Consider the following 112,626-nt stretch of genomic DNA (forward strand, 5'->3'; position numbering starts at 1 on the left):
TTTTGAGGTCTCCTCCATGGCAGGCCCCTTCACAAACATCACCCTCATTTAATCATCTCAAAAAATGTGGAGGACAGTGATGGCAATGAGGTCTCTGCTCCCAAGGGTACAGGTATTACTCTTAAAACAATAGAAACTGTTTGGAAGACAACACTGGACTGAATATACTCAAGCATGATACAGATCTTGTTTGCTAGTGGATTCTGGAAGAGATTAGACTTTAGTAACTGAATCCCAAAGCCTGCCAGGTTGAGATCAGATAGGTACCTGAGTGCTAGGGAAGGTTGAGCTGTTGGAGGTATGCTTTGTCCAGGTTAACTAGCTGAGCTCTTTGTCACCTCAGGGCCCTGGTATCTGGAATGGTTCTAGACCTATTTAGTGACTTTTCAATCTGATTTTATTTGACACACTTGTGGCCTGCCCTGCTGATTGTTGAACACCCCGGTGGCCTTTGCAATGCCCTGATCTCACTGAAGTATTGCAAATTGGAGAGAATTCCATAGGAGGTGAAGTCAGGGAACCAGACATTCAGACAGAGTTCTTTTCAGAGGGTCAAAGGCCTGGAGTGTGATATCTATGGCAACCATAGCACACAGCAGTCAATCTCTTCCTTTGCCCTTTTTTCCTGCTGATCATGACTGGGTGGATAGGAGTTTCTTATCTGTTAGTGTCAAAGCATTGTTCGTCTTTCTGGGAAGATGGATTGAGCTTTATTTTTGGCTGAGGAAAAAGCAAAAAATGTTTCAGTAATCCCTGAACTTACTAATAAGGCAATGCTTTCCTGAGGGCCCAATCAATGAATATGTTGGATATTTTTAGGTAATAAAGCATTGTGCTAGTGCTGGTGGGAAGACATACAATTTGGTTAGGTGTGGTCCCTGCCCTCATGGAGCATATGATCTAGCTGGAAGAATAAAACAAATACATAAAATATTATAATGGTATGTAGTGATGTCCAATAGAACTTTCTGTGATGATGCAAATGCTCTATAATTTGCATTGTCCATTACAGCAGGCACTAGCCACACATGGATGTTGAGCATTTGAAATGTAGATTTCAGGAGTTCCCGTCGTGGCGCAGTGGTTAACGAATCCGACTAGGAACCATGAGGTTGCGGGTTCGGTCCCTACCCTTGCTCAGTGGGTTAACGATCCGGTGTTGCCGTGAGCTGTGGTGTAGGTTGCAAACGCGGCTCGGATCCCGTGTTGCTGTGGCTCTGGTGTAGGCTGGTGGCTACAGCTCCGATTCAACCCCTAGCCTGGGAACCTCCATATGCCGCAGGAGCGGCCCAAGAAATAGCAAAAAAAAAAAGGACAAAAAAAGAAAATTAAAAAAAAAAAAAAAAGAAATGTAGATTTCAACTGAACCAATTTTTTTTTTGGCCATGCTCTTAACAGGCAGAAGTTTCTGGGCCAGGGATCAAACCTGAGCCACATCAGTGACAACACCGAACCTTTTAACTGCTAGGCCACCAGGGAACTCCAACCACTTTTTTAAATTTTATTTTTTATTGAAGTACAGTTGATTTACCATGTTGTGTTAATTTTTGCTGTACAGCAAAGTGACTATATGTATGTTCTGCACATATATACATTCTTTTCTAAAATACTCTTTTCCATTATGGTTTAGCCCTGGAGCCTGTATATAACTTCCTGTGCTATACAGTAGGACTTCACTGCTTATCCATTCTATATATAATAGTTTGCATCTACTAACCCCAAACTCCCTGTCCATCCCTCTCTCCCCTTTCCTCCCCCTTGGCAACCATAAGTCTGTTCTCTATGTCTGTGAGTCTATTTCTGTTTTGTTGATAGGTTCATTTGTGCCATATTTTAGATTCTACATACAAGTGATAACATATGGTATTTATCTTTCTTTCTGATTTCACTTTTTTTATGAGAATCTCTAGTTGCATCTATGTTGCTGCAAATGACATTATTTCGTTCTTTTTTATGGCTGAGTAGTATTCCATTGTACCACATCTCCTTAATCCATTCATCTGTTGATGGACATATAGGTTGCTTCCATGTCTTGGCTATTGTGAATAGTGCTTTAGTGAACATAGGGGTGCATGTATCTTTTGCTTTTGTTTTTGAGGGTTTTTTGTGTGTGTGCGTTTTTTGTTTTTGTTTTTGCTTTTTAGGGCCGCGATTGCAGCATATGGAAGTTCCCAGGCTAGAGGTCAAATCAGAGCTACAGCTGCCAGCATACACAACAGCCACAGCAATGTGGGATCCAAGCAGCATGTACAAACTACACCACATCTCACGGCAATGCCAGATCCTTAACCCACTGAGCGAGCCCAGGGATTGGACCCGTATCCTCATGGGTCCTAGTCGGGTTCATTAACAGCTGAGCCACGAAGGGAACTCCTGTTTTTTGTAGGCTTTTTAATGATGGCCATTCTAAGTAATGTGAGATGATACCTCACTGTAGTTTTGATTTGCATTGCTCTTATAATTAGCAATGTTGGGGATTTTTTCATGTGCTTAAAGCCATCTGTATGTCTTCCTTAGAGAAATGTCTATTTAAGTCATCTGCCCATTTTTCAATTGGATTTTTTTGTTGTTGTCATTGAATTATATGAGCTGTTTGTATATTTTGGAAATTAGGCCTTTGTTGGTCACATCATTTGCAAATATTTTTTCCTACTACGTAGGTTATCTTTTTTGTGTGGTTTTTTTTTTTTATGGTTTCCTTTGCTGTGCAAGGGTGTGTAAGTTTGATTAGGATCCTTTTGTTTATTTTTGTTTTTTTTTTCTATTGCTCTGGGAGACTGAGCTAAGAAAACATTAGTATGGTTTATGTCAGAAGATGTTTTGCCCATAATCTCTTCTAGAAGTTTTATGGTATCTTGTCTTACATTTGATTCTTTAAGCCACTCTGAGTTTATTTTCGTGCATGATGTGAGGGTGTGTTCTGAATTCATTGATTTACATGTAGCTTTCCAATTTTGCCAACACCACTTGCTGAAGAGACTGTCTTTTTCCCATTTTATATCTTGCCTCCTTTGTTGAAGGTTTTTTGGTTTTTGTTTTTTGTTTTTCTTTTTAGGGCTGCACCTGAGACACATGGAGGTTCTCAGGCTAGGGGTCAAATTGGAGCTATAACTGCTGGCCTACACCACAGCAACACAGGATCCGAGCTGTGTCTGCAACCTACACCACAGCTCACGGCAACACCAGATCCTTAACCCACTGAGCGAGGCTAGGGATCGAACCAGCAACCTCATGGTTCCTAGTAGGATTGGCTTCCACTGCACGAGGACAGGAACTCCCTCCTTTGTAGAAGATTAATTATTGTGTATGGATTCATTTCTGGGCTCTCTATTCTGCTGAACTGAATTTTTAATTTAATTTTAATTATTTTAAATAACCATACATGGACCATAGCTTCTGAATTGGGCAGCTTTGTAGGAGGCATTACATGAGCACTGAAAAAGAACTGAGGTAAACAAGAGGCTGAGGATCACCCACTTCAGGTTGATGTGATAGGGAAGGCTTCCAAGAAGGGGTATGGTTACAGTTGAGTCCTAGGAATATGCAGGATTCTGACAGGAGACTAAGTAGAAGATAGTACTAGCTTCTGGGTATTTCCAGAGCACTCTTGGAGGTTCTAGAGAGTGAATATTAACAGAGTAGCATCGTCTCTGGCTTCTTTTCATCTATTGGGTTAAGAAGTTGGTTGGATTGGATGACACATTTCTCTCTTTTTAGTGGCCCCTGATACTTCCTTTCTGGGTCTCCAAAACTAATCCTGAGGGCAATGGGACGAGCACTCAAAGGGTACTTGAGTTCTAGTCCTCCTGTCATTCACTCACCCACAGGATTTAGTTTTCTTGCCTAAAATCAATCAAGTGCTCTTTAGTAAATGTTCTCCAAGTTTCTGTCCTGCACCAATGTTCTGTAATTCCCACATTTTAGTGAAAGAGGATGGTGAAGCCAATTCTGTCCAGCTTCAAGTCTTGCTCCAGGTTGAGAAGACTCAATGGAGGGGCTGTAGGGATACAAGAGTCTACATCCTCTCCACCTTCCTGTTTTGGAGGGAGGAAGCAGAGGTGAAGGAGTGGTAACCTTGCCTCTAAATTATCTCTCACCCCTAAAGTTAGGAGTGGTGGCAGAAGGCAGAGCGGGAGTGGAAAACACCTTACACTGAAGTGGGGATGAGCTGAATGTACATTTGGGGTAAGATTGGGTATGGGGAGAGGGTATCTGGAGGAAGGAGGTGGGGTAGTGACTGGGAACTTCAAGTCTTGGAAACTTTTTCCAACTTTATGATTTTCCCTAAGATTTTTCATCATTGCTGCCTCCCATCTGTATCAAATGTGGTACTTCAGAGCCATTGAAATATAGTGATACTTCTCACACACTCGATGGGCATCTTAAATACAGAGTTCTGTCTTGACAAAAACTCTCCCCTTGACCAAACTCTGGTTAGCTTCCTTACAGCCCTTTTCTCAACTGGGTCTCAACCTTGGCCTGTAAAAACTACAGACACTCAGACAAATGATTTTGTCTGCCTACCCTGACTCCCCTGCCCCTATACACCAGGAGATTTGAGCAAACACCAGGATACTTTCTAACAACTCAAGGACACATCCTTAGTATGACACCAGCCCCCCTTAAAATTGCCTGGCTAAGAAAGCTCAATGCTGCCTGGAGAATTTACTGTTTATCCCAGTCCAAACCTGGTGATAGCCAGATAGACCCCAAGACCCCCTCACAGAAAAGTTACTTTAGAAAGCTTGCAATTACAAATCCTTTTCTGCTTTGTATTTCTGTGAAAGACAAACATTCAAAGAGAGAATTCTTACTCACTCCCAGACCATTGGGCACCTTGGTCTAACTTGCACCACTTCCTCCTGTCATAAACATGCAAAAAGTTTGTCTTCTGCAAAATTCAACATCTATTCATGATTAAAAAAACTCTCATCAAGGTGGGTATAGAGGGACGATATCTCAACATAATAAAGGCCATTTGTGACAAACCCACAGCCAGCAGTGAAAAAATGAAAGTCTTCCCACTAAATTCAGGAACAAGACAAGGATGTCTTGTTGCTTCTATTTAACATGGTATTGGGAGTCCTAGCCACAGCAGTCAGAAAAGAAAAAGAAATAAAAGGTATCTAAATTGGAAGGGAGGAGGTAATAAAACTGATATTTGCAGATGACATGATACTCTATAGAGAGAACCCTACAGTCTCCACCCAAAAACAATTAGAACTAATAAATGAATTCAGCATGTTCTCAGGATGCAAGATTAATATACAGAGATGTGTTTATATACACTAATAATGAAATACTAGAGAGAGTAAAAAATAATAATAATCCCATTAAAAATCTCATTTAAAAAACCCACAGGAGTTCCCCAGTGACTCAGTAGGTTAAGGATCTGGCATTGTCATTGCTGTGGCTCTGGTTACCGCTGTGACACAGGTTTGACCCTTGGCTTGAGGACTTCTGCATGTCTTGGATGTGGCCAAAAAACAAACAACCAACCCAGAAAACCTAGGAACAAACTTAACCAAGAGGTGAAAGACCTATACTCTGAAAATTGTAAAACATTGATGAAAGAAATTGAAGATTATTCAAAGAAATGGAAAGATATCCTGTGCTCTTGGATTAGAAGAAATAATTTTATTAAAATGGCCACACTGCCCAAAACAATTTCTATCAAAATACTCATGACATTTTTCGCGTAACTGGAACAAATAAACCTAAAGTTTATTCAAAACCACAAAACATCCCAAATTGCCAAAGTAATCATGAGAAAAAAGAATGAAGCTAGAGGTATAACCTTTCCAGACCTTAGACTCTACTACAAAACTACAGTAATCAAAACAGTAAGGTAGTGGCACAAAAATAGACATACAGATCAATGAAACAGAATAGAGAGCCCAGAAATAAAACCATGCACTTATGGTCAATTAATCTACAACAAAGGTGGCAAGAATATACAATGGAGGAAAGACAGTCTCTTCAGCAAGTGGTGCTGGGAAAACTGGACAGCAACATGTACAACAATGAGATTCTAATTCCAGGGGTTCCTCTCTGGCTCAGTGGGTTAAAGACCAGATGTTTTCACTGCTGTGGCTCAGGTGCTGCTGTGGCTTGGGTTTAGTCTCTGACGTGGGCATGCCTCAGACATGGACAAAAAGAAAAAAAAAAAAGAACATTACCTCATACCTTATATAAAAATAAACTCAATATGGGAAATTCCCTGTGGAGCAGTGTGTTAAGGATCTGGCTGTGGCACAGGTTCAATTGCTGGCCCAGAAATTTCCACATGCTGTGGATGCTGCCAAAAAAACCCAAAAAACGAAAAAACACTCAAAATGAATTAAAGATCTAAGTATAAGACTTGAAACCACAAAATTCTAGAAGAAAACATAGGCAGAATTCTATTTGATATAAATCATAGCACTATTTTCTTGGCTCAGTCTCCTAAGACAAAAGAAAAGTAAAAATAAACGAAAGGGGCCTAATTAAACTTAAAAATCTTTTGCACAGCAAAGGAAACCATAGAAAGAAAAAAAAAACCAAAAACCAAAAAGATAACCTATGGAATGGAATATTGCAAATGATGTGACCAGCAATGGGTTAATATCGAAAATATACAAAAGCTCATACAAGTCAATATAAAAAAAAATTAAAAAATGGGTAGAAGGGGAGTTCCTGTTGTGGCTCAGCAGTAACGAACTCAACTAGTATCCATCAGGATGAGTGTTAGTGTTCCATTCTTGGCCTTGCTCAGTGGGCTAAGGATCCAGTGTTGCCATGAGTTGTGGTGTATGCTGGCAGCTACAGCTCCAATTTGACCCCTGGCTTGGGAACTTTCATATGCTGTGGGTGCAGCCCTTAAAAAAAGCGGTGAGGGGGAGGGAAGACTTGAAAAGACATTTTTTCCAAAGAAGACATACAGACAGCAAACAGGCACATGAAAAGATGCTCAACATTGCTAATTATTAGAGACATCAAAACCACAGTGAGGTATCTCCTCTCACCTGTTAGAATGGTTATCATCAAAAAGTCTACAAACTGGAACTCCATGGTAGCCTAGCAGTTAAGGATTCAATGTTGTCACTGCTGTAGCTTGGGTTTGATCCCCGGCCCTGGAGCTTCTGCATACCAAGGGTGTGGCCAAATAATAATAATAATAATAATAACAAATGTTGGAGAAAAGGAAACCCTTCTACACTATTGGTGGGAATGTAAATTGGTATAACCACTATGGAAAACAGTATGGAGTTTCCTTAAAAAAACTAAAACTAGAACTACCATATACTCCAGCAATTCCACTTCTAGGTATGTATCCAAAAAAAAAAAAAAAATGAAAACATCAATTCAAAAAGATACAGGTGGGGGTTCCTGTTGTGAATCAGCAGTAACGAATGCAATTGGTATCCACGAGGACGCAGATTTAATCCCTGGCCTCGCTCAGTGGGTTAAGGATCTGGCACTGCCATGAGCTGTGGTGTAGGTGGCAGAAGCAGCTCGGATCCTGCATTGCTGTGGCTGTGGCATATGCTGGCAGCTACAGCTTCAATTTGAATCCTAGCCTTCTATCTTGGGAACTTCCATGTGTTGCAGATGCAGCCCTAAAAAAGACAGAAAAAGCCCCAAAAGATACATGAACCACAATGTTTGTAGAAGCACTATTTTCAATAGCCAAGACAAACATATATATATACATAGAGAGTGGAATTTCATTATATATATAATGGAATACATAGAGTGGAATTCCATTATATACATGGAATATGTATATAATGGAATATATACATATGGAAAATATATAATGGAATATACATATATATATGGAATTATGTAAAATGTAAAATGGAGCATTAGTCATAAAAAGAATGAAATACTGCCATTTGTAGCAATGTGGATGGACCTAAAGAATATTATACTTAGTGAAATAAATCAGGCAGATAAAGACAACTACTATATCACTTATATGTAGACTCTAAAAATAATACAAATGAATATATATGCAAATCAGAAACAGACTCAGAGATATAGAAAATAAACTTGTGGTTTGAGGAAGAGAAGAGGGAAGTAGGGAGAGAAAAATTAAGGGTATGGGAATCATAGTTATAAATTACTATATATAAAATAGATAAGAAGGATATATTATGCAGCACAGGGAATTATACCCGTTATCTAATAATAACCTATAATGAAATGTAGTCTGCAAAAATATTGAATCACTATCTTGTACACCTGAAACCAACACAGTATTGGAAATCAATATTAGATATGGTCTTCTGGATATGTGCCAATTAACCACGATGGCCTAGCTACATGGGCCAGCCCCCTCATCACTCCTCAATGCCTTTTCCTTAGCACACTCCAGCTTTTAAAAAGCCCATCTTTTGGAGCACACAGTCTTTAGGTCATTAGCCTGCTGTGGCCTCCTCTGCCTGGCAAAGCAATAAAAGCTACTCTTTTCTACTTCACTCCCTGCTCCAACCTGCCAAGAAAAGCCCATCTCTTGTTTCAACAACTGCGGAGTGCAGTTGACACTCAGCCCTCTTCCCCATTACAGCAGTTATTACTGAATAAAATCTATCCTTAGCCCTTTAACTAGTGTCTGCCTTTGGCAGTCGTGTGTGTGTGTGTGTGTGTGTGTGTGTGTGTGTTCGTGCACGTGCGTGCTAATTCAGAAGGAGAACAATTTCTGGTAGGTCTGTTACTTCTACACCAGGGCAGCTTTAACCCTGACCTCAGACCATAGCACTGCCTATTTTCCTCCTTCTCCTCCCGACTCCAAGCCCCTCTTCCCTTGTTCTCTGACTTGGTTGGGGCCTTGTTCCCAAGTTGGGAGGTCAACTGGATTATCTCTAGGTCACTCTCAGCCCCTCCCTTCCCTTACACCTTCAGATTCTATCTCTTCCTCTCTGGAATCTCCCTGCCTTTCCATTCTAGATGCAACTGCCCTTGGTCAGAACACATCATCTCCTGCCTAAATGAATCTGATTACCTTGTAACTCACCTCCCCACTTCAGTCTCCACAGAACTCCAAAGTGATCCCTTTAGAATACTGAGCCGATCACTTCACTTCTTCCTTCCTGGAAACATTCTGGTCTTGCTACTATCAAGTGAATAATGTTGAATCACCTTCGCAGGTGTTTGGGGCTCCCCATGACCTCATCTTAACCAAATTGTCTCCCACCTCCAATGGGACCTATAATCACCATTCTCTAAACACATGTGTATCTTCACATTTGTAGGTCACCTTTGTGTCACTTTTCTTTTGTCATTCTAGAATAAATGGCTCCATCTTCCCCATTTCTGCCAATGATCAACATTTTATTCTTTTTCAAGGCCTAATTCAAATACCACCTCCTTCATGAAAATATTGCTAATAGTTTGAGTTGGAATTGTTTCCCTCCTTCCACACGTATCATTTTTGAAGGTCAGGTTTTTAATTGAGGTATAATTTATATACTACTAAATTCACCCCTTTCAGGTGTATAGTTCTATGACTTTTGACAAGCATATACAGTTGTGTAACTATCACCACAATGAAGTAATAGAGTATCTCCATCAGACCCAAAAGTTCCCTTGTGTCTCCTTGTAGGCAGTTCCCTCCTGCATTTCTAGTTTCTGGCAATCACTTTCACTGATTTCTGTCCCATACACCTCCTATTATTTAAATGTATTTTTACATATTCCCCTTCTCAGTTTTGTTTGTGTACACATCTTTCTCTCAAGAGGTTGTTTTCTTGCAGAGAGCTGTAATCACACACCTTTGTATTCCTCATGGTCCCAACACATTTATTACATGACAGGTTATAAATATTTAAAAAAAGAAAAGGGAAAACAAAGTAAGAGAAAACAAAGAAGGAGGAAAGGAAGGAAGAAAGGAGGAAGAAAGGAAGGAAGAAAGAAAGAAAAGAATGAGCCAAAGAATGAATGGACAAATAGCCCTAGGAGAGTTCTGATTTAATGAGGGGCAATCAACAGCTCTCATGCTACTTTAATAAATTATTCTGAGTTATTAATCTTAATTATAAAAGCAGCTACTCTTAAATACTGAATATAAAATATACTTTTTTGGGGGGAAGGAAGTCTTAAACTGTCACTTTTTTGGGGAAGGAAGTCTGAATGTAAATGGCATATATGGTGAAGTAGAGGTGGCAAAAAAACCACCCACCACTCCCAAGTTAAAAAACCATCTAATACTCCCTGCTTGCATATTACAATCCCACAACCACGATATGAGACATTCTGTCTTTAGTATACAGTAGGTCCACTGGAGACTTTCAAGGAGAAAGGTAATTACCATTTACAAAGTGCCCCCAAATTCATTGTACTATACGTTTTATTTGGCTGCTTTTTTTGTTGTCTTCCCCCCCCCGCGCGCGCGCCCATGGCATTCTGAAGTTTCCAGGCCAGGGATCAAGCCCCAGCCACAACAGTGACCAGAGCCGGCAGGGAACTCCTATAATGTTGTATTCAATTCTTACAGTTACTCCATTACTTAGGTTAAAAGTTACTAGTTATTTGTTGGGAAAGGAAATAAATAACTAAAGGAACTATAGGGGTATATATACTTCCAAGGAGAGGAACAGGTGAAAATTTTTATCTTTGGCTCAGGATGAACTCTTCACAGATTTTCTGAGTTTTTCCTTCGGTGAAATCACAATAAGCAGAAAGGAACAAGAGTCCAGGATAATGCGCTTTTTGATGTCTGTCATTGATCTGCTCAGGGTACTTCTCTTGAAATGGTGACCATGTTCATTTCGGAAGCCAACATGATGAGCAGGAATTCTAGTGTACTATTTGATGAGGTTGTCAACTAAGGCACATGCTGGAATTTGTCCCTTAAGGCATATAGTTAGTAAGTGGGTAGAAAAAAGAACTGTCTTCTTTCCATATTTTGGTGTCATGGGAATTTTGCAATCAATCTTTGGAGATAATTTTCTTGGTTCTTAGGACAAGTTGGAAGATAAACTTTGGACAATGTATTATACTATGCCCTTTGTAATTAAGTAACCCGAGATAATGTGTTAAAGTTTAGTGGAGTTTTGAATCCCTGAGCTAATTAAAGAGAGCTGTTAAGACCATAAGGTTTTTAAAAAATTTGTTACTATTATTCCTGGAGTTTCCAGGCATTATATAGTGATGATCTGCACTATCGGTTATTAATTTCCAATCTTGTAGAATGGCTCAGAATGAAATAACTAAAAACAAGTACAATTCAATCCAAAGGCTGGAGCCAGGGCAGAAAGATCACGAATTTTTGTCTGGCTCCAGGTTGTGTCCGGTCCACACAATGTGGGGGCACTGAGAGGCGTGTGGGTAATGATGGAAACGTTACTTCAGCAAGTGAAATCTGGTTATAGGTGCAAAACGGCCCAGGGCAGAGAAGAGACAGAGGCAGATAGTCCACTCGGCCAAGTGTGCTGCAATATCCAGGCTGAGGTGATCAGAGTAGGGCTGGAAAGAGAATGGTAAGAAAATGGTAGTGCCTGTAGCCAACACTGGACGATGACCAGACCCAGTGGAGCTGCATGAGAGAGGAAGAGAACTTAAAGTACGGCTTCGTGTTTTCCAGAGACCCAAAGTTTTCCGTGGAGGCCCCTCGACTCTTCTTCCATGCTTAGAGCGGACGCCCTGGGACCAGCAGGGAAGCTCAAGGCTCAAGCTGGTCAGGCCAGCATAAGGCGCACAGGAAGTAGCACCGGCCAGGTGCGTCCTTCAAAACCCCACTGTCCCCTTCCCTGCGCCTCGGCACTCGAGCTACCCCTTGGATTCTGTGCAACCTCTCTCCCCACCCTCCGGGTGCCCTGTTCCCCACCCCCCTCTTCCGCCAGCGGCCGGCACCGCCCTCTGTCCCTCCCCTCCCCCTCCCCCGTGGGGCGCTGACTCGCCCGGCTGCCACGTCTCACTGATGACATCACCAGGGCCTCTTGGCCTTAGCCAATCCGCTAGGGGGAGTCCGAGCGAAGTCCTAGCCAGCGAGTCAGCGGGGAGGGGAGAAGGGAGGGGCGGAGCGGGGGGGAGTAAGATAGGGGGGCATGGGGCGGGCGACAACCCCTCAAATACGCATGCCCCAGAGGCGCGGGGCTTGGCGGGAAGCTGAGTCCGGATCGCGACACCGCATTGTCGTTCCCCAGCGCCTGCTGCCGAGCTTGCAACTCTCTTTCCCGGCATGCCACGCGGTGCGGCCGCCCTTTGGGCTGTGTAAAGGCCCCTCGGTCTAAGGCTTTCCTATTTCCTGGTTCGCCGGCGGCCATTTTGGGTGGAAGCGACAGCTGAGTGGTGGCTGCTGCTGATTGTGTTCTAAGGGGACGGAGTGGGGGGAAGACGTTTGCTCTCCCGGAACAGCCTATCTCATTCCTCTCCTTCGACTACCCGTGGCGCGGAGAGTCAGGGCGGCGGCTGCAGCAGCAAGGGCGGCGGTGGTGGCGGCGGCGGCAGCAGCTGCAGTGACATGTCCAGCATGAATCCCGAATAGTGAGTGCAGGAGAGCACCGGTTGGCTGTGTCCGTGGGCCAGCTCGGGAAAGCTTAGGGGGGGCGAGGAGAGTGAGGGCCTTGGCCAGGATGAGGGGAAGGTGATGGGGCAGGACAGGTTAGCGGCGGGGAGTCGGGCCCCATTGTTTGACGGAGGAGGGGCGGTCGGGGGGAGGGGTCGGGCCGGAGGGGTAAGCGGCCCTGGCCTGGACCCAGTCTGGTTGGAGGGCCTGAGTGCCAGGTCGGTGCGGAGGAACAGTCTGTTAAGGGGGTTGGGGCGTTGGGGAGTTGGTGGTGGGTTGGGAAGGGGTAGCTTCTTTTGGAAGCAGTGGTTTGTGAAGGAGGACTTGTTTTTGAGGGGAGGAGATGGGTGGGAGAACTCTCCTAGAGGGCACTGTCAGACCCTGCGCCCGCATCCTGCGGAGCTGTCAGAACCGTCGGGGTGGAAACCAGCTTTACTTGTAAATCTTGAGCTTGTTGGCTCTCACTTCTACCTTCCCCGTCAGGTTGCAGGTAATATGGATGCTTTTCAGGACTGCGTGGGATTGAGGGGAATGAGTAGATGGTGAAAATCGATATAAAATTTTTAGTTCTTTTTTAGTTATTTCTTGGAGTTCTTTACCAACTCCTCGGGTCATTGCCTTCCTAAAAACCTGGCATTTGTGAGAAATTTTTTTAGAGGACACTGAAGTCATTTTGTCTTGTATAGGTCAAGAGAAAAACAGAACAGGAGCACTAAAACCTAGGGATATCTTTGGTTGGTACCAAATTAAAGGGAATTTTAATTTTCTGCCAAGTTGAAAGGGAAACGAATGGGCCCTATGATCTGTAGGTTTTGGATTACCTACTTGAATGCTTGCAAATAGGGAATGAGGTTCCATGACATGTCATGAAAAGTTAATGCATTTCTTTTTCTTGCTTACTCAAAAAGTCGCCACAGCAGATGTGACACACCTGGCACCTTTTCTGGGAACTGGTGTGTTCACTTTCCTTGGGAAGACTTTATTGGGCTCTCATTAATGGCCCTAAAAAAAAAACCTTCTACATTTTGCATATGTACATTAATGAATAATTGGGGGAGATTTGTTATTCCTCTTCAGTGTCAGAGGGCTTTGGGGGAGGGGAGAATTATTTTAAAGCAAAACCCAGTATTTGTCCTAAATGTTGAGTTTATTTTCTTCTTCGGTCAATTACTGCTAAACTTTTCCCCTAAAAAGGTCCACCCATCAGTTTAGCTGACTGTCATGTGTGTGTCACATGGCTCTTGCAAAATGCATTCTGACTTCAAGTTTTGTAATACTGTGGTTTGATGCTGAAATATCCCTTTTTTTGTACTAAACAGAAGCCATAGTAATTTATTAAAACTTTGTATACTTTAAGACGTTGAGGATAGTGTTCTGATAGTGTCATATTTGCTCTGTCGGCACTTTCCTATTAAGGGCTCCAAGGAGAAAGTTGGTTTTGCATAGTTGGGCAGAGTTGAACTTGAGGTTCCTAACTAGTTTTCCTGGCAACAATAAAGTACATGGATTTTCCATTTTATGGAAGTTCGTCTTCTATTCAGGAAGTTTCTTGTATTTGCTACTTATGTTTAGTACTGTAAATAGGTTTTGAGGATTAACTGAACAGAACCCTGACAAATGATTTAGACTGTGAATCATTCTGTTTCCCCTTTTGTAAAATAGGACAATAGTGATTATTTCTATCAGGGTAGCTGTGAGGCTCAAGTATGTGTAAAAGAATTTGGTAAATTGTAACAGCACTCTGGGTGATATACATCATTATCATGTAAGGCATTCCCGTGGTGCCAGTATTTAGGAATGTAATCCTTATCCTCAAGGAATTTATAATGGAATATAAAAGATAGATTTTATATATGTTAAATACCAGAAGAAATGGCAAGTTCCAGATGTGTGGCATGGGTTGGAACAACAAGATTTTAAAGAATAGTGTAGGGTTATGTTTGGCTAGTAGGGTTCAGGAAGACTTTATAGAAAACAAACCAGTAAAGGAATTATTAGCAATAGATTTGGAGAAGCAGGAGGGAATAAGGAGGATTGTTCAAGGGGGAAGAAGAAAGAACGATGGTTAAATAGCAAGAATAGTTATTCTTAAGTAAATACGGTGCTAAACCATTCTTTCTTTAGAGGACTCTAGATTAATGGCCGCAACAGAATCAAACCCAGAAATTTTTATATTTTTATGGCATTGAGGATGCCAGTACGTGGGCTACTGTATTTATATTCTAGACAGTTTCTAGTAAAATCACTTAAGAGTTTGGGAAAACCTTTGAAAAAGCACTAGTGGCAGGGTGAGAGGAGGTGGTGTTTTATTATGCAAGGTCACAAGAGCAACTAGCAAGTAGATTTTTAGCAATCTGACTCAAGTGGTTTCTTCTTTTTGTCTTTAATATAATACAGAGTTTGTTACCGTCGTAAAAGTAATTAGAGAAAAATTGCAAAATAGAGAAAAAGAAATTCTTAGAGTTTAATCACCCAAATACAAGTCCATTTGCTTTTAAGCCTTGTGCTAAACTTTAAAATCATGTTTTTTTCTTAAGTTAAAACTTTTAATGGATGAGTGCCTTTCATGATTCCACAATGTTATCCTAATAGCTAATATTTATGGCTATTTATGGCATATCGGGTACAGTATAGTACATTATAATGTATGCTATAGCATGCACTTTATATATATGCAAATATGAAAGAATAGTATACCAGGTAATAATGTTTAAAGGTGCAACCTAAATATTCTTTGTTTTGGTTCATCATCTATTTATTTATCCTTTTAGAAACTTTTAAAATCTGCTTTATGAGTGCTGTTCAATTTGGTAATGAAAATGAGTTCTTGATAAAAGAAAAAGTTTAGTTTTCTTAGTATGAACAGGATTTTAGATGTATATAGGTATGAAATATATTACCTCTTGGTAGTTTTATTTCTGAATGCTTTTATGTTATGATCTTTAAGTTGTAATCTTTGGTTTAGTAGTAAGGAGAATAAGAAATACATCAATTAGTGATTAAATTTTAAGCTTTCTCTGACTACTTTCCATGTTATTTGGCTGATTTGGGAGAAATGGTGACCCTTCGTTATTTTTATAGTAGAAATTAAGGTAATGACTGACTCATTTGAACTTCAGGTACTACAAACAAAAACAGAATACAACTGGATGTGGAATCTGAAGTGGTAGGAAAAAAATAGATAAAAAGGATCAGGACTTTTTTTTTTCCCCTGGAGATTTGAAGAAAGATTTTGATTTTTCTGAGTGAGGTGGCAAAGCAGGCAGTGATTATTGTGGCACCCTGGTTAAAAAATATTTAACATGATTCTCATACCAGAGACATTTTTCCTAATCCATTAGCTTCTAGTGGATTTTTTTTTTAGTGTCAAGAAAATCATTTTGGCTGCTTCATCTGTGAGGAATGTGTTGAGAATAAAGTATGTGTATCTATCATGAATATACCAGTTAACTACAGTAAGAAGAATATATGTAGTGGTCTACTTGGATAAAATAGTTTAATGCAGAAAAATTTCATTAAAAAAATTAACCTTGGGAGTTCCCATCATGGTGCAGTGGAAACAAATCTGACTAGGAACCATGAGGTTGTGGGTTCAATCCCTGGCCTCGCTCAGTGGATTAAGGGTCCAGTGTTGCCTTGAGCTGTGGTGTAGATTGCAGATGCGGTTCCCAACTGGTGTTGCTGTGGCTGTGGTGTAGGCTAGTGGCTACAGCTCCGATTAGACCTCTATCCTGGGAACCTCCATATGCCGTGGGTGCAGCCCTCAAAAGACGAAAGACCAAAAAAATAAATAAATAAATAAATAAAATTTTAAAAGTAACCTTGTTTTTAACTCTTTTAAATATCATGGCTTAAGTTTTAGTCTCTTAAACTTTGTTTTCTGTTACAGTAGATTCAAGGAACATTTAGCTTTTTTTCCCCCCCAGCACTGCGCTTTTGATAAATCTGTCTTTTAACTTAAGGGTTTGAAAGTAAGAAGTTAATCAGTTTTGTTATCTGTCTGACAGAATGTAATTTCATTAATAAGTGTATTGTTACTGCCTTTTACACTATTTTTAGTTAGAATTTTTTTTTAAATTAGAAAAGAAGCAGAAATCTACTAAAAATAGGTTATTCTTTTTGTTGGTTGTCTTGATGGCTTGGTGGTATAGGTAGTGATTTTAAAAATTCAGAAAAGTTTGAAGAAGTATTCTCACTATTCAGAATATGATTATTTAATGTCTGTAGAGAACCAACAGATGTAATTCTTTGGGTAATATGTTACCCGTAGCTATATAGACTTTCAGCTAAATAGACTCTTAAGAGTTTTGTGTGAATGAATGATCTTGTAGGATCATTTAAAGAAGATGAAATTTTGCATTTATTTGTCCTTTTCATTGTAATTAAAGTGTAGAGTGTTGATAGTTTCTTACATATTCAAGGGTGGGTATTTGGGGTTTTTTTTTCCTTAAAGATGGAAGATCTTCAGAATCAAGTGTTCTCTTGCCAACTCTTCAGTTGACTTTTAAAGAGAGTTTAGCTTTCTGAGTAGTTTTTTTTTAATCATTTTTATTTTTTCCATTAGTTGATTTTTTTATGATTTTTATTTTCTCCATTAGTTGATAAGTAATTTTATTTCTTTGAGATTTCAGCCTTTTTTTTTTAAAGACGCAATCTTAGTGATTTTCCTATGTGCTAGTATCTTTGTTAGATTCATACCGTATCAGCAGTCCTTTGACTGTGTGTGTATATGTGTTTTCTCTCCTTGGCAACTTTTGATTGAATAATATGCAGTTATACAGTTGACTGTATAATATGCTGTTTTACTCTTTGCAGTTGTGATAGTCAAGTTTCATCTTTGATAGTACGTACATATTGTATGTATACATATAGTTGTACATACACTGCATATTGACTGTGTGCATATTTCAATATGCATACGCAGTATGCAATTGACTGTATGATATGCTGTTTTACTGTTTGCAGTTGTGATGATTGTTTCATTTTTGATAATTAAGAATAGCGTCCTTTTGGTAATGTTCTATACTCTTGTCTTTTTCCTAATGTATGAAAATGGGGTTAAGTAAAATACTTTTCAAGATTTTGAGATTTTTAAAGATTTGCTAAAAAATACTTGAGTGTTTTTAAGATGAAGAGAAACCTAAAATGGGTGTAGGATGCCAGTGCCTGAGATACTTTAGATGTGTAGCTTATCGGCTTTTTACCACTCTTTGTCTAAACTTCATTTTAGAGGTTTAGTAAGAGATTTAGGCAAAATGCCCGCCTTTTTTTTTTTTTTTTTTTTTTTTTTTTTTAATCTTACAGGGAGTGGAGAGCAGTCAGACTATTCCACTGTTTTCCTGTAGAAGGTGGGGCTGAGATTGCTTCTTTGATGTCTGGAATAGAATTTAGGGAAGAAAACCGAGCTCTTGGCTTTTCTTTGGAATCACCCTGTGTTTCAGATTATAAAAGGTTAATGGTGTCATGATATTTGGTGAAAAAACATAGTTTAGAGGCCTTAGGGAGCCAGAGAACAGGTGTTTGTTGGTTTGTTGACTAACTTAAACATGTGAAGAAAGAAGGTACAAGGATAAGTAGGAAATGAAATATTCCTTGGTCCTTTTGTGACTGATGGCATGGTTGGTCAGAACATCCTGCTTTGTTAAATCTAAGGTCGTTGATAGGTTCTAGTTAAGTTTACTCTGTTCCATATTTATAGATGCCTAATTCTGACAGATAGTGTTATCTTTGCTTACAAGGGGTTCCACTCTTTGGAAACACTATCTTTTTTTTTTTTCCTCCATTTTTGGCCTCTCCACAGCATATGGAGTTCTTGGGCAAGGGATCAGATCTGAGCCCAAGTTGCACCTTATGCTGAAACTGCAGCACTGCCAGATCCTTTAATCCACTGTACTTGGCCAGGGATCGAACCTGTGTCCTGGCACTGTAGAGACGCTGCTCATCCCGTGTGCCACAGCAGGAACTCCTGGAAGCATTATCTTTGTAATAGTAATAGCTACTATTTAATGAGTGCTTACTCTGTGTGCCTGCCATGTAGCCAGGGTCTTTATATAGGGCATTTTATGCAGTCTACACTTCAAACTAGTGAGCTTTTTTTTTTTAACAAATGAAATTGAGTTATATAGTTGAAGTTTTCCAAGAATGGTGATGGATTTAATTTGTCTGAATGTATTTTCTTTGACTAACAGTAGTAGTTAAGCGGAATTATTCTTTGACTTTTCTACTCTGCCCATAGATATTTTCCAGTAACTTGATTTAAGTTAGTTTTTAACCCATATATGGTTCTGTACTCCTAGGAGCACTTGATGAACCCTGTGGGTCTGTCCTTATGCGTATACATACTCATAACATTTCACATAAAGTGGCAAGCTGTTCACATTGCCTGAGCCTATTCATTAACCTCAAGTTAAGAATGCCCGATTAAGAAGATTGAAAACATAAAAGACAATGTTTACTACCATTCTTTTGAACTGTGGAAACCCAAGAGTGACAGAGTTTAATTTTAAATCTGGTATCCTGAACTTACTAGTTTTGAAATGTGAGATTTGTTTGGGCCTAGCTTTATTTTGATGATGACCTAGTCTGTGCTTTTCTTCTTCTTCTTTTTTTTTTTTTTTCTTTTTATGGTCACACCTGTGGCATGTGGACGTTCCCAGGCCAGGGGTTTAACTGGAGCTGCAGCTGAGGCCCATGCCACAGCCATAGCACTACTGGATCCAAGCCACATCTGTGACCTATGCTGCAGCTTATAAGCCAGGTCTTTAACCCACTAAATGAGGCCAGGGATTGAACCCACATCCTCACAGAGACAAGGTTGGGTCCTTAACCTGCTGAGCCACAACTGGAACTTTTTTTTTTTTTTTTTTTTTTTTTTTTCTTTTTAGGGCCGAACCTGCGACATATGGAGGTTCCCAGGCTAGAGGTTGAATCTGAGATGTAGTTGCCAGACTGTGCTACAGCCACAGCAACTCGGGATCCAAGGCACATCTGCAACCTACACCACAGCTCACAGCAATGGCCTTAACCCACTGAGCAAGGCCAGGGATCAAACCTACATCCTCATGGATGCTAGTCAGATTCATTAACCGCTGAGCCATGATAGGAAGTCTTTTTTTTTTTTTTGATGCTTAACTTTTGGTTTCTCATTAAGTTACTAATATATAAGGTGTTTTCAAGATTTTTGAAACAGACATTCAGTTTATAGAACGTTAGTGTTCACATTAAGAACAATAAACCATCTCTTCGGTATCTTTACTACCTTAAAATTCATATGGATGTAGTTAGGATAAACTAGCTAAATGTAACATATAGTCTTAAGCGAATTAGATGGAATAGCTAGATTTATAAAAGGACATTTGAAACAACTTTGTCAACTTACACTGTGGATAATTATTTACTGCTTAATTTGTAGGTTGATGGCTGGCATCTGTCCTCATGAAGAGCAGTTGGGTTTATCACTTATTAAAGCTAATGAATTCTGAACTCCAAAATTTACCGTGCTCTTTTGAGCTGAGCTAACTTATTCTCTACTAAGACGAATATTCTAAGTTAATTTAAGCAATGAATCACACTTTTCTTTATATTTAGTCAGGTTCTGTGTGCTCGTTCATAGATGGTTTGATTCATTCTGCTAGATTTTATATGTAAGATTTAACATATTTACTGACTTTTTAATCATCTGAGTATATAAAATATATCACTGAGGGAATGTGGTGAGAAATTAAAAAAAAAAAGCGGTTGTCAGTTCAGACCAGCGCTTTACATAAGTCGTTTTCCCTTTTGAGCCTGTTTTGGTTTTTTTTTTTTTTCATTTCATTTCTTTCTTTTTTTTTTTTTTAGGGCTGCAGCAGTGGCATATGGAAGTTCCCAGGCTAGGGGTCAAATTGGAGCTGCAGCTGCCAGCCACAGCCATAGCAACACCAGATCAGAGCCACATCTTCCTTCAGCTCATGGCAACACTGGATCCTTAACCCACTGAGCGAGGCAGGGATCAAGCCTGTATTCTTATGGATACTAGTGTTGGGTTCATAACCCTCTGAATCTCAAGAGTAAACTGAACAGTGCTGTGCAGGTGTTATTTGACATGTGTATTCCAGTAAGGGATATTAGAATATATGTAAATAGCAGGTGGTTTCAATTTTTAAAGTTTTCTTACACATTTAATCATCGCACATTGATCTCTGACCTTGTCTATTTAAAAATTTTTTTCAGTACTGATTTTTTTAAGTCTTCCAATGAATGTGTATGTGTACACACACACACACACACAGTCTGATTTCCCTGGAAAAAAACTTGGTAAAGAAAACAGTCAGGCATTTCTTTCTTCTGTCATCAGACTCTGCTAGGGGTTGAGGGGATTTTATTTTTTAATTATAAAACATGGACTCTGCTTCTAGAGTCCAAATAGTTAAGATGATTGAAGCTCTAACAAGCATTGTCAATTTAATAGTGTTAACACAAATCAAATATTGTGTATTTATTTAATTTTTATTTTTTGTCTTTTTTGTCCTTTTAGGGCTGCACCCGTGGCATATGAAGGTTCCCAGGCTGGGGTGGCATCAGAGCTGTTGCTGCTAGCCTATGCCACAGCAACACGGGATCCGAGCTGTAGCTTCGACCTACACCATAGCTCACAGCAATGTCGGATACTTAACCCACTGAGTGAGGCCACGGATCGAACCCTCAACCTCATGGTTCTCATTTGGATTGGTTTCCGCTGAGCCATGACGGGAACTCCAATATTGTGATACTTTTAAAGAATAGGATGGCATAATAGTTCAGAAGATTTGGAGGAGCCTAGGATTTCTGTTATTATTGGAAAGTTATAGTTATGTTGATTTAGCTGGAGAGGAACTGATCACTGAAGAGGACTCTCCAGAACCTTATCTTAGGATAAGGTTGTCAATTTGAATTACCACTACAGTCAGAAATTTTACCTATGTATATTACTGCCCATAATCCCATAAGAAACAGTGTCCTAATTTTACAGGAGTCAGAGGCAGAGAAAAGCCAAATGGCTTGCCCAAGGGCATTCAGATTAAGCAGTAGAATTGGAATTTTAACTCAAGGGCCTGTGACTTTATAGTTCAAGTATGCTGTTCCCAGTTTACTATGTGTGGTTAACTTGAAGGCATTTAAAATTTAAGCCAGTTAATTAGGCAACTAGCATTTTTGTGGTCAGTTATGTCTAAAATTCATGATTGGAGAGGTCTTTTTTAAAATGTTAAGAAGGGCTTGTGAGGGCTTGTATTATGAATGGGTCTTTGACTTTCTTGACATTTTGTATTGGGTTGATATTTAAAGCTTCTCTCGGCTTGAAGTTAATTATTGTATCCATTCTCAGTTCTTTCTTTTTTTTTTTTTTTTTTTGTCTTTTTGCCATTTTCTTGGGCCGCTCTCGCGGCATATGGAGGTTCCCAGACTAGGGGTCGAATCGGAGCTGTAGACACCGGCCTACACCAGAGCCACAGCAACGTGGGATCCGAGCTGCGTCTGCAACCTACACCACAGCTCATGGCAACGCCGGATCGTTAACCCACTGAGCAAGGGCAGGGATCGAACCCGCAACCTCATGGTTCCTAGTCGGATTCGTTAACCACTGCGCCACGACGGGAACTCCCATTCTCAGTTTTTTCTACCCTCATGATTATTCTTGAATATTTATACTTGGGGCCTTAGAAGTCATGGATGTGTTTCTGTGAGAAGAACTTACATAAAGCAGAGAATGCCTTTCTCTTGCTGGAGAGGCAGGCACGTTTGCTGCAGACCTTGTTATGTTTTATGTGTTGCTAGACTTTGGGAGTTGTGAGCATAGTACTAACAACTGTTAGCGGGTAATTTCTGTGCTTTTACTTTAGATCTTACTGGTAAACTCCTGTGTTACTTTGTCACCCATCATTTGTACAGAAACTTTGACTGAATAGCTTCAAAGTTTTTATCTATAGCTCTTCAAGTTTTTCATCAAGTTATCTCCTGGTTTGGAGGAAGGAAGGAAAAATAATACTTGCAAATTCCTGTCCTCCTATCATGTACTAGACACAGTGCTAAATGTTTAGAGGCAATACTTATAATCTTGACCGGAGCCGAATTGGGTGGTAGAGGGTGCTAATTGAACCTTTTTGCAGGTGAGGAAATAGAGCCTCATGGTGATAGTATCCTGCCGCAAGGTCTTGTGGCTAGTGTGTGATGGAGCCTGAATTCAAATAAAGGTCTTTACAGCTTTAAAACGCATGCAGGCCTTGAAAGGTAAGGAGGTAGTGGACACTTACATCTCCTCCTTGGTGTGTTTTCCAGGAAACATTTGCTGTTATATATGTTTTAAGACCGTTTACTCTTTTGTCCTCTTGTATGGCTTACCACTTCCTTCAGAACAACAAAACTTTTCTTCATTTTCTGAATTGCAGCTTTGGATTTTTGGAACAGTGTTCTAAACTGAGCTAAAATGGAATCTAGAAAACTAATCTATTATCTCTAAATATTTTTAAATGTAGTTTTCAGGGTCAGGTATAGGGAGAGTTTTTATTTTTATTTATTTATTTATTTAGTCTTTTTGCCTTTTCTAGGGCCGCTTTCCGTGGCATATGGAGGTTCCCAGGCTAGGGGTCTAATTGGAGCTGTAGCCGCCGGCCTACACCAGAGCCACAGCAACACGGGATCCAAGCCGCATCTGGGACCTACACCACAGCTCACGGCAACGCCGGATCCTTAACCCACTGAGCAAGGCCACGGATCAAACCTGCAACCGAACGGTTTCTAGTTAACCACTGCGCCACGACAGGAACTCAAAGGGAGAGTTTTTAAAAAGTTGCTTGGCTATTTTCTTAAATATAGGAAAGACTCTTGCCCTGTCAGATTTTCGGTAATTGTTTATTTTGACTAATAGGCTGCTTTTGTGCATAGCTGAAGGTTTATTTAGTTTTTTCTTAATTTTCTTAATTTCTTAATCATAAAAGTAATATTTGTGCTATAAAGTTTAAATGATACAAAAGCGTTGGAAGTAACTAAAAGTTCTTAGCTCTTTTCTCCTGCCTGATGGTTAACTTTGAGTTGTGTTCCATGGAGCATGCTTAAAGTGACTAAAGAAGAAAAGTTGAAGTCAAACCATAATTACTGCAACTCAAGTTTTGTTAGTCATTCCACTAGAAAGGTTATAGACTAATGTGTAGTTTAATAGTGAATTAAAGTTTATTTGGCTACTATAATGGCCATAATCATGATTTTGTTTTAAATTTGTTATGTAAGCTTAGTTTTAGGCTGTTTTTCAAGTATGGCATTTATGAAAAGGTGAACTTAGATGATTCTTATCATGCAGGTGAACTTGTTCTAGGTGAAAGAACAAATGTAGGTTCCATTGAACTTGTAAAAATAGCAGGCCTTTTCTAAGGTATACTTTTATTATAGCCGACATTGTAAGTTCATGTTTTGGGGTTAATCTTTGGTTAAAAACAACTGTCATTCTCCACTATTTTAATTTTGTATTTTCTTTCTTGGTCTATTTGCAGAGGGTACGTTGAAAGTTATGTTAATGTCTTGAACTCTCTTTTAACATATTCATTGACAGATGACCTGTGTCTGAAATCCAAATTTTATTTCATAAAAGAAGAAAAGATGCTTATTCTTATTTAATCTAAAAAGTTCATATATTTGAGGCTCTTTTGGGAATGTGCCAGTGCTATCTGCATACAGCCTCGACCTACTCTACCTACTTAGACGTCATTTGTGTAAGGACAAGTATGTCGAAAGGAATTGCAAGGGTATCCACCATTGAATAAACCAATTGATGAAAATTTTTTCCTCCCCTCAAAAATTTTTTCTAATTATAGTCTTCATGCAGACTACTTTTTAAAGGTAAAAAGAAGATACCAGGAATTCCCACCGTGGCACAAGTGAATCTGACTAGGAACCATGAGGTTGCGAGTTTGATCCCTGGCTTTGCTCAGTGGGTGGGTTAAGGATCTGGCGTTTCTGTGAGCTGTGGTGTAGGTCGCAGATGAGGCTCAGATCTGGCATTGCTGTGGCTCTCGAGTAGGCTGGTGGCTACAGCTCTGATTGGACCCCTAGCCTGGGAACCTCCATATGTCTCAGATGCAGCCTTCAAAAGACCAAAAAAAAAAAAAAAAGAAGATATCAAATGTAATCCTACAATTTAAAAGAGTCCATTTTTTTCCCCCAAAGCTTTCATGTGTATACAGATTTTTTTAGGGCCTCAACAGCAGCATTTGGAAGTTCTGGGCTACGGGTCGAATTGGAGCTGTGGCCACCAGCCTATACCACAGCCACAGCAAAGCCAGATCCTTAACCCTTTGAGAGAGGCTGGAGATCTAACCTGCCATCCTCATGGATACTAGTTGGATTCTTAACCTGCTGAGCCACCACAGGATCTCCTGTACAAATTTTTTTTTTTTTTTTTTTAACAAAAATGAGTTACACTAGACAAAATGTTCTGTAATCTTTTCACATAACAGTGTTTCATGTAATAGTCTCTTTTGAGATTATAGAATTCCCAGTAATTTTTTTTTTTTTTTTTTTGTCTTTTTGCTATTTCTTGGGCCGCTCCCGCGGCATATGGAGGTTCCCAGGCTAGGAGTCTAATCGGAGCTGTAGCCACTGGCTTACACCAGAGCCATAGCAACGAGGGATCCGAGCCGCTTCTGCAAACCTACACCACAGCTCTCGGCAACGCTGGATCGTTAACCCACTGAGCAAGGCCAGGGATCGAACCCACAACCTCATGGTTCCTAGTTGGATTCTTTAACCACTGAGCCACGACGGGAACTCCTTTTTTTGTTTTTGTTTTTGTTTTTGTTTTTTGACTGCACCTGTTGCCCGTGGAAGTTCCCAGGTCAGGGATCAATCCTGCGACACTGCAGTGACAGCGCTGAATCTTTAACTCGCCATGCCACAAGAGAGCTCCCCAGTAGTAGTTTAGATTCAGAAACAGTCAGATTCATCTTCTACTTCATATTTTATATATGCGGTTTGATAATTTCATGAAAAGAGAAACACTTTACCTACATAGAATTTTGAGCTGAAGTGGGTTTTAGTAATTTTTTAAAAATATTATTTCATGGGGGGAGTTCCCGTTGTGGCGCAGTGGTTAACGAATCCGACTAGGAACCATGAAGTTATGGGTTCAATCCCTGGCCTTACTCGGTGGGTTAAGGATCAGCGTTGTCGTGAGCTGTGGTGTAGATCACAGACACAGCTCGGATCCCACGTTGCTGTGGCTCTGGAGTAGCCTGGTGGCTATAGCTCCGATTAGATCCCTAGCCTGAGAACCTCCATATGCCACAGGAGCAGCCCCAGAAAAGGCAAAAAGACAAAAAAAAAAAAAAGAAAGAAAAGAAAATATATTATTTCATGGGGAGTTCCCTTGTGGCTCAGTGGTGACAAACCTCACAAGTGTCCATGAGGACACGGGTTTGATCCCTGGATCCAGCATTCCTTGTGTAGGCCGGCAGCTGCAGCTTTGATTCAACCCCTAGCCTGGGAACTAGGGGTTCCCTGTGAATGCAGCCCTAAAAAGACAGGAAAAAAAAAATTATTTCATGCTTTTACAACAGTGACTTTTTTAAAGGTACAGAAAATAATGCTTGCAAGCAAAAATGGCATAGGTATCAAGATAATGTTCAGATCATAAATAATGGAAATACAGAACCTACTACAGTATTGATGAAGTAGACCATGTGTTGACGTAAGGAGAAACTGATAGCAAAAATAATTTTTCCCTTGCTGTTATCTTTGCTACTCCACTATCCACTTGTTAAAAACCTGCTAGTTTATGGGAGTTACCATTGTGGCTAAGTGGGTTAAGAACCCAACTAGTATCCATGAGGATGTGGGTTCGATCCCTGGCCTCGCTCAGGTGGGTTAAGGAGTGGATGTTACCATGAGCAGTGGCATGGATCAGAGATGTGGCTTAGATCCTGTGTTGCTGCGGCAGTGGTGTAGGCCAGCAGCTGAAGCTCAGATTTGACTCCTAGCCTGGGAACTTCCAGATGCCGTAGGTGTGGCCCTAAAAAGCTAAATAAATAAATAAAGAGGTAATTGAAAAGTGTGTTTTTTTTAAGAATTGACTACTAATTTCTTTGAGACCATAATGTAAGCTGTAACACAGGACGCATTCATGTTTTTTCCAACCTTCTGGTTATTGAGAAATTGATCTTTAAGATAAGTGAATGATAGCACAGACAACATCTGTGGCCCAGTACTGTCCTTTATTTTAACTGGGTCCAATACCACTGATTCAGGGAATGTTTATTGAGTGTGTATTGGATGCCTAGCACTGTGCTCAGGGAAATTGGTAAATTCAGGGCATTTGTTGTGTCACAATTATTGTTAAAAACTAAGTAATTATAGTAGTATCAGTGGTATATAATGTTTCTTGCTAACCAAAATGTGAATTCTTCTTTTTTTTTTTTAATGGCCGTATCCAGGGCATATGGAAGTTCCTGGGCCAGATATTGAATCTGAGCTACAGCTGTGACCTATACTACTAATTTCTTTTGAGACCACTATGCCACTGCACCAGGCCATGAATTGAATCAGCACTTCCACAGCAACCAACCCAAGCCACTGCAGTAGGATTCTTAACCCACTGTGCCACGGTAGGAACTCCTGAAATGTAAATACTTAATGTACTCATTGTTAATGTTCAACATGGAGCATTCTTCAGAATTCGTTTGGTCTAATTAAGGAGCAAGCTCTCAATAGTATTAAAGTCAGTCAGCACTGTACTGACTAATACAAGTCGTTTTTTTATTAGGTATCAGTAATTTATTAAGGGTAAATTTTTATAATCGTTATCTACTCCCTTTTATTCTTTAGGATCTCAAACTGGAAAGGGTGTTAGTTATCAGGTTCATCCAGTGCTTCAGTCAACCCTTCTTAATGAATTGTTTAAAAGCATATTTCCTTCTGTGACCTTTATTTTGCTGATAACTAAGGCACTTTGGATTTTTTAAAAATTCTTAAGGAGTTGTTCTGTGGTGCAGTGGGTTAAGTATCCAGTGTTGTCACTGCAGTGTCTCAGGATACTGCTGCAGCAAGGGTTTGATCACTGGCATGGGAACTTCCACATGTCCTGGGCGTGGCCAAAAGAATTGTTTCCTTTAGGTATAATTAGGGACAGTAGGTATACCATGATAACTTGGTAAAACCAGAAAGATATCTTTGTTTTGTTTTGTTTGCTTTTTAGGGCTGCACCTGTGGTATATGGAGGTTCCCAGGCTAGGGGTAGAATCGGAGCTGCAGCTGCTGCCCTATACCACCGCCACAGCAGTGCATGATCCAAGCTGTGTCTGTGACCTACACCATGGCTCATGGCAATACCAGATCCTTAAACCACCGATCAGGGCCAGGGATCGAACCCACATCCTCATGGATACTAGTCGGGTTTGTAACCTGCTGAGCCACAAAGGGAACTCCCAGAAAGATGTATTTTAAGTAATACATATCACTCTGTAAACACATTGATTGTTAACAGTTGATTAATATTCACAGAGCTAATTAATCACTTCCAAACATCTCACTTACATGTAAATATGATAATTATAATTTATATTACATTTGCAAGGGATATTTGCGTGTCATTTTGAGTAGGTAGCATTTTTAAATCACATGAAAGAAAATTAAGATTCATATGTGTCTTCTGAAAAAAAATCTGTAAATTCTGGGTCTTTTGTCATTTTGAAATTGTTTTAAAAGAACGTACAGAACTGGTCAGGGTTGGGAAGAACCTAAGAGGAACTGACTGTCTCTTGTTCTTCAGGTCCATGAAAAACTCCCTGGGGATGGTTTTTGAGTTAGGCTTGGCAGTGGTAAATGTGCATGAAAAGAGCTCAGCTTTAACACAAGAATGAATGCTTTAAGACAAGCTTAGAATGTTGGTAAAGTTGTGCATTTACATAAACAGTCTTTGATTTTACTGCATCTCCAGTTTAAAGTATAATATAGGCTTTCAGAAGTTAAATGATGCATTTTTTTTTTTTTTTAAGGGGAGAATTCCAGTTGGATGCTAGGAAAGGATCATAAAAGCCCTTCGTTGGAGGATTGCTATGAAATAATAATTTGAGATTGGAATTTGAAGGAGAGATTTTTTTCATTGGCAAGAACAAAGGAAAGTTACTTAACTTCCTGTGTTGTTATACAGCAGAAGAGTGAGATTTTCTAGCACAATTCTCTTGAGCTCTCCAAAATGCATATCGCTTATATTTCCTTTCATTCTTTCTTTGGAAGTGGAAGTTCATTGATCCTCAGAGATCACAGGTGGCACTGCCTATCTTATTTTTACAGAATTCTCTCATGTTCAGTGATTCATCAAAAGGTCTCCTGATGTTGGTTGCAGTTTTGGCTTCTGTTAGGCCGTTCATGGGGTTTTCAGGAGCTATGGTCTTCCTCAGTGAGCTGTTATTTTTGGCTGTATTTTTGTTGAGGTAGAACTTACAATACGGTATGTTTTTTATTAATGTGATTTCCTTTTTCTTTTTGCAGTGATTATTTATTCAAGTTACTTCTGATTGGCGACTCTGGGGTTGGAAAGTCTTGCCTCCTTCTTAGGTTTGCAGTAAGTTGAAATCAAATTGCTTTTAAAGAAATTAATGCTGTGTATGTTTTCTAGGTAGATACGAGATTAAATAATTTTATTCCAAATACTAATTATTTCAGAATTTATATATTTAAGGCCTCCAAGTGTACACACATCCCCAGTGATAATCTAAAGTTAAATAGAAGTAGTGCTGTTGCTCTTAAAAGAAGTTTAAGCAAAGTGTGGTTATAAGGTCGGAATGTCTAATACTCTTATCTGTCAAACAGTGTTTCATTCCTTATGTTAATTGGCCTGTGTTGAAAGTCACTTGATGAAAAACAAATCTTCAAGTAAATCTTTAGAAGAATTAAAAAAAGCAGGGCTTGGTACAAACTTTTTGACAATGGGATAGTGTTCTTTCTATATGCTGAAATTTACAAACTAAGAAATAGAATCAACAGTCTCATTCATAGTCTTTATCAACTGCCTTCAAATTTAGCATGTTTTCCTTCTCACTATCTAGATCATTGGTTCTTAAGAGTATTGACCTATGGACATTATGAAGACCTTCCTGGGGTCCATGAGCTCAAAACTACTTTCCTAATAACACTAAACGATTAGTATTTACTAAGCAAATAGTTACTAAGTCAGAAGACATTTGCCTATTTTCACTCTGTTGACCATTACTTTAATAGTGCTAAAGCAGTGGTGGGTAAAACTGCCAGGGCTTTATTAGCACCATGTTGAAGTAGTGCTTAGTCCCAAACTGTACTTACAGTCATGGTATTTATCTCTGTTCACTCACAGGGGTGAAAGAACCAGTTTAACTTAAGAATGTCTTTGATGAAACAGCAAAAATAATTTTTTTCTTTTTTTTATTGAGGTATAGTTGATATATGGGTTTCAGGTGTACAACATGATTCACAATTTTTAAAGGTTATATTCCATTTATATTATTATTAAATATTGGCTATATTCTCTGTATGGTGCAATTTATCCTTCTAGCTTTTTATTTTATACTTAGTTTGTATTTCTTAATCCCATACCCCTATCTTGATCCTTTTCCTTTCCCTCTCTCCACTGGTAACCACTGATTTGTTCCCTATATCTTTTTTGTTATTATTCACTAGTTTTATTTTTTTAGATTCCACATATAAGTGATATCATATAGTATTTGTCTTTCTCTAATTTATTTCACTTAGCGTAATAGCTTCCAGGTCCATCCATGTTGTTGGACATGGCAAAATTTCATTCTTTTTTATGCCTGAGTAGTATTCCTCTGTGTGTGTGTGTGTGTGTGTGTGTGTGTGTGTGTGTGTGTGTGTGTGTGTGTATACATCTTCTTTATCCATTCTTCTGTTGATGGACAATTTGGTTGCTTCTAAAAGTGAATACTTTTTAAAAATCTTGATCCTTGAGTGTTTTTTTTTAAACATTCTGTGTGAGGAAACGAAGAGTACACATGAAGTAGTTTTACTGCAGACTGGAGTGTGTTGGTTGTCTTGAGGGAAAGAAAGGCACTTGTATGGTTGTTTCCATTGTGAGCTAATAAACTAGATGCTTTTTTCTTTCTTTTTTTTTTTCCCTTGGCTGTGCCTGTGGCTTTGGAAAGTTCCTGGGCCAGGAATTGAACCCAAGCCGCTATAGTGACAATACCAGATCCTTAACCAACTGCAGCACAGGAGAACTCCCAGCTGCTTTTTTCATTGAACACTTTTTTTTTAATTTGAAAGAAGAACTAACAAACTATAGTTATGTAGAGCTGAGTATTGAGTATACATTTTGTCAGATGAACAGAGACTGTCACTTCAAGGAAAATAGCTGAGAGCACTTGCTGCCTATAATAAATTTAAGCTTTTCGGGGGAAAACTAGAATTTTAGAAAACTTGAAATTCACTGCTGCAAGCTTGATGGCATCTGAAATACTTAATATGATTTTTCTGAGGAGTGGTATTAATGAATATCAATTATATATAATATGTGTGTGTATATAAAATAGTTAAAAATGAAACCATGGAAGTACCAGTAAAACCTAGGTGGCTATTTAATGTTGTATGAAAATATTTTCTAACAGAAAAATATCAGGAAAGAAAGGATTGTTAAATTTGATTGCATTAAAATTAATGTTGAGCACATAAAAATGTTAGAAAACAAATGGTACTAGCAAAAATAGATACATGAGGAAGGGATGATATTCCCAATATGTAAATCTCACTTATACAGTAATAAGAAAAGAATGTTTGTCATAGTGGAAATACGAGCAAATACATGAGCAGGCAGGCCACAAAAGAAATACAAATTGCCAATTAATATGAAAAAATGTTCAATTTTACTTGTAATTAAAAGACTTTAAAGTTAGATACTGCTTTTATTAAATTGACAAAGATTAAAATTAAGAATAGGGAGTTGCTCTTTTGGTGCAGTGGATACAAATCTGACTAGTATCCATGAGGATGTAGGTTCAATCCCTGGCCTTGCTCAGTGGGTTAAGGATTTACCACTGAGAGCTGTGAGCTGTGGTGTATGTTTCAGATGTAGCTCAGATCCTGTGTTGCTGTGGCGTAGGCTGGCAGCTTCAGCTCTGATTCAACCCCTAGCCTGGGAAATTCCTATGCTGTGGCCCTAAAAAGCAAAAAAATGAAAAACAAACAAACAAAAAGAATAAATTCATAGGTTTTTTTGTTTGTTTGTTTTTTGTTTTTTAACACTTTGGCGGCATGCAGAGGTTCCTGGGCCAGGGATTGAACCACACCATAGCAGTGACCCAAACCACTGCAGTGACAAGGCTGGATCCTTAACCTACTATTAAGATCGCCCAATAATTCCTAGTACTAAATCAGCAATTCTAGGAAGGTGGGAAGAATCTGGCATCTCTTGAGGAGGTGGTATTTGTGCTCCAAAGAAAATCCTTTCCAGGATGCCTGTTGATCTAAGTCATAGGCTTTCAGAACTACCTACACAGTAGAATCACCCAGGAAGCATTTTAAAACACTGATTCTAGGACATTCCCCTGTGGTTTAGCGGGTTAAGGATCTGGTGTCGCTACAGCTGTGGTACCGGTTGCACCTGTGGCATGGGTTTGATTCCTGGCCTGGGAACTGCCACAGGTATGGTGAAAAAAAAAAAAAAAAAAATACTGATTCTTAGACCCCCCCTCAAAATAGAGAAAGGCTACAAAAGGTATGCTGAGGAAATGCATAGTAAGCTTTGGGAGCACAGAGAAAAGAATCTCTTGACTATTACCCAAGGAGTTGGGATATGCTTGGACAATTAGTATTGCCTCAGTTCAAAATTGAAAAATGAATAAAAATTGCCTTGTGACCCAAGGGATGGGGAGTAGGGGGTATGCAGAAAGAGACACTGAGGATTGGGACAGAGGAATGGCATGTGCAGAGGCTCAGAGGCATGTAAGTGAGAGTCATTTAGGGGTTTATAAGAATTCTAACAAAGCACCTCATATGTAGAAGTGCTAGGTGAACATTTACTGCATTAATTTTGTTTTCTGCTCACTTTCTGTAGAACCTGATACTTACTAGACAATTAAAAATTTTAAATTGGAGTTCCCACTGTGGCACAATGAAATCAGCAGCATCTTGGGAGCCCTGGGGTGCAGGTTTGATTCCCCGCCTGGCACAGTGGGTTAAGGATCAGGTGTTGCTGCAGCTGCAACTTAGGTTGCAACTGTGGCTTGGATCTCATCCCTGGCCCAGGAACTCCATTTGCTGCAGGGCAGCCAGAAAAAGGAAAAAAAATTTTAAAACGAAGTAAAAACTTTTAATTTAAAAAACACCTAATAATGATGAGCATTTTGTCAAACTGCATACAATACTTCAAAAATATCTTTTTCCCAGTGAGTCTATGTGTGCATAAATGTGAATGTATGTGATAAGTCAGCCAGTTACCTCTTAATACTTGGAGTTCTCTCTCATCACATTTTTCAGTTTTCTTTAGAGATCTTTCAGTCCCATGATTCAGCTTTATCAAGACTTGCCTGAGGGAATGGGAGGGATCAGGAGCTTGGGCTTATCAGACACAACTTAGAATAGATTTACAAGGAGATCCTGCTGAGTCGCATTGAGAACTATGTCTAGATACTCATATTGCAACAGAACAAAGGGTGGGGGGAAAAATGTATACATGTAAGGATAACTTGATCCCCTTGCTGTACAGTGGGAAAAAATAAATTAAAAAAAATAAAAATAAAAAAATAAAAGACTTGCTTGAGAGTTCCCATCATAGCTCAGTGGAAATGAATCTGAATAGTATCTATGAGGATGCAGGTTTGATCCCTGGCCTTGCTCAGTGAGTTAAGGATCTGGCGTTGCTGTGGTGTGGGCTTGCAGTTACAGCTCCAATGTGACCCCTATTCTGGGAACCTCCGTATGCCACAAGTTCGGCCCTAAAAAGACAAAATAAATAAATAAATAAAAGTGGTTGATTAGAACACACATAAAAAAAAAAAAAGACTAGCCCACAACAGCTTTATTTAATCCCTTTTCCCCTTCTCTTTGTTGGAGTGCCGTAAATACGGATCCCAAGTGTGTCATTTTCCCTTTATACACGTCAGTATGCATTTCTGAGAACTGGACTCTTTCATATAATATACATTTGTTGGTTTACAAAATAAATTTCCCAGGTTGTCTAAGAAGTGTGATGTTACAGTTGGTGTGAATCACAATTCAAGACATGGTTCACACATTCCACTTGATTGTTTTGCCGCTTTTAGTCTCTTAGAGTTTTTCCAACTTTCCTCTTTTTAATTTATGTTTTTTTCATGTCATTTACTTTTTGCAGAAACTGGAGCCCTTGTCCTGTAAATTGTCCAACATTTTAGATTTGTCATCTTGCTTCTCTGTGGTGTCTTTAATTTTGTTCCTTTTTCCCTCATTTTTTCTAATCAGAAGTAGGCCCCAGAGCAGTGCTCTCCTTATAGAAGCTACTAGTTCGTTGTGACTATTTAAATTTAATTGAAATTGAATAGAATAAAAAAAAATTCAGTTCCTTGTTCTCACTAGCCACATAGTAGGACTACTGGCTACAATTTGTAAAACCTATCAGTTTTTTTTTGACAGTGCTGCTTACTAGATTTGGGCTTGTTTAGATTTAAGCTCATCTTTGTTGGCAGAATACTTCTTAGGTGGTGTTTTGTGCCTGATAAGACTGTACAGTGGGTTTGTTTAGGTGGTGAAAGCCTGAACTCTCCATTCACCTATCTTTTCACATTTTTACTTAAAGGAAAAAACTGAGTTTTATTTCCATTATGAGTAAAATAATAGACACTTGAGGGAAAAAAACAGGTGTAATTTTAAAAGCTTAACCTTGGGTTAAACATGATTCACATAAAAACTTGTGCACAGATGTTCATAGCAGCATTATTCATAATAGCCAAAATGTAGAAACCAACCAGATGTCCATGAACTGATGAATGTAAACAAAATGTAGTATATCTATACCTTATACAGTTACTCAGCCATGAATAACATGGAATGAAGTACTGATCCATGTTATGACATGGCTGGACCTTGAAAATTTTATTCTGAGTGAAAGAAGCCATACACAAAAGGCCACACTGTATGATTCCATTGATGTGAAATGTCCAGAACAGACAAATCCATAGAGACATAAAGTAGTTTAGTAGTTTCTTGTGACTAGAGGGAGGAGGAAATGGAGAGTGACTGCTACGGGGTATAGGATTTTCTTTTGGGCTGATGAAAATGTTTTGGAATTAAATAGTGGTGATGGTTGCAGAACCATCTGAATATACTAAAAAATGGACCTGTACATTTTATTTTGCTTTTTAGGGCCGCACCCACAGCATATGGAGGTTCCCAGGCTAGGGGTTGAATCGGAGCTACAGCTTCTGGACTACACCACAGCTTATGGCAACTCAGATCCTTAACCCACTGAGAGAGGTCAGGGATCGAACCCGCAACCTCATGGTTCCTAGTTGGATTTGTTTCCGCTGCACCACGACCGGAACTCCAAAAAGTTTTTTTTTTTTTTAATTTTAGCTTTTTTTTTAGGGCCACACCCATGCCATATGGAGGTACCCAGGCTAGGGATCAAATTGGAGCTGCTGCTGCTGGCCTACACCACAGCCACAGTAGTGCCAGATCCGAGCCACATCTGTGACCTACGGCAGTGCTGGATCCTTAACCTACTGAGCAAGGCCAGGGATCAAACCTGCAACCTCATGGTTCCCAGCTGGATTCGTTTCCGCTGAGCCAAGACGGGAACTCCATGGACTTTGACATTTTGAAAGGGTGAATTTTATGTTTTGTGGATTGTATTTCAATCTTGAAAAGTCATAACCAAGAAATGAAATTGATTTTTCTTAAAAAAATTTGGGAGAGTGACATGATCATAACTTTGTGGTGAATAAATTGGATGCGCTGGAGGAATAAGTGTTCTGCTGATTTGCAGTTGGAAAAATTGGAGCTCCCATTGTGGCTCAGTGGGTTAAGAATCCAACATAGTGTCTGTGAGGATGTGGGTTCAATCCCTGGCCTTGCTCAGTAGGTTAAGGGTCTGGTGTTGCTGTGGCTGTGGCATAGGCAGGCAGCTAGCTGCAGCTCGGATTTGACCCCTAACCTAGGAACTTCCGTATGCCACAGGTGCAGCCCTACAGAAAAAAAGAAAAAAAAAAAATTGGATAAATTATTCATAATCATTGAAAATATAAAACCTTTTTCTATATGTATAAGTATGTAAAGAATTTACCAAGAAATGTTTGGAAAAAGTAAAGAATAGCTATTGAAAAAAATCTTAAGAAGAAACCATTGTTAAATAGCACTTTTCTTCAGAACATGAACTGAGTGCTGGAGCAGGATAAAATGGCTGTTCTCAAAATGTTTGCCTTATAAACTTTATCAGCTTTGTAGATAAAAGTATACAATATATTTCCTTATTTACTCTATTGAACATTCATTTTAATTATTAATTTTCTTTCTCTTCAGGATGATACATATACAGAAAGCTATATCAGCACAATTGGTGTGGATTTCAAAATAAGAACTATAGAGTTAGATGGGAAAACAATCAAACTTCAAATAGTAAGTAATTTTTGAACTAGAAATATTTTTGGAAATTATTTTGGTAAACTTAGAATATATTTGCCATTTTTTTAATGTTAACAAAATTAGAGTATCTTCAGAATCATTCATCTATGATAGAGTGGTAGGTTAAGAATTTAGATTAAAAATGATTTCACTTAGGTTTACCTTCTATGAATGGAATTTTCTATTCATAAAACAGAGAAATACACGTTTGAAGTCAAATTTGGTCCTAGTTCTTTTTCTTGTGCTTTTATCAGCAGGATCCCAGAGGTCTAAGTTGAAGTTTACCTTGTCTTATAGCAAAAGCATAGTGAACAATTTCTTTAATGTCTTTTATTGTGCTTAATACTGTGGAACTTTTCAAGAAACCTAGGAAAGGTTCTCCATATGTGGTTTAGTTGAAGAGTCTTAGATAGTATGTTCCAACTCTGTAGAAAGAGAATTTTGTTAGAAGGGAACTTTGCTTTTTACAGCTCAGAAGATGGATGCTGAGAGATTTAACAACTTGCCTACAACTACTAGCAGAACCATGTGACCCATAGCTCTCTGTTTTCAGTATTTTGTGTCCCTATGCCATCCTCAACCCCTTATCCATCCTTACATCCCCAACCCTCAATTAAATAGAGAGTTGTAGTAGAACCTTATCGTGGGTCTGGCTACTACCAGTGTGGACATATCTGTGGTCTTGAAAAAAATTAATCTCTGAGTATCTTTCAGAGTTGGTTATTACTATGAGGTAACATAGAAAACAAGTGACTTTTCTCTTCATGTAATTGATATCATCCTGAACTGGAAGTTCTGAATTTGGAGTTAGAAAACTTGGATCTGTGGTCTTCATTCCATTTATTGGTTAGTCATAGTTAAACCTTACTTCAACCCTTTTCCTGAGCCTCAGTTTTCTAAAATGAGTGTGATGATACCTGGTTCACTAATAAGGTAGTTGTGAGAACCAAATCTATAGTGCTGTGTATGTGTATATGGTAATGTATGTGAAAGTCCTTTTTAAACTTTTGGGCAGTATACAGATGTTACTGATGATATGTCATACCCAGATAAAGTGGATATTTGATGGGTTATTATTTTTTTATTTGCTCCCTTTCTTTCGTGACTCTGATAAGGAAAAGAAAGGAACCCTACAAAAGAATTATGGATTTTGTTACAAGTGAACACCTTTAATACCCGAAATTAGGATTTGCAGGGATGTAGTTATCAGAGATGGCTTGAAATACTTGGAACCAGTAGAGATTATTTTCTATATTGATTTTTCCCGTTGTATGTAGAGTGCCAGCTTGGCACCATAAAAAATATTTCAGAAAGATGCACTCAAGCCTCTAACTGTTCATGTGAAATGATTGTGTGATCATTGGCCTCCATACGATTTGAATATGTTTTTGTTAAACATTTATAATATAGTGTGACTTTGCTGTGGCTAGGAAGGGATCTTACAGGTCACTTAGTCTTCTTTCATCTTCAAGGAAGAATTTCCTTTCTCTATCTGGTGCCTTTTTTTTTTTTTTAACATTTCTGGGAAGCTCACCATTTTTCAAAGCAGTCAGTTATTTATAAATAACCTCTAATTGTTAATTCTTTACACTGAGCCAAAGCCAGTTTTCTTTAACTTCTGTTTCTTATTTCTCTGCCTTTTGCAGCTGCCTTAATGAGATTAAATTAATTCCTTTTCTTTTGGCAGCCTGACATTTACATTAATCTTATCACAACTTTCTACTTCTGAAGTCAGTGGTTCCTTTTGGAGCATGTTCTCAGAACCTTTCACAATTTGAGTAACACTTGCATTTTACAAGTGCCTTTTATTAAAATATGATTCCTAAAATCAAATACAAGATATAGTCCAGCCAGTGTAGACTACATGGGGTAAATATTTCCTTATTTTCTCTTGGACTTCAGGGACTCATTACATTTTCTCATCTTTGACCCATTCAGGAACATAAAACGAAAATCAGAGTTTATTGCATTTGCTATCTCAAAAACCCACCAAAAACCTTAAGTTTGGATCTTAAGGGTTTTGGTGGGTTTTTGGTTTTGTCTTATATTTTGTGACTGAGGTTTTAAAAATCTTAAATGCGAGACTTTACGTTTAAGCCTGTTAACATATCACCTTGCCAGGCCTGAGTTATCCTTCCAAGTTCTCTAGGTCTTTCAAAATGATTTGGTTTATCTATATTTTAATTTTCTTTTCTGCTTTTCCTGTTCAAGTGTGCCATCTGGGTCTTTATCAGAGTTAGTGATTACAGAGTATTCAGCAGTGCAGGGCATGTACAGAGTCCAGTCCCGTACCATGAAAGGCTTCTTTCTTTGACAGTGTATTCATTCATGAAGCTTTATGGAAATGATTACATTATGCCAGGCATTCAGATAGGGCAGGGATGAGTGAAACAGCCCTGTAGGAGGAGGTCCAGTTTTAGTAGAAGAGACCCGCATGGGAAAATCAGTTACTCTGGATTTTACTCTCTGGATGCCACTGCTCAGTAAGCTACAATTCTTTGTTAAAGCATTTACTCAGAAAGTTCTTTTCTTTCTGTTTTGTGGAACAGGTTGGTAGGTGGAGAAGAGAAGGGAATTAGTATTTTATGGAGCAGTTTGTATAGTCAGGCATTGTTGCTAATAAGCACTTTACAAACATTAGTTCATTTAAACTTAAACTTATGTAAGTAAGGTGAGTGATATCTGGAATTTTTATATGAAGATAACTGTTAGGTGACTCCTCCTAGCATTAAACCAGGAACCTAGCTTTGATGTTTTGAAGTCACACTGGCTTAACTACAGACCTCATGCTTCTCCAAGGATATCTTGAAAGACTTAAGGCTTCTTATTGATACAGTAGATCTACAGTCTTCTGACTCTTATGCTAGTACTTTCGATGTAAAAGGTAATGAAACTGTGGTGGCTCGTTTTTGTTTGATGAACAATTGTTAACATATTACCTTATTTGCTTATTATTTGCCCCCTCTCCCCAGTATGTTAAAGGAAAATATAGATGTTTTACCCCAAAAATAGTAATTATGCATCTCTATTTTATTATGTAATAACCACTGTTATCACATCCAACAAAACTGACACTAATACTTTAATGTTATCTAATATCTGGTCTGTATTCAAATTTCCCCAAAAGTACAACTTATTTTTAACAGCTAAGACCCAAGCTTGGTTGGGTCTTAGAAAAGGAAGTGATTTCACTGAGTGCTCTGGAACTTTTTTTTTTTTTTTTTTTTTTCCATTTAGGATGTTAGTGGGGATCAATGTCAAGTTCACAGATATATTCCAAAATTTAATAATTTCTTCCTCCTAAAAGGCTGTTAAATCTTAATCTCCACTTGTATTAGGCTTCAAGTACATTTTTTCTTTTTTAAACAGTAACCATTAAGTAACCAGTCTATTATGTTCCCAGGAATCAAAATGTTATTTTTTTACCAGTATCTTTTAGTGGAGTAGGAAGCTATTCTAAACAATTTTTTTTTTTTAAGAAAAGGACATTGTATAGGAGCAGTTTAAACAAAATTCTTGTCACCCTTTTTAAAATCTAACAATTGAGTTTTCCTGATGTTTTTAATAGTTTCTTTAAACTCAGAACCTTAATGTAGCAATGTATTTGTTTCCAGTGTTTGAGCCTAAATGGTTGAGGTGTGGTAAATTGCTCTCAAAAAGAATTTTTTAGAAGTATCTGGGCTCTTTCTTACATTGTTTCCCCTAGATTAAGATAATTGTTCCTGAGATGGTTAAAGTGCTGTTTTGGTAGTTAATCTGAATTGGGTCTTTTTCAGTGCTTTCCATGATGATAAAATATGCTAGCAGGTGATTTTCATCAATGCATGAGAGTTGTACTGTGTTACAGGGGCATTAGACACTAGCTTTCCTAATACCAAGTCAGCCTGTAAAATGATGCTGAAGGCTGTAGAGAATATGAAAAGTATGACATAGTTCCTGACCTCAAAGAGCTTATAATTACAATATTGGTAGCATTATTGCAAGCGAAATTATAGGCATTCCCTTCTTTTCTGGACCTTCAGGTATTTGGCAGTTACTGGGCAATTTAGTAGTGTGAGTACAGAGAGCTAATGCATCCATGTCAAATCCTGATAATCACAACTATGTGAATGAAACCATCTCCCTCTTCCTGTCCTTTTCCCCAACTGTTAATGGAATGTGGATTTCTTGATTGTTTTGTAACAGTGGGACACAGCAGGCCAAGAAAGATTTCGAACAATCACCTCCAGTTACTACAGAGGAGCCCATGGCATCATAGTTGTGTATGATGTGACAGATCAGGTAAGTTCCAGGAGAAAACTGTTACACTGATAGTTATTATTTTGATAAATAAATATCAGATTATTTTACTTTGCATATGTCCACCCCTAATTGTTAATCACATAAAAAAATGTTTCAAAGCAATACTCTTATGAACAAGTTTATTGTTATTTTTCTCTCCTCCATCATTTGAATATCTAATGATTTGGTCAACCAGAATTTCCTATTCTTTTCCTTTAGTAAATGGAAGATTTAGTAATGGGTTTTAGATTTGCTTTCAAGGGACCCAAGGTATATTATCAATTAAATGATTGTTTTGGCAGGAGTCTGTAGGGAATTGGGGTTGCTTGGTTTATACTGTGTTCTTGGTGCTATGTATTTACAGTAATTTGCCTGGTAATTAGCCCTGTCAGAATTGCCAAAAGTAATATTAGGGGTCTCTGCCTGGGGAGTATGTGGTTCAGAAATAGGATGAGCTTTGAGGAAGGTTTTAATAAGAGGTCAGTGATTATCTAAAGATTAGCTGTTGAAAGAAAGTAGGGGGATGTGGAGATAGTGTGAAGAATGTGGTCCAAGGGCCATAATTATTCTTTTGAATTATAGACTTTATTTTTTATTTATTTATTCTTTTGTCTTTTTGCCTTTTCTATGACCACTCCCGCGGCATATGGAGGTTCCCAGGCTAGGGGTCGAATTGAAGCTGTAGCCACCAGCCTACACCAGAGCCACAGCAACGTGGGATCCAAGCCGCGTCTGCAACCTACACCACAGCTCAAGGCAAGACCAGATCCTTAACCCACTGAGCAAGGCCAGGGATCAAACATGCAACCTCATGGTTCCTAGTTGGGTTCGTTAACCATTACGCCACCAAGGAAACTCCTGAATTATAGACTTTAGATTCAATTCTTAGGAGTATTGGGTGAGTGACAGCAACATGAAGGAAAAAATGTTGCAAAATTAAAAAAAAATCTCAAGTCATTACAATGTAGTATTTTAAAATGAAAATTCTGAAGTTCCCACTGGGGTGCAACAGAATCAGTAGCATCTTGGGAGCCCTGGCTGGCAGGTTTGATGCCTGGACTAGCACAGTGGGCTTAAGGAGCCAGCATTGCTGCAGGTGCAGCTTACAACTGTAGCTGGGATCTGATCTCTGACCCTATATGCTGTGGGGCAGCCAAAAGAGGAAAAAAAAAATTTTCTTCTGCCTTGGAGTTCCCACTGTGGTTCAGCAGGTTAAGAACCTGACATAGTGTCCATGAGGATGCAGGTTTTATCCCTGGCCTTGCTCAGTGGGTTAAGGATCTGGCATTGTTGCAAGCTGTGTTGTAGGTCACACATGTGGCTCAGACCCATCATGGGTGTGGCCAGCAGCTGCAGCTCCTAATCAGCCCCTAGCCTCGGAACTTCTATATGCCACATATGTTGCAGGTGCAGTCCTAAAAAGAAAAAAAAGATCCCCTGAAGTGTAACTGTAGGAGTTACCTTGTGGCATAGTGGGTTAAGGATTGGCATCACTGCAGAGGCTTAGGTTACTGCTGTGGCCTGGGTTAAATCCCTGGCCTGGGGATTTCCACGTGCTGGAGGTGCAAAAATATGATTGTGGAAGAGAAAACAAGCATCTTTACTTTGGACCCACTTAAAATCTTTTGCTGTCTTTAGTAGTAACACTTCGTAGGCTATCCTAAACCAAAATTTTGTCACATTTCAAATACCAGGTTTTGTAGTACATTTAAATTGCATATTCCAAAACAGTTGGATTTGCCTGAGCTGTATTTCCCTTGTAAATAAGGCATTTTCATCCCCAAGCCTTCAGACTCTTAATTTCTTAATTCATACAGGTATTACCATCGTTTAATGTTAGTTCACTTCTTTCCCAGCACTAGAGGTTTTTTTGTAGCTAGATTGTCTCACTGGCTCTTCTTAGGTCAGCCTAGATACTTCTGTTTATCACTTGCTTCATTAGAACCCTTATGTCCCAAAGTAATTGTCTTTACAATGTTTCTTTTTAGGAGTCCTTCAATAACGTTAAACAGTGGCTACAAGAAATAGATCGTTATGCCAGTGAAAACGTCAACAAGTTGTTGGTAGGGAACAAATGTGATTTGACCACAAAGAAAGTAGTAGACTACACAACAGCAAAGGTATGTTCAAAGTTGGATTTTCAAACTGAAATAGAAGGTTCTGAATCTGAATTATATGTGGGTGTGGAGTCATCTAGTGGCCACAACCACCTTAGCTTTTAAAATGCCTGCACTAGAACACATGATAATTTGTGCCGTGTCTCTTTGGATTCAGTAAACTTAGTCCTTCGTCATTCCTCATTTCAGATGATAGGATGCACTAAGTAAAAAGGTTTTTTCAGTGTTAACTGTGCCTTATATATTTTCTTAGGAATTTGCTGATTCCCTTGGAATTCCATTTTTGGAAACCAGTGCTAAGAATGCAACGAATGTAGAACAGTCTTTCATGACGATGGCAGCTGAGATTAAAAAACGAATGGGTCCTGGAGCAACAGCTGGCGGTGCAGAGAAGTCCAATGTTAAAATTCAGAGCACTCCAGTCAAGCAGTCAGGTGGAGGTTGCTGCTAAAATTCACCTCCGTCCTTTTCTCACAGCAATGAATTTGCAATCTGAACCCAAGTGAAAAAACAAAATTGCCTGAATTGTACTGTATGTAGCTGCACTACAACAGATTCTTACCGTCTCCACAAAGGTCAGAGATTGTAAATGGTCAATACTGACTTTTTTTTTATTCCCTTGACTCAAGACAGCTAACTTCATTTTCAGAACTGTTTTAAACCTTTGTGTGCTGGTTTATAAAATAATGTGTGTAATCCTTGTTGCTTTCCTGATACCAGACTGTTTCCCGTGGTTGGTTAGAATATATTTTGTTTTGATGTTTATATTGGCATGTTTAGATGTCAGGTTTAGTCTTCTGAAGATGAAGTTCAGCCATTTTGTATCAAACAGCACAACCAGTGTCTGTCACTTTCCATGCATAAAGTTTAGTGAGATGTTATATGTAAGATCTGATTTGCTAGTTCTTCCTTGTAGAGTTATAAATGGAAAGATTACACTATCTGATTAATAGTTTCTTCATACTCTGCATATAATTTGTGGCTGCAGAATATTGTAATTTGTTGCACACTATGTAACAAGACAACTGAAGATATGTTTAATAAATATTGTACTTATTGGAAGTAATATCAAACTGTATGGTGATAAGTATTGTTTTACTTCTTATGGCTAAAGGGAAAGAGCCTTGCATTATACTCAAAACAGCCATTTGTGTGTGCAACCAGGGCACTGTAGACCTATCTTAGAGCAGCATCCAATTTATGCTTTTCAGGTAATACACCCAATAAATGACCTAGGGAGGCTTCTGTGCTGCATAGGGATTTAACCAAGCTTAGTGGTTCAGGGAGATTAAATTGTATGAAAATAAATTTAGAATGTATGCTATCTAGCCTATTATCTCTGATCCTTCTCTTAAACCATTTGAAATACTTCATGATCAACATTTTGTTAATTCTTCTGTGGTTGAGGTGGAGAGCAGTACACTGTTCCTGATTGGCAGATTATTAAACTAACTTGTGTGCTAATATTTTTTTCTTCCAAGCTCAAAGTTAGATGTCAACTCTTTTATCCTCCACAATCGTGTAACTTAGGTTGGAGGAGAGTCAAAGCATTGAAGTAGATAGCAGGAAATTTACTATCGGCCCTAATTTTAGACATTTTATCCCTTAAAATTAGCTGAAAACATGAATGCTGGGTGGGAATGAGAGAAATATATTTATTTCAGTCGAATTTTGCACATGTGAAAATTTTGTTAACTAGGACAGTAATGATCCTAAGGTTTGTTTTTATTGTGGGAACAAAAATCTTTTGCTAACACTGGCATTTTAAAGTGAAAGTAGTCAAAGATTGTTTCCTTGGGGTTCAAGTAGCAGCCAAAACATTCTTTACTTAGGGGCTTGGGATGTGGCTGTTGGCAACACATTTTATGGTGGGGTCTTTAATTCAGTGATAAAATTTAAACTAAGAACAAGCCAAAAATTACAGGTTTCTTTATTTTCACTAAACAGGCAACTGAAATACATGGTACAAAAATAAGTGGTAAGATTATTGTAAAATGAAATGGACAGAATAAATATTCAATTTAATTTTCCATCTATGAGAATTTCACAATAAAATTACAGTTTACTTTGTATTATAGACGTGCTTGTTGGATCTATTCATCCTCACATAAGGCAACTGAAAAATTCCTCAAGTTACCAACAGTTATTTGGGTGAAGTTTTCTTTGATGCTTCAAATGGTTTGGGTTTTTTTTGCCTTATCAATTCAGTATAATGGGGGAAAGAATCTGGAAACTATTTTTTAAAGTAGATGATACAAATGTTAAACAATGTGATGCACTTCCCTTTTATAAACTGTCAGCTTATTCTTGGTGAATCATCAAAAAACATAAATTTAAGATGTAAGCATATTCACATAATGACTTACTTAGTTTTGAAAATTCTAGTGTTCTTTCCCAGTGGCAACTGAGACTAGGGCTTACTGCAAGACGCTTCAGCATGCTTCACTATTTGCTATTATGAACTTGCCAATAAATGCAGTTTTGAAACTATATATATTCCCATTCCTACCCCCATTTTCAAGTACAGACATTTCAAGCTACTGTGGGCATTAATAATCTGTTCACTCGGGGAGGAAATTATTGCTTATCTTACTTCAAATGTAAGTGGCTGCCATGAATTAATCAGCTTACGGAAGTGGAGTGTTCTAAACCTAAGCAGTCACAATCTCTGGGAAATCCTTGCAGAATGATAGCCATTCTGGTCTGAGCAGTAAGTAATCCCTGTTCTTTGACCCTGGACCAAAATTTCCTTCAGCATACACGTTGCCATTGGAGCATATTTTACATCAGCCCTTCTTTATGTTCCCATCTAAGCTTCAAAATGGCCCTGTATTGACACCACATGGGGCTCCACAAGAACCCAGGTTTTCAAACTGCCAATCCAGCTGCAGTACTGCCACTTTCCTATGGAGTTAATTTCTACTAATTCGGGGGGACTACTAGGAAGTTGTATTACAGGTAAACTTGGGATTTCATAACCACACGTTATGTCACTACAAGTCACTGCTGTTCTAAGGCTAAATATGTACCACAGTGAATCTAACTTGGCCAGGCCTGCTTATGGAATGCTCCTGGCAGTATCTTCCTAGGTGGAGACAGTTTGAGTTTCAAGGGAGGTTTTAAACTTCTAAAGATATCATTAACAGTTGTGTTGATACTCTTCATGGCATTCACAACGAGCTAAAGTAGGCACCTTCAGTCACACCTTATCTCAAAGGAAGTGAACAAAAATATCTTAGATCATCTCTAGGTAAAGTTGTACTTTCCTGGGAACCAGGGTACTCTGAAATAAAATATTCTGTGAAAATTTCTGTCAGTTGAAACATTATTAGATTGAATAGAAGAATGGCATATTTAGCAATCAGTAGCTGTAAAATAACATTATAATTACTAGGCTGAATAGGAGAATGGCATATTTAGCATTCAACAGCTATAAAATACCGTTGGCCAGTCTGTTTCTATAGGGTTGTAATCAGTTTTTTTTGCCAGCTAGTAAATTTATTTTCTAGCCTATTAAATGTTATGCCTATTAAATGTCAGTAAATAAACGGGCTTAACTCCCAAGGGCTATACTGTAACATACTGGAAAGGCAAGTACCAATTTATAGCCACATTAAAGAGAAGGTGAAATAGAACAATTTAAGAATAGAAACCATTAGACGTGTCTTTTTAACCAATTCTACCCTCTTTAGACTATCTTACGTACAATTTTTTGCTAGGGAGGTGTTTTGTTTTGCCTTTTTAAATTTCACTATGTATGGAACCAAGGTTACAGTGGAGATGGTGGAATCATAATATACCATTTAGTTCTGGTCATGCCCTTTGGCATTATGGTAAAATCATACCAGAGTAGCAGAGGCACTTAAAATACTGCATTTTATATAGGTGCTTTTGAATTTTACACAGTTTTGCTTCATAGTTATTCTTTAAATATTATAACTTAACAGTTTACTTCTGGCATAAACTCTGAAAAATTTTAAAGCAGAAAAGTCACATTTAATAATAAATAGCATTTTAGTTCACATAGAGGTGAGTGAGATGGTATTAAGATTATGTGGCTCAGCCCCTGAAACTAAAGTCCCAAACTTCCTTTACAGAGAATAATTTTATATGTTTTGTTCTGAGGGGATATCAGAAATCTGCTTTATGAGAATAACTGTTCTACTGTTACCTTCTCCAGGGTGAGGTAACTTGTTTATAAATTTAAAAGATCTTCCTTTTTTAAGCATTCTCCTCAAATGAGAATCTGGAATTTGAAAAAAAGATTGTCTCACATACTTAAATGTGAAAAACTCCTCTAAATTTTAGCCCACTGTAATGCTAAGTAAAAAACATATGGGGAAAGTGCTTTCCCCTTCTCACATTCATTCGTGGCCCAATAAACTTTTTTAAGTGCTTTCTTGTTTTTGTAGAATCTGTGGTTACCAGCAATAGCTGATCATTTTGCTTTAAAAATCCATACAACTGATTTTAAATAGCTGATCCATAGATTCTTTTTTCCTACAGGGTACTTACTTGTCAACTCCCAAAGCAGCAAAGAATTCCCTTTTTTTCCTTCGCTGTCAACAGCCTTAGCTTCTGTAGTTAACCAGGGTGTGTGATCCTACCCATGCCCTCCCCTGACCTCGGACTACTCTTTGAAGGGAGAGTAGGAACAGAGGGCTGCCTCCTCCTTGAGGTTCCTTTTTAGGTGGATACCTCGTCCACAGCCCAGCTAAAGTTTAAGGGCAGTTCCCTATCACATTTCCCTTTAAGATATTAGGCAGGCAGGCAGATGGAGCCCTGAGCACTTAAGATGATAAAAGTACCCTAACAGTCCATAACAGTCCAAAGTAATTTGTAGAGGTTCTATTTGTTCAGAACTTTCTATTAATTTGGAGAGTTAAAGTCTCTTCTAGTCTTCAAAGAGGGATTTATAAGCCTAAGCTTCATTTTATGAAAAGACCCAAGTTCCTGGCCCACCAGTCATTTTTTTCAGTCTCTTGGGTCCTCTCGTTTGCCTGAGAATACCAAGTATTTGGTACCTTCTTCCTCATACCAGCCTTCTTTAAATGATCTCAGCAGGTGGACTAGTTTAGGAGCTCTGTAACTGGACAGAGGGGGAGAAAAGACCCGTAAGCCTTATAGAATTACTTTATCAAAAACCGCAAAACTACATGCTCTATTGCAGGGAAGCACCAAAGGAAAACCTTAATTTGGAAGGATTCATTTTAAATAAAAATAGTAGCTCAATAGCCCCTACTTCAGGGAAGAGAAAGGCATTTTAAAGCTAGTACATCAGAGTTAAGTTTCCCCCTTGATGTCAGTGTAAAATGGCTCTTACAAGGACTTCTGGAAGTTTCCCACTAGCCAAGTCTTGGCTGACAGATTATATCTCTGGCTGAGAAGATGCCTGAAAGAGAAAAAGCAGCATCTGTTACAGGTGGAATGCTGCAGAAGAAATGACAGGGCAGTCACCTGCATTCATTTTAGAATTAAAATGACTACTGCTTAGATTTGATGGAAATATAGGGACTCTCTGCTATTGACATGCCTGGATTTTATCTTTTACCTTCTTTTGTCTACAGAGAATTCTCACCCAGGAAGTCTATGAGTTAAACACCAGGTTTTGGCTGGAGGAGAGGAAGCTTCAGAGCAAGTCTGCTCCAGTTGTGGAATCATGTTGGGCAATGGTAACGCCCACTTAAAGCTGTAGTGTTGAGTCTCTGAGGCATGGTGTTTCCATGTCTCCCCCAGCCCTCTTCAGAAGGGAGTGGTGTGGGAAGGTCACCGGGAAGCTCCCAGTGAGCCTTCTCTGGGAAAAGGAGGTGTCGGGGAGTTAGTTATCAGCAACTCTGGATCCCTGTGGGCACCTGGTGCTGTCAAGAGTTACTCAGCAGTGGAACACCAAATGAGCTGGGTGAGAGGAGTCTACGTAAAGGGGGCAGCCTATACTGGAGAAGCATGTGTGTGCAGACATAAAAAGTAGGTATCGATGACTTCTGCAGTCATGCTTGCGGGCAATGGGTCTGCCACAGAAAATTGAAGTGCAGAGCACCCCAGTCGTCAGCAAGCTCAGGGGTGAAGCTGAGTGATGGAAAGCACCACACTGAGCTGTAGTTACCACAGGAAGACCCCCAATCTTCTTCCTGGCCATGTCAGAATCTCTCTTTTTCAGGTCCAGGGGCTTCTCCTAGCCTTTCATTTGTTTCAGTAGCTCTTAGCTCAACAAACTTCTAGGAATCCACCACCTGCTGGAGCAGGAGCTCTGTACCTTATCCAGCACTGGGGTCCGAGGACAGTTTTTCTTCTCTTGGGTTGCTCTACCTACCAGGCTAATCCCCTTCACACTGGCGCTCCTGTGTGCCATGGGCGTGCCGTCAGGGACGAGGGTGCAGCCAGCCAGCCTGTCCAGGGAGGCTAAGATGGTGTCGTACAGGTGATCCGCGTGGCTCTCCAGCTCGCTGGGCTGCCTGGAGATCCTCCCGAGGATGTCCTTTAACACTAACACACGAGGGTTACAGAAGTCAGGCCCAAGAAACAACAGTAAGTATGCTTTTAAAAGAGCATACGAGGATGTAGTACTTTATACAACACAGGAACATGGCAATAGTTTCAAAATGTCTGCTTTTTTTTTTTCTTTTTTTCCTCAACAGTGACTCCCTAGGCACTAATGCACTAGAGGATCTACGGTAAATTGTGATTAAAGCTGAGAAAATTGCCATGAGCTGTGGTGTAGGTTGCAGACGCGGCTCGGATCCTGCGTTGCTGTGGCTCTGGCGTAGGCTGGCAGCTACAGCTCCGATTAGACCCCTAGCCTGGGAACCTCCATATGCCGTGGGAGTGGCCCAAGAAATGGCAAAAAGACAAAAAAGACCAAAAAAAAAAAAAGCTGAGAAAAGAGGTTCACTGGCTCCACTTGGAAGGACATACTTCACAAAAAGGCACAGAGACATGGTTATCTGGTGCCTGGTATGATCCGACTTTTAGAGATAAGGCCCAGGGTGCACACCCAAATCCTGTGGGGCAGGAGTCTGAAGTGAAACAAAGCAACATGTCAAAATTAGGACCTGGTTCTAATCAGGTCCTATCAGCTTCTGTAGGCTGTGGGACTGTCTTTTCACAAGTGTATGAGTGGTCTGGTAATATAATATGGGAAGGCCCATCAACCGTTTTTTGCAAATCCTAAATGAACGGACTTCAAAAGAAAATGACCTGGAAGCAGGCTAGGACAAAACGGTTAGTGAGGCCAAGATTCCGTCCCCCACAGGCCAAGTGTTCATCTGAGGAAGGGATGGGCTACGTTCAGGGTGCATCACACACAGGAGGCTTGTTTTTTTTCCCTCAAAAACTTTTATTTCCTTTGTGAAACATAAAGGCTGCTTTTGCTTCCTGCACCTTTATCAGCTGTGTTCACACTCTCCCTAGTTTCCTGCCACAGCTGCAACATCTGCTAGTGGCGGAAGGGAAAGGGGAAGCTGCATATCTGCAGAGGGTGCTGACGGATGGGCGGAAGAAAGAATGGGCTGGCCGTGTTGAGATCAGCCTCTGGGGAAGCCACACAGTGCAGTGACCTTAGGGCAAAGTACCATCCTGAGAGCTTAGAGGCAGCAGGGCAGGCTGAGGAATGCCACCATAGTGCAGCTCACCCCTCACTTTGTACGTGAGGCAAATGGCTGGGTTCTCCCCTGCGCCTTCGCCAGACCTTTGCTCAGTCCTCCGGGTGCAGTCAGTGGAGTTCAGAGGACCCTTTTATTTTTTTTTCTTCTGTTTTTTAGGGCCACACCCACGGCATGTGGAGGTTCCTAGGGGTCAAGTTGGAGCTGTAGCCGCCAGCCGACACCACAACCACAGCCACACGGGATCCGGGCCACGCCTGCGACCTACACAGCTCACCACAACGCTGGATTCTTACCGCCCTGAGCAAGGCCAGGGATGGAATCTCATGGATGCTAGTCGGATCTGTTTTCTCTGCACCACAACAGGAACTCCCAGGGGAGCTTTATTTTTTTAACTTAGAAACTTAGAACGTTAGAACATTTGACTGGGGTCAAATAAAAGCTGGGAATGGTGGTGAAATTTTTCCGAGTGAGACTTTAATATATTCTAATTGAATACATGCATACAGGGGCCTGGTTCAGCTTAATGTCAGTAGGTTCTAGTCATTTGAGCCAGTATAATGAAGGGTCAATGTGCGACAGGACTGTCAACTCATGCATGGAAGAACCTGGGTCAAAATGTAGTGAAAACACCTGCCCGGTAGCCATGGGGAAGCCTTTGCCTGGAGACTGAGATGGGCACATTTTGAAGCAATTAATTTGACTTCCTGTCCCTAAGGTTCTACCTGTGGCTGAGGAAGAAAGCGGGCTGTGAAGAAGCAGGGGGGTGGGGGCGCGGGTAGTGTTTGTGCTCAGGCTCCGCTGACTGGCTCCAATGACTGACAAAGCGGGTCGTGTGCTCTGGAGAGGACAGCTGTGCACCTAGCTGGACAGGCCCTGTGATTTCCACAAAACAGCCAAGTTCCTGGTTTTTCCAAGCAGAGGATCAGGAGGGGCAGGGTGGCAATCTTAATGAGGCTGGAGACCACAGAATACCCAAATACCTCTTCTTGGGGCAGTAAAATACTCTAGACACCTTTGGAGAGAAGGGCAAAGTGGGATGTTATTACAGATAAAGTACTGAGAGGTTATTACTTTTTTTTTTTTTTTTTTTTAAGGGCCACACCTGAGGCATATGGAGGTTCCCAGGCCAGGGGTTGAATTGGAGCTGCAGCTGCCAGCCTACACCACAGCCACGGCAATGCCAGATCTGAGCCATGTCTTTGACCTACCCCACAGCTCACAGCATTGCCAGATCCTTAACCCACTGAGTGAAGCCAGGGATTGAACTTGCATCCTCATGGACACTATGTCAGTTTCTTAACTCGCTAAGTCACAATGGGAACTCCTTGAATTAATTTTTAAATGAAGGTGCAAGAACCTGTAGCTTGTAAGAGGCCCACTGTTACATGTGGCCTCCAGAAAAGTTTCCTGGTATTGAGCTCTTCCAGCTCAGGCTCCTGCACCTCCAGACACAGCAGCACAGGACCAGTGCACAGGGGCTGGAGCCAGGCTGCCACTCCCTGTGTAGCCTAAGGCAAATTCACAGCTCTGTGAGCTAAGAGTAATAACAGGATCCATCTCACAGGGCTGTGATTAAATGGAAAACAACAACACAACCCCAACTGATACGCTTCAGCACAGCGTCTGGCACTCAGTATTTAGCAAAATGCTGGTATAATTACAAGGGACAAGGAGCTTGGCATACTCTGCTCCAGTAAAAACGAAAACGTCCTAGTGCAAGAAAACACCAGAAGAGCCAATGCAAAGGCCTCTCGCAAGTGGGGACTGCAGAGGCCTAATTCACTCACACTGGGGAATGACTGTCCTGCTGACAACCTTCCGTGGCTCCTCATCCCATCAAAACCCTCCCTGCCTGTTCACAGTTCTCAATCCTGGTGGGTTCTTCCTTCCCAGGGGACATCTGGCAATTTCTGGAGATGTTCGGGGTTATCCCAGCTGGGGAGGTACTACTGGTATCTAATGGGCAGAGAGGCCAGGGATGTTGATAAACTAAGCACTGCACGGCCCAAAGTGTCGATGGTGCTCAGGCTGAGAAACTCCTACTCCACCCCCTACCACGCACCTGCCCACTACTGGTCAGGAAAGTGCCACCTCATCACCTCTCAAGCCAATGGCTCCTGCCCAGTTTTGCTCATGCTGTTTGCTTCCAGTGTAAACCCCACTTCACTCCAAAACTGAGGCATAATATAGATGGGCTCTTACAGCACTTGGTGGTTCAGTCTTATAGGAAACTAGGGGCTGCACTGGGGTCCATCAGTTCATTGCTTTAACCCAGCAATCTCCTAGCACGTCTTCTCTTATCTGCCCCCAGCAAGGGCACAGTCAAGAGTAAACCCCTGCAACCTGTGATATACTCTTGAAATCTGACTTTTCACACCTTCTTAACCTGGAAAGCCATCCTGAAAAGTGGGCTCGAGCTTAGTTTGTGACCACTGTCCACCTGTCCCCTCTCATCTGTTCCCTTCCTCCTTCAATCTTCCTGGAGAATAGACTGAGTGCTCTCAGACCCTAGAACAAATCCTTCTCCAAAGCAGATAACCAGAGAGGGGCCCAGCCCGCACTGTGGATGGAAGGGAACCCTAGGGACTCCCCGCTGAACATCCTAGCCCGGAAGCCAAGAACAGCTGGGCTAAAGCCTGCACTCCCACACACATCACCACCAGGGAAAGATAAGAGCAGAAGCCAAAGAGCATCATTCTTGCAGGTTCAACGCCCAGCTTCTCAGGGCACCTGCAACGGCTGCGACTGCCTCACCGTGTGGCTGAGGGGCTGTGATGACATGGGGGCCACAGAAGACTGTGGAGTGGAAGGCAATGGGTGCGGATGGGAGGGACCCTTGCACTACTGGCTCCTTCCCAATGGGTGTGGGTTCTGGACTTGCGCTAAGAGGGACTACTGGCTAAATTCCCAACCTTAAGCATCTCACCTGGGGTATTATCCAACAGGCACTGAAGAAGAATCTCCCCTTTCTGTAAGACACTCTCCGTCAGGGGCTGGTGTTCGTCTATATCTTTCTTAAATTGCTTAAAGCATATCAGAAAAGAAGAACAAAGCCTCATTACTATAATTTTGTAAAAGTTATCAAAAATGATCCCTTGCACAGTGGCTCGATTCCCCTTTAACCCACCCAGTCTTCAGAATTCAAGTAAACAGTCCAGAAGTTTAACTTCACCTTCTTTAGGCCCAAGGCAAACAGAGCCAATCCTTTTTTCTGTTTACAGTATGAGAAAAGCAGGGTTTTCTTTTCCCTGGCATAGTCTGGCTCATGAACAGCTTGGAGTCAGGGTTTCCTGCTGGTGCTGCACTCACAGGTTCTCCTTAAATTCACAGGGCTCCTGAGAGTCTTCAAACACAGTCTTGTGTCCTAACGGACTCGGTAAGAGCCACAAGCGGCACAGTGCCCGTGAGCACAGGGAGCTCCCCCCTTTGTGGACCCTGGGCAGGCCTCAGGGAAGCTGTAAGTCTCCTAAACAGCTGCTTTCTTTTCCCCTCATGGTATCAAATCTATAGCTGTTTCTGATGTTCCTTTAGCTGCAAAGATGTAAAGTCAAATTCATGACCACTTTCAGTACTGGGTGGAGAAACTGGCAGTTCACATTTTGAAGTTACAACTTTACTTCTGGATTTACTATATTCCTGCTGACAGTTCTCCTTTGCCCTAATACCTATACTTATTATTTTATTCTTTAGTACTCTGGCTAGTTTATATGCTGCCACAGACTGTGTCATTAAGACAAAGTATGTAAGACAGAGTCACAGTGAAAATATATGAACACAAATGTACGTGCTTACATCAGGTATCTAAGCAGGGGTCAAGGTACCTCATACATATACATGAGTCAAGCGCCATTCTGTGTGGGGTTGACAGTGTGGTCCCACTTTGTGACATAGTTGCGTGCGTGGGTGACACAAGTGGGTCAGGCTTCACTGACCTGCAAGGTATCTCCCAGCTCAGATCTCAACTCTACCCACAAAGCAAGAGAGCTGCTCAGGACCAGCCTGGAAGTTGAGGCACAGAAGGATGCAGTGAGGGAAAAAATGGATGGAGCTGTTTTGACACCTGCTCTGACAGGAACGAGGCTGAGGCATTCTGGAAAGACCACCTGCACAAGCCCTATTAGGGTCATTTCCTCTCTCCTCAGCAGTGCTGCCCTTGGGCCTCCTGGGGGTGTGCACAGCTCTGTACATGCTCCTGGAGGCGGCACACAGAGGACCTTGAGACTAAGCCTTCCTCTCAAGTGCACTCTGGGGGAAGAGCTCACGGCAACCTCTCTGCCGAGCAGGAAACAGCATTCCCACGAGGGCAAGGCCCCTCCCCCAAATTTTAGTTGGCTCCAAGCTGGAAAGCAAAGGCCCTCCAGCCTGGGTGTGGTGGGAGCTCTGGGTTGGATGCTGCCGCCCTGGTTCAGGCACAAGTAAATAATGCTCTCTTCTGCTCAAAGAACTTTTCCAGAAAACCCTTTGTAGACTAGCATCGAGTTCAGACCACAAATACCACCTCTGCTCCTTCAGAAGAGGCGAGAGAGGCTTGACCAACCAGACATGCTAGGAGTCAGCAGGTAGTTCAAAGTTAATGTTAACGCTTAGGGTAACTGATATATTTTATCATCCAGTTTAGAACACTTCCAAGAATGAAGGGGGACCTACTGATAATTATGCCAAAACAGCACCAACTATCCACTATGAATATACCTGTCCCAAAGTCAAGTTAACCAAAACCCACAAAGAGATTTTTAAAATAACAAAACCTAAGAAGAGGCAACCCCTATCCCACCCCCCGCCCCAAAATACCTCGAGAAGCAAATTGAATCCTATTGTTGTGGAAATACCATCAAAATGCCTTGTGTATATTCTGGAGTCAATACAATTTCAACTCAAATCCTTAAATACCAGTCAGTGGTAACAGAACTTTCTGTGATGATGGAAATGTCCCATCTGCTCTGTTCAGTATGGTACCCACTAGACAAACGTGATGACCGAACACCTGAAACGTGGCCAGAACAACGGAAAAACCTGATCTTTAATTTTCCTTAATTTAAATAACCGTGTGAGTGTCTCGTGACTTATCAGTGCAAATCTACACCTATCAACCCCCGAGACATCTGACATCATAAACCACCCTGAAGTATTTCTGACTGAGGATAAATAAAATTTATTTTCTTCAAACTCTACCTGGCCTGGGAAATAACTCACACATGTTACAGTTTCCAGCATTAAGACTCTGACTTCCTAATCAAGTAATTTAGCCCCCGCTCTCATGAGTGACACTCAGCCAGAAGCCAGGAGCACGTATTACCCGGTAAAGCTGCAGAGAAGACTTGAGGCCTGTGAGGCTGGACCTGGGTGGAGTCAGGTGGTCGGTGATGTCGGCTACATTATACAGCCAGCGGATCAGCTCTTCCAGCTGACAGCAAAAGGTCTGTGGAGACAAATAAAAGAACACAGGGTGTTACCCGCAGAACCACTGCTTCCATTTTCAAAAGCTAAAAACACCATGGGAATCTCAGGATACAGACTGTGCACTTCCCAGAGCATCCCTTCACCGAGGCATGGTCTCCTCTCTCCCTGCCCGCCCTATCCCAAGACCTCGGACCCCCACCAGGGCAATGTGCAGTGTGCACCCTGGTTCCGTCTCCACTCAGTCTGAGAAATGCCAGCCCTGCGGGTGGTGACGGAGGAGCTCGTATGAGGGCAGAGACGGGGACAGCCCAGAAGGGGCCCACCTGACTCAGACCAATTCCTGGGAAAAACATGAACATAAACTATGTGACCATGATCATGACTGACTGGATCCTATGATTGAAAATGACAGAATTAAAGCTGCTTGTCCCTGTTCCGATCCCAGGCCTCTTCAGTGATAAGGCCAGATTCTTAACCCACTGTGCCACCAGGGAATTCCCAAAGCTCCACATTCTACAAGCAAGAAACCTCCAAGATTGAGCTGAATGTATCTGGAAAAGTCAAAAACTCTAATTCAAAAAGATACATGCACCCCAATGCTCACAGCAGCATTATTTATAAGAGCCAAGATAGGGAAACAACCTAAATGTCCACTGACAGAGGAATGGATAAAGAAGATGTGGTACATATATACAATGGAGTATTACTCAGCCATAGAAAAGAACAAAAAAAATGCCATTTTCAGCAATGTGGATGAACCCAGAGACGATCATACTAAATGAAGTTAGAAAAAAATCTCACAGGATATCACTTGTATGTGGAATCTAAAATGACACAAACGAACTTACTTACAAAACAGACTCATAGACACAGGAAACAAACTGGGAAAGGGAGGAGGGAAGGACAAATAAGGAGTTTGGGATAAAGAGATACACACCACTATATATAAACAAACAAAGTCCTACTGTGATAGACCATGCAACTACATTCAATATCTTCTAATAACCTATAATGAAAGACAATCTGAAAAATTATACATATATAACTATATATAGTTATATATATAAACATATATGAAACTGAATCACTTTGCTGTACATCAGAATCTAATACAACACTGTAAATCAATTAGACTTCATTTAAAAAAAAGAAAAAACTGAGCTGAAATTCACATCTGCCTAATGCCGACAACCCTATTCCATGAATAATCAGAGCCATCTCCAGACAGTCTTAGATGGTCTGCAAGAGAAGGTTCAGTGGCCAAGAAGTCTAGGGAAATGGTGCATCTGATACTCTCAGCCCTACAGTTCCACCACATTATCAAACTGAAGCTCTAAGAAAATGCTTACTTTGGTTGAGCCCGTATTTCCTAAAGGCAGCCAAGCACAGGCCCTCCTTGTGCAGAGCACCTCTTAATCCTCAAGGCCAGGAGCCTTGCGGAACAGCCTGGAGTAGCAGTTAGCAGCTCAGGCTCCAACCCTTGCTGACCACGAAGGCGCAGGTACCTAACCTCTCATGGCCTTTTCTCTAACTATGACATGAGAACATGTAGAGTGAGAAGGATGAAACAGGAGGAGGTGCAGTACAGTGCCTGGCACATTAGTGCTCAGTGTTACTGGTATTCTTTGACTGCAGCTGCAGCATGCAGAAGTTCCCAGGCCAGGGATCAAATCCGTGCCACAGCAGTGACCCGAGCTGCTGCAGTGACAACGCCGGCTCCTTAACCTGCTGTGCCACAAGGGAACTCCACAGCTGGATTTTCTTATGAGCTTTGTGGACTAGGGGGAAGAAGAGACAAACAAGTAGACGCACAGTCTCTGAAATGTCGTGTTTACCTTCACACACTGCACGAGCGACTCCCTTCCCTGTGCTCCTTTCCCAGGAGGCTGCCCTTCAGCATTGGGATCCAAGAATGCCTGCCGGTCCAACATAGATGGCAAGGAGGTACGTGTTCTCAGTGGCCCAGAGACCCCGAGCGCCTGGCTGCTCACCAGACTGCCCTCCCCCGCAGAGCCCCTTGGGCGGACAAAGGAGCGCAGCAAACAGTGGTTCTGGCCCTCAGGGTTCCCAGACCCTCTGAGGGCAGCCCCAGAGGGAAGCTGGCTTTGGCTGGAGTCCGACGGGAGGGAAGCTGGTCCATCACTGTCCGATACATCCAGGGAGCTCTGCCCTTCGGTGGCGTCAATGGGCAGATGCACCAAGGTGGGAATGGAACCCAGGTAGGAGACCAAGCTAGAAACCTGTGTCAGCCGAGTGGGCAGGGCCAGATACTCATCATCACTTTCCACCTCCTCTTCTGGTTTACATCCAGACTCTGTGCAGGCGAGGCGCCCTATGCCCTGGCTGGCCCCCTTCTCTCTTTCTAGCCTGGGTGAGGGCCGCCCTCTCTCCTGGGTCCTCAGGTGGGGAGAGCCCAGGTCAAGGTGCTTACCCACAGGTGGCCAGTCCTTCATGCCCCTCGGGGCTGGCTCTCTACTCTTCCACGGAGTGTCCCTGCTGCCTGGGGCTCTGGGGGTAGATGTGGGCAGACTACAAGATGCCAACCCCACATCACCCTGCTTTTGGGGTGCTCCAGAGGGCCACTGCCTAAGGCTTGGCTCTCTGGGCCCACAGAATGGCAGAGCAGTGGCCTCGACTGGTGGGCAACTGTGGGAGACGTTAGGGGGTGACTTTAGGGTACTTGCTGGGGAGACAGAGAAGCTATCCAGGTCTACGCCTGAGTCCTGTAGGACAGGGTCTGCCAGTGCACGGCTGTCGAGGTGTTTTGGGAGCCGAGGCCCGGGCCTGAGAGGGTAAGTATAGTCCAGCAGGTCTTCATACTCTTTATTCGGGTTCCAGAGTGGGGAGCGGCGGTCAGGGGAGGGAGGCAGGGAATCCGGCAGCACGCAGGCCCAGTACTCGGCCTGGAAGGAGAGGCGCCTCCTGGCCAGCCCAGGAGCATCGCTCCCCGAGGACACAGGCTGGGGCGACCACTGGAGCCGAGGAGCAGGCCCCACCACTGAGGAAGCCACCGGCGGGACGACCAGCTCCAGGGAGGAGACCTTGGCGAGGGGGCAACCCTGAGGCTGCGCCTTTTCCTGGAGACCCTGGACACTGCTGCCCGGGGATGAGGCAGAGCCGCTGCAGCTGGAGGACTGAGGTGTGGCAGCACCCGGGCTCATGGAGGACCTCCATTGAGACGGGAACGGAAAGCCTGAGACGGGGGACTGTGGGCTGAGGTCCAGCACCTGCGGCGACTCAGCTGCGGATGGGTCATCTTCGGTATCAGCATCATGGCCTGAGCAAAGAGTGGTGGCTCTGAGAACCGTGCGAGTCTGAGGTAGCTCCTCGGAGGCAGAGGGCCTGGCCTCCATCTGCAGCACAGGAGGGAAGGAAAAAGTGAAAACAAGGCAGCCAAATAAACCTCTTTCCTCAATGACAACTCAGGAGTTTTCTTGGGGGGCCCAATTCTGAGGAAAGGGCTGGAGAGGTAGAGGCAGCTGGTGCGAATCAAACAGCGTGTGTGCCGCTGCGGAGCAGACTGTCTTCCTGAACTGATCCCACCCTGTCCTTCCCAAGGCTCTTCCTCCGCAGATGCCTGGTCTGTGAGCGAGCAGATCACAAATAGCTCGGGCGCGCTGAAGCTGGACCACGGCCTGGCCTTGGAGCAGCGTGTCCTGGGCAGACAGGACCTCAAGCATTCTGTCACTGACAGGAGGCACAACCAAACCCGGCCCTCGGGCCACACACCAGGCCCCACCCTGCTCAGCTCACACCACGGGTGACTGAGCGGCAGCCCAATGAGTCATTCCCCTCAGCCTCTTCGCTCCGGATTTTTAATAAGCTCAATGAAGAGCCTTCCCGGGGGTGGGGGGTGGGGGGCAGGACAGCACAGTGTTTAAGGGCACGGGCTCTGGAGCCAGACAGACCTGACACCAGCACCTAACTGCCAGCTTCCAGACGTCTGACTTTAAGCCTCACTTCCCTTACCTGTAAAACGGGGGTAGTGACAGGACTTCTTCCCCAGGACATGAGGATTAAATGAGCTCAGGGTGAAAAGCTCAGGCTAAGAGCTCAACTCTGAGCCATGTTACAATAACAAGCACAGACTCACACTCAGGAACAGCCTTTCTGTGCTCGCTCCCTTGCTGCTCACCTCGCTGTACCCTGAGCCTCGCGCAGGCCCTGGCACCCAAGCGGGCGGACCCAGCTTGTGTTCTCCCAGTCACGCTCAGGACCTCTTCACAGGATGGGGCTCTGTGGGGACAGCATGTGGCAGCCAATGCCACAGTGACCCAGAGGAGATCAAAGCCATTCCCATGAAAGGCCTTGGCAAGCAGAACACAACAGGAAGTGAGAGCTGGGAGGGACAGGTCACTCAGGTAACCTCCCCAACTATACCGAGAACCCGAAAGATCTGGTGACTCGCCTGAGGTCACAGAGACAGGGAGACTCCCTGTTCCATGTGATTCCCACGAGGCAAGGCTGCCCTGCAGTCGGGGAAATGCTCCTGGCCCGGGGACAGTGCTGCCCACTACAGGGGCTCCAAGGTGCTGCCAAGTTCCCTGGGTCCCAAGGGGACACAGTCTCAGAGTCCTGAGGAGCCCACAGCTCAGGACCCTCCTTCCCCAAGTCTGCTCAGGGGCCCCAAAAAGGCTCCACATCACGAAGTCAAAAACAGGACATGGCTCCCTGTGTCCCAGCTCCCCTGGCCAGAAGGTCTTGGCCACAGCATCCCTGATCTTCCAAAGGTCACCAGTCACCCTCCTGAGAAACAAGAGATGCTGTGGACAGAGCCCCCTGCTGGCCCCAAGGCCCAACTCTCCACGTGAACCTGTGAAACAGACACCATCACACCCAGGCTCGCCCAATTCCCCCCTTGTTCAGGGCCTGGAGAAGCACGTAAGATGGTGAGACGCTGGAACGTACTCAGAGGCCAACAGCAGCAGTAAGGCTAGAGTACTGACTTAGTACTTACCTGGCTTCCCAAGGAGCACAGGTCTCCAGCCCCCAGGCCGGCAGGGAGAAGCAGGTAACCGAGAGCAGGCTGAGACCCACCCACTACCGGCTCCCTGCTGGCCCCGCTGGCCTGCGGCTGGTAGGCTCCAGAGGGGCCCGGGCCAGCCCCACCGCAGCAGGCAGGGGCAGGGAGCCCCTCAGCACCCCCGGCAGGGGAGGCGGGCCCTCCCTCAGCTTCCAGGCGTGGCGGCTGCTGCCGGAGCACCAGCCTCGAGGGGTCCAGTTCCTGCTCCCTGCGGCTCCACCTCTCACACGGGGCCTTCGTGTCGGCAGATGCCTCTCCCTCCGCCTTTTCTTCTCCCAGGGCCATTGAGATGTCCCCAGGTCAGGGTTCCTCTGACGCTTCAGGTCCCTACAAAATGGGAAAGGGAGAGAGAAAGAAACTTTCTGCATCCATGTCCAGGAAACGTTGCTTTTTACTAATGATTAAGACTTTTTTTTTTTTTTTTTTTTTTTTTGTCAAAGAGAAAAGAGAATAAATGATGGCTTCTTCCTCTGAGAAAAACAGGTCTGGCTCTTCCTCAGCCCCAGACCCTTCCAAGGGGACATAGGAGAACATCATTTTATCCTCCGCTTTCCTGTGGCTGGGAGCAGTCTCAGCAGCAGGTGCCCAGAAGGATCAATGCAGGTCCAAATCAGGGTCAAGGCTTGGTCCTGCCTGAAGTCTTTTGGGTCCCTGTCTCCTCAGCCCAGCCCCACTGGGTAAGGGGCCCGGCCTAGGCCTTCCCTGTGCTGGCCCTGCAGCAGCTATTGTCACAACACTCCTGGCAGCAGGCAGGCGGTTCCAGCCTGGCTCTGACCACCCTACACCAGGCCTCAGCTGAGCCCAGGGGCTCTCAAGGTGCCTGCTCTGCCAGGGGAGGAGGCAGGACCCCCTCAGCAGAAACCATACCCTAGGCTGTGGAGCACGTGGGCAGTTCTCACTGCAAAGACAGCCAGCGATCAGAGAGAGCAATCTCCTCCTGCTGGCTTGGTTTACAATTAACATGGTAACTGAGGGAAGCTGGGGAAAGCCAGATGGTTGACAGGGGTAATGGTCACACAGTGTGCATGCCTGTGACAGAACGAGATGGGGACCGAGAAGCCCACCAGGCCAGCGGCGGGCAGGGAGAACCAGGCTGAGCGCTCAGGGCGGGAAGAAGGAACAATCAGAGAGCTGGATGTGAAAACAGAACCATTCCGACAGGAGCTTCAGGAGGGAGACTCTCCCCACCCTACCCCCCCCATCCAAGTGAGTGTACGGGCAAGGGCTCTGCTGGGAGCGTCCTGACCGCCTGACAAGGCTCCAGGCAACCAGAAGCAAGCCAAGAGCAGAGCATGCATGTCACACGCACCCTCACAGCCACCACGTGCATGTGGACTAATCAGAACTGTTCTGACAGGTACCATAGACTCGAACATAAAATACACTGCAGACGTAAATCGCCCTCCACCCTTGTCCCCATGCCTCACAAAAACACGCCAGGGCAACACAGGGCATGATGACGGCACCTGGTGCCCAGGGCCTGCCGAGTGTCAGCTAGCGTCATGGGGGTGGGGGTGGGGGGGACAGAGCGGTGCAACACGTCACCTTACAAGGAACAAAGGAGTCCAACAGAGGAAGAAAAAGCAGCCAATTTTTCACATAAGTCAAGAAAAACATTTACTACCAGATACTCTCACAAAAATGGGTAACTAGTCTAATTTTGTGTGTTTCTCACCTCTTGATGCACATGTGAACACAAAAAGCTATTTTATCCTCCCCCCCTTTTATAGGAACATAGGAAAGGATACAGGACGCACTGTTCAGAATTTTCAGAATCTTCCTTTTCTTTTTTTTTTTGTTTTTGTCTTTTTAGGGCCACACCCATGGCATATGGAGGTTCCCAGGCTAGGGGTCGAATCGGAGCTGTAGCTGCTGGCCTACACCACAGCCAGAGCAATGCCAGATCTGAGCCATGTCTTCAACCTACACCACAGCTCAAGGCAAGGCCAGATCCCTAACCCATTGAGCGAGGCCAGAGATCGATCCTGCGTCCTCACAGATGCTAGTCAGATTCGTTTCTGCTGAGACACGACAGGAACTCCACTTTTCTTTTTTAATGAAACATCTTGGAGATCTTTTCTTAGCAATACAGAGAGCACCCTCCCTGTTTTTACCACTGCCCAGCACCACACTCCACTGTAAGGATGCGCTCTAGCTTGTTCCACCAGTTCCCTACTTACGGGTATATATGGTATTTCCCAACTTTTGCTATTACAAACGCCACTGCACATGTGCCAGCACACCCCCAGCAGAGTCAGAAGAACTGCTGAGTGAAGGGGACCTGCATGTGTACTTCTGATGTGTGTTCTACAGCTACCAGGTGGCATCAGTTTACATTCCCACTGGTAGACCGAATGGGTGCCCATTTCCCACAGGTGGCAGGCCCTCTTGTCCTCATTTCACAGAGAGGGAAACCTCTCAGAGTCAAATCCAGCCTGCATGACTCCAGAACCCAAACTCTTTATGAACCAACTGGGGGACAAGCTACAAAACAGGCACACAGAGAAGAGGGGAGAGACTGGTTAAAGGGACAAAGAGATGAGTGACCAAATCCTGCTGAGAAGGATTTTCATGCAGCCACATCCTCACCTGGTGGCTGTTTAAGAAACTGCACATGAAAACGCTTACAGGCAAATTGTTTTCACAATTATGGAAAAAGCTGAGCCCATGGGCTGGAAAACTAGGGTGGAAGCCGAATCTAGCCTATAGCCCCCAATTTCTATTTCTTGCTCCATTTCTAGAAACTCTCTCAATGGCTAGAGTCAGGCCTCGAGGTGCGGCTAATCCCCCTCTACCTTCCTGTTCCCATCCACTAAAGGGGTGGTCTTTAGACCAGAGACTGGAATAAGATGATGCTGGGGCAAGAGAGGGGTGCAAACAATGCTTCTACCTTTGTTCTCCTGATGTGATCTCTAATCTGTGTTCTCTGGATCTCATTATTTTAAAAAAAAAAGGTGTCTGTTTATCTTGGGAGTGAGTAGTGAGCTAGAATTATAAGCTCTGCAGAAGGCACCTCTAGCTAACTTTCAGGTATACACACCAACCTGAACTAGACTAACAGTGTTGCCAGAGGCCCTTCAGCAACCAGGAAAGATTTGAAATTCAATGATTTTCATAGAAATGGTACCTCTGAAAAGAAGGATTATAGGTGGTTATTTTCTCCACCTGCATATGCAGTCCCTTCATAATCTTACTTAGGAATCTGCTTAACAAATCAATTTTCCCCACACCACACAATTTTTTTATGAGAACTAAGACAGATACATCTGAAAGAAAAAAAAAAATCCCTAAGTGTTCATTCCAAATTGCATGTAGAGTACCACAGAATCCAAAGAAAGAGAGAAGTCGACTAGGACAGAGATAATCAGTGGACATGCCTGGAAGTCATGACTGCTGAAGACATCCATCATGTCAAAGAAAACATCAGCCTAGTGCTACACGAGCTCTGGATTTCTAGGGCTCCACTCTTGCCCTGCGATGCTCCACTTTCTGCAATGCTGCCTGAAAGTCCGGCCCTCGTTTCCAGAGTCTAGATTTTACACATCATCTTTCCTTCTAAGCCTCTCGGGGCGGGGGGGGGGGGGGGATTCTACTCAGACCCTTCCAGGAATACAACACTCCCTTTTCAAAGCAGCCAACAGATAGCTCAGGTGAAAATTACTTGCTAGGCTGTCAGTAACTTTAAACAACCTACATTTCCACATGGGTACTTCCTGCTCTCTGATCATGTATTTTAACAGAGTTCCTGGAGGCCAGCAGCTCTGCAGTGGGCAGAGGCCTCCGTCAGCCCCCTTACAAACAGGGAAGCAACAAACAGGAGGTCGGACTAAGTGAGTAGAGGGCTCAGAGCACAGGCCATGAACAATGAATCCAAGCCTCCCATCTGAGAAAGGTCTGTACACACCAGTTCTGCCCTGTGCTTGGCCAAACCAAGAGACAAGCCACATAAGCTTTAGAATATGCTAGGGACCACCCAGACTTTGGTATTAAAATTCATTTTCGGGATAGACGGACACAGTATGACCTACCGGATATAATTAGTAGTGATACAGGCTTGGCTTACTCTTGCCCTACAGTAAAAATATGCCCCCATATCATGCATGGGATCACACTAACTGGGCAAGTTGGACACCTAATCTTCCTGGTACCTGCTGCCCCACCGTCGTGCAGGCCTGTCACAGCTGCCAGGGCTCCCTCCCACACACTGCTGATCAGGATGGAGAGTAGAGGACTGGGAAGAGAGTGAGCGAGTGAGAGTGTGTGTGTGCAGTTTGTGTGTTAGGGGGTTAATGCTTCTCTCTCACCTAAACCATTCAAATGTAAAAATAATCGACTTAGGGAATAACCCTCCTCTGATCAAGGAGACTTTTCCCAGGACTCTTTAAATCACAAGCTCCCTTTCAAACAATCTGAATTATACCAGCTTTGCTCAGGAAGCTGGGTTCTGGCCTCTCTCCGTACCTGAGTGCACAGACACACCTGTACCAGCCACAGAGCCCAGGTGTGGCTTGACAGAGCCAGCCCTGCCAGTTTAGGGAACAAAGCCTTGAAGTTTCTTGCTGTTTTTCCAGGAGGCCACAGGGGTAAATGGTAAATGCCACACAGGGAGTGGCAGAATCTGGCCAGAGAACCAAAGAGACTCTCATGCTGCTCTTTCTCTAGAACAGGAAGCTGCCCACAAGGAAAGGGGGGGAGCAGTGGGATAGGACCCAGCACTGTCATGTTGCTGGAAGGCTTCAGGGGGAACGAGATGGACAGAAGAAAGCAACTTAAAAGCAGAAGCCAGTCCAGGCATGGGAGGCAGCATGAAAGCCAGTAATGATATATGTAGGGGCAGACAACAAAAGGGGCAGTCACGAGAGGCCCAAGCCAGCCCTGGCACAGTGGACTGGGGGGTTTCAGACTGGGACACTAAGGACTAAGAGCAACTGCCACTCTTCCAGCTCCCTCCCTGGCTGTCCAAGCCCTGAAGTCCTTTAGATCAGCCCTGTCTCTCCCTGTGGGACAGGTTACCCTGAGTGCTCTGTCCCCCTCCTCCGCAGGTGAAACCAAGCAACGTGAAGAGGAAGAACAGGTTCAAAGCTATGAAGGGGTAGGCTAGTGTCCCACGGCTGGGTGACAAGTTGTGGCCATCTTCTGGGTCCTCAGCCTCAGCACCCCCTTTTCCCCCCACTCCAGGGCTGCTTCCCTAGGGTCAGAGTCAGAGAGTCCTCCTGGGCCCTAGGAAGAGCAGTGGGTGCCTCTAATCAAAGCGGCGGGAAGGCTGTCGCCAGATTGCTCTCCCCTTGCTTTCCCATGTGGACACTCACCAGCTGGCTGACTGACTGGGGCCACGTCACAGCAAGACTAATCTACCTTGTCATGAGAGGTCTTTAGATGGCCTTCAAAGAGAGGCAACTGCCACATGGACAAGGAGCTCAACTGAACTTCTAGTCCTCATCCCCCCACCTCCAAGCTCTCTGGCCTCCTGAGCAGTCAGTGCATTGCTGCCCTCCAACAAAGCTCAAAGTATGAGGATGATGGGGACTGAACATGTCAATCGACTGGACCCTATTCCAGAGCAAGGCCGAAAAATAGCTCCCCTATAACAAAGGTCATTCCCACTGTCCAAAGAACCTGGCCCTGGACCACGCAGCTGCAGCTCCACAGGCCATTGCTTTTACTGTACTGACAGTTTTCTGTGAGTCCATGAGGCCACGTGTATGAAGGCTGATATGAACCTTACTGATTTTCAGAAGAAGCTATTAAGAATGCTCCTCAACAAGACAAGGACGCCCACTCTCACCACTTTTATTCAACATATTATTGCAAGTCCTAGCCACAGCAATCAGACAAACAAAAGAAATAAAAGGTAACCAAATTAGAAGAGAAGAGGTAAAACTGTCACCGTATGCAGATGACACGATACCACACATAGAAAAAACCCTGAGGACTCTTAATTGATCAATGAATTCAGCAAAGTAGCAGGATACAAGATTAACATTCAGAAATTGGCTGCATTTCTGTATACTAACAACAAAACATTAAAAATAAACCTTTCAAAACCACACCAAAAACGGTGGGATCAAGATGACAGAGGAGTCAGACATGGTGCTCACCTTCTCCCACAAACACATAAAAAAAAAAAAAAAACCCATCTACATGTACAATTCACACAGAACATCTACTGAATGCTGGCAGAAGAACTTGAACCTCCGAAAAGGGCAAGGAACCCTCCATATAACTGGGTAGAAAAGGAAAAAAGAATCAGGAGGGACGGGCACTCCTGAGAGGGAGCTGGGAAAGAGGAAAGGAACCCACACCTTGGGAAGCCACCTAACTTAGATCAGCTGAGATGGAGGGAATTCAAAGCTGCAGAGAACAGTGCAGCAGCTGGACTGAGAAGGGAGAGAGCCATAGAGACCAGCAGTACCACATCCCAGGACACCACAGCCTGAGACGCTCGGAAGGGGGCTGGGTGCTGAGACTCAGGCTCTGGAGGTCAGTTCTGGGAAGAGACAGCCTGAGGGACTAGGGAGCAGTGTGCCAAGGGCTGTGGAGCAGAGCGCCAGAGCCAAGGGAACCTGGGAGGAGGTCTGGGCCCACAGGAGAAGCAAGGCACCATTGTTGGGGAGGGCGAGAGGAGAGGAGTAGATTGCCATAGGAATATCTTTCTCTGTGCAAGCATGGACTCCTGGAGGGCAGGGCTACAGGCAGCGAGGCGCCTCTTGCTCGGGCTACAGGAGATAGGCTCCTCTTGCACAGGCCACAGGTGGTGGCACTTGCTGTGCAGACTAAGTGTGACAGGGCACCTTCTGCGTGGTCTACAGGTGTCAGGGGGCAAACTCAGTCATCTCAGACTCCAGAGGTGGGCATGGCCCAATACCACTAGGGGTCTGTGAACAGGCACCACTTACGGCCCCAGTCACTTCAGAGGTCGACATAGAGGAGGGCACTGCAACCAAGCACCATTGTTGCTCTCACTCCCCTGGGAATGTACACACCCTGCCTCTGCCACACACTCAAGGCACCACCTACACTTCACAGGGCCCTGCAACTAGGAGCAGCCTGCACCAACTTCCCGTGGGTCCTTGCCACTGCACAGCACCCTATCAAGGGGATGACAGCCTGTACACATTGAGGAAAGTGACAGTAAGAATCCCAAAAAAGCAGCCCTCACACCAAAAATAAATAGTAAGCCCTCACGAAATACCCAGAGGTGCCCTCATATATAAATACCCCTACAAGACAACAGTAGTTTGTTTCCCTAAACTCAGAGAATAAGAAAAATACAAGCAAAAGGAAGAAGCTCAGGAACCATTCCCAGTTAAAATAGGAGACTCATCTGAAGGAGCAAACAATGAAACAGGCCTCTGGAGTCTCACAGATACCTAGTTCAAAAAGGAGACAGTAAAAATACTGAAGGAGTTAAGGGTGAATATGAAGGAACTGAGAGCAGATATGAACAGTAATACAGATTGCTTTAGGAAGGAACTAGAAAATATAAGGAGGAGCCAAGAAAAACTAGAAAATTCATTTGCAGAGATGTAAACTGAGCTAAAGGCACTCAAGAGCAGAATGAATAACGCAGAGGAACGAATTAGTAACTTGGAAGATAGAATGATGGAAATCACCCAATCGGGACAGCAGACAGAAAACCAAATGAAATAACATGAAAGCAATATAAGAGATCTATGGGATAATATAAAATAGGCCAATCTATGCATAATAGGGATTACAGAAGGAGAAGAAAAAGAAAAGGGGACTGAAAATATATTTGAAGAAGTTATGGCTGAAAACTTTCCAAATTTAAAGGAAACAAATATCAAGATACAGGAAGGCCTCAAACAAGTTGAACTCAAACAGGTCCACACTAAGTGATATTATAATAAAAATGGCAAAAGTTAAAGGTAAATAGAGGATTCTAAAGGCAGCAAGAGAAAAACTAAGAGTTAACTATAAGGGAACCCCCATAAGAATATCAGCTGATTTCTCTACAGAAACACTACAGGCCAGAAGAGAGTGGCAAGATATATTCGAAGTTCTAAAAGGGAAAAAAAATGCAGCCTAAAATAGTCTACCCAGCAAGAATATCATTTAAAATAGAAGAATATCATTTAAAGAATTTCTCCAACAAACAAAAACTGAAAGAGTACAGCAAAACTAAAGCCATTCTAAAAGAAATACTGCAAGAGCGCCTCTAAATAAAAAAGAAGAAAGAAGAAACAGGATGGAAGAAATCACAACTGGAAAGTAATAACTTAAATAAGCGAGTTTACAGATCTAAAAGGAAAACAAACAAAACCTATTGTAAAAGCAACAATAAATACAGGAACAGCAAAAGGATAAACAAGATAAACATGAAGATGTTAAAAAAGGATGTCAAAATCATAAAATACGGAAAAGGAAAGTAAGAAAATCTAGACTCTTTTTTTTTAGAATGTGTTTGAGCCTATATGACTATCAGGATAAAGCAAGTAGATATAGGAAGGGGTTAATATACTTGAAAAACAGGGCAACCACAAATCAAAACCAAACAATACAGTCACAAAAACTCAAAAGAAGAGAACACAGGCATAACATAAAAGGAAAACATCCAACCAAAAAAAGAAAGGAACAAAGGAAAAACATAGAATCAACCAGAAAAGGTTTAAAATGGTGATAAATACATGTTTATCACTTATCATCTTAAGTGTCAATGGACTGAATGCTCCAATCAAAACAGACGGACTGGCAGACTGGATTAAAAAAAACAAGAGCCTTCAATATGCTGCCTACAAGAGACTCACCTTAGGGCAAAGGACACAAATAAGTTGAAAGTGAGGGGATGGGAAAAGATATTTCATTCAAATGGAAAAGACAGGAAAGCAGAAGTTGCAATACTCACACAAAACAAAACAGACTTTAAAATGAAGGCCATAAGGCCATAAGGAACAAAAAGGACACTATTTAACAATTAAAGGATCCATTCGAGAAGAGGATATTACAATCACCAATATATATGCCCCTAATATAGGAGCACCCAGATACATACAACAAATACTAACAGACGTAAGTGGAGAAATTGATAGGAATACAATCATAGAAGACGACTTTAACACCCCACTCACATCAATGGACAGATCTTCCACACAGAAAATCAACAAGGCAACAGAGATCCTAAATGACACAATAGAAAAGTTAGACTTGATTGATATTTTCAGGACACTACATTCAAAAAAATTAGAATACACATTCTTTTCAAGTGCACATGGAACATTCTCAAGGACTGATCACATACTGGGCCACAAAACTAACCTCAACAAATTTAAGAGTATAGAAATTATTTCATGAGCCAGAAAGACAAAGACAAATACCATATGATATCACTTATAACTGGAATCTAATATCCAGCACAAATGAACATCTCCTCAGAAAAGAAAATCATGGACTTGGAGAAGAGACTTGTGGTTGCCTGATGGGAGAGGGAGGGAGTGGGAGGGATCGGGAGCTTGGGCTTATCAGACACAACCTAGAATAGATTTATAAGGAGATCCTGCTGAATAGCATTGAGAACTATGTCTAGATACTCATGTTGCAACAGAAGAAAGGGTGGGGGAAAAAAACTGTAACTGCAATGTATACATCTAAGGATGACCTGACCCCCTTGCTGTACAGTGGGAAAATAATAATAAAAAAAAAAAAAAAAGAAATTATTTCAAGTATCTTCTCTGGCCACAATGGGATGAAACGAGAAATCAACCATAGAAAAGATATGATAAAAAACTGACTACATGTAGATTAAACAACATGTTACTAAAAAGCAATGGGTCAACAAGGAAATCAAAAGGGAAATTAAAAAATACCACGAGACAAATGATAATGAAAACACAACCATTCAAAATCTATGAGATGTCACAAAAGCAGTTCATAGAGGGAAGTCCATAGCAATACATGCCTTCCTCAAAAAAGAAGAAAAATCTGAAATCAACAACTTAACCTACCACCTAAAAAATTAGAAAAAGAAGAGCAAACAAAACCTAAAGTTAGCAAAAGGAAAGAAATCATAAAAAACCAGAGAGGAAATCAATAGAGATTCAAAAAATAGAGAAGTTCCTGTTGTGGCTCAATGATAATGAACCCAACTAGTAACCACGAGGAGGCAGGCTGGATTCCGAGCCTCACTCAGTGGGTTAAGGTTCTGGGTGTGGCACAGGCTGCCTGCTGCAGCTCTGATTTGACCCCTAGCCTGGAAACTTCCATATGTGTGGCCCTAAAAACCAAAACCAAAACAAACAAAAAACCAATAATACCAAGAGGTGGTTCTTTTGAAGGGGTAAACTGAACTGACAAACCTCTCTCTGGCCAGACTCATCAAGAAGTGGAAAGAACTCAAACAAAAGAAATGAAAAAGAGAAATCTCAACAGATATTGCAGAAATACGAAAATAATAGTAATACTATGAACAATTATATGCCAACAAAATGGTCAACTTTCTAGAGACATACAGACTACCAAACTGAATCAAGAAGAAACAGGTTAACTGAACAGACTGATCCCTAGAATCAAATTGAATATGTAATAAAAACATTCCCTATAGACAAAGTCCAGGACCTGATGGCTTCATAGGCAAATTCTACCAAACATAAAAAGAACAACTTATACCCATCCTTCTTAAACTTTTCCAAAAGTCTGAAGAAGGAACACAGTCAAAGACATTCTGTGAAGCCACCATTACCCTAATACCAAAACCAGACAAAGATACTACCAAAGAAGAAAATTATAGGCCAGTATCTTTGATGAATATAGACACAGAAATTCTCAACAAATTTTTAGCCAACCAAATCCAACAACATATAAAAAATGATCATACACCACTACCAAGTGGGATTCATCCCAAGTTCACAAGGATGGTTAAACATACACAAATCTATCAACGTCATACATCACATTAACAAAAGAAAAGTCAAAAACTGCATGATCATCTCATTAGATGCAGAAAAAGCATTTGACAAAATCCAACATCCACTAGTGATAAAAACTCTTACCAAAGTAGGTACAGAAGGAACATACCTTCACATACTAAAAGCTATTTATGACAAACCCACAGCCAATATAGTACTCCACAGAGAGAAGCTGAAAGCCTTTCTGCTAAAATCTGGAACAAGACAAGAATGCCGACTCTCACCACTTTTATTCAACATAGTATTGGAAGTCCTAGCCACAGCAATCAGACAAAAGAAATAAAAGGTATCCAAATTGGAAGAGAAGAGGTAAAATTGTCACTCTATGCAGATGACATGATACTATATATAGAAAACCCTAAGGACTCCACACAAAAACTACTCGAACTGATCAATGAATTCAGCAAAGTAGCAGGATACAAGATTAACATTCAGAAATCGGTTGCATTTCTGTATACTAACAATGAAATATTAGAAAAGGAATATAAAAATACAGTGCCATTTAAAATCACACCTCCAAAAAATCAAATGCCCAGGAATTAACCCGATCAAGGAGGTGAAAGACTTAAATGCTGAAAACTATAAAACATTAATCAAGGAAATTAAAGAGGATTCAAAGAAATGGAAAGATATTCCATGCTCCTGGATTGGAAGAATATTGTTAAAATGGCCATACTATTCAAAGCAATCTACAGATTCAATGCAATCCCTATCAAATTACCATGACATTTTTCACAAAACTACAACAAACAATCCAAAAATTTATATGGAACCATAAAAGACCCAGAATTGCCAAAGCAATTCTGAGGAAGAAAAACTAAGCAGGAGGCACAACTCTCACAGACTTCAGACAATATCACAAAGCTACAGTCATCAAGATGGTGTGGCAGTGGTACAAAAACAGACATACAAGCCAATAAAACAGAATAGAGAACCCAGAAATAAACCAGACACCTGCTGTCAATTAATCTTCGAGAGGGTGTGGAGAAAAGGGAACCCTCTTACACTGCTGCTGGGAATGTAAACTGGTACAACTACTATGGAAAACAGTGTGGAAGTACCTCAGAAAACTAAATATAGAACTACCATATGATCCATCAGTCCCACTCCTGGGCACACATACCTTATAAAACTGATTTTTAAAGAAATTTCCTCTTTGCCTTTGCAGCTTGGAAGCTCAGAATCAAATCTGTAGTCCCATCCAAGTAAAATGTATAGCACAGGAAGTTCCCTTGTGGGAACTTGTAGGTTAAGTATTGGCATGGTCACTGCAGTGGCTCGGGTCACTGACGTAGCATGGGTTCGATCCCTAAGCAGGGGAACTTCCACATACTGTGGGCATGGCCAAAAGTAAATAAATAAAATGTATAGCACAGAGAGGCACTCATCTTTTGTATTAAACTCATCTTTGACTTCTCTTAATTTTCTTTTACCCTAACTCCCTCAATCACTTTAATTAAAATCCTGTTACATTGAACTATTTTGGAAAGATACCTCAAATCATTTTTTGGAACACAATAAAGGAACTGGTAAGAAGAAAATAAAAAGTAACAGGAAAAAAGGCTCCCAAATCCAAGACTTTATCCCAATACTAGAAGAATACAAAGCCTGTTTACCAGTATGTCTAAAAAGCAAACATAGATGCTTATGTTGGTACCTTTCTACTCAAGGTGCTGTCCATGGAAGAGCAGCATCTGCATCACCTCAAAGCTGGTTGGGAATGCAGATTCTTAGGCACCACCCCAGAGCTTTGGAATCAGAATCTACATTTTAGCAAGTTCTCAGGAGGTTGGTAAGTGCAGCAATGTTTCGGCACTCTGAAAAAAACACTCTAATATCTTTACAACCATTCACTGAGTGCCTACCTTATGTGAGGCATACACAGAAGGAAATTTATGATCCTTGTCCTAGGGTCTTTCCAACAGGACACTAGAAAAATCACACACCTTGTGGTAGGTTTTTAATGGCTAATTATAAATGTCACAATTGGAAGGGCATCTTCAGAAAGAATAGTACTACAGAGTCACTTGGCTATGCAGCAGAAATTGACACAACACTCTAAATTAACTATATATTTTTTGTAAAAGAGAATAGCATTCCCTAGAAAAGATTCAAGATTCATGTGGCTACACTGAAAGCAGACTCAGAGACCAGAATTCTGAGACAATTACAAGCAAAAAGAGGTATGGTCTTTGGGAGACGCCAAATAATTTAAGAGACCTGCCAAGGAGACCTCCTCCAGGATATGAACAACTCAGCCTGTTTCCTGCCACCAGAGAGTGGTACAGGAAAACCTGGAAGTGAGGCAATATCCCCCCCTCAGGGGGTGCATCTGCCACCTCAAGGTCTGGCAAACAGGTTTAGAGCTAGGAGGAAGACTGCTTCCACTTTTCACAATGTTTGTGAACAACTTCAAAGGTTTCTTCACGAAAAGAGACTGACGATAAAAGGATAGAAAGCCACCTCAAGTCCACCTCCATCTGAACCAACCACCCTAAGGGTTTTTTCCAGCCACATAAGCCCCCATCTGTTCCACTCTGTTCTTTCATGACCACGCTGAGTACAGACCACATGAAGAGTGCATCAGATCCTACTCTAATACTTGGCCAAACTGTTACTTGGCACTCCATCAATCTTCAGTGGGTGGTGACACTCTAAATGCATAAAACAAGTAATCTTCCATGGAATACCTGTACTGAAGGGGAAAATCGGGAACGGCCCAACAGATTTTCTTAAATCAAGGAACAGATACGGACCAAAAGGCAGACACACTCTCAAGGGTTCAAATGCTATACAGATATTTAGTATTAGCGAATCTGTTCAAGCATGTTTATTTTTAACCTAACAACTGCTAAGAGCTACTAAACATTTTCTTTGTGCCAGCAACTATGCTAAACATTTTATGTCAATATTTTATTTAATCCTCAGAAAGCATGGAGTAGGTACTATTGTCACTCCCATTTTACAGAGGAAATGGAGACGTACAGAAGTAAATAACACGTCCAGAGGCAGTAACACAGCAGAGCTAAAGTGTGATTTGACTTAAGCGAGCCAGAGTTCAACTGCCTCCCTCACCTATAAGAATAACTGGCCCAAAGAGTTAAAGGAAATAAAGCTTTTATTTCATCAACTTTTGGCTACACTGCTGATTTTGTTTTGTTAGCTTTCTTCAATCACTAAGTGCCTTCTATAAGCCAAACATTATGCTACGGGTTGGGGAAACCACAAAACAGCATGTGTTGTTTAAAAACAGAGAGGTTACAGAAATTGGCCCAAAGAAGGGAGTGATTATGGGGGGAGGGGCTTAAAAAAAAAAACAAACCTCTCTAGAAGAGGTAACACCTGAGTTATTTGCTCTTTTCTGTGCCCAGTGGCCCAGAATTGATTAACCGCAGTAGTGGGGGGAACAACGATGAGGAGTGAGGACTTCTAATTCTTTTAACCAAGCCCTGGGCCGTTGGCTTCTTGACCCAACACATTTTGTCATGCATTTTAACATCCTTCACACCTTAGATCTAAGAAGGTAATGGTGTTTACAAATGCCACCTATCTTCGTGCCCCCCCAAATGAATTCCCAGTGAGGTCCAAATTTGCTCTGGCACTGGCAGGCTTCCGCTCATTTTTATTACAAACAATACCGAATCCAACCGAAGAATTATAAATGACTTCAAATGGGTTTTGGTCCTGTGCCCCTGGCCTGAGAACCATTCTAGGTACGACAGCTGGAAAGGGTGGACCGTCTACGCAGGAAAAAAAAAAAAGTGAGACAAATTGCTTTTTCCCCACGGCAGCAAGGGCTACTGCATTCAATGAGATCAGAAGGCATCGTTCGTCTCCATCTTAACGTGGGAATGACCCTGAGTGGATAAGAGAAGGTCTCTGCGGTAGCCGGGATCCAGAAACACCGCGGGCCCCTTACTCCCGGAGCACCTGGACCCGGAAAGCGCTCAGGGTAAACAGGGCACACCCGGGGCGAGGCCGCGAAAGGAATAAGTCCCCCCGCGGCCGGGGCAGAACCGCGGCGCAGCTGCTCGACCCGGAGGATGCGCCACCACGCCGCTCCCGGGGCCCGGCCTCGCGACGCTCGGGCTTTTCCAACGCCGGCCTCCCACCTCCGCGACTCGACTCCCGGCCGCCACCCGCGCCCACCCTTCCGCTTGCAAAATGGACGCCCCCGTCTCCGCGAAGCCTCCGTGCTCTCACTGGCGGGGGACGCGAGGCCCCGCGCCCGCCTGGCCCCACCTCGCAGACCCAGAGTCCGCAGGGCAGAGGGGCCGGGCCGCAGCCCCTAGCGCCGCGGAGGCCGAGCCTCGCATTGCGCGCCAGCCGATACTTACCGCTTCTCGAACGCTCCGGACACCCAGACAGGGCCTACTGCGGCGCCCGCAGCCCCAGCAGGCCCATGCGGTGGCCCGGAGATGGGGGTCTCAGGTGGTCACCGCTGCCCTCCTGCAGGAGTCCAGAACGCCAGGGGCGGGACCGAGCGCCGGCCACGCCCTTCGGGTCCGCCCCGCCTCCGCGCGGCGGCTCCTTTGGGGCGGGCACGGCCAATCCCAGCCCCCAATCCGAAGGGTCGACCAATGCGCGACCTACTCCTGCAAGAAAAGCCCGCTCGTGCAAGAAGAGCCCACCCCTGGCATCGTCTTGGCCTATGAGAGTCCGGATCTTCTTAGAGCAGCTCTCCTCCCCCGCCCTCCACGCTGCAGATCGCGTTCTGCTGTTTTGGGCGAGCTGGGTTGTGCGATTGCGCGTAGTTCCGGGCTGCTAGGAGGGGTGGGTGCCTTGGAGCTCTCTCTCAGTGCTGGTAGGTCGCACCTTGAGTGTTGCATTCATTCATTTGAGCAAGGCATCCGGCAGTGTTACTGCCGTGCTGCTGCGGTGAGGCGGACTCACAGTCTTTGTGCGTCTGTTTACAATCGCATCTAAACAATGAGGCGTACATGCCACAGGTGCGGCCAAAACTTTAATAAGTCATGAAATAATAAATAAGAAAATAATGATATAAATAATGAAATAAAATAACCAGGCATGTGACCCAGGCCTGAACAGGGGCCACGGGGGCACTAGCGCCGGAAGACGGTGAGGTTCCCAGCCCGGGTGGTTGGAGACGGCTTTAGACGGCAGGTGGGACTTAGGCAGGCTCGGAAAGGATGGGAGGGGTGTGGATAAAAAGAGCTGCGAGCTGCTTAGCGGCTCTCTGAGCAGCCTGGTCTAAAGGAAAATAGGTGATGAATCTGAGGGAAACTGGCATCCAACCTGTGGGAGGCCATGATGCACATGCCCTTCCATCACCTCCCCTTTCCTTCCACTCTGGACAGCTTGATGCTGGAGGGCCTAATGACAAAGCTCTTTAGCTGAAATCTGGGGCGTAGAGGAACTACCCACCTGGCTGGGGAGGGGAAGGGATTACATGGTAACAGTGTTCCTGCGTTCCGATGCTTTTTCCCAGGAGCACTTGCAGCAATCTGACTTACACCGAATGCCTCACCAATTCGTAAAATAGGTCTGCAAATGTCTGAAGCCCAGCTGTGGGCAACTTGAATTCCACTTTACAAATTTTTTATCTAGTAGCTCTTGAGCGGCAGTTTGGGAGATAAAAGACTTGTGGGGTTTTTCAAAACCTGTCACAATAGCTGAAGGTTTTGTCTAACCCAAGAGTCACAAACAAACAAGAGCAAAACCTAACCCACAGATTATTTGGGCAGCACGTTGATTTTATTTGCTTTAATTTTTAAAATAAGAATTTAAATCTAACAAGCACCACTTCTGTATTAAGTAACAGCAAGCAATTTCACACTTTGTTACCCACCTGACACGGTAAGGTGTTTGTGTTTGTGACCCTTGGTCTTCTCTGAATACACGGAAGACCTCTGAGGAGTCATCTAATCGTGCTGGCTAAGACTTGGGTCTTTATTACAAGAAGGGTGGTATAGTGACGAGCATATCTGGAAAGGCTTACAGCTCCCTTCTTAGCCAAGGGGGGTTGTTCTTTAGTTAAAACTCTATTTCAAGACAACCAGCTGGACAGAGAATGGTGTCAAGTCCAAACAGGTTAACAGAGCATAGAACCACAGCACCAAATCCAAGCAAAGTGTACTTAAAAAAAAAAAAAAAAAAAAAAAAAAAAAGGCCAAATGAATAAGGTCTCAAAAAGCCAAGGAAGTTATGGGTGGTGGAATTTGAGATAAGCAGACTATGAACAGAAATTTTTTTTTTTTTTTTTTTGGCTACAAATATCAAAATTCCCGGGCCAGGAACTGAACCCACACCACAACAGCAACCTGAGCTGCTGCAATAACACCAAGTCCTTAACCCCCTGTGCCACAAGGGAACTCCCAGAAAAGTAATTTTTAAGTCAGCCAAAACCTAGCCCAGTCCACATGGTATGTGTCAGGTCCCAGGTCAAATCCCTCCCCGATCTCCACAACCAAATGTGCACTTTCCCTTCTTTGAACTCTGCAGCACTCTGTATCTTGCCCATGGCCTTTATAATTTTTTTGGCTGCACCCACAGTATGTGGAATTTCTTCCACCAAGGACAAAACCCACACCACAGCAGCAACCTGAGCTGCTGCAGTGGCAACACTGCATCCTTAACCTGCTGTGCCACAAAACAGAATTCCATGGCCTTTATCATTTTCTACCCCACATGGTTTCCTCATCTGTAAGAGCAGTTAGGGTGGATGACTCCTGAGGTTCCTCTCAGCTACGACATTCTATAATTTTGTGTTGTGAGCATCCTTTGTTTTTGCTTGACAAGTAATCTTTCCTTTGAGGAATTGCTTGAAATACCCTGGATCAGATGATTCTCTAGGGGCATCACATCCCTGGCCCCTGTAAGGCAGGAAAAATGGAGAGCAAGGAGGCGTGGAGCCCAGGCCTAGCCAACTATCATCTCCTTCCTCTTCTCAAACATGTGACTCAACCTGAGCTGAACTGAACCCCTGCCTGGGATTTTAAAGAATGAGGCTGGGAGAGAGTTTGTTTTTTCCTCTGGTGCCTCTAAGCTTAAGCACAGTAAAACAAGAGGTATGTATGGTTATATTCTTTTTTTTTTTTTTCCTGCTTTTTAGGACTGCATCCCCAGGCTAGCAGTCAAACTGGAGCTATAGCTGCTGGCCTACATCACAGCCACAGCAACATGAGATCCAAGCCGCGTCTCTGACCTATACCACAGCTCCAGGCACATCGGATCCTTAACCCACTGTGCGAGGCCAGGGATCAAACCTGCATCTTCATGGATACTAGTCAGATTCGTTTCTGCTGAGCCACGACAGGAACTCCCTGGTTATATTCTTTATGCCAGAAAAGCTGGGGGAATCAGCTCTCAAATAATAGAAACCCAGGAAGATCAGGCAGCAAGATACTCGGCCAAAGCTACACTGTTCCAACTGTTGTAGTTGGGGTGTACGCCTGCACTTTTAGTGCCACCATGAATTAACTGTCCTCTCTTCTGGGATGTTCAGTATTCACTCAAGATTCAGATTTGGGACAGGACCAACTTGTCCAACTCTGGTCATGTGCCTGTGTTCTAACTGCCAACAGACAAGGAGACTTCCGGTTTCTACTGTGGCTTGTGCTGGACCAGCTGGCTTCGGGGGGGGGGGGGGGGGGAAGGCCCAACTTCCTTCGAAGATCCATAGTGGGGGGCTCCCACCAAAGTAAAAGGGTATTCAGGTGCTGGGTAGCCAAAAGAACTTCACCACAGTCCATCTCTCAGGCTGCACAATGCCACCATCTCTCCTCCACCAACAACCAAAACGCACTCATGCCATCACCAGAGGAGAACTGCTCAAAGTCAGCCATTGTATCTGACCCCAAGTCTAAATATGTGGGTGAGGGTCTCTTTGAGATAGGCTGGGACTTGGGACCTGGGGCCCTTTACTGCTGTGTTTGCATCTGGACAAACATCTCCTCTAGCAACAAAATAAAAAGAAACTGTAAGGGACTAACAATAACTGCATCTATGTGCAGCTGGGGCAAATTATGAACAACAAGATACAAAAAGGCCAAAACCCAACTGTGACTTCTCAGCCACCAGGAGCAAAAGCAGGGTACTGCTCATGATCCCTGCAGCACCACCAAGGGGGTGGGCCCAGCCCAACCCACCCCTCTGCTCCTACCCTCACCCACTCAAAAACCAGCTGCCCCTCCTTCTCAAGAAGTAAGCAAGCAAGGGAAACTTACTTGTTTTCACTTCCTGGTGCTGCAATAGGAGTCCCAAAAAAGCCTTGCCTGGATTCCTCATCTGGCCTCTTATCAATTTCTATTGATTAAAAAAAGTCCAGGGTGGGGGCATGTGCTTGGGTTGTGGGATGGAAATCCTGTGAAATTGGATTGTGATGATCATTGTACAACTACAGGTGTGATAAATTCATTGAGTAATTAAAAAAAAATTTTTTTTTAAGTCCAAAACCCCTGGGAGTTCCCGTCATGGCGCAGTGGTTAACGAATTCGAGTAGGAACCATGAGGTTGCGGGTTCAGTCCCTGCCCTTGCTCAGTGGGTTAAGAATCCAGCGTTGCCGTGAGCTGTGGTGTAGGTTGCAGATGTGGCTTGGATCCCTCATTGCTGTGGCTCTGGTGTAGGCCAGTGGCTACAGCTCCAATTCGACCCCTAGCCTGGGAACCTCCATATACCGCAGGAGTGGCCCAAGAAATAGAAAAAAATAAAATAAAAAATAAATTAAAAAATAAATAAAGTCCAAAACCCTTGCTGGTGACACATTCTAAGTTTCATCACAATACTACCTCAATGTTGTATAGTATGTAGATGAAATTTTAGAATTAATATCACCTGATATACTTTATTTATTTATTTATTTTGTCTTTTAGCCATTTCTTGAGGCGCTCCTGCAGCATATGGAGATTCCCAGGCTAGGGATCCAATCGGAGCTGTAGCTGCCGGCCTACACCAGAGCCACAGCAACATGAGATCTGAGCCGCGTCTGTGACCTACACCACAGCTCACAGCAACGCCGGATCCTTAACCCACTGAGCAAGGGCAGGGATTGAATCCGCAACCTCATGGTTCCTAGTCGAATTCATTAACCAATGCGCCATGACGGGAACTCCTCACCTGATATACTTTAAATACAATAATGAAGAGAAGGGAGATGAAAGAAAAGGTCAATTGATTAAAAAAAAAAACCTTTACATTTCTAAACACAGCAAGAAAAGAAATACAAGTAGAGGCTACAATCCTCATTTCTGAAACTGGTAATGAGGCTTTCTTGGCATTTAGGATTCCTCAGCTCCAATATCCATTCCAGCCTTCCTCATTACCTTCTAGCTGGCCCAGATTCTTCCCTGGTGGGGTTAACCAAACCTTCATTCTTGAGGAGTCTGCCTTGGTGGGCCTGCCTGTACATCGTGCAGTTCTTTCCATTAGCTTGTATCCCTGGCTACCGGAGTGATGAGGTGCTCCGTGAAACCTCATGGGTTCCAGTTACACTGGTCCTCTGATAGTCAGGACCAGTCACCAGCCAACACTGTAACCTCCAGCGGCATGAGACCACACCAACCTCAGCTGCCAGTTAATGGTAGGCTCTGCTGCAAATACTGCTCTCGAATATCTAAACCAGCTGCTTTAATAACAAAAAAAAATAGCTAACAATAGGGAAGAACTCTTGTATTCTATTACAAGTTAATCACTAAAGGGATGTTGCCCTTAAGCTCAAATTATACATAATGGCCCATCTCTGGGAGCCCTGCCTCCCAGGTAATGAGCTTTAAGCTATATAACTGTTTAGCTTACAGCATTTTGACCAGGCCCACCTGTGAATGACTGCAGGTAGGAAGAGATGAACACATCCCCCCCAGAGGCTGACCAGAATAGGAAATGTTTGAGTTGACTCCCTCTCCTTTTAGCATATAAGAAGCCTGAATTCTAATTCAGGCAAAATGGTTCTTTGGGACACATGTCCACTCTCTCCTCAATCTGCAGGCCTTCTGAGTAAAGTCACTATTCTTTGCCCCAACAACCTATCTCTCGATTTACTGGCTTATTGTGTGGCCAGTCGTGCGAGTTTGGACTCAACAACAATCTGAGTAAAAGGGGAGTATAAATTTTGAAGGAGAATCTTTGGACATAATTTGAGAGATGCCTGGGAACTCCCATATGCTGCAAGTGCGGCCCTAAAAATAAAAATAAAATGCTCATATTCATCATATATTCTACCATTTCCATTTTCACCCTGAGATTTCCTTCCTAAGAAATCTTCCACTCTTCCTTGCTTGTTTGCTTCCTTCCAATCTTTTGCTCCAACCTTGACTTATTATTCTTACCTTGGGCCTCCTACACTGTCACCTCCCCTCAGCAGAAACTTCACTTGTTATTTCTGGTTCAGGAAGATTCAAGACTTGTTGAAATAGAAAACAGCAACCAACATTGATATAAAATAACTGTAAGAACAAAGCAGTAATCAGCCCTTTTCGCTAATGACAATACATAAAACCAAGAAGTAGGGGAAAACTGCAACACAGCACTCCTGACATAAATACCATTTAGTGAGCAACTGAAGCTGTAAAGAATGTAAAACATTAGGTATTTAAAATTCAAAGAAGACACGGACATAAGACAGCTGAGAAATGAGGATCAATCGAGTCAGGAAAGAAAAAAACAATAATATTGAGATATGAAAACTAAATTATATGGTGTCTAAGGGGAAATGGGTGCGCCTAAGATTCAATAAGGAACATTAAGAAAAAAGGAGTTCCTGGTGCAGGTTAAGAACCCGACTAGTATCCATTAGGATGCACGCGTGATCCCTATCCTCACTCAGTGGGTTAAGGATCTGGCGTTGCCATGAGCTGTGGTATAGGTCGCAGATGTGGCTCAGATCCCACCTTGCTGTGGCTGTGGCATAGGCTAGCAGCTGCAGCTCCAATTCAACCCTAGCCTGGGAACTTCCAAATGCCACAGGTGTGACCAGAAAAAGAAAAAAGAAAGAAAAAAATATTTTCCAAAGATAAATTTGGAAAAGTAAAAATATCAGAGAAAAAAATGAGACAGAGATGGACAGAGCCAACGTATAATCATAGCCTCCAAAGAATAAAAATATAACAAAACTATAATGCAAGGAAATTTTCTGAAAATAAAACAAGATAGGAATTCTCGAAAGGAAACAGAAATGGACGAGTATCATTAGTCTCAGGGAAATGCAAATCAAAATCACAATGTAATATAACTGCATCCACTAGGATAGCTACAGTAAAGACGACAACTAATAACAAGTGCTGGTGAGGATGTAAGAAGTTGGAACCCTCAAACATTGCTATCAGGACTGTAAAATTGTGCAGCTACTTTGGAAAACTGTCTGGCAGCTCCTCAAATGGTTAAACATGGATTTAGCATATGATCCAGCAAGAGAGATGAAAACACATGTTCACACAAACACTTGTACATGAATGTTCATAGCAGCATTATTCATAATAGGCAAAAATGGAAACAACTCAAATATCCATCAACTGATGAATGGATAAATAAAATGGGGAATACCCATAAAATGGAATTTTTCTTTGGCAATGAAAAGGAATAAAGTATGGATGCATGCTACACAACAGAGATGAACCTTGAAAACACAATGCTAAGAGAAAAAAGCCGGTTACGAAAGACCACATATTAAATGATACCATTTATGTGAGTGTCCAGAATAGGCAAATCTATAGAGACAAAGAATAGATTAGGGCTAAGGGAGTTGGCAATAATCGGAAGTAACTGATAATAGGTAATAAGCTTTTGGGGGTGATGAAATGTCTTAAAATTGATTGTGGTTGGAATACTACTCAGCCATAAAAAAGAACAAAATAATGCCATTTGCAGCAACATAGATGGAACTAGAGACTCTCATCCTGAGTGAAGTCAGTCAGAAAGAGGGAGGCAAATACCATATATCACTTATATCTACAATCTAATATATGGCACAAGTGAACCTTTCCACAGAAAAGAAAATCATGGACTTGGAGAATAGACCTGTGGTTGCCAAGGGGGAGGGGAAAGAAGTGGGATGGATTGGAAGCTTGGGGTTAACAGATGCAGACTATTGCCTTTGGAATGGATTAGCAATGAGATCCTATTGTGTAGCACTGGGAACTATGTCTAGTCACTTATGATGGAGCATGACAATGTGAGAAAAAAGAATGTATACATGTATGTGTAACTGGGTCACCATGCTGTACAGTAGAAAAAAATAATAATGTACTGGGGAGATTAAAAAAAATTGATTGTGGTTATGGTTACCCAACTCCGTAAGTAAACTAAAAACTATGGAACTATACACTGTAAATGGGTGAACTATAATGGCAGATGAATTATATCTCAATTGAGCTTAAAAAAAATGGATACAGGAGTCAGCTTGAAAGAGTTTCTCACCGGCCAAATTTGGGACAATTTGTACATCAAAAAGAATAATGTTAACTGATTATAAGGATTTTAAAAACGAATCCATCACAATTTTCAAATAAAAAACCATGAGAAAAAAGGAAGAAGAAAAATTAAACTTTCTTGAGTGATAAATGTACAAGCAATGATAGATAGGACAAATCACCATTTACAACCCCAAATGTAATAATTAACCATGTCAAGGATGGTGAATGGGGAAAAGGATATTCATACAGACTCTAAGCTTCATCCCACTGGTTACTTACTAATTATAAAAAGAAAGTTATATATTTATAAAGGAGAAATCGAGCAGTCACCACCATAACCAAGTGATCAAAATCATTAATAACGGGACCTCCAAACATATGCCCCCTAAGAAGACTTCTTTCCAAAAATGTTTAACCTAACCACAGGAAATACAGTGGTTTAATTTCCATAGGAAATACAGTGGATACTGGGACACATTCAATACCACCATCAGGAAATAACTGTCTCCAAAATACGGGATGTTCTATAAAACAATTGGCCTGGACTCTCCAGAAACGTCAACAGTATGAATAAACAGAAACAGATGGTATTGGAAAGAACTGTGCTATATTAAAATATACCAAATAGATAAAACAACCAAAAACAACATGGGAATCTCAACCAGACTCTGGAGTAGAAGAAAAAAGGGCTATAAAAATATTTGGGGGATAGTCGGGTAGAGTTGAATTTGAGCTGACATTAGGTAATTACAGCACTACTGGTTTTTTTTTTGTTTTTTTTAATGGCTGCCCCTGTTCCAGGGCTGGGAATCGAACCCACACCACAGCACTGACACATCAGTGGCAACACCAGATCCTTAACCCAATAGGGAACTCTTTAGAGCATTATAATTAACACTGTAGTTATATAGGAAAATGCCCTCATTCTTAAGAGATGCGAGCTGAGTTAATTAGGGATGAAATGTCTTGATGTCTCTAACTTCTTTTTTAGTTACCAGCCAAAAAGTATACATGCTGTATCTAATAAAGGTAGTAAAACGTTAATGATCAATGAATCCGTGCTTGGCCATCTCTAAGATCGCACTCAGTGAATCCTGCCCTTCTCTCCTGGAATCCACACTCTGTATAATCCCCTCCCCCTTGGGTGTGAGCTAGATTTTGTGCCTGGTTTCTACATGTGGCAGAAATGATGGGATGTCACCTCTGTGACTGGGCTGCAAAGACTGTGGCTTCTGTCTTTGACATTCTCTTCCTCATTGGCTCAGAGGGAAGCTGGCTGCTGTATTATGAACCACCCCAGGGAGGAGAAGCCCATGTGATGAGAACTGAGTGAGGTCTCCAGCCAACAGCCAGTGAGGACCTGAGACACTCGGTCCAACAGCCCGTGAGGAACCGAATCCTAACAACAACCACATGAGTGAGCTTGGACACAAATCTTTCCTCAGACCAGCCATCATGTGAGACTGCAGCCCAGTCAACGCCTTGATTACAGGCTCCTGAGAGACCCTGAGCCAGAGACGCTCAGCTAAGTGGTCCCTGGGGTCCTGACCCAAAGAAACTGTGACATGATAAATATTTGTCCCTTTAGGCAACTACGTTCTGGAGGAATTTGTTTCACAGCAATAGAGAACTGCTTCACTAAGTGAATGGTCTATCCATTGTATTCTTTCCATGTTTGTACATTCACAGTTTTTATCATCACAAGGACAGTTTGGCCTGCACACTGCTGTTGGCACCATGGCCCTGCCTAAGGATTGCTACCCCTGCTGACATTTGATGCTGCGGCAGTACATTATTTCTCAGCTGCTTCACTAGCAGGAACATCATGTGTCCAAGCTGCAGCTTGCAGGGAGTGGGGCCAGAAAGTACCCAACTCCCTCAGCTTCCACACGGAGATGTGTGGTCCTGTCTTCTGCCAGGACTCATACAATGGGGGAGGCTCCTCAAATAGGGAAGGTATTTGGATGCTGGGTAGACAAAAAAAAAAAAAAAAAAAAAAAAAAAAACGTGAGGAGGAGGCAGTGGAAGAGGAAAAGTGAAAAAGAAAGTAAAGAAAAGAAGGCAAGAGAAGGAACATGGGAAGGGAGGGAGGAGAGAGAAAAAACAGCTGCTACATTTTCTTCTGCTTCTCTGCTCCCCAACTGTTTGGAAAGCTTACCTGCTGTAGGAGAGAAAGACACAGAGAGTTCCTGACGAAGTAATTTAAATTCTTGGATATTCATGTGCACACAGAATGATGCCTGCCATTGCAGTAAGCAAAGGATGTTGCGGTTATCAAGCCATTAGACACCCAGCCCCATAAATGCACCCTAAGGGGATTCAGGAAAAAACACAATACTGGCCCTAGATAGATAAGGTGTATGTCAAAGGAATAATTTCAGTGAGCCTAGACTCTTGTATCCTCCTGAACTTAGAAAAGTGCTAAATTCATTAACTTGAGATGTCTGGTTTTCTTCAATTAACAGTAATCTTTTAATGTTCTGACTACTTGGGTGTTTCTGTTTGTTGGTTTTTTTGTTTGGTCCCCTCCCCCCCAGAAAAACTCCTGTATATCTTGGTTCCTCCCTTATCTCTTTGGAGCTGACAAGCTGTATCCCAGGCTTCAGTCCTCAGTAAGTGAACTAAATGAAACATAAATCTCCACTTTTGAGCTGTGCATATTTTTTCAGTCAGCATCACTAAGATAGCTCAGTTACTATCTCTCTCCATTTCTACTGGTACTCTCCTGCCAGTACCAACCCCATCAGTCTGTGTCTCTTTAAAGCCCCAAAGAGATGATCTGGTTGTTTGGCTGGTCACTACTTAATAGAGGGTATCCTTGCTGGTCAGTGTTTCCACTTGAAACTATGTCAGCAGGGCTAGACCGGCCGCTCGCATATAATACCCTTGGCAACAGGGGAAAAAAAAAAAAAAAAAAAGGAAAATGTAAAAGTTGTGACTTAAGTTTTATGCGGGGCAAAATGAGAACTCTAGCCCAGGAAACAGCCTCTCAGACAGCTCTGAGGAACTGCTCAGAAGAGGTGGGGCGGTGGAGTCTGTATATATGTGATTGCAGTGAAGGGGGAGGGACAGGTAAGCAAACCCACATTTTGGCAGAAGGTTGCTGCTCGTCACAAGGAGCAGATGTCTCCAACAATGATTTCAGTGCTTCTCCAGATATGAGAAGATGCAAGACATTACGCTTATAAAAATCTTCTCCTAAAAATATCTAGGTCTCTGCAGAAGGCCTGTTCTGCCAGTTCTTCAAAGAGCACAGAGCGCCTCATTCCTGACCCCCCACCCACCCGCCCTGAACTTTTTTAAGGATGTGCTGCAGCTCAGAACTATGGTGGCTAGTGACTTCATTCTTGGAGAACCACATGGCTAGTGACAATTTTTAGTTGGTACCCTCCAGTCCATTCCTTTACCAGACACAACAACTTCTACAAAAGAGGGTTTAAACTGGGGGTTTCAGCAGGCATCTTGAGGCTTCTGGAAAGGGATAGTGTTGAGGAAGGAACTTTGCTTGGCCTTGAGAAATAAAATATTGCTTGTAATATCAGTAAGCAAAGGATGTCACTGCCATCAGTGACTGCAGCCACCTCCAAGGGTGAGAGCCCTGAGGGAACTGAGATTGCAAATAAGGAACGCCCCTTGATCTAACAGTCATGAGACTGCAGCCACCCTGACAGCGCAGCCTGAGGAAACTAAGGTGAGAAAACACAGGACACTGGCCCCAGAGAGCTGAGGTGCATCTCAAAGGAATGATATAAGTGAGCCCTGGCTCTTGCATCTTCTCATACATAGAAAAGCACTAAATTCTTTAACTTGAGAAATCCATTTTTTTTGTTTTTTGCTTTTTTGTTTTGTGGCTGTGTCCATGGGGAGGTTTCCAGGCCAGGCACAAACCTGCACCATAGCAGTAATATAAGCCAGAGCAGTGAAAACACCAGATCCTTAACCTGCTGAGCCGCCAGGGAACCCCTGATTTTCTTCAATTAACAATCATTTTTTGGGAGTTCTGCCCATGGCACAGTGGGTTAAAGAAACTGACTGTGGCAGCTCAGGTTGCTACAGAGGTCTGAGTTCAATCCCCAGCCCAGCGCAGTACGTAAAGGATCCAGTGTTGCTGCAGCTGTGGAGGGGATCACAGCTGTGGCACGGATTCAATCCCTGGCCAGGGGATTTCCATACACTGAGGGTGTGGCCATAAAATTAAAAACAAACACAGACAATAATCTTTGGATGTTCTGCCTACCTGCCCTTTGTTGCAAAAACTCCTATCTCCTATATATCCGGGCTTCCCCTCGCCTCCTCGGAGCAGTGTTCTCAGGGTTATCTGAGGTGCTGTCTCCTGGGGCTTGAAGGCCTAAGAATGTCCATCAAATAAAACATAACTCTCAACCTTTAGGTTGTGCTTTTTGTTTTTTTTTTTTGTTTGTTTTTTGGTCGACAGCCTATACATTCCATCTCGCTGACAGAAATAAGACATGCACAGAAGCAGCAGACTTGGGGTGAAAGGTGATCTTGGACAAAAAGTGAAAATGGTGTTGATTTGTGGTCATGTGAAGCAAAGGAGCTGAAGTTCAGGAATCAGGACTAGGGGGTGAAGATGGCAGAGTGGGTCATGTTGACATGCAAAAATTAATAAGCAGAAACCTCAAGAAAATAGCGTTTGGAGACCAGAGCGGGGTCTGCCACAACAGCAGAGCCCAGCAGGAAGAAGAAACATTCTTGGAGTTCCCATCGTGGCTCAGTGGTTAATGAATCCGACTAGGAACCATGAGGTTGCAGGTTCGATCCCTGGCCTTGGAACCTCCATATGCCACGGGAGCAGCTCAAGAAAAGGCAAAAAGACAACATCAATGACAACAAAAAAAGAAATATTCTTCTTTCCTGGCAAGGACCCAGCAGCAAAGAGCCGTGGACGCTAGTCTACCACAGCCCCCACTTCCTTTCCTTCTATGAAAGAGTCTCCTTCCTCGGCTGAGGGAATGTGCTCACCATTGTTGCAGACCCCAACTTGCCACTTTCAGCTGATCCTAAATAAAGCCGTCTTTGCTGGAGAAATATCTGGCAGTTCACTTGTTTTAGGTTAACAGACCTGATAGCAGAAAGCTTTAGACAGGAAAGAGTGTTCCATAGGCGTGGAAGAGACTGGAGAGCTGGGAAAGCCAAGGGCAGGTGACGTCATAATTTCTATTCCTTCAACCATTTTCACCTCTTCCCCCTCCTCAAGCCTGCAGCAGACTCTGTGTTTACTCTTCTCTGGGGAGATTTGTGGCAGGATGAAAGAAGTTGCCTAAAAACATTCCTTTCCTGGCTTTGTTTTCAAAAGCCTAACCCCCCTGCCCACAGCGACTTGGTGCACCTGTGCCTTGGGGAGAGGCGGCGGAAATGGCTCTGAGGCAAACCTGAGCAGAGGCACTGCTGTGTTTCCCCCAGAATAAAAGACCTTCGCTGGCTGAGGGAAGGGTCCAGGCTCCTGCAATAGCCAGGGCCTGGGCCCTGCTCTCCGATGACACCCCAGGGGCTGGCCAGACCTCAGAGGCAACAGTGAGGGGTTCCCAACCTCACCGGATCTCCACATGTCCCAAGGGTGGCATGAGAGTGAGTGGCAATTAGAGCTGAGGCAATTCACAGAAGTAGAGGAATTACTGATTGAAAGGGAATTATTGATTAAAGGGTTTTTTGGGCTGCTCAGTGGCATATGGTGTTCCCAGGCCAAGGATCAGATCTGAGTTGTGACCCAAGCCACCACAACCCTGGATCCGTAACCCACTGTCCTGGGTGGGGGATGATGATGCATCCTAGCACTGAAGAGATGCCACCAATTCCATTGCACCACAGTGGGAACTCCAAAAGGGTATAGATATTTTTAAGGGTCTTGATACATACAGCTCAAATGTCCTCTGGATGGGTTGTGCCTTTTCAGACTTAGATTTTAAAACTAGGACCTCTCCTCAGCAAGGCATGGCGAGAGACTGGAAACCTGTTAGGAGGATCTTGCTTGCTGTATCTCACAGGAGACATGAGGAAAAGCCAAAGTAAGATGATGGCAGTAGGGAAAGAGGAAGGGACAAATCCCAGTGTCATTTAGGAGGTGATGATATCAGTAAACCGTCTCAGCCTGTCAGTAAAGGAAAGAGAGTAGCCGAGAGTACCTTACCAATTTCCAGCTTTAAAACCTGGGTAGATGGAAATTCTATCACCCAGGTAGCAGGGTGGTTTGGTGGAAAGAGACTGTGCCATGGATATAACTGCCCCAGTTCAAATCCCAGGCTCCCCCCACACCCCAATCAGCTGTGCAGCCTTGGGCAGGTTACTGAAAAAGCTCTGAGCCCATGTGCCTAGATTTCCTCACTTGTGAAGTGGCCACAGTAACATCTGTCAGTCTCCTGGGTTACTGTAAGGATTAGATGTGAAATGGTTTTCAAGCACCTGGCCCATTGTGGCTTTGAAGAAATGAAGAAAACTAATATGGATAGAAGAGGATATAGAATAAAGAATACATGTCATTTGTCCAAACGACCCAACTGAAAAATGGGAAGACCTAAACAGACATTTCTCCAAAGAAGACAGTCTTTGAGAGATAACCAATAGGCACATGAAAAAATGCTCCAACATCACATCAATTATTAGAGAAATGCAAATCAAAACTACAATGAAGTACCACTTCGCACTGGTTAGAATGGCCATCATTAATAAGTCTGTAAATAACAAATGCTGGAGAAGGTGTGGAGAAAAGGGAACCCTTTTACACTGCTGGTGGGAATGCAAATTGGTACAACCACTATGGAAAACACTATGAAGGTACCTCAGAAAACTAAATATAGAACTACCATATAATCTAGCAATCCCACTCCTGGACATACTTGGACAAAACTTTCATTGAAAAATATACTCCTGTGCTCATCAGCACTATTCACAATAGCCAAGACATGGAAATGACCTAAATGTCCATTGACAGATGAATGGATTAAAGAGATGTGGTACATATACACAATGGAACACTACTCAGCCATAAAAAAGAACAAAATAATATCATTTGTGGCAACATGGATGGAGCTAGAGACTCTCATACTAAGCGAAGTTAAGTCAGAAAGAGAAAGACAAATACCATATGATATCACTTATATCTGGAATCTAATATATGGCCCAAATGAACCTGTCTACAGAAAAGAAACATACTCATGGTCATGGAGAATAGACTTGTGGTTGCCAAGGGGGCTGGGGTAGGGAGTGGGATGGATGTGGGCATTTGGGGTTAGTAGATACAAACCATTACATTTAGAATAGATAAGCAATGAGGTCCTGCTGTATAGCACCGTCTTCTTGGATAGACCATGATAGAAGATAATATAAGAAAGGGAATGTATATATGTATGACTGGGTCACTTTGCTGTATAGCAGAAATTGTCACATTGTAAGTCAACTATACTTTAATTTAAAAAAGAACAATATGTAGTTTAAGAGAAATTGTGTTTAAGATGTCTGCATGAGATTCCATGCAGCAGACTCTATCTTGGTTCTTGGTATGCTTTTTTGGTTTTTTTGTTTGTTTGTTTTGTTTTGTTTTTTTAAGGGTCGCAACCCGGGCATATGGAGATTCCCAGGCTAGGGGTCGAATCCAAGCGGTAGCATACTCCTATGCTACAGCAACACCCGGAGCGGAGCCACGTCTGCTACCTACACCACAGCTCACTGCAACACGGGATCCTTAACCCACTGAGTGAGGCCAGGGATTGTACCTGCATCCTCATTGATGCTAGTCAGATTCATTTTCGTTGAGCCACGGGAACTCCTTGGTAAATTTTTTTAAGAGACCTAGAGGTATGAGACCAACTAGCAAAGAGAGGGTGATGATTCTGCTGCCCTTGGGATTCTCAAGATCGTCAAGTGGTGCAGTTCTCAAGTATGACCACAAGGTGGAGTCCGTTTTGTTGCAAAAGCTGCTTAGACTGTAGACTACTGGCAAACATTCACCAAGCACCTTCTCTGTGCTGGTTCACCTTGCTGAAGATTCCTGACTTGTACAGTGGGGGCTGCAGCTTAACAGGAGGGCAGTGAGTTTCTCTTTACACCAGGGGAGAGGTTGAGGTCTTGACTACTGAGGGACGTTTTCCTTCCAGGAGGGTCACTGATAAATCTAACCAGGTGCAGAATGAGTTCCCTAGGAGCTTGAAGTACTCTTCTATTTCTGCAAATGCACTTAGGAAAAAGGGGGCATTTAACAGGACTTGAGGAATTTCCTGGGGCTTTCTACCAAAGCTCTTCCTCGCCCTCCATTTCTTGAAAAAAAAGAAAAGAAAAAGAGGACACTGACTCATTTGAAAAAAGCCAATCTGACCAAAGGCACAGATCTTTCCTGTAGAGAGTGTTGGGGGACAGCAAACCTATCTATAATAAAATGCCTTATTAATAGGAATTACACTGTTATCAGCATTATTAATTTAAATATGTATTGAAAAAGATGGACTTATGAGTTAAAATCCAAACAGCAACTTTAGTCCTAAATCCCATCATCCCTTTTGGGGGGTGTGCAGGTTGATAATTTTTCCCCCTTTACCTACATTAAACCCTGCAATCCCCAGTATTAGTCTAATCCCTTTAAGTAAAAAGAGGTCATGGCTTTAAATCATGAACAGTCTCAATTTAACCATTAATATGTCAGTCCTAAGTAATCAGATCTCCAAACATGATTTTAAGTCTTCTCCCTTCTCCCTACAAGGGCGAACTAGGCAGTGTGGTGTACAGGGGAAGAAGTCATCTGTCTCCTCCTTCCCTGCCCCCCCCCCCCGCCCTCTGCTCCGGCCCCACCCCCTCCACCCCAGCTTCTCACCTCTGCCTTTTGGACCTTTAGGATTACAAAAGCTAGGATGCGAGGGGCGAGGTACGTTTTGACTCGACTCGAACTGCAGCAGGATGACTTCATGCTCTCTAGTCTGGAGGTGTTTAAAGCTGATTTTCTCAAGGGGTCTCTTTCAAGAACCCTAACACTGATGGTGTTTCACCTGAGTTCTCTTGACCTGGGAATTCAGCAGTTTCTTTGCTCCCTACACTGCCCCTAAGAATCCACTTTGGTCTTATTTTGGCAGAGGTTCCATTGCTCCTCTAGATGGCCCCATTAGTGGTTGTCTAACACAACTCCACGGGCTCCATCTCTGCTTCTCTCTCTCTCGGGTACCATCGGGTCCATGGGACATACACACTCACCCCTATGGCCTGATACACTGGGCATGCATGCCCATCCCAGCAGCAGCAACTCTTCCTCTTTCTTCTCCCAAATCAGCCGACCTCTTGCCTCTAGATTTCCTGAGCCAGGGAGATATTCCTCTCTTATCTCCACAGCTGCAGGGGACACGCAGAGCTTTCCAAGGGCTCTGCTTGAAGTCCCTTGTCACTTAGTCTGGGCAAAGGGAGGCTCTGGCCCACCCCATCATTCAGGGTCCAGTCAGGAGACAGAAACCACATCAGTTATTTTAACCAAGGAAATTGAACATGAAGACCTGTCAACAAGATATTGAAGAACCGAAAAAGCAAAAGAGCATTAAGGAATGGAGTGGCAGGAAGCCACTACCATGCCTAAGGGCTAAGCGCACAGAGAAGCCCCTGGAATTATTTAAATGGAGCAAGAAGCTTGTTGGAGGGGCCTATGGAGCTGAAACTCAGACCTATGAGGAGGCGGGTGCCAGCCAGCTGGTGCTGAATGCCTGAGGGGCTGTGATTGGTTGGATCAAACAGAGGTGAAAAAATATGAAAACTGGAATCGACTGTTGCTACTGGAACAAACTGTTGCTGCTGAGGTATAAAGCATGGCTAGGGTGGTGGGGACGGGAACAATAAGCAGACAGGAAGGAAAAAGCCCTTCTTCCTCCTCCAGCCTTGGGATCTCCAATAAGGGCAGAGGCTTAAAGGAGCAGCTGGCAAAGGAGGGTCCCCACCCAGGGTCACAAAGCCTAGAGCAGAGGGTGGATTTGAAGCAGAGAGACCTGAGCTACCTCCCTTCTTTATTACTCTAAAGAAATGCTGCAGGAAATCTTTCTTCTTGTCCAACCGCCAGTACTCTTTGATACACTCAACCTGGGTAATTTGTCTTACAGATGTCAGCCCTCTACTTTAAAAATCCTACAGATTAGTCTGACTCACAACTCACGTTAGTATCCAAAATCTATTGGATCTTGGTGCCTCCATTGAAACTTCTAATTTACATCAATTAAATAATAACAGCTAACATTTAACAGGCATTGACTATGCACCAGGCAGCACTAGGCAATTTACATATTAATAAATCTCATTTAATTGCCAACAGTTTTATTACCGTCATTAAATACTCTTATTGCTATTCATGTATCGTCATTTTATAGTGAAGAAACTGAGACGCATAGAGATTAAGGAACTTGCCTAAGCCTATACAATCAGTAAGTGATGGAGCCAAGGTTTGAACCCAAGCACTCGGGTTCCACAACCTGCATTCTTCATCACCAGTTAGATTACGTCGCAGACTAATTGTATGTGCCTTCCCCTCACCCAACTAATATGATGAAGCCCTAAGCCCCAGGGTGGGTGTTATTTGGAGGGAGAAAGTAATAAAGGTAAAATGGGATCATAAAAGCCGGACGGACCCTGATCTGATAGGATTAGTGTCCTTAAAAAAGAGACAATGGTGGGAGTTCCCATCGTGGCTCAGTGGTTAACGAATCCGACTATGAACCATGAGGTTGCATGTTCGATCCCTAGCCTTGCTCAGTGGGTTAACAATCCAGCCAGCATTGCCGTGAGCTGTGGTGTAGGTTGCAGACGCAGCTCGGATCCCGAGTTGCTGTGGCTCTGGCTTAGGCTGGCAGCTACAGCTCCGATTAGACCCCTAGCCTGGGAACCTCCATATGCCGTGGGAGTGGCCCAAGAAATGGCAAAAAAGACAAAAAATAAAAATAAAATAAAATAAAGTGCCTGAATCTATTTAAAAAAAAGAGAGAGAGAGAGACAATGGAGCACGTGAGCTCTTGCTGGAGGCACTGAGGAAGGACCAGGTGAGCATGTGGCAAGGTTGCAGCCATGCATAGGCTGGAAAGGAAACCTTACCAGAAACCAAAGTGACCAGCTCCCAGATCTTGGACTTCCTGGCCTCCACAATTGGGAAAATTAATTTCTGTGATTTAAGCCACCCAGTCTGTGGTAATTTGTTATAGCTGTCTGAATAGGCTGTTACAGACATATAGTTTTATTACACATATTATATAAGAAATTATATTATAGTTTACTCATTTTCAAGGGAATAATTGTATTAGAAAAAATGCATCATTACTAGTCCTCGACTAATTTCATTTCTCTTATATATTTTTAAAATTTATTTTATTGTAGTTGATTTACAATGTACTAATTTCTGCTATACACCAGTGATTCAGTTATATATGTATATACATCCTTTTTCATATTCCTTTCCAATATTTATAAGAGAATATTGAATATACTTCCCTGTCTATACAGTAGGACTTGTTGTTTATGCATCCTATATATATATATTCTGCTAAACTCAAACTCCCAACCATCCTTCCCCAACCCTCTCCCCCTTGACAACCATAAGTCTGTTCTCTGTTTGTGAGTCTGTTTCTGTTTAGTAGATAAGTTCATCTACGTCATATTTTATATTCCACGTGTAAGTGATATCATTTGCCTTTCTCTTTCTCATCTTCACTTAGTATGATAATCTCTAGGTCCTTTCATATTGCTGCAAATGGCACTATATCATTCTTTTTGGCCATGCCTTCAGCATGTGGAAATTCCTGGGCTAGGGATCAAACCTGTGTCATAGCTGTAACTACAGCCACAGCAGTGACAATGCCAAATCCTTAACCCACTGAACCACAAGGGAACTCTTATTTATTTCTTTTTTACAGCTGAGTCGTATTCCACTGTATATATGTACCACATCTTTATCCATTCATCTGACAATGACCATTTAGGCTGTTTCTATGTCTTTACTATTGTAAACAGTACTGCAGTGAAAACTGGGGTGCATGTATCTTTTTGAATTATAGTTTTGTCTGGGTATATGGCCAGGAATGGGATTGTTGGATCATATGTTAGTTTTATATTTAGTTTTCCGAGGAACCTCCATAGTGGCTGCACCACTTCACATTCCCACCAACCGTGGGGAGGGTTCTCTTTTCTCCACACTCTCTCCAGCATTTATTATGTGTGGATTTTTAAATGATGGCCATTTTCACTGGTGTGACCATTTCTCTCCTATTTTGACGGTCAGACTGTTTCCTTCCACTCCTGTAAGTAAAGAGCTGAGTCAGGGGTGTGAGGCAAGGTGATGTCCGTTCAGAACACCCAGCATCCTCAGCACGAGGATTCGCCCTCAGGTGTGCTGCTGACTGCTGCAATGAGTTTGACAGTCAGGTGGGCAACCATCTGGTGCTTCCCAGAACGACACAATAAATACATGGGAATGGCTCAAGCCGGGCAGGGCCAGGATCAGACTCCCAGCAGCCACAGAGCCCTCAGTCTAGCTCTGCAGGGAGTCCCAGCTAGCCCCTTTCCCCTGCCTAGTGGTGACTGATTTTTCAAGCTATCAACTTCATCACAATTATAGATACCAGCTCAGTGGCCCCCTCCCCAAAGTACCCCAAAGAAGCCATAAAAAAAACCTATTATAAGCACATTTCAACTTTCTAGGCCTCACTGTTGCCAACTGCAAGAGCTCCCAGACGCTTGACCTGGAAGTTCTAGAACCTTCACTCTATAGACCCAACTTCCAGTATCATCTTCTAATACTTCTCTACTTCACCGGAAGTTCTAGCCACCTGCCTATCCAAATATAGATCCTTAAACATGCCCCTCATTTTTCCACCTTGGTCTTGCTTATCTGTTCCCTATTTCTCAAAAGTCCTTTCCTCATTTCTCCTTGTTCCAATCTCAGTCATGCTCAAAAATTTATTGTTATTTGTAAAGGTTATGTTTCAGGTAACGTTCGAACAATAGAGAGAGGGAGTTCCCCTGTGGCTCAGTGGGTTAAGGATCCAGCACTGTCACTGCAGTAGCTCTGGTTACTGCAATAGCACAGGTTCGATTCTTGGCCCTGGGAACTTCACATGCTATGGGTGCAGCCAAAAAAAAAAAAAAAAAAAAAAAACCAATAAAGGGAATGTGCTGGCTCGTATAACTGAGAAATAACCTTCTAATCTGTCTTTTGCACGGTCAGCTTGTCTCCAGCCACCTACCCCCGCACCTCCCTATTGGCTCCCTCTCCCCTCTCCTAGGAGTAGTAGGTGGGCTCCATGTCTCCTTTTTGCCTTTCCATGTCTTTCTATTCTTCTCCATGTTGCTCAGTGCCCCTGCAGGCTGACCTGGATTACAATAGTGGGCTCCTCTGCTCTCTGCCTTCCATTCGGGTTGGGTCAGTGTGGAGTACCAGCAAGAGCTCAGCAGATGGTGGGGGTGTTTATCAAACCTCTGTCTTTTGTAGCACAAACCACAGATAGCCTCCATCCTTCCCCAAGGGGTAACAGGGTCCACACAGCACTTGCTGTCTCTGCAGTCCAGTAACCACCCTCTGCGGGGTCCTGAGTGATAATGGTCCTGAAATACTTACTATGCCTTGAGTCTTCCCTCCACCTTTCTCCTACCTTTGTAAACAGTCCATTACTTAATCGCTCCTCGAACTGCCCCATTAGAGTGTGCCGTCTGTTTCCTGCTGAGACCTTGACTTAGAGCAGGTGTTCCCCTTACACGATAGCAAAGTGGTTTGCGATAGCCCCAAAGCACGCAGCTTCACTGCACGCCACTCAAGGGAGGGAGCAGTTCTCATTGAGCTGCTTCAATAGAAGGAAGACAAAGCTTCTTGCCTATAAGCCCAGCAAATATCTTGACATTCTTTGGCTTCCACTGTACATCCCACTCCTGAACCCATCACTGTGGTGGTGATGGCGGTGATGAGAATGGGAATATGCTGACCCACTTAAACAAGAGTCCTCTCTGGTCCTGAGGTGGGGCCATTTCAACCAAACTCTGTGACTGAAACAGATGAGGGCTGACTCCCTCAAAACAAAAGCAAGGTGTGACAGTCCCAAATGGAAAGAGGAGGGACTGCAGCACCCATCCCCCGCAAGAGCCATCTCCTTCTTTGAAGCCTGTGATGGTAAAGTTTACGTGTTGACTTGACCAGGCTGAGGGATGCCCAAAGAGCGAGTAAAACATTATTTCTGGGTGTGGCCGTGAGGCGTTTCTAGAAGAGATGAGTATTTGCACAGGTAGACTGAGTAACACATAGTCTCTTTCTCCTACTGGTTCTGTTTCTCTGGAGAACCCTGATAACACAAAGCCTGTCCTTAGTTCCCCAACAGGAGATGAAACAATGGCCAGTGTGATAGGTGTGGTTCCTGCCCTCGTGGAGTTTACTTCCAGGGTAGTTCGGGAGACAATTTAATACACAAATAAAAAATAATTATACGTTATGCTAAGTGCCAGAAAGGAAACAAACGAGGTGTTGGGAGAAGCAAAATATTGATGACCTACTTTAGATCAAGTGGTCAGGGAAAGCTCCTCGGAGCAGGTGACAGTTAGCGGAGGCTGGGGAGCCAAGGAATCAACAAGGGCAAGGGGAAGGCAGGAATTCCAGGCATCCTGGTAAGCACAGGCTTGTGAATGGGTAAGTGTCAGGGGCATGAGGAGACTACACGAGGCCTGGTGGCTGGAGTGAGGTGGGCAAGGGGTAGAGTTGCTTGGATGGGGCGGGAGAGGCAGCGAGGCTTCCTGCACCAGGGTGTGGACTCCATTCTGGGTGCAGAGAGGAGCCGCTGAAGGATTTTAAGCGGGGGTGAGCTTTACTCCAATTCCCATCTCTCTCTTTTTTTTTTTTTTTTTTTTAAACAGGGCCACACCTGCAGCATATGGAAGTTCCTGGGCTAGGAGCTGAATCAGAGCTTCAGCTGCCGGCCTAAACCACAGCCACACCAGATCTGAGCTGCATCTGCGACCTATGCTGCAGCTTGTGGCAATGCTGGATCCTTAACCCACTCAGCAAGGCCAAGGATAGAACCCACATCCTTACAGAAACAATATCACATCCTTAATACAGAGCCATGATGGGAACTCCCCAACTCACATCTTGAGATCACTCTAGAAAAAGGGGCACTCATTTGGAACTTGCTGCAGGAGTCTAGGTGAAAGAGGGCAGAGACCCAGACAGGTGCCAGCTGTGGGATGGAGAAACCAAGCAAACCCGAGATCTACTTTAGAGGTACCATCAGCAGGACTGTTTTATTCTAGGCAGGCAGTGGGTGGGCGGAGGTGAAAGCAGCAACAGCAGGTGGACGCGTCCTCAGCTGCAGGCCTGGGTCCTGAGTGGCAGTGATGGGGGAGGGAATCAGGAGTGCCCGGCAGGGCCACTCTGCATCTCGGATCCTAACCACAAATTCCAACAAGAGTCTGGTTGGCTCCCTTTGGGTCAAGCACCCCCCTGGTCTGTTAGCTACGCTGAGCTGGAGGAAGGCACACAGGAGTGGACAAGGGCCTGCCTAAATTGGCTAGCAATCTTTTAAAAGGTGCAAATAAGCATGCGAATAACCTACAAAGCATGATAAGGCCCAGGATAGACACACTGGGGTATCCTCCCAGCCCACCAGCCATTCATTCCTCTTTCTCTCCAATCCGGTTCAGCTGCCCAATCTGGCCCCCGGGGGAGGGGCAGCTGTAGCTAAAGGCAGAAAGAGACTCCGATGTGAGAAAACAAACAAGAGCAACAATAAGGTGGAGAGCAAGGTGGAGTATGTCCTTAGACATGTCTCTGGTTTGGGGTCCAAAGATTTGACAACCCCAAGATGAGTTTTGCGTACTCTGATTTCTCACCGACTCCAAGTTACTTCAACATTTATACATGCACTAATACATCATTTATACACGAATAAATCTACACAGTGTCTTTTTCCCCCACATATTGGAATAACTTTTATTTACTGTCTTTTTTTTAGGGCTGCACCTGTGGCATATGGAGGTTCCCAGGCTAGGGGTCTAATCGGAGCTGTAGCCGCTGGCCTACACCACAGCCACAGCAAAGCAGGATCTGAGCCTCATCTGGGACCTACACCACAGCTCACGGCAACACCGGATCCTTAAACCACTGAGCGAGGCCAGGGATCGAACCTGCAACCTCGTGGTTCCTAGTTGGATTCGTTAACCACTGAGCCACGATGGGAACTCCTCAGAATAACTTTTAAAAATAGGTTTCAAGTTACTTTATGGATCTCTTTAAATTTTCTGCCTACTTGGAAAGCCCTCTGCGTCCATGGAAACTTATCCATGAATCCTTATTTATAAACCACTGGGTACTCTGGGACACTGATATCGGCTAATTCACTGGTACGAATGGTTTCTCTCTGTCTAGCTGAGAGAAATACATGTACAACATAGACCTCAGGTTTACCCACCTCCTCTTTTTTTTTTAATTTCTCCAATACATTATTTTTTTTCTACTGTACAGCATGGTGACCCGGTTACACATACATGTACACATTCTTTTTTCTCCCATCATCATGCTCCATCATAAGTGACTAGACGTAGTTCCCAGTGCTACACAGCAGGATCTTATTGCTAATCCATTCCAAAGGCAATAGTCTGCACCTATTAACCCCAAGCTCCCAATCCACCCCACTCCCCCCTTCCCACTTGGTAACTACATGTACATTCTCCAAGTCTATTCTCCAAGTCCATGATTTTCTTTTCTGTGGAAAGGTTCACTTGTGCCGTATATTAGAGTCCAGATATGAGTGATATCATATGGTATTTGTCTTTCCCTTTCTGACTTCACTCAGCATGAGAGTCTCTAGTTCCATCCATGTTGCTGCAATCCTCTTTCTATCTTAAATGATTATTCGCTGCTGTTCCACTGGGTGACCTGGACAAATCACTTGTAAAATGGCACCTGTAACTGTGCCAACCTCACTGGGTTGTTCTGAGGATTAAATGGGATAATCTGTGTAAGCCACTTAGCACAGGGCCTGGCACATAGTAAACCAAGCACTCAATCACAGTTGGCAGCTAATGACGTGGAAGAAATAGAGTATCTCTGAATGTGACCATGGAGTGGGTCTCCAGCACATAGTGTGACGTGAGAAAAGCAAGGCAGAGAAAATTAAACAGAAAATGCAACCATATTAAATATATAAAACACTAAATATATATACTTATATATTATATATACACTTGTATTTCAAAACCAAATAATAAAATCTTGAAATGATGACCGATGGGGATAAAGGGAACAGGGTCATGTGGGAGGAGGAAGACAGAGAGAGAAGGCAGAGTTCTCTGAAAATAACTTCATTTGTGGATTAGACTTTGGAGTCATGTAGATAATTTACATAATTATAAAATAACATTCTAAAATGTTAAAGTCATCTCTAAAAGTAAAAACAAACAAAATTCACTTTTGGGGATAACGACCCAGAAAAGGAACTCTACTAAGTGACTGTAAAACATAGTAATTTACGTGCACATCCCCAGTTGGCAAAAAAGAGCATGGGCTTATCAGACACAACCTAGAATAGATTTATAAGGAGATCCTGCTGAATAGCATTGAGAACTATGTCTAGATACTCATGTCGCAACAGAAGAAAGGGTGGGGGAAAAAACTGTAACTGCAATGTATACATCTAAGGATGACCTGACCCCCTTGCTGTACAGTGGGAAAATAATAAAAAAAAAAAAAAAAAAAAAAAAAAAGAGCAGCCAAAATGGAAGTATTAAGCTATGGAAAGTAATCGGGGTTTTTTTGGTCAGGTTCACAGCATGTGGAAATTCTGGCGCCAGGGACTGAACCCGTGCCACAGCAGTGACTGGAGCCACAGCAGTGACAATGCCAGATCCTAAACCCACTGCACCACCAGGGAACTCCCAAGTAATCTATTTTTTGCTAGCAGAATTGTTATTCTGAGATCCTTATGCGTTTGTTTTTTTATGATAAAGCAGTACAAGATGTGACATTGTAATTCTGGCACAGAATACAAGAAGACTAAATGAGAGCCAGGATTCTCGGGGTGGGAGAAAGGCGACATGGGTATAACAGAAGAGGTCAAGTAAAATCCCTCTGGTCCTGATTTGGAAGGGGAACCATCAGGAAGAATTCAGTGTGTATTTCTTAGCTCTGTCCATGGAAAAGTCCTTTTTTTTTTTTTTTTTTTTTTTAGAAATAATGACCAACCCTAAATTAATAATGAGCAATCCTAAACTCCAGATGGTGGCCTCATGTGTTAAAATGTACCCACGGGATATTAATTTATGGAGGTGACTAAGTAGGTAATGCCATTGAAAGAGGAATTTGTTACATTTACCAAGAGCAGGGGCCAACCATATCATGCTGGGCTACATGGGGCAGCCCCAGGTTTGGTTGGGAGGCCTAAGGAGTGAGGAGAGAGCACAGTCCAGAGGCTTTCTTGAGTTTTCCGTGGGGAAGGCAAGGCAGGGCAGGGTAAGCATTTTAAGAATGGATAATCTGAATAATGTTGGTGGGCTCTGGGCTATGAGGTAGTCTTTAGTCGTCTGGTCCCTGGCCCTGGGTTGATTTAGGGCAGGGGACATACTGACTTGGTGTCCGAGAGTTAAAGAAGATGGTTGGGGGTATGGATTCAGCATTGGTTGGTTTGCACATGAAAAGTACTTTTTTGCAGGTGAGTTGTTTATTATTTTAGGAACTAGCTAGCCCTGGGAAAGGCAGTCTCCTCCCAGTCAGCAAGGCTCCCTAAGATGTCAGAACATCATAAATTTAACACATGATTAATACATCTCAAAATACCATTTCCCACTGAGAGGAAGCTATAGTCCTTGGAGAAATGGTTGGCTCCAGGCCATATATGCAATGAGCCTGGAAGATCTTGTCACACCAGAGAGGAAGGAGGCTTTCCAAGACAACTTGGGGTGTCCCAAAAGGACTCAAGAGCCAAGCGAGAAACCTCCCACTGGCCAAAGATGGGGTGATTTTAGCATCAATAAAGATTACAACTGCAATGGATTAAAACACATCAAATATATTTAAAGTTACAAGGTGACAATGTTACTAAAAAAAAAAAAATGTATTGTTTCTGAATGGAGGATGCTAGGAAGTCAACTCAGTGTTTTGAAAACCAGTAAATAAAGAAAAAGAACCAAGCATTTATCCTGTTTTCTGTATGAACTGTACCACTGGGTAACCCACAGTAAATGAAGGGCATTTTTGTCGTTTCAGTGCTACATAAGGAATGGCGGAATTAGACTCTCAGCATCTGATACGTCCATAATATATTAAAGGATCTACTGAGTGTCAACAACTCTTGCTATAACAAAAAGACAGCCTGACTCAAGAGTCTCCTGTGAGAATACACCACTATTTAGGAAGCTGTCCTGCAAAAACATTGAACCTGAACGAGCCTCTAGTTCCAACAACCAATGTATAAGAAATTTAAAGGAGAGGTGAGAGAAACAGTCAGTTATGCCACCATAGAGCTGAAATCCGCAAAATCCAGGCTGCGGGAAACCTTCCAGGCCCAAAGCCCTACTGTAGTCATCGAATTCATTTGAATGAAAAAGTACTAATTGGGGCAGAGGTGGGGGGGGGGGTGAATAAGAACATATCAACCAGTATCCATATAGACCTGATATAGGTCCTAATTCAAATAAATCTTTTGAATGGTATAATTTTATGAAGCAATTGGAAATTTGAACTCTTGACTAGGAGTTTGGTTATATTAAAGAATTATTAGAGTTCCCTTGTGGCTCAGCAGGTTAAGGATCTGGCATTGTCACTGCTGTGGCTCTGGTTACCACTGTGGCATGAGTTTGATCCCTGGCCTGGAAACTTCTACATGGCACAGGTAGAAGCCCCCCCCCCAAAAAAAAAACCTCTTATTTTTTTAGATATGGTATTGGAATCCGGGGGATTTTTCAAAGAGTCCTTATTAGAAATATACACTGAAACATTTATGGCTAATTATATGATGTCCGGAATTTGCTTCAAAATAATACAGGAGGGGGGATGTGGGTGGGTATCGATGATTGGTCAGTAGGTGATGGTTACTGACCAATAGCATAAATAGCATAAAGGCTTTTTATGCTATTCTTTTTTTTTTTTTTAGGGCAGCACCCGAGGCATATGGAGGTTCCCAGGCTTGGGGTCGAATCAGAGCTACAGTCACTGGCCTACACCACAGCCATAGCAACATAGGATTCAAGCCGCATCTGCAACCTACACCACAGCTCACGGCAATGCCGGATCCTTAACCCACTGAGCAAGACCAGGGATCAAACTTAAAACCTCATGGTTCCTAGTCGGATTCATTTCTGATGAGCCAGGACAGGAACTCTTTTTTATGCTATTCTGCTACTTTTGTATTGATTTAAAATTTTCCACAACAAAAAGGTTTTAAAGGAAAATCTTTAAATGCAAGGTAACAACCACAAGTTAGCAATTACCCTCTCTATTCTCAGACCTACACCTCTGGCTACCCTATAGCCCACTAATGTGAAAAGCCCCAAAGACTAGCCAGCTATTGGCCCGTCAAGATTCAGCTTTCAAATTCTCCCCTAATAGAACTTTCCAGGCACATCTGTAATAAGATCCTATTAATTCTTACAGAAACAAGATAGTCTAGATTTAATTAATCATTTAGGTGATATAAAAAACCACCTCTTTATGTTAAATGCTAATTATCTTGATGAAACTTTTTCTAAAATGTCTTATATCATTCCCTGTCACAGGAAATGGAGTAACAACTTTTTTAAAAAAATTTACGACTCACAGTCGTTGTCTCATTGTCAGGAAACCTCAGTCACTCAGCTGGCTGTCCTCTAGCCTAGGAGGCTATTTAAATAGCTGCTGTTATCAGTGTTCATTCAAAAGCCGGAGACGTTTATTCTCCTCTGGATGGCGAGCCTCCTGTTTCCTCCTCCTTGCTGCGGTCAGCATGTCTGCTCCCTAGCGCCCCTTCTTGTACATACAGTCTGTTCTCTGCCATCCTTTTCACACCCCTCATCGCAGCTAATAAGGTGCCCTGTTCACAGTAAGTACCCAGTCACCACTTACTGAATTGGATTAAACCTGGGAAGAATGGAAGGTTGCCAGAGGAAATCAAATAATTAAGCTTATTAAATCATTAACTTTAATTTTAGACACTTCACTTAAGCTGCTGCGTGTAGTTTGGGAATTCATACCTGAGTTCCAAATGGTTGAGGTTGCCAGGAGCCTGGCTGTTGAAGTAAGTGGGGTGGGGATGAGGCAGCTCTATTACACATTAAAATGTATGTTTGCAGGCGCACATAATTGCTGCTAATTTGTACTCCAGGAAGAACAAAAGTAGCAAATTGATAAAGGAGTTCTATTTCTACTTCTAATATGAAGAATAGCCCTGATTACCTTAAGTACAACCCCTACCTTCCCTGTAGATACCAGTGTACGCAAATATTGCCTGAAATTCCAAGCTACATGTTGAAATTAAAATATATTTTTTATAAAAGAAGATGAAATATTTTGACTATAACAAAGAATTGTGTAAATTGTATGGAAGGAAACCACCTAATCTTCATTTAATTGGTCTTTCCCACTAAAACATTTGACCTTTATGATATAGTCCTGAAGTGTATGTTTAAACTCTAATTACTTCCTTTTTTTTTTTTAATGTCTTTTTAGAGCCGCACCTGCAGCATATGGAGATTCCCAGGCTAGGGACCCAATCCGAGCTGTAGCTGCGGGCCTACACCACAGCCACAGCCACACCAGATCTGACCTGCATCTGTGACCTACACCACAGCTCACGGCAACGCCGGATCCTTAACCCACTGAGCGAGGCCAGGGATGGAACCTGCGTCCTCATGGATACTAGTCAGATTTGTTTCCATTGCGCCACGACAGGAACTCCGGCACTTAATTATTTTTCACTAAATATAGTTTGGTTCAGGTGCAAACTGGAGTTATCCTAGATTTCCCTTGGTCTCATCTCATATCCAATTCATCCATAAACCCAGCTGAACCTACTACCTTCAAAATCCCTCCAGGATCAAGCCGTTGCAAAAGGGCACCACTCTCCCTCTCTTGAGCTTTGTTTTAATTCCTTATCTGTCCCTTACTTCCACCACTGTTCTCTGTAACTGGAATGACATTTAGAAGACAATTCTTATCGCATCTCTTTCCTGCTGTTACTTTCCAGCGGCTCCCAGGACACATCACACCTCACCATCATCTACTGTCTACACAACCAGCCCCTGCCTGCCTCTCAGAACTCATTTCTTCCACTTTCCCCCTCAGCCACTCTGTTCCAATCACATGAGCTTTCTTGCTGCTCTTTAAACATGCAATAAATCTGTTTTCAATGAATGGAATATAATAGTTGGTGAATGAGTGAGTAAATTCTAGAATAACTATATAATCAGTAACAGTCGGTACAAACTCATGCTAGCCCAGTCCAGGGAAATGCTTTTTTACCCATCTGGTCTAAACTAGTGGTTCTCAGCCTTCACCTGGTATCAGAATCACCTGGAGGTCTTGTTGAAACTCAAGCAGTCACCCCCACCCCCAGAGTTTTGGATTCAATAGTTCTGGGGTGGGCCTAAAAATATGCATTTCTTTTTTTTATTCTTCTGTCTTTTCAGGGCCTCTCTCACAGCAGATGGAAGTTCTCAGGCTAGGGGTCAAACTGGAGCTGCAGCTGCAGGCCTACACCACAGCCAGAGCAATGCAGGATCCAAGCCGCGACTGCGACCTACACCACAGCTCATGGCAACGCCGGATCCTTAAACCACTAAGCAGGGAGTGAACATCCATCCTCATGGATACTAGTCAGGTTTGTTTCTTTCTGCTGAGCCATGATGGGGGAACTCCGAAAAATGTGCATTTCTAATTTTCTAATAAGTTCCCAGTGTACCGGTCCAGGCACATACTTTGGCTTAAACATTCCAGCCCAGAAGGCCAATTCCACATTCTGGGCAGACATTTGGCAAATTTTGTCCTGCTGTTTGTTCCTGTCTGCTCTTAGAATGAAAAGATTAACTGCAGAAAGGTATGGAGAAAAAAAACCACTGGACCTCATTTTTTGACACTTAGCCACAGGGTGGCCCCCTAGCTCCAGTAATGACTCCACTGGCCCCCAATTAAAACAGCTTTTGTTATTTGGAGAAGTTCTCAATCATTTTTTTATTATTAAAAAAAAGTGAAATTAGCTGTTGGACCAGTAGTTAGTTTGCTGTGTACAAAAGGCTGTCTCATGAGGCACACAGGTGTCTTCCTCAGCAGTGTAAAATTTTGTACCCTGTTAGAAATCACTTCTGTCCTTCAGATGGACATAAGAGAGGGGAAAACAGGTTTGTAAGTGTGGGAAGACACTATATTCAGAAAATGAAAGGAGATTTCGCTGTAGCCGACAAGGGAGGGAACACACACAGGACAAACGTCAGGCTTAGGCTGTCTGCAGCCCAGGGCGCCCTGCGCGCAGCAGACACCATACAGGCTGACCAGCCTCTCACGCGCCTCGCACCCCGCCAATCCCCTCCTTACTGTTTTGAGGAGGGCGTCTTTCCTTCCTTCAGCAGCCAGCTACCCTTCCCCGGCGACTTCACCTCACCCTACCAAGGGGGCCGAGGACCAGAAGGAGGAGGAGGAGGAGAAAAGGATGGAGGATTGAGAGCTTGCGCTGTCGCCTTCCTGGGCGAGGCGTTGGTACCTGAGGGGCTGGGCTGGCAGCTGATAGGTCAAGGTGGCGAGGGCTGGGCGGGGCTGCGTGCGTGGACTCAGGGTGTGCGACCCCTCCCTCTTCTCGCCTGCGCACCTGTTCTCTTGTTTCTCTTTGCAGATTGAAACAATACCTGCGTTTGACACATTCAAGGAGGCTGGAACATGCATCCAAGGGAGAATGTGCAAAAGTTAAAAATAGCCTCCCATATTACAAGGGGCTTCTAGTCCCAGAAAGGGAAACAAAACTGTAACATTCCTAAGGACACTGTCCAATTGACATATTCTTCAATAATATAGTTTCAGTAGTTTAAATGTGATCTTTGCATGGACTAGGAAGTTGATCTTTTTTCCCCAATAAGGGTCTCATGGAGGCTAATAGGTTGACTGCTTTGAAACCAACTGGTAATCATTAGTCTTTCAGTTTTATTAAATATATGAGACCCATGCTTCTTATCACAAATATCATTCTTATTTCTCTGCTTTCTACTCATTTGAGAGAAAAAAAAAAAACCAAGGGGATGTACAACTTCAAATAGCTGTAAAGTAGCTATTGCCGAACAAATATAGAGACATCACAGAACCAGATCCACCCGCCCCAGGGGGGTTTGAAGTATTCGTTCTTTATGAAAATCTGCATGTGTCATATAACAGGCATTTAGGGGAATCCAGGCCTTGTCTGGGAGAGGGGGATGGGTCCTCTAAATGGAAGCTGTGGCAGGCCCTACCCATTAGCTCCTCAAGCCGCATTCTAACTCCCTCAGGTGTAAACCCTGGAAAACTAGAAACCATTTTCCTAGATTTCCTTGAAGCTCCGCCAAGCAGAGGCACCTGTGTGACACTTAGAAGGTGAGCTGGGGAAGGTGCAAGTGAGGAATGCAGGTAGAGCTGTAGTCTGTTGGGAAGTTGGGCTGCAGTAGCTGAGGTCAGGTTTCTACTGCCTGGTTCCTTGTGTCCAAGGTGCGAGGTGGTGGGCAGTGCCAGCAATGGACTATCTGTAAGGACAATACTTCTAGAACTCAGAACTCTTGGCTGCATTGCTCCTGGCTACTAGCAACCTGTCTGTTTCCTTATCCTTCTCAGAAATTCTGTGTGCTTCTTACAAATAGTCTGTCATCAATGCTTTTCTGCTGTTCATCACGGAAATGGATTGTGTTGTCTGTAACTTGAAGCCCTTACCAATAGGTAACTAGATCTAAATCACAGCTATTCACACTGGGCTCAAGGAGGTGTGTTGTGATATCATTCCCTTTAAATCCCCAGAAGTTGTGACAAATCTGTTACCCTAGTAACTGGTCACAGCTTTGATGGCTTCCTCCTACATGCGCAGTCAGAGGGGTTCTAGCGCTCCTTATCTGGCTGTGGATTCTGCCTGTTCCCCCATCCAGTTCCTTGAAGGTGTTCATTTTGAAAGCCAGCTGACACTCTTCCTTGGCACTCTGGTGGCACCTCCAGCACTGTCGCTTGGATGTCTTTTGACAGCTATCACCATGAGAATGCAAACATGATAGGGAAGTGAACATATTGACTTTTATGACTCAAAATGAAAAAACAAAGCACAAGTGCTCATTGATCCAGGGCTTGCAGTACAGGTTGCCATGAGAGCTCTCAGTGGAGGGAATATAATATTCCATCTACTTGCTAATAGGTATTGTTTAAAAAAAAACTATGTTAACCCTATTCTTCAGTATATAATTGCTCATGTGAATGGCACTACCAGCTCTGCATAGATCAATGCAAACTATAGTGTACTTTTACTGTACAAAAAGAAGGCAGGAAATTTGAACATAGAGAGTGAAAGCCACCTAGAGAGGCTGCATGTCAATAGTACTGACTAGACAGTGCGAGAAGGCACCTGCTAAGAAAGGACATAACGTGGCTGCTGCGACTCTAATGCTAAATTCCAGTGTGCAAGTATGTGTGTGTGTGTGGCGGGGGGTGGTTTCTCTTGTACCATCAATCAATTCTCCAACACCATCTTGGTGTCCTAAAATTCAACTCAATTCTGACACTATCCACGAGGAGAAAATATCAGATTCCACAGCTTAAGGACAGAGTCCCACCAAACTGCCCCCACTTCAGATGCCAACTGCAAGTCCAGGTTGTTACCTGTGCTTCTGACTGATCCGTTACAAATCAGAGGTTTCCATAGCCCCCTCCTTTGGTTTGATTAATTTGCTAGGGCTCACAGAACTCAGGAAAATACTTACTTACTAGATTACAGGAGTTCTCTAAAAGGATATAATTCAGGAACAGCCAGATGGAAGAGATGCATAGAACAAGGGATGTGGGAAGGGGCGCGCAACTTCTATGCTGAGTGTGCTGCTCTCCCGCAAATCCCTCTGTATTCACCACCCCAGAAGCTCTCCAAGCCCCATCCTTTGGAGTTTTTATGGAGGCTTCAAGACATTGGCATGATTGATTAAATCATTGGCCACTGGTTATCAATTCGAACCCCTCCCACCCCTCTCCCCTCTCCAGGAGTCAAGGGGTGGGATTGAAAGTTCCAACCTCTAACCACCTGGCTGGTTCCCCTGGCAACTGGCCTCCATCTTTAGGTGCTTGCCAAAAGTCACTTCATTAACATAAACCAAGTTGTAGTGGAAAGAGGCTGGTTATGAACAACAGGACACTCATTTCGCCTTTATGGCTCTGAAGCAATTTCAAGGAACTGAGGATAAGAGACCAAATACTCTGACAAAAGATGCTTCCATTATTCTTATCATTTAGGGAATTCCAAGTGTTTGGGGAGCTGTGGGCCAGGAACTGTGGATGAAGATCAAACATTTATGAGAAGTATATTTCAGTCACCTGAATGACCATTTATATATATATATATATATATATATATATATATATATATATATATATATAGCCCAGCTGTTTGCAGCCTTGGCTGCACATTAGAATCACCTGGGACTTGAAAAATGTACATTGGGAGTTCCCGTCGTGGTGCAGTGGTTAATGAATCCGACTAGGAACCATGAGGTTGCGGGTTCAGTCCCTGCCCTTGCTCAGTGGGTTAAGGATCCGACGTTGCCGTGAGCTGTGGTGTAGGTTGCAGACGCGGCTCGGATCCTGCGTTGCTGTGGCTCTGGCGTAGGCTGGCAGCCACAGCTCCGATTGGACCCCTAGCCTGGGAACCTCCATATGCCTCAGGAGCGGCCCAAGAAATAGCAAAAAGACAAAAAAAAAAAATGTACATTATTCAGGTCCAAACCTAGACCAATGGGATCAGACTCTTTGTAAGGAGCAAGCACTCACTAAGCTGAGGTGATTCTAATGAGAACCACTCCGGACACTCACTGAAACTTTCTTCCCAAAGAAGGAACACTTTTGAGCTTTATGCAGATTTTCTTTTTTCACCTTAAAGGCAGAGCTAGGGGACAGTTGTGCCCTAGAACCTGGGAAGTTCATTTGTACAAACCATCCTAAGAGCCCCAAGACTATCAACTCAGTCTCGTTGTGTCTTGCTCCAAATGATCCTAAATCTGCTAAAAATCTAGCCCAACGCTTTTATATATTGCTCCTAAGAAAAAAATGTAGGTTTGAGACATTGATTTGAGAAATTTTAGGATACTCAGTTCCAACTTTTTGATAAGATGAAAAACCAACGGAGAGTCCTAGCAGTCTTCCTTTGAGATGAGGACATTTCCTTTCAAATAACTTCAGATTCCCCACTTGCTATGTGTTCACTCACCGAGAGCCTCAAGGAAGGGGGCCTGCAGGTCAAGGGCACTGAGATCGGGAGTCAAACCAGAAGCCGGCCTTTGCCTCCCCAGAGCATGAGGAAAAGGGGCAGAGAGCAAATTCCTGCCTAGAAGGCGGTGCACCGCTGGGAGCAGCTGTCTGCCTTCAGAGCTGCAACTTGGCAGGGGATAACTGAAGAAAGGAAAGCCTGAGTTTTCAGAAGTGGGCTTCTGTTGTGAATTAGGGACGTTCGAGTGCATCCTAACAATTATGTATAAAGCCTGATTCCTTTTAAGCAGTTATCCAAATATTTTCAGGACAGATGTTTGAAATGGGCATGCTCCCATATCACACAGGCCCAGACTAGCAGAAGCTCTCATGGGTTGGAAGCGATCTTCCTCTTCATCTCTCCCAGGGGAAAAAGGGTTACACGTGAGCCAGCCACTCATTGGGCCTGATGCAAAGGGCCGCAGACTGACGGGGGAGCTTTCCTGCCACTCTGTGTGTGATTTGAGATCCAGCACTGACAGGATCTTCCCTGAGCCAGACGTTCTTCTGAGCTTTTTGCATCTATCAGCTCCTCTACTCTTCACAAGCCTATGCCACTACTAGGCTCATTATCCCCACTTCAAAGACAAGGAGGCTGAGGCGCAGAGAGGTTATCATGTCCAGGGTCACACAGCAGACAAGCAGCAGAGCTGGGACTGGATTCCTTGAGGCGCTCCTTGTGCCATCATTTATGCCATTCATGATGTCATCGGAAGTTCCTCTGGGCAGGCCCAGGGGACCCAACAGAAGAGCATTCTCTCTGCTCCTTTGGGAAAAGGTAGCTTACAGAATCATTGAAAAGCTGAACCAGAGTTCTCTTGTGGTGTAGCAGGTTAAGGATCTAGCTTTGTCACTGCAGTGGCTTAGGTCACTGCTGTGGCACAGGCTTGATCCCTGGCCCAGGAACTTTAACAGGTCAAAAGAAAAAAAAGCTGAACCACTGAGTACTAATCTCAGCCTCCAAACACTTCACAACAGAGAATCAAGGCAGCCACACTCCAAGATGGAATCTAAATGGTCATGAGTAACAGCCCCCTTCCAGCCCTCGAGCTCTGCATACTCTCTTCTCATCCCTTTGGTCCTTGCCCAGAAAGTAAAACTGGTTTCTATATTATATAAAGAGTTGGAAATATCCAAGTGAGAACAGGCCCCAGGGTCTAGAAACTAAGTCTTCCAGTGGGAGCTTGTAAGTTAATCCTATTATAAAAGGCTTCTAAATTCCCTAGTTGTGCTGGAATGTGGTGTCACTGAAAATGAGATGCTATAAAAAAAATGGGCTGGGTGTGGAGGTGACGGTAGGCACGGGCGACAGCTTTCTGTAGGGGCATTCTTCCAGCGTGGCTCTGCGCCTGCAGTAGATGGTCAATTAATGCCTGTTGACCTACTTGTCCTAACAAGACCTAACTTTAGGGAGGTATGCGGCAAAACCAC

The 112,626-nt window shown here is 42.9% G+C and overlaps 3 protein-coding genes and 1 long non-coding RNA gene across 10 annotated transcripts; 2 read left to right on the forward strand and 2 right to left on the reverse strand.

The window, feature by feature from the left end:
• The first annotated feature begins 12,445 nt into the window (after window positions 1–12,445).
• RAB1A (RAB1A, member RAS oncogene family) lies at window positions 12,446–42,922 on the forward strand. Its single transcript, NM_001031787.1, is given in 6 exon segments — window positions 12,446–12,468; window positions 28,982–29,054; window positions 35,972–36,067; window positions 40,259–40,354; window positions 42,343–42,474; window positions 42,725–42,922. Coding segments are annotated over 6 exon segments (618 nt in total).
• Window positions 34,798–39,099, reverse strand: LOC146404761 (uncharacterized). The gene is made up of 2 exons (XR_014841806.1): window positions 35,642–39,099; window positions 34,798–35,175 (listed from the first exon to the last, which is right to left on the reverse strand). It is a non-coding gene; the product is annotated as an uncharacterized LOC146404761 (long non-coding RNA).
• A 1,463-nt stretch (window positions 42,923–44,385) lies between the features above and the next one.
• Window positions 44,386–107,447, reverse strand: CEP68 (centrosomal protein 68). Of its 7 annotated transcripts, none has more exons than XM_085019046.1 (8): window positions 107,284–107,447; window positions 60,430–60,822; window positions 57,308–58,825; window positions 55,369–55,491; window positions 52,999–53,095; window positions 48,782–48,954; window positions 47,795–47,863; window positions 44,386–47,560 (listed from the first exon to the last, which is right to left on the reverse strand). In XM_085019046.1, the coding sequence occupies exons 2-7, from the start codon at window positions 60,778–60,780 to the stop codon at window positions 47,840–47,842; spliced, it is 2,286 nt and encodes a 761-aa protein (XP_084875172.1). In that variant the 5' UTR covers window positions 60,781–60,822; window positions 107,284–107,447; the 3' UTR covers window positions 44,386–47,560; window positions 47,795–47,839. The 7 variants fall into 7 exon arrangements, 6 of the variants coding, with proteins under 6 accessions (XP_084875172.1, XP_020943107.1, XP_020943108.1 ...); XM_021087448.2 differs by lacking the exon at window positions 107,284–107,447 and adding an exon at window positions 75,755–75,890; XM_021087449.2 differs by having other exon boundaries at window positions 44,386–47,863.
• Window positions 74,994–79,354, forward strand: LOC146404762 (uncharacterized). Its single transcript, XM_085019049.1, has 2 exons — window positions 74,994–76,221; window positions 78,490–79,354. The coding sequence occupies exons 1-2, from the start codon at window positions 75,582–75,584 to the stop codon at window positions 78,579–78,581; spliced, it is 732 nt and encodes a 243-aa protein (XP_084875175.1). The 5' UTR covers window positions 74,994–75,581; the 3' UTR covers window positions 78,582–79,354.
• Window positions 107,448–112,626: the final 5,179 nt, after the last annotated feature.

The sequence above is a fragment of the Sus scrofa genome, chromosome 3 (genome assembly GCF_054392235.1).
Source record: "Sus scrofa isolate SSC_HxYL_T2T_F1_AM1 chromosome 3, Sscrofa_HxYL_maternal_Yorkshire_Landrace_v2.0, whole genome shotgun sequence".
NCBI lineage: Eukaryota > Metazoa > Chordata > Mammalia > Artiodactyla > Suidae > Sus > Sus scrofa.

Coding starts and splice junctions, on each gene's coding strand:
- LOC146404762 (XM_085019049.1), top strand. CDS start 75,582: ATGGACGCCCCCGTCTCCGCGAAGCCTCCGTGCTCTCACTGGCGGGGG. Junction 76,222..78,489: donor GGAGCTCTCTCTCAGTGCTG/GTAGGTCGCACC, acceptor CCTGCTTTTTAG/GACTGCATCCCCAGGCTAGC.
- CEP68 (XM_085019046.1), bottom strand. CDS start 60,780: ATGGCCCTGGGAGAAGAAAAGGCGGAGGGAGAGGCATCTGCCGACACG. Junction 48,955..52,998: donor CCTGTTGGATAATACCCCAG/GTGAGATGCTTA, acceptor CTCGTGTGTTAG/TGTTAAAGGACATCCTCGGG. Junction 47,864..48,781: donor GTGTGAAGGGGATTAGCCTG/GTAGGTAGAGCA, acceptor TTTCTCTTTCAG/GCATCTTCTCAGCCAGAGAT.